Source organism: Euleptes europaea, chromosome 18, assembly GCF_029931775.1.
Source record: "Euleptes europaea isolate rEulEur1 chromosome 18, rEulEur1.hap1, whole genome shotgun sequence".
NCBI classification, from domain to species: domain Eukaryota; kingdom Metazoa; phylum Chordata; class Lepidosauria; order Squamata; family Sphaerodactylidae; genus Euleptes; species Euleptes europaea.
In genome coordinates this window covers 17,271,890-17,387,835 of record NC_079329.1, presented here as the reverse complement: position 1 = coordinate 17,387,835, position 115,946 = coordinate 17,271,890, and the positions used below count along the sequence as shown (strand labels likewise).

At 43.2% G+C, this 115,946-nt stretch overlaps 1 protein-coding gene across 1 annotated transcript; it reads right to left on the bottom strand.

The window, feature by feature from the left end:
• Window positions 1–6,241: 6,241 nt before the first annotated feature.
• LOC130490572 (deleted in malignant brain tumors 1 protein-like) lies at window positions 6,242–80,599 on the bottom strand. The gene is given in 15 exon segments (XM_056864393.1): window positions 6,242–6,399; window positions 7,366–7,497; window positions 8,571–8,894; window positions 10,275–10,573; window positions 11,121–11,142; window positions 11,943–12,262; window positions 12,411–12,729; window positions 13,552–13,563; window positions 14,709–15,014; window positions 15,612–15,950; window positions 16,735–17,040; window positions 18,461–18,775; window positions 19,314–19,619; window positions 21,420–21,764; window positions 80,380–80,599. Coding segments are annotated over 15 exon segments (3,723 nt in total).
• Window positions 80,600–115,946: the final 35,347 nt, after the last annotated feature.

The following is a 115,946-nucleotide window of genomic DNA, read 5'->3' as shown; positions in this document are numbered from 1 at the left end:
CCTTCCACATGGGGATTTCTCTCTCTCACACACAGACTCTCCCCCTCTGGGCCGCGCAGCAACCCAGGACCATGCACATGCACCCCTCCCCCTGCACGGGGATCTCTCTCACACACAGACAGACACTCTCTCTTTCTCTCCCGGTCCGGGCTCACGCACTCATCTACAACTGTTTGGCCAGAAGAAGATCCAGCTTGGCCACCTATTGGCCATGGGAGAATGCAGATTCGGGGTTGCCGAATTTGTACAAATTTATTCGGCGTCCACCCAAACTCACCGAGTTTGGCTTGTCGTTTTCCCGCCTTTTTTGACTGGTTCTATCCGAACTAGAAACCACCGAATTGAGGGAAATTCGGCTGTTTTTCAGTTAGGATGGAACTGAATCGACAGCCCTAGCATCCGAACCTGCAGTGTCTAAGCTCCAAACAGCACCTGGGAAGATCAATTTTCAGAGAGTGGGCTTATCAACTGAGAGCAGCAGAAGGACAAAAAGGCAATTAGGAGAAGAAGTTCTTAAATTAGAAGAAGAAGAAGAAGAAGAAGAAGAAGAAGAAGAAGAAGAAGAAGAAGAAGAAGAACAAGAACAAGAACAAGAAGAACAAGAAGAGTTGGTTTTTATACCCCGCTTTTTCTATCTTTAGGAGTTTCAAAGCGGCTTTTGCTGAGAGTCCCAGAATCCCTAAGAGCACCCCTCATGTTGTGATCCTGAGTGCACTGTTGCTGAAGAACAAAAGAGGTAACCGGCTGCATCACATCAAGGTCAACCTTGCCCAATATTCATCGCAAAGTCTACCCAAACCTGCCCAGCAGTTCTCTAATAGGATCGTTAAACGGGACAACAAAACAGCGAGCACTTTCACACATCCTGAATAATGCACTTTCAACCCACTTTCAGTTCACTTTAGGGATCATTTGCAAGTGGATTTTGCCATTTAGAGCACTTTCACACATGCAAAATGATGCACTTTCAATGCACTTTAACGATTGTTTGCAAGTAGATTTTGCCATTTCACGCAGTAAAATTCAGCTGCAAAATTTATTGAAAGTGCATTGAAAGTGGATTGGAAGTGCATTATTCAACATGTGTGAAAGTGCCCAGTGAGATGAGGTGGAAGCAGCAGGAGGAGGAGGAAGAGGAGGGGAAAATACACATTTTCTAGTTACAAGCGTAAAGCAGGAGGGCCACTTACCCCACAAGCAGGCTAATAGAAGAAGCATCACTGCCATTTCTCTCAGCCTCCTCTCCAGAAGACCCACCAAAGAAGGGAAAGTGAAGGCAGGTGTAGCCCCCACCCCACAATCCTACTCAGTGGGACTAGATTCCTCGTTTGGATGAAGTGCTCAAGGCCATGGTGTTTTGCCTGGAGTTTGTCCTGACAGGACACCCCCTTAGGTCAATGCCCATGGGCAAAGGTTGGGACTGGAGGCCGATGCTGGGAAGGGGTTGGCACAAGCTGGAAGGGCGCTTTATTGAGGTCAACTTGGCCACCAGCCTGGCTTTGCTGTTTCCTGCCTTTAAGATGTTTTAAAACAACTTGCAGTTTCCTCCTATCACTACGATTTAACTTTTTTTTAAAGAAAAATCCTCTGTCTTGGACTTTATAGTGAAAACAAAATGAAACAAAAGGTGCACAGAGAATCTTCAATATATAAGCAGTGTTTAAAAATTGGAAATTATATCATGCTTATGCTTCATACAATATGTATAAATAGAAATGAAAATGCTTAGATATAATGATATACCTGAAAAGTATATAATAGAATTTAGCAATCATAAATAAGTTTAGAAGCGACTATAAAGGAGTCAGTATGATTCAATAATGGCTAGTTTTATTAGGCTAGCGTAAAGCACATATATCATGAGAACGAATGATTGAATAAAAAGCAGCATATTCAATGTTATAAAGTTAGAATAGCATAATATAGAGAAGATTACAAGAGGGGAACAAAATTTTGTAGGTTCACCTAGTTAAAGCTTGCTTTTGTACATTTCAGTTGCTTTGTTTTGTATTGTATGTTTGTATTTTAATGGATATCAAATAAACATTTATACACTCACACATAAACAGTGCTTATCTGATGGTCCTGACATGTTTCACATCAAAATGGTTCTTCAGGGGATCAAACCTTGCTTTCAACAAGAGCTCATTTGATCCCCCGAGGAAGCGTTTGGACGCGAAACTCATTGGGATCATCGAATAAACACTGTTTATATATTGAAGATTCTCTGGGCACTTTAAAAAGACGGTGGAAGTGATCAAGTCGAAACTTGACACTTCCACCGTATTTTTTAAGAATATTTATGAATGAAAATTTTTTTTGGACTAGCTTATTAATTCTAGACGACTACATTGAAGACTCCTGAGAGCTACGTATATGTTAATTGTATTGTGTTGTTGACTTGTGTTTCATTTAACCCTTGCACTTTGTTCACTTTCACTAAAGTTTTGTTTTGCATAATAGAATTTTGGTACTTATCCTCTTTGAACTGCTGTACCCTTATTAGTACCAAGTGCCTCTTTTTTCCAGTACTTCCAACCTCCAGGTGATGGCTGGAGATCTCCTGCTATTACAACTGATCTCCAGCCGATGGAGATCAGTTCACCTGGAGAAAATGGCCACTTTGGCAATTGGACTCTATGGCATTGAAGTCCCTCCCCTCCCCAAACCCCTCCCTCCCCAGGTTCCGCCCCAAAAACTCCCACCGGTGGTGAAGAGGGACCTGGCAAACCTAAGCCCAACTGTGCAGCTCTTCAGTATGATGGACTTCATGGGACAAGCAGCAACAATTCAGATTATGTCAATAATCCATTGAAAGTGTGTGTGTGAACTTTGCAAGTTTTGCTTCCTATTTTGACTGCAATTCTCAGGGAGCTGAGCATGGATATGCAGTGCAAACCTAAGAACAATTTCCTGGGAGTAAGGCCCGTTGAAAAGACCTAAGCAAGTGGGATTCTCAATAGACCTGCTTAGGATCGCTTCTCTGCTCTCCTAAGGGACTTCAGGTTTGTTACAGATGAATCCTGTGAGCATAGTTATGCTTAATCCAAGTCAGAGCTCAGTTCCAGAACCAGCATTTCATGCCAGGGATCTGCTGTGGGATATATGAAACAGAAGCTTCTGAGCATGTAAAGGGTGCCATTCCCTCCCCCACTGAATGCACAGACATCTGAGACTGAGGTAATTCTTCACATCTATGAGTGTGGTTTTTAAGAAAGTTTGAAAACCCACCAACCCCCTTCCTTCTGCTTTTTGTTCAAACAGATCACTAAGAAGAGCAACTGACTGACTGAAGCACACCACTTCTAAAATATTCCAAGTGGAGCAGACCTCCACTTTGCTCCCTCTGCTGTTCCCGAGGATCTACTGACACCCATGAATAAAACTTTGTGAGGGGTCACTGTAAGGTTGCCAACTTCCAGGTACTAGGTAGAGATCTCCCACTATTACAACTGATCTCCAGTCAATAGAGATCAGTTCCCCTGGAGAAAATGGCTGCTTCGGCAATTGGATTCTATGGCATTGAAATCCCTCCCCTCCCCAAACCCTGCCCTCCTCAGGCTCCCCCCCCCCAAAAAAAAGACAATCTCCAGGTGTTTCCCAACCTGGAGCTGGCAACCCTAGGTCACTGGACTACAGTTAGAGAGGCCAGGTCTCCTGCTATAGTGGGATAGCCTCTGGCTTCACCCCCCCCCCATTTTCCATCACCACTAAGCAGGGTGGAGGGGGGAAATGCGGGGTGATTCAGCATTGTGCCTACTCAATGGCCCTTGCCTCGTGAACAGGACGCCTGACCTCTAAAATATATAGGGTTGCCAACCTCCAGGTACTAGCTGGAGATCTCCCGCTATTACAACTGAGCTCCAGCCGATCGAGATCACTTCACTTGGAGAAAATGGCCACGTTGGCAATTGGACTCAATGGCATTGAAGTCCCTCCCCAAACCCCGCCCTCTTCAGGCTCCGCCTCCAAAACCCTCCCTCCGGTGGCGAAGAGGGACCTGGCAATCCTAAGCAAATGTTAGCTGGAGAATGTCTATGGTTTCCCTCAGAAATCTCTGGAATTTTTTTAAACTAGTCTTGAGGTTCAGGGCATGGTTTTCCTTCCTCTGATGACCATTCTCTTTTTTACATGTTTAGGAACCTGAGGCAAAACCATAGGAAGAGTTACTGGGGGAGACAGGGACATCTGTACAGGGGAAGAGAAACTAATCTCTCTTTCATCGTGCTGCAGTCCACCTCTGCAGTGTTTCCTGGGCTTAAAAAGGTAAAGGCCCCCTGTGCAAGCGCCGTGTCATTCCTGACCCATGGAGTGACATCACATCCCAATGTTTACTAGGCAGACTTTGTTCACGGGGTGGTTTGCCAGTGCCTTCCCCAGTCATCTTCTTTTTAACCCCAGCAAGCTGGACACTCATTTTACCTACCTCGCAAGGATGGAAGGCTGAGCCAACCTTGAGCCGGCTACCTAAAACCATTTTCCGTTGGGATCGAACTCAGGTCGTGAGCAGAGTTTGGACTGCAGTACTGCTGCTTACCACTCTGTGCCATAAGGAACCTTCAGGGGAAATATACCATGGAAACTATTCCATGCTGCTTGATTTGGAGATCTGATTGATTTGTGTGCTCTAATGATATAAGGATAGGGCTATTGGGGGGAGACAATATCTGGGTAAGATGAAGGAGAAATGTATGGGAGACGGCCAAATCTCACTATCTCACAAATCTCAAAATCTCACTATCACAAAATAGTGAGGGGAAGTGTAGGTTATGCCAATAGACTCATAGAGATCCCTGGGAGAGAAGTGTTGGCTTCCCCATACACAGCACTTATCTTGTTAGGCGCTACAATCATATGAAAAGGGGTGAGGAACATGACCAGGCCATGATTGGCAGATGAGGTAGGGTTGTTGTTGTTTGACTGGGCTGTCCTTGAATGTCTGGCTATCAAAAGTCAAAAAAGTTCAGGTGGACAGTTTGTTCTTCGAACACCAGGGGTTGAGGGGACCAGGGCCCTCATTTCCTCACTGTGCCGTGTCTCCGTAGGTTGTACTGAGAAGGAGGCATATGTAGCAGGTAGCACCTCCTCCTGAAACCATAGGTTTTTGGTGAACACCAGTATCATTCCTCTGTTTGGAACAGCCTTTATTCAGAGCACTTTCTTATTCATCACTGCATGGGTGCTAGTTGCTGAGGGAATTGTTCTCTTCCATGTTAGGACAATGCCTCAGAGGCAGTCACCGAGATTTCAAGCACTTGGTCCATCTCTTTTGACCGGGTTCGGAGGGAGCAAGGAATGGAGGAAGGATGGCTCGGCATCTGTTGCCACTCTTTTATTTATTGGTTTGTTTATTTATACCCCACTTTCCCCTTATGACTCACGGTGGCTTACAATTCCAAATATTAAAAACATACACAATACAGTAAAACCCCATTGATCTCCCCAAGAGAATGCCTGAAGCTTAAACCACATCAAAGTCCCTTTTGCCAGATCTGAGGTAAAAAATGGCTCCTTGGCTCCCTGGTCTGTTATTATCTTCTTTTGGTTTGGTTTTGTGTGTTGAGTTCTGGAAGAGCTCTAAAGAATTATTTCTTCCTGACCAAGGCAGAAAAAATGACTAGGAGATAAGAGGAAGTCTCGGGCAAATCAGATGTATCTTGCCTTCCAGTGCCAGGAGATATGTGGCATGTGTAGAATGATGTTCTGGGATGGTTATAGCAGGTAAGGTCGGACCATCATTGAGAGTAACAATCAGTAAGGAAAGTAACCATTTCCAAACACATCCTCCAAAGCTCCCCCCAAAATAGGGTTGCCAACCTCCAGGTACTAGCTGGAGATCTCCTGCGATTCCAACTGATCTCCAGCCGATACAGGTCAGTTCCCCTGGAGAAAATGGCTGCTTTGGCCATTGGACTCTATGGCATTGAAGTCCCCTCCCCAAACCCCGCCCTCCTCAGGCTCCGCCCCCAAAACCTCCTGCCGGTGGCAAAGAGGGACCTGACAACCCTACCCCAAAAGTAGGCATCCTCCTAAAGGTTTCTGTTTCTAGTGACTGCAGTGTTTTTGTGCTCCAAGTAACTAGGACGTCGCAGGAATTCTAGCGAAGTATACTTAGTCTTTGAATATTCAAACTAACTGCATGACAGCTATATATGGTCTCCCTCTGCGGCTGAAAATGCCGAGGGAACTATCTCCCGGTGCGTCTTGCCAACACTGGAGCCCATTTCCCCTTCCTCGCCCCTCAGTTAACGCGGTCTGGGGAAGAGGCAGAGTCTTCTTTCACTAAGCAGGCCGTGTCACAGTCCATCTCAAGTGCAGCTTGTTCTCCTCCCCGGGTGTATATTTCTGGAGTGCCATTTACCGAACGGGACCCGACAGCAACGTCTTGCCTAAATAGTTCTGCAAGAAAAAGAAATGGTTTTGGCCCACTTGCTTCGTGAGCAGGACTCCTGACTGCTAAAATCTATAGGGTTTCCGACCTCCGGTTACTAGCTGGAGATCTCCTGCTGTTACAACTGATCTCCACCCAATCAAGATCAGTTCACTTGGAGAAAATGACTGCTTTGGCCATTGGATTCTATGGCATTGAAGTCTCTCCCCTCCCCAAACCCCACCCTCCTCAGGCTCCACCCCCAAAACTGCCCACCGGTGGCAAAGAGGGACCTGGCAACCCTAAAAATATACCAAGTTTGGTGCTTTGTGAACTTGTGTGGAGAGGGAGTTCCAGAGTTTTAGTACCAGTAGAAAGTCCTAACAATGGGGTGAAGCCAACCCCTATATATATATATATATATATATATATTTGTACTCCCCCTTTCCTATTGGCTCAAGTGTGAAGCTCTCCATCATAAGGAACCTTCCTCTAGCTTAAGTGTCTCTTCCTCTAACAGGACTCTGTTTTGGAGGGTACTGATTTGGATATCTGCTGTGATTGGGCTGTAAGCCTCAGGAAGCAATCTTCCTCCAGGCCAGATTGGCCAGAGGTCCTGGAGGGTTTCTTTCTTTCTTTCTTTCTTTCTTTCTTTCTTTCTTTCTTTCTTTCTTTCTTTCTTTCTTTCTTTCTTTCTTTCTTTCTTTCTTTCTTTCTTTTTGCCATCTTCTGGGTGTGGAGTAGAGGTCACTGGGGTATGGGGGGAGGTAGTTCTGAGTTTCCTGCATTGTGCAGGGGGTTGGACTAGATGACCCTGGTGGTAACTTCCCACTCTATGATTCTATGATTCTATGAAAAGCAAGGAAGGGGTAAGATTGAGGTAGCACATGGTCTTGTGAAAGTACAGCACAAACTCCTCTCTAGCAAAAAATCTAGTTAGCTTAGGAAAGCCCTGAGATATCCAGTCAGGTGCAAACGTTATTTGACTTTCTTACCATGTCTCCGAGTAAAGGGAAACGTCAAAAATGGTCTCCCCCGCCTTTTCCCTCGTAGGTAGAAAAAGGTCCCACCAAGAAGCAAAGCAACAGCTGCCAGCCCCAGAATTACAGCAATAGCTACAGAAGAACCTGCAGGGAAGGAAAAAAGATTTATAAAGTGACACAGGGTAAGAGAGATGTTAGCTCCCCTAACTTATGTGACAGCTGCCTTAGGCACTGTGTTTAGAAATGGGGGGGGCATCCATCTCTCCTCTTCCAACTTCTCCAGGGACACTTCATGTGTTTTTGTTGTTACCCTGACTTTATTGTGATTGGGCTGTAAGCCTCGCTAGATGTGGCCGGAACAGCTGCAGCCAAAGAGGGGAGTCCTATCCACTACTTCGAGTAGGGGAGTCAAACATAAGGCCCGCAGGCTGGATCTGGCCCCTTGACAGTTCTTATCCGGCCCGCGAGCCACCCAAGGCAGCCATCCCCTCCAGTCCCAATCTGGGCTGGCAAGGCATGGCCTGGCCCGACCAAGTGACATTTATGTAGGGTTGCCAACCTCCCGGTACTAGCTGGAGATCTCCTGCTATTACAACTGACCTCCAGCCGACAGAGATCAGTTCACCTGGACAAAATGGCCGCTTTGGCAATTGGACTCCATGGCATTGAAGTCCCTCCCCTCCCCAAACCCCGCCCTCCTCAGGATCCGCCCCAAAAACCTCCCACTGGTGGCGAAGAGGGACCTGGCAACCCTACCAATACAAAACAGCTCTTTATAGCTCTGTTTGCTCTCCCCTCGTTGCAGCTGGTATTCCAAATTACCACCAACCCTTCACCAAACCTCCATTCCCATTTTTTTCCCTTGTCCTCTCACTTAATTGTCCAGCAGCACACAGCTGTTAACAGGTCTGGGTTTGCTCTCCAGCTCACAGTGTGGTGGGAAGTGCTGTCAAGTTGCAACTGACTCATGGTGACCCTCTAGTTTTTTCAAGGCAAGAGATGTTCAGAGGTGGTTTGCCATTGCCTTCCTGTGTGTGGGCTAAGAGAGTTCGGAGAGAAGTGCGACTGGCCCAAGGTCACCCAGCAAGCTCTGTGGGGAGGCGCAGGGAATCAAACCCTGTTCTCCAGATTAGCGTCCTGCCTCTCTTAACCACTGCACCACGTTGGCTCCAACCCATTAGCTGTCCTTAAAAAAAATGGCTGAATCACACAAATACCTGTTTTTCCTTTACATACTGCTCCTGCATAAGAACCGCAGATGCATTTCTTGGAACCCACAGCAGTAGCTTGGCATTCAGTCAGGGTTGACTCTTGTCCAATACATTTCACCTCATCCAACAAGGCTGGCCCAGTAGGCATGCCATAAGTGTTGCCCACTGGGGCCGACACTGCTGCCCCACAGCCCAAGTGCCGGCATACCACCGCAGCCTGTGTGAGATCCCAGCCAGAGCCGCCAATAGGAACCCAGGAGCCATTATACTCAAGCTCTACCCGCCCAGCACAGGAGTTAGGGCCACCAGCCAATCGCACCTGGAAAAGACCTGGAAAACAAAGGGGAAGAAAGTCGCATGATGATGCAATAGACACAAGTATCCTGGTGCTGGTGGAAAGTACCATCGAGTCACAGGTGACTTATGGCGAGCCTGTGGGGTTTTCAAGGCAAGAGACATTCAGAGGTGGCTTGCCATGGCCTGCCTCCGCGTGAGCTGAGAGAGTTCTGAGAGGACTGTGACTGGCCCAAGGTCACCAGGCTTCATATGGAGAAGCGGGGAATCGAACCTTGGTAGACTTTGTTTACGGGGTGGTTTTGCCAGTGCCTTCCCCAGTCCTCTTCCCTTTACCCCCAGCAAGCCGGGGACTCATTTTACCAACCTCGGAAGGATGGAAGGCTGAGGCAACCTTGAGCCGGCTACCTGAAACCAACTTCCATCGGGATCAAACTCAGGTCGTGAGCAGAGCTTGGACTGCAGTACTGCAGCTGACCACTCTGCGCCACGGGGCTCCATTTCGTGTATATACATCTCCTCTTAATGGATACAGTCTGAACTGAGGAAGCGAGACAAAACGACTGAATACCGGGGATGTTGTCTTCAGCTTGTAGCCCCCACCTACAACTCCATCTTCAATCAGTGTTGTTTCAACCAGTGTTTTATCACAAACATTAGACTTGAAATAGACTGCTTATATATATGAAGAACTTATGGAGTATTCTATGTGGCTCTGAATGGCTTCTGCATCATTATCCTTAGTAGTATGTTTGTAGAGTTGTGTATGTACATTTTGGGGTTGCATTATAACATCATGAAATAGTAGTTTAGCATCTACATTTAGCATTTCATATATATATGAAAGCTGGACAGTGAAGAAAGCTGATAGGAAGAAAATAGATTCCTTTGAAATGTGGTGTTGGAGGAGAGTGTAACGGATTCCGTGGACTGCCAAAAAAAACGAATCAGTGGGTTATAGATCAAATCAAGCCTGAACTGACCCTAGAAACTAAAATGACTAAAATGAGGCTATTGTATTTTGGTCACGTCATGAGACGACAAGAGTCACTGGAAAAGACAGTCATGCTAGGAAAAGTTGAGGGCAGCAGGAAAAGAGGAAGACCCAACAAGAGATGGATTGACTCAATAAAGGAAGCCACAGCCTTCAGTTTGAAAGATCTGAGCAAGGCTGTCAAAGAAAAGACATTTTGGAGGACTTTCATTCATAGGGTCACCATGAGTCGGAAGCGACTTGATGGCACTAACACACACACACACACACATCTATCTATCTATCTATCTATCTATCTATCTATCTATCTATCTATCTATCTATCTATCTATCTATCTATCTATCTATCTATCTATCTATCTAGTGGCCTCGTGGTGCTGTTTTTTCTTCACTTGTATGATGCGCCATTCACTCTGACTTACCAGAGCACACTACGCTTGCATCCTCAGCATGGCCACAGTTATGCTCTCCTACCGGGCGTCCCCCGCATTCTTTAAGGGAATGCTCTAACCCTGTGCAGTTCACATCATCCAGCCAGATGCGATCAGGTCCACGCCCAAAGCGTGCTGCAGGTGGGGCTTCCAAGGCAAAGCCGCAGTTCAGTTGCTTGCACACCACACTGGCATCTTTCAGGTCCCACCCGTCATCACACACGGTTCCCCACAGTTGCTGGTGGAACACCTCGATTCTCCCAGCACAGGAGTTCGGGCCATCTTCCAGTCTGACATTATCCACATTGGTGATAGTTTTTTCTGCAGAGAGGACAGAAATAACATTATTCATTAAAAGAATGAGATGGTTGGAGACTAGGGTTGCCTAGTGCCCGGTGGTGGTGGTTAAATCCCGCCAATCCACCGGGCTGCCCGCTGACCACCTGAGGGCCGGTGGGCAACATTTGCACGTGGGCCTGCGACGCGTCATGGTCACTTTCAGTTTTACCCGGCAGTGGCGTGGATGCTCTAGCTACTTCTGCCGAAACTCTATGGAAACCATAGAGTTTTGGCCAAGATTGATAGAGCGTCCGCGTCACTTCCGAGTAAACCCGGAAGTGGCGTAGGAGTGTCACGCAAGGCAGTCACGCGCTGCTGAAGAGCTCCCACTGGTGGAGCAAAGGGACCTGGTAAGCCTATTGGAGACACCCCCAACCGTTCTGGCTATGGGGAGAAAAGAGCTATCTGGCTTCCACCTACTGAAAGTTCAAAAGAAGGAAATTCAGACCCATCCCTGATCTTGATGTCTAGGGTTGCCAGCTCTGGGATGGGAAATGCCTGAAGATTTTGGGGGTGGAGCCTGAGTAGGGTTGCCAACATCCAGGTAATAGCAGAAGATCTCCTGCAATTACAACTGATCTCCAGCTGACAGAGATCAGTTCACCTGGAGAAAATGGCTGGTTTGTCAATTGGACTATATGGCATTGAAGTCCCTCCCCTCCTCAAACCCCGCCCTCCTCAGGCTCAGCCCCAAAAACCTCCCACCGGTGGCAAAGAGGGACCTACCAACCCTATTTGGTAAGCAAGTAGATTGTAGCTCTGACAGAGGGACCTGGCAACCTTTATCATTAGGCCTGCATTCAATCGTTAGCCAAAATTATGCCAGTGCAGGTCATGAGGCATAAAGGAAATTTCCTTTATTCTAGTTTCGCCTTTTGACTGGAACACAACCAGCTTCGGGACACTCTTGATTCTAGGTGCGAACATGTATTGTTCAGCTGTTCATTCTATCATGAGGCCCATATTAAATTCATTGCTCCCCTGATCACTGAATTCCCCGATAAGCCAGTAGAATTCCTGACTAAGAGGCTCCTGATGGGTGAATCTCCACACTTCTCGCTCCCAACTGCCAAATTCTGTGCCATCGCAATTAAAATTCGCAAAAATAGAATGGAAAAATGTCAAGTTAATTCTTGTGATTTGTTTTAACATCTTACATTTTCATATAATTAGCCTTTTATCTAATTTTGTGATTTATATTAGTTTTGCAGTTTTATTAAGTCAGATAATTTAATGCATTAACCTTTGGCTGGTCAAGCAGATCGTATCAATAAATATCTAAGATTCTGGGTGGACCAAAATGTTGCCATTGCCCATTACCTGAACAAATAACTGCTGCATCTTGTCCATGATTACAGTTATTGTTGCCCCGAGTATCTGCGCTGCATTCTGTGATCGCCTCTTCCGTGCCTTTGCATCTGATATTATCCATCCAGATGGAACCTGATCCTTGTCCAAAATGAGCTCCGCTTAGGATGGTTCCGGCCTTGCCGCAGCCCAGCTGCCTACACACAACCTCAGCATCGTTTAAGTCCCAGGTGCGGTCACAGACCGTTCCCCATTGCTCGCTGCCGGGTGGACGAACCTCAACTCTCCCACTGCAGCGGTTTGAGCCATTGACCAGCCTGAGATCATCTGAGAAGAAAGCAGTGTGGGGATTAATCTCACAGAGAATATATCCAGATGGCTTTCAACATTTCAGGGATTTGCTGTAATAATGCTTGGAAATAATGACCCACGTGCCTTTTTACTCTCTTTCCCTGCTGTGGAGCATCCCATCAAAATAGATTACCTGAACACACGACACCAGCATCTTCTCCATGGTTGCAATTATTGATTCCCCTAGGCTTAGCTGGGCAGTCAAGGAGGGAAGATTCTGCTCCTGTACATTCTACATCATCCAGCCAGATGGGATCCAGTCCTTTCCCAAACCGAGCCCCGTGTGGGGCAGATATGGGCGATCCACAGTCAAGGTCCCGACATACCACCGCGGCATCAGTCAGGTCCCAGCCGTCATCACACACTGTTCCGTACTGTTGCAAATGAAACACTTCCACCCTTCCAGAGCACCGACTTGAGCCGTTGACCAGCTTTATCTCAAGCGGGTCTGAAATGGTAAAACAGTATACTGTAGAAACATCACAAGGCACTTGTCATTCATTCATTCATTCATTCATTCATTCATTCATTCATTCATTCATTGCATTTCTATCCTGCCCTCATTCCCGGCAAGCCGGGCTCAGAGTGGGTCACAACAAGATAAAACATACGTTAAAACATATATTAAAGCATGCTTTACAATCATTCTTCATTATACATTAAAACAATAGAACAAGATGGCCTTCCCTTTCATTTGCAGCCACTAGACACTAAACAGGCCTGGAGAACAGTGGACCCCCAAATCTGTAGGGCTGCCAGGTCCCTCTTTGCCACCTGTGGGAGGTTTTTGGGGCGGAGCCTGAGGAGGGCAGGGTTTGGGGAGGGGAGGGACTCCAATGCCATAGAGTCCAATTGCCAAAGTGGCCATTTTCTCCAGGGGAACTGATCTCTATCAGCTGGAGATCAGTTGTAATAGCAGGAGATCTCCAGCTAGTACCTGGGGGTTGGCAACCCTACAAATCTGGTTGGGGAGGATGGGGAGGCCAGCAAATGATGAAAATGGAGAAAGACTTTGAAAGAAGAGTTTCAGGGAATGGGATAGGACTTATTTTAGCTAATAATAAGCTGTTTTCTTAGTGCCTTTGCAAAATTGGGATCTCCAGACCGAGGGATAGAGATCACTGCAACATATATGCATGGCTAATGTCATCCTGATGGGGAAATGTATGCGCTCGCTGTGAAGATCTCTATGCTAATGGCTCCGCCTGCGAGTAAGCTGCCCATTTGAAACAGCAGGCAGGGATCATCTCTAGTTAGCGATTCTGTACACATTGGAGGCTGCCTGTAACTTCAGCTTGAGGTTACAATTATCAAGGGGGGTACCCCTCAGCGGTAGATTTACTCATGCGTAAGTAGCTGGGTGGGGTCTGTGATTCATTTGAAATATGTCAGAAGCAGGGCTGGTTTTGGTTTTGGGGTACCCTGGGCAGACATTGTGCCACTCAAGAGTGGGTGGAAGATAGGCACCACTGTACTAGTATCAAGCAGATTAGGAAATCAGTACAGGAGCGAGAAATGTTAACAAAGTGCAAAAAAGTTTATCTAAAGGCTACTAATTTAGATTTTAGATAGTATGGCAATATTCAGTATTATTACAATTTTTATACTATAGGAAGGACTGATGAAGAATTTATAATTAAGAATTTGAAACGGTCGTATCCTCACTGTGACTTTGGCATCTTCAAAAGAACTACATGTGAAATATATTGCTCAATCATGGCGAATGTACTCTACTAAGAGACTTTTTTGAGACTTCCTTTTGACTTTTGACAAATTGTGCATCTTCTCACTATTGTCTGATGGATTATGGTTTGTTGTATTGTGGGTTATACGACTTCTTGTGTTTTCATGCTGTACATATTGTTGTTGTGTAGTGTATTAGTAGCCTTTAGGTAAACCTTTTTTGCACTCTGTTAACATTTCTCGCTCCTGTACTGATTTCCTAATCTGCTTGATACTAGTACAGTGGTGCCTATCTTCCACCCACCATCTGGAGGCTGGCAACCCAACAGTTGCCCCACTTCCGGGTATGCTGATGCCAGTCCTGGAGAACTTCAGATTTTGATCCAACCTTCACAATGAGATGCACCCAGAAGAAATCATGGGTACAAAAGCACTGGTTCATGTAATAGGAACTAATATAACAAGAACGTACAAAACTGTCCTATATCAAGTCAGATGATTGATCCTGCAGAATGATCTGCCCAGATTGGCAGTGGCTGTCCTGGTTCCCAGGTAATGACCTTTTTTCTGGATTGGCCATCTATGTATTAACTCTTGGGATTCCTGAGGCAACAATGTGAAAAAAGGATTAAAATGTTCTGAAGCAGGTTAAGTATGCAGATTTTCATCCCAAATATGCAATAAGAGAAATTAAGGGTTTTCTAAAACTCTTCTATTGGAAATGAATCACAAAGCATGGATTACCTGCACACACAACACTAGCATCTTCTCCATGGTGACAGTTAGTACGGCCCCAATCACTCGATGTGCATTCACTGAGAAAACTTTCTGTTCCAACGCAGTTGACGTCATCCTTCCAGATGGGCCCTGATCCCCGTCCAAAAAAGGCATTTGTGGGGGCTTTTAAAGCAACCCCACAGCCCATCTCCTTGCAGACAACTTCAGCCTGTTTTATGCCCCAGCGGTCATCGCATATGGTCCCCCATTGCAAGTTGTGGAATATCTCAACTCTCCCAGAGCAGCGGTTTGTGCCATTTACCAGTCTGAGTTCTAGAAAGAAGCAAAATGTTTAAGAATACAACACATAAAGGAAAGAAATTCATGGCAAGAGTTTTGAACATCTCACTTCTTCTCGCTTAGAAGGCTGGACTATTTTACTCCATGGACAAGTGTACATCAGGTGTCAGTATCTTTTCCTCTTTAATGCATGCACTTCCGGAAATTATTTGTGACGACTTCGGGTCTTTGTGTTGATTCTGCATGCCATTTCCGACCGTCAGAAGTCGCCTCGCTTTCCCCTGCGTTTCCCCACATTTTGCCCGCGTTTTCAGGGACCTGTTTTATCTCGAATTTCAAAAACAGAATCTACACAAAGATCTGAAGTTGTCGGAGGGGTGTCAGTGAGTGAAACAGCCAGGCATAAAAGACCACAATTTCCTTCTTCAGTGATTTCAGTAGCAGATCTCCTCAATTTGCAAGATCTGAGCAAGGCTGTCAAAGATCGGACATTTTGGAGGACGTTGATTCATAGGGTCGCCATGAGTCAGAAGCAACTTGACGGCACTTAACACACACATCTCCTGTGAGTGTTGCTGTTGTCAAACAGCCCCAGCCATTCACAGTGTATCCAGCTTCCAGTGTAGCAGCATCTAGTTTCCATTTGTCCATTACCTGAGCACACCACGCCAGCATCTTCTCCGTGGTTGCAGTTATGTTCTCCCCAAGGCTTTAGCCGGCAGTCCCTGAGCGCAACTTCTGACCCTTTACATTTGACATCATCCAGCCAGATATTATCACTTCCCCTTCCGAAATGAGCTCCTCGTGGGGCTGATATTGCTTTCCCACAGCCCAGTTCTCTGCACACGACTTGGGCACTGTTTATATCCCAGCCGTCATCACACACAGTCCCCCACTGTTGGTTGTGGAGTACTTCGACTCTCCCGGAACAGCGGCCAGAACCGTTGACCAGTCTGACCTCATTGGGGTCTGAAACGATGAAAGGAACTGTTAGTTCACCAATCCTTATACCTCCTGCTCATCATTTGTTTTCTTTCCCAATTAGGGGGAGGCGATCCATTTGGCTGAGCTGGCCGCAGTAGAAGCAATGGAGAAAGAAAGAACATAGCTAAGCCACGTTTGTGGTTCCTTCAGTAAATGCTTTGGTGCAGGAGTGGAGCAAATACAAAAGGTCACGTTAAACGGGCTCTTAAAAATGTGAAGCAGAGCAAGATGATAATTGTTATAGAGTATAATAGTATTTAATGACTAAACAAGCTTTAGTAAGTTTTGAATGGATAATAGGCAAAGATAAAGTAGTTTCAAAGACAATGTAGAGTTTAAAGGAACAGATAATGAAGACAAGTATTTTTAATGTATTTTGCATGATGAACTCTTAAATAAAACATGGGGGGCAAGGTATGAGATATGAGATGACCCGGTCATGGAACATGGGACTGTTTTGCTTTTATTTTTTCTTATTCCCCTATTTCCCCCTTTTCTTATTCTGTATCCTTTAAAAAATTAATAAAATTTATAGAAAAGAAAAGAAATGTGAAGCAGGTATGCGCCAGCTTCGCAGTCACTTCCTGAATGACGGTTCAGCATGCAAAACTAAAAAAATATGCGGGGCACTTCAGCCTGGAACGCACTGCTAATTACCAAGCATAAATGGCCCTCATGTCAAGTTGGGTGGTCCTAATCTAAGGCATTATGTGGACTTTATAATGAACAAGAGAGGTTCTCAACACGATGTCATGTTCTGCAAGATTACCTGAGCACTCCACACTCGCATCCCTCCTGTGGTCACAGCTATGCTCTCCCCAAGGCCTCGCTTGGCATTCTTTCAGGGACACTTCCTTCCCTGTGCAGTTAACTCTGTCGAGCCAGATGGTACCGGACCCTTGGGTATAGTGCGCGGTGCCTGTTGCTGATAAAGCATTGCCACAGTCCAGCTCCCGGCACACAACTTCAGCATCCTGCACATCCCAGCCGTTGTCGCAAATGGTCCCCCACTGCTTGTTGTGATATACCTCAACCCTCCCTGAGCAGCGAGTTGGTCCATTCGTTAGTCGGATATCTGACAGGAGGAACACACGTATACACATGTTAAACATAGTAGCACATCCATGGAATAAAGGATTAAGAACCCCATTGAAACAACCGGAGCAGGAGGAATTCAGACACAAACTCATACCAAATACATTTTCTGTTTGCCGTCTAGCCACGTCTGACTTGAGACCTTTGCGAAACAGAGGGTTGTGCACAAACAGCATGGTCTGCCGATATAAATATAATTAATTTGCTTGGCAACAGGAGCAAAATTGAAAAGTCAAGATTTTCCTATACAGCAGCAACAGACTTCTGATGAAGCTCGTGCAATTAGCAAAACAAGGATAAGATCCGCTAAACCTTGTAAACTTGCATAGATGGTTTCGTTGCAACTTGTACAGATTGCTTTGTTGCATAACTTGAATTATTTGTTGAAAATCACGTTTTTGAAATTATATAAACCATCATATTCAGTGTATCAGTGGTGCTTTATGTATATGTGACTACCTGGGGGTTGGCCACTCTATACAGCAGAGCTTCCTCATCTCAAGGGGTGTAACTGAATTTCAGGCCCACTCTAGTTCAATTCAAAAGCTCGGGGTGGGGGGAGTTCTTCCTTGTAATGATTTATGCACATTTAGGAAACCTCAGCCAAGCTTTATAGTACTGTGAGATCTTTGGTAGGTAACTTTCAGCATTCTCATGACAGTACAATTGATTCTTTGAGGGTAAACTACACCAGTTAAAATAGTATGAAACAGATATTAATTTGTAGTGCAGACATTACACTTGATATTTCTTCAGCTTTTGCCCTATTGTTTGTGTTTGTAGATGGGTTTGCTTGCTTCAGTCATCTAGTGATCTGCTCTTTTTGAGGTACACCTAGGTATTTTTGCTCATGACATGCTGTAAACTGGAATCCATGGGTTACTTTTGGGTGTGTGCGTATGTGAATAAATGACCCAGCCAGTCAGGTAATTGTTGGACAATTTAAAAATAATACAATTGAAAGAAACTTACCATATTCTTTTGCTCAGTTTTGATTTTGCACATGTGCCTCTTACCCAGGGCTGGTGCCAGTCATTTTTGTGCCCTAGGCAAGGCTAACTACTTGCCCCCCCCCCCCACAGCCAACCAATTTTCAAAAACAGATGTCTCGTAGAAAAATAAAAGCACAAAACATTTTATGATGTTATAATTAATGATATTCCATATATAATTAATAATAATATATATAATTCATTATATTCCATAGCACTGTTGTATCTTAAAATAAATAAAATAATAAATAATATAAATATAAATAAATAATACAAATTGTCAGTTGCATTTTTTTTCAAGAAACCGGTTTAAAACTGTAACAATCAGGCCACTTCTGTGCCCCTCTTAGGTCTGCACCCTAGGCGACTACCTAGTTTGCCTAATGGTAGCACCGGCCCTGCTCTTACCTGTACATATAACGCCAGCATCTTCAGTGTGGGTACAGTCATGTTGCCCCCATTCTTTAGCAGGGCATTCACTGATGGCCTTCTCTGACCCTGTGCAGTTAACACCATCCAGCCAGATGGGACCACTTCCTGCTCCAAAGCGAGAACCTCGTGGAGCTGATATAGCACTTCCACAGCCAAGATAATGGCACACAACGCTGGCTTCTTCAATGTCCCAATCATCGTCACATACAGTTCCCCACATTTGTTCATGGAATATCTCAACTCTTCCAGAGCAGCGACTGGGGCCTCCTGATAATCTGATTTCAGGAGGCTCTGAGAAGAAGAAAGACACAAAACTGAATTACAACGGGTAGCCACGTTAGTCTGTCTGTAGCAGTAGAAAAGAGCAAGAGTCCAGTAGCACTGTAAAGACTAACAGAAGGAGGAGGAGGAGGAGGAAGTTTTTTATATGCCAACTTTCTTTACCACTTAAGGGAGAATCAAACCGGCTTACAGTCACCTTCCCTTCCCCTTCCCACAACAGACACCCTGTGAGGCAGGTGGGGCTGAAAGAGCTGTGACTAGCCCAAGGTCACCCGGCTGGCTTCATATGGAGGACTGGAGAAACAAATCCAGTTCACCAGATTAGCCTCCGCCGCTCATCTGGAGGAGTGGGGAATCAAACCCGGTTCTCCAGATTAGAGTCCACCGCTCCTAACCACCGCTCTTAACCACTACACCACACCAGCTCTCCAGCATAAGTCTCCAGTGCTCTCTCCTCCAAAGGAAACCAACCCAGGTAACCATTGCTCCCATGAACGCAGGGAAGCAAGGCTGAATGTGATAGCATTGGTGCTTCTTTCACATTTACCTGCACACTCTACCCCGGCATCTTTGCTGTGGTCACAGCTGTGTTCTGCCATTGGATTTGCTGGGCATTTGGTGAGACTGTCTTCTGATCCAGTGCAGTTGACTCCATCCAACCAAGCGGGACCGGAGCCTTGTCCAAATTTAGCTCTGCCCGGCGCAGCTATGGCATCTCCACAGCCCACTTCCCGGCACACCACGTGGGCTTCGTTGATGTCCCAGCCGTTTTCGCACACGGTTCCCCATTGTTGATTATGGAACACCTCCACCCGTCCAACACAGCGAGTTGACCCACCGACCAGCCTCACTTCTGTTAAGGCAGAAATAGAATGACAGTCACAACCGAGGCAGTTCGTGTTGAAGCAGCAGGCCTTCGTACCGAGCCTTCCAGGCTTTTAAAAGAAGCAAAAACAGTTTTGTGACACACAAGCATAAGCCGTCACAAGTTCACTGAGACCAGGGGTATCACCATTCTGTGTCTGGCCATGGTCCCATAGATCCCACATTCATGTTCACATAGAAGAGTTGCCAACCTCCTGGTACTAGCTGGAGATCAGCTATTACAACTGATCTCCAGCCAACAGAGATCAGTTCCCCTGGAGAAAATGGCCGCTTTGGCAATTGGACTCTATGGCATTGAAGTCCCTCCCCTCCCCTAAACCCTCCCCTCTTTAGGTTCCACCCCAAAAACCTCCCAACAGTGGCTAAGAGGGACCTGGCAACCCTATCACATAGGGTTGCCAACCTCCAGGTACTAGCTGGAGATCTGCTGCTATTGCAACTGATCTCCAGCCGATAGAGATCAGTTCACCAGGAAACAATGGCCGCTTTGGAAATTGGACTCTATGGCAAGTCCCTCCCCTCCCCAAACTCCGCCCTCCTCAGGCTCCACCCCCAAAAACCTTCAGGTTTTTCCTAACCTGGAGCTGGCAACCCTATGTTCACATGAATGGTGATGGCATCTATTTTCTTCTGTTTGTTCCTAGAAGACGGAATCAAGAGGAGTCTTATCTCCAAACACTGGCTCAAAGCCAGCAATGCTCAAGAGGAAACATAAATTAACTTAGTACAGTTCTGCTTGCGCAAGATCTTGTGAGACACCTAGCTCTCTCCTCCCTATATATAGTGCCCAGAAACTGGTTGCACAATGATCTTGCACAAGTAGAAAGACAAGTGGGGACACAACAAGGGCTCATCTAAACATTAAGTGTGATCCAAGTCGAGTTGTGGGTTCCCCAATAGGGATGCCAGCCTCTAGGGGGGACCTGGGGATCCCCCAAAATTACTGCTCATCTCCAGACTAGAGAGATTCGGTCTCCTGGCAAAAACGGCTGCTTTGGATGGTAGACTCTATGGCAGTGGTTCCCAATGTGGGGCCCATGCCCCACAGGGGGGCAATTTGATTTTTAAGGGGGGCAATTCAAGAATGAGTTATTAACAGTGAATGTTTTGCATTTCTTATGGTTCCAGGGGCCTCATATACAGTATATAAATATATATTGTGACATACACATTTTTAAAATTAAAATCAAAATGTACATGGCGGTCAGCTGGTGACAATGGAGAGGGAGAAAGCCTGCTAAGAATTATATGTCACGGGTGCGGGGGGCATCAGGATTTTAGAGATGCTTAGGTGGGGCATGGCCAAAAAAAAAGGTTGGGAACCACTGCTCTATGGCATTGTACCACACTGATATCCCTGTCCTCCCCAGGCTCCATTCCCAGATTTTCAGCAGTTTCCAAACCTGGATCTAGCAACCAAGAGGGACCTGGCAACCCTAATAATCAAGCAGTCGTAACAACTATAAAACCAAACTTGCATAGTCACTAGGGTTCCTTCTTTGCCACCGGCAGGTCCCTCTTTGCCACCGGCAGAAGGTTTTTGGGGTGGAGCCTGAGGAGGACGGGGTTTGGGGAGGGGACTTCAATGCCATAGGGTCCAATTGCCCAAGCGGCCATTTTCTCCAGGGGAACTGATCTCTATCGGCTGGAGATCAGTTGTAATAGCAGGAGATCTCCTGCTACTGCCTGGTGGTTGGCAACCCTAGTGAATACCAAGCCACCGATTTTGGGGGCCAGCTGGAATCAACCTATAGATAACATGATTTACCTGTGCATATTACGCCAGCATCTTCTCCATGGTTGCAGTTGTGTAGTCCCACAGTACTTGCTGGGCACTGAAGGAGACTCAGTTCTGTTCCTTTGCATCCAACGTCGTCCAGCCAGATTTTGCCTGTTCCTGCTCCAAAATGTGCTCTGGTGACGGCCGAGAGGGCAGATGTGCAGCCCAACTGCCGGCACACGACTCTGGCTTCCTCCATGCCCCAGTTATCATCGCAAACAGTGCCCCACTGGCCATTACGGAACACTTCCACTCTTCCGCTACAGCGACTTGTTCCGTTCACGAGCCGGACCTCAGCTGTGTCTGATGATGCAGTTGTGCCCCAGACCACACCTAGGAAGGTCAATGTTCAGAGAGAGGGTTAGAAAAGAGAGTTTCTCCCTTGCATTATCATATGGCAAGTAGCATTAGGACAGAGAAAGTGGCCAAGGAAAATGGGCAGCAAGAACTATCTTGCTGGATCAGACCAGGTCCACCTAAGCCTGGGTACTTTTTCTCACTGCAGTAGGGTTGCCAGCTCCGGGTTGGGAAATACCTGGAGATTTTGGGGGTGGAGCAGGGTTTGGAGAGGGGAGGGACTTCAATGCCATAGAGTCCAATTGCCAAAGTGGCCATTTTCTCCAGGTGAACTGATCTCTTTCGACTGGAGATCAGTTGTAATAGCAGGAGATCTCCAGCCACTACCTGGAGGTTACCTGGAGGTTGGCAACCCTACACAGCAGCCAGACACCATGTGCTCAAAAGAAGGCAACAGACATTGTATTTCCATTCTCAAAGGAGTCTAGCATGTAAGGGTATACTGTCCCTTTTCCTAGAGGTTCCATTTGGCTATCATATCTAATAACCTTTGATCAAACCTATAATCACTAGGGTTGCCAGGTCCCTCTTCGCCGCTGGTGGGAGGTTTTTGGGGTAGAGCCTGAGAAAGGTGGGGTTTGGGAGGAGAGGGACTTCAATAACATAGAGCTCAATTGCCAAAGTAGCCATTTTCTCCAGGTGAACTGATCTCTATCAGCTGGAGATCAGTTGTAATAGCAGGAGATCTCCAGCTAGTACCTGGAGGTTAACAACAAAAATAAGGCAGGACGCAGGCTCTATCTAAACACTTATATTAAACACACAATCAAATCCTATATATAATGTATACAGAAGTGAAGGTGGAGTAATTCAAACAAACATACATACTCTTCATATTTAACATACATATACAAATAATACATTAATAAATTGCGTAAACATGCTGGAAATATCCGGCTAGTAACAACAGCTCCAAAGTAACATGCAGGCGCAAAGTTCAACGGACAACTCCCAGGTCCCTTCCAAAAAAGGATGAATGCAGATTCTAGGTAGTCTCCTGCATTTCGATAATTTTCTTCAGCTGTCCAATATAAGATGCAATGGTACAAAACATTGTCTCGTATATGAATCAAATTGGTTCAGACCTCCGAATATGTACACCATATTCCTGTGGAAAGGAACAGTTGGAACCCTCGGAGGTCTGAACAATTACTCCACCTTTTTCTTTTGTATATGTTATATGTAGGATTTGATTGTGTGTCTAATATAAGAGTTTAGATAGGGCCTCCGTGCTGCCTTATTTTTGTTGTTAGCTTGGCTGATGCAGCATAGTTTCTTTTTGTTCATTTGGAGTACCTGGAGGCTGGCAGCCCTAATCATCACTGAAAAGTTCTCATCTTTGTAAAAAGCCACATAAATTAGCAGCGATCCCTATGTCTTCTGGGAGTGATCTCCATAAATTAATTACACGTTGACAGATAAAGACCTCTTGCCAGTCCTGAACCTGATGCTCCATGAGATGACATTGAATTCACCAAACCACCTCTGGACGTCTCTTGCCTTGAAACCCCTATGGGGTCACCATAAGTCAACTGTGACTTGATGGCAGAAGGGGGGGGGGCGTTATCATTCAAATGCACAAGAAAAGAAACATAAAACACAAAAAGTAAAGATAAATAGTAAATTAAAACAAGGTTAAAAATGTTTCATCCAGGATGGGCCAGAGCTGTGCATCTATCGCCCTGTCAATTATCTTCTTACAGAAAATCAGCCTGGAACCTGACTCTTAAAAGCCTATATCCTCAAAATCTTGTTGGTCTCTAGGGTGCTACTGGACTCGACTCTAACTATTCTATGGCAAACCAACACTCTGAAGACAGTAAAATCAAGCAGCTCTTCTGTTCCCCTTTATTGCACAATAGAAGTGACGAATTTCCCAACTGGTTACCCTCCTCAGAGATTCCTACATACATGGTATTTATATAATGGCATTATCATACTTGCTGTTTGACGTTCAGTTACTTCCCCAATAGCAAGCTTGCCTGTTTAGCTGCAAACACAGCAAACGGAAATGCCATTCCAGTTAGTTTTCTTCCCCTGCCCTGAAACTGGGTAGTGACAACTCCTTCAGACCCCCCACCACCAAAGTACACCTGGTTAAGATGTTCACCGACCCCAAAATCCTACCTGCCGTTTTGTTACCTGTTCACCAAGTCTGGAAAGATCTTTTGGAAATCTTCTCAATCTACTTTGGACTTCACCATTCTGAACAATTTGGCTGCCTCCATCGTTGGCTGCTTCTCTCATCATCTTGTCTCAGTACAGATTCTGAGTACACTCTACTGCTTACTTTAATCCATTGGGAAAACCGTCCTCTTTTCCTTACAACGAGCTTCCTATTCTTTAACCAGTTACCCTCTTGATTCTCTCAACATGTCGAATCTTGCCTATCCTCATTTCCCCCTTTTAATTTGCCTTAGGAGATGACATATCCTTATTCGGGATGGCTGCTGAACGAGGGAGATCTTAATGGTAGGCACCAAGGAAAAGAAGCGGTCAGCCTGACCGGTAGAGACTTTCTGGTACAGAAAACAGATTATAGAAAGCTTGGCATCAAGAGCATGAGAAGAAAAGACCAAAGCTGGTAAGCTTATGCAAAAGAAAGAAAGCAAACGTGTGTCTCTCTGTGTGGTGGTGGTGGTGGTGAATAATATAACATACTCTTGAAGCCCTTCAGATTCTATGGTTCTCTGAATCTGATTGTATTGTTTTATGCTGTAAGCCAGTGGTTCCCAAAATGGGCAGTACCACACCCTGGAGGGGGGGATTACCTGGGGGGGCACTAAGAGGCAAGGGGGCAGCAGGGGGGCACTAGATGCGGCCCCCTTCAACTGTGTTGTTGGATAGGGTAGGGGCACTGGGGTTGAGTTTGTGGAACCAACGGGGCGGTGGCCCGAAACGTTTGGGAACCACTGCTGTAAGCTGTCAATAGGGGTGAACTGATAGATTGCAGAATTTGTCTTTTGGAATGTGTGTTTCACTCGGATGTAAGAGATTTGTGGATTTTGCTACTTCTTCAAAAGATATACCTGCTGGAGAGAAACTGAGAGGGTTCCAAGTAGGCATTGAACGCAAGGCCACTTTGGCTATTGCAACGTTTCCCCCCCAGTAGGGATGCCAGCCTCCAGGTGGGACCTGGGGATTCCCTGGAATTACAGCTCATCTCCAGACTACAGAGATCAGTTCCCCTGGAGAAAAGGGACCGGTTGGAGGGTGGACTCTATGGCATTTTACCTTACTGAGATCCCTGTCCTTCCCAGGCTCCATTCCCAAATCTCCAGGAGTTTCCCAGTCTGGATCTGGCAACCCTACCCCCCATCCCCTGCTGGTTGACAGGGGGTACCTTAGCCCCAAGTTATAGCAAAATATAATAATATGAATAAATAAATGAGTCTGAGTCCATAGGCAGGATATTAAGATTGTTTTCATCTTTATTAGTGTGATAATGTTCATGGCCATTGGGTTGAATGAGTAGTTTCATTTAAGTAAGTTGAAAGCTGCCATGAGAAGTTCACTGGAAAGGTAGCAAGTAAAGTTTTAACGTAAATAAATAGCTGCATAAAGGAAGGAATTTCTGGGGCAACTGTCCCTACCCCTGAAAGACAAGGCCAATATGATATAATACTAAATGCCAATATAACCACTAGGAGCCCCAAGGAGCAGAGTGGGAAGCTGCAGTACTGCAGTCCAAGCTCTGCTCACAACCTGAGTTCGATCCCAATGGAAGTTGGTTTCAGGTAGCCGGCTCAAGGTTGAATCAGCCTTCCAGCGTTCCGAGGTCAGTAAAATTAGTACCCAGCTTGCTGGGGGTAAAGAGAAGATGACTGGGGAAGGCACTGGCAAACCACCCCGTAAAACAAAAGTCTGCCTAGGAAACGTCGGGATGTGACGTCACCCCATGGGTCAGGAATGACCCGGTGCTTGCAGAGGGGACCTTTACCTTTTTTAAATATAATCACTAACAATATAGGTAAATGTTCATTTTTACTGCAGTTTCTGGCAGTGTGATTTAATAGCATTTCTCTGTAGGTCAGCAAGAGATAAGAACACAATCGGTTACGGCCAGCTTGCTACAATCATCACAAGGACTTGGAAGTGCATTTAGCTTAAACACATGAAGCTGCCTTCTACTGAATCAGACCCTTGGTCCATCAAAGTCAGTATTGCCTGCTGAGACCAGCAGCGACTCTCCAGGACCTCAGGCAGGGGTCTTTCACATCACCTACTTGCCTAGTCCTTTGAACTGGAGTTGCTGGGGATTGAGCCTGGGACCCTCTGCATGTGAAGCAGAGGCTCTACCACTGAGCCCAGCCCCTCCCTAAAACTCATAGAAATAGAGAAATAGAGAAGCGTTTTGTTATCCTTTTACACATTCTGAAGTTTGGCCCTGGGGGTTCCAGGTAATTCTTCATTGAGCACAGACGCATTTGCTCCTTGTGCCCTGCTCTTACTAAACAGCAAAGCCCTACCCACATTTGCCTCTAGTCCCCCCTAAAAAAGAGGAGGTATTTTGACAGCATTACTATGAAGCCGACTGGAGAGCTCTCAGGGCAGCCAACGCACGTTTGTATGCCTTGGCTATTTTGGCAGCCAACGAGAGAGACCATGATCAAAGTCTGCATTGTGCTGTTTTCTTTACTTTCTTAAAAAAAAAAAATAGCTGCCAGGAAGCATTCATGTTCATTGGCTCCCTGTTCTCTGGAGCTCATGAAGGTCGGTTCCAGGATTCCTTCCTACTTCCTATAAACTCACAGGTTCTATGAGAGAGGTAGAGGGGGGGATTGGGTAGGTAATATGCTCTTGGTTTCCCCACTCCTGCACACAAAGCCAGCTGGGTGACCTTGGGCTAGTCACAGCCCTCATTGAGCTCTCTCAGCCCCACCTACCTCACAGGGCATCTGTTGTGTGGAGGGGAAGGTGTATGCTGGTTTGAGTCTTCCTTAAGTGGTAGAGAACGTCGACATACAAAAACCAACTCATCCTCTTCTTCATACCAAGGATACCCTTCTAGGGTTTGTTTGTTTGTTTGTTTGTCCTCCTCCAGCGCAGCCCGGGCTCAGGGCAGGTGATTCGATTATTAGGAATGTAGAGAATGGGGTCTGTGACAAGCATTTTGACCGCATGGTGACTTGCCTGCCTGGTGTGAAGGTTGTAGACATCACACACTGCCTAGATTATGGGTTCTCAACAAGGGGGGAATTCCCCCCCCCCCCGGGGGGAATTTTAGAGCCCCGGGAGGGGGAACTAATCTGGAGGACCAGGTTTGATTCCCCACTCCTCCACATGAAGCCACATGGGCGACCTTGAGCTAGTCACAGTTCTCTTAGAGCTCTCTCAGCCCCACCTACCTCACAGGGTGTCTGTTGTGGGGAGGGGAATGTGATTGCAAGCCAGTTTGATTCTTCCTTAAGGGGTAGAGAAAGTCGGCATAGAAAAACCAACTCTTCTTCTTCAGTGTGAGGGGTAGAAATAGTAACAGTCGCTCAACGGCAACAAACCAATAAGGGGGAAATTCTGATACAGATTCTGCCACTCTAAATGACCCACTTCGTCTTTTTGGTCAAGAAATAATCCTTTTCCTTACTCCCTAGAAAGAACTCACAGTACCTCTTCTGTATTTACTATGACAGTTTAGAGTCATGATTGGACCTTTCGCTTTTTAATTGTTTTAAAAGGCACCCATGGTGAAAAGAGCACAGATGGGGACAAGCACATGTTTATCCTTTATCCTTCTACTAATTTCCCAGTCTAAAATTCAGGAAGGCTTTTTTGGGGGTGAGGTAAACACTTTCTCCCCAAATTCTTTGCTCTGATTAAATCTAAAGCCTTTTTTTATACAAGAGATCCAGGTTACAGAATTCACTGAAACCTTTGTTCCGGCCCTTAATATTTTCTAGAATAAGAGGTTGGGGCCCAAGGGCTATTTGAGAGCTCTTCTGTTAAGCTCAAATGAATTGTAATTACTTTGCAGTGGTCATAACTCTGTTTAAAGGTGCCCTGCTACATTTCTTTTTTACATCAGATTCCGTGGTGGTGATCTAGGGGATCCAATCCAAGTGTGGGCTGACTTCTGTTTCGTGTGATCTATTTACTTATTTATTACTATGATCTCTGTTTGTGGCATCTCAAACATCTGCATTGTTGTCTTGAGCATGTTCTTGCTTATGAGCAAGAGAAGAGACTTGCCAGTTGAGACCAAGATCTGCCTAATTCACCATTCCCTGCAAGAACCCCAACTACTGACTACTGACCCAAAACTGACTGGTGGACGTTGAGCCACCTTCTGCCCCCAATTCTCTAATCTGATCACTTCAAACAAGCAGTGCAGTAGGCTTGCGGCAGAGGGGAGAGGGGGAAGGTACACATTTGCTGAATTGAAGGAGAAATCACTCACCCCAAAGGCAGGTCAGGAGAAGAAGGGTCATCACCATTTCTCTCAGCCCTTTTCCTAGATGTCTTGCTGAAGAGGGGAGAGCGAAAACAGACGCTGCCCCCATGAATCCTGTTATGTGGGAGAAGATTCCTCCCTCAGGCAGAGTCCTCAAGGCCTGGACGTTTTGCCCGCAGCTTGTCCTAATGGGACACTTGCTTAGGTCAATGCCATGGGCAAAGGTTGGGAGTGGAGGCAGAATGCTGGGAAGGGACTGGTCAAACTGGGAGGGAGGAGTCAAATCGAGCTCGATTTGATAAATATGCTTCGTTCTGCTGATTCCAGCAGAAACAACTTTCAGTTCCCTCAAATGGGTATTTCAGCCATGATTTTCTTTTGGGGTGAGTGGGTGAGAAAGACAGAAATATGTGATTCCCTGGCATTATTCCCTATGACTTCTGTGAGCAAAGTGCTACCCTGTAGGAACTTGTGTGGTGGTTCCAATTTTGCCTGTGGTTTCATCCCCCTTGTAAGCAAGTGAGAACAGCATTAGCTCCTCCCTGGCTTTATCTGTGGCAGCCCCTATACTTTGGAAGGCCTCCCCCCCCCAAAAAAAAAAGTGTAAGGAAAGCACTTACTCTTACAACATTCTGGAGAGGGGAAGTAAGGCAGAGCCATTTAGAAAGGCACTTGAAATGATGAAGAAATGAATGCTTGAATTTGGGGGATTCTGACCATTTAATTGGGGGTACCCTGTATGTTTGCTAACCTTTGGGTTTTAGATGTATCACTGCTTATTGTTTCTAAACTATGCTGTTTAAAACATTTCACATCTCTGGCAATGCTCATTTCCTTGCCTGCCAGCTAGTCGATTCCATTTCTGTCATATTCAAAGTATGTACTGCAGAATGCTCTGTGAAACAGGCACAACTTTTACCTCAAAGCTAGATGCAACCCTTTAGCCACCTATAGTGGGGACCAAAACCAACCACTTTCTATAGCCCCAGGCAGTGAGCAAAAGTTGGAAGTCTGTTGAATGTCTACTGGGCTGTCATTTGCAGTTGAGGCATTAGACTGGATGGGTTTCCATGGTGCGGTGTGTTGCTTCCAATTCATGGCGATGTTAAGAATTAATATCCTCCAAAATGTCCTATCGTTAACAGGATTGTTCAGATCTTGCAAACTGAAGGCTGTGGCTTCCTTTATAGAGACTGTCCATCTCACGTTGGGTCTCCATTTTTTCCTCCTGCTTTCAACTTTTCCTAGCACTGCTGTCTTTTCCAGTGACTCTTGTCTTCTCATGATAGCCTCAGTTTAGTCTTTTTAGCTTCTAGGGAGGGTTCAGGCCTGATTTAATCTAGAACCCCTTATTTCTCTTTTTGGTGGTCTAAAAACTCTCCTCCAACACATTTCAAAGGAATCTTCTTTCTTCCTGTCAGCTTTCTTCATTGTCCAATTTTCACACCCATACATAGTAATAGAGGATACTATGGCATGAATTAACTTGATAACCAATGACACATCCTGAGACTTAAGAATCATTTCAGTTCCGTTTTATTGCATATGGCCAAAGGCCGTTACAAAAAAATAAAACACAATAAATTTACATGACAATCATTAATAAAATGCAGCCAAGAAATCAGAAGGAGATTGAAAATTTTGACAATTTCAGTTTCCTTTTTGTCAACCTTAAAGTTGAGTAATTCCCCAGTAGTCATTACTTTTGTCTTCTTGATGTTCACCTGCTTCAGCACTTTCTGCTTTAACCTTTAGCAATAGTCATTTCAAGTATTCACTATTTTCTGGCAGTAATGTGGAGGCCAGGTGTAACTTGAAATAAAATATACATCAAACATCCAACCAACAATTTAAGGCAGAAATGAGAGGTCATTGAGGGAACGCCAGATGAAATTAAAAATTATATATCTGCTCGCAGAAGACACAGTGATAGAAGGTGAGAAACAAATGTCCGTGTGGAGGGAGTTCCACTATTTTGGTACTATGACAGAGAAGGCCCTCTCCTGGCTTGTAACCTCAGAAGGTAGAGGCCCCAGAAAGGGGCCTCAGCAGAAGGTTTAGCCATCTCCTATAGTCCCTCAGTAAACCAAGAGGCTGCCTGGATGCTAACACCCGAAAGAGCACAATTGTGCCAATTGCCAGGATTGTTTCCTAATTCCAGAGGACATCTACAGGAGCTACAACCATATCAGCAGGAAAAAATCCCCTAGACCTGACAGAAAACTATTCGAACCTATTTGGATAAGAACATAAGAAAAGCCATGCTGGATCAGACCAAGGCCCATCAAGTCCAGCAGTCTGTTCACATAGTGGCCAACCAGATGCCTCCTGGGAAGCCCACAAATAAGACGACTGCAGCAGCAGCATCCTGCCTGTGTTCCACAGCACCTAATAAGACCATAAGAACATAAGAAAGGTCATGCTGGATCAGACTAAGGCCCATCAACTCTAGCAGTCTGTTCACACAGTGGCCAACCAGGTGCCTCTAGAAAGCCCACAAACAAGACAACTGCAGCAGTACCATCTTGCCTGTGTTCCACAGCACCTAATATATTCGGCATGCTCTTCTGATCGTGGAGAGAATAGGTATGCATCATGACTAGTATCTATTTTAACTAGTAGTCATGAATACTCCTCTCCTCCATGAACATGTCCACTCCCCAATTAAAGGCTTCCAAGTTGTCAGCCATCACCAAATCCTAACGATCTATGGGAGGGTCATTTCCCTCACCCCTTCATAGTCTTGATGGCCCCATTAGTCTACATCCAAGGAGATACTGATCTAACAAAGGAACCTATATCGGTTCCTCCAGCCCGGAGGCCTTCACCCTACCCAAAACAAAATACCCGAACAAGGGTGTGACCTGAATAATGTGTGGAACCAGTTATGATTTAAGGCAGGCCCATGGTTGTCATGATATCCTGAGCTGTTCCTGACAGGCTTGGCATGAATGGTGACATTCCTGAGGACCACCATCCCTAAGAGCACCTCCCCAAGCTCTGGCAGGGTGACTGTTAGACAATGGAATGGGGAGGGGACATTTCAACAGAATCCCAATCCTGTTCTGCAATCCCAACGATACGCATATAGCCTCAAAAAGGTAAGTGTCCTGGACAGGGCAATGTGCCAGGAGGACAGAGATCATATAGACCACAGCAACACCTCCTCCCCATTCATCCACTCGGCCTATGCTGATACACCATAGGGTTAACAACTCCAGCTTGGGAAATTCCTGAAGAGGGGTGGTGGTGTTTGGAGAGGGCAGAATTTGTCTTTGGGAGGGAGTTCAGTGGGTATACAATGTCACACACTCTATTCTGTAGAAGAGGAGGTTGAGGGAGGACATGGTTGATCTCTTTAAGTATTTGAAGGGCTGTCACTTAGAGGAGGGCAGGGAGCTGTTCCTGTTGGCAGCAGAAGATAGAACTCACAATAATGGGTTTAAATTGCAGGTGGAAAGGTATTGGCTGGATATTAGGAAAACATTTTTTACAGTAAGATTTGTTCGACAGTGGAATTGGCAGCTAGGGCGATGGTGAGCTCCCCCTCACTGACAATCTTTAAGCAGAGGCTGGAGAGGACAAACACTTGTCAGGGATGCTTTAGGCTGATCCTGGATTAAGCAGGGGGTTGGACTAGATGGCCTGTATGGACCTTTCCAACTCTATGATTCTATTATTCTATGATTCTCTACCCTCTGAAGCTGCCATTTCCTCCAGAGGAGCTAATTTTGGTAGTCAAAATCAGTTCTAATTCCAGGAGATCAGTTCTAATTCCAGGAAAACTCCAGGCCCCACTCTGAGGTTGGTAGCCCTATGCATCACCGAGTACTAGAGCACGAGAACACTGAGCGCCCAGCTAGTTGAGAAGCTGGACAATCCATAGTTAGATCCTCCCGACCATTTTCAAAAGGTAAATTGCAGCAATGTGAGGTCTTGATTTAAAATGGGGCAGACAAAAAAACAAAAACAAAAAATGCACAGCAGCATGGGGTAGAAAGAATGACGTGCTCATAGCTTCAGCTACCAAGGGCCTTTCAGGCTCTATTCCTTCCCCAAGAAAGGAGGAAAGATAAGAAAAGAGACTGAAATAGTCCTTCTTTTTGTTTTTGTGATAACAGCCTGAGAAGGTCAGGTTCGGCGAGTGAAGCCATGTGATAGCAGGAGAATGAAACCACTCTCCCCTCGGCACTTGAGAGCCAGCGTGGTGTAGTGGTTAAGAGTGGTGGTTTGGAGCGGTGAACTCTGATCTGGAGAACCGGGTTTGATTCCCCACTCCTCCACATGAGCGGCAGAGGCTAATCTGGTGAACTGGGTTGGTTTCTCCACTCCTACACATGAAGCCAGGTGGGTGACCATGGGTAAGTCACTCTCTCTCTCAGCCCCACCAACCTCACAGTAGGGCTGTCGATTTGGTTCATCCCGAACTGAAAAACAACCGAATTTTCCCCGATTCGGCGGTTTCTAGTTCGGATGGAACTGAATTCGGCAAGTTCAGGGCGATCGCTGAATAAATTTGGCAAATTTAAGGGCTCTGAATCATCAGCATAACGGTGAGTTAGTAAGCAACTAGCAGCATTCGGCTGTTTAAAGCCATTAAAAACACATTTGTGACTTTCCGCAGCTCCAGGGGGGGGCATTTTTGGAGGTAGAGGTCCCAGAATTTCAGCTTAGCTTGAGGGGACCCTTCTTGCAAGAACCCCCACATTTTGTAAAGAATGGGTCAGGGGGTCCCGAGATATGGGGCCCAGAAGGGGTCCCCCCAAAAATCAGCAATTGGAATAAAGGCATTAAAAACACATTCACACCTTTCCGTGGCTCTGGGGGGCCATTTTTTGAGGTAGGGGTCCCAAAATTTCAGTGTAGCTTGAGGGGACCCTTCTTGCAAGAACCCCCAAGTTTTGTAAAGATTGGGTCAGGGGGTTCCAAGATATGGGGCCAGATTTCTCAGCATCTGATATTGTTGGGTCTCAGATCCAAAGATGCTTTTATGTTTCTATAAGAGTTTGAGCAATATCTTGCGCAACTGGAGGTAGGAACATTTCTTGAGAATGTTCTATTTGTAGCATTGCACAAACTCTTATGCAAGTTGTGCAGATGTTTGCAGCGCAGTGCGACTGACTACGTTGCTTCTAGTCACAGTTTCTGGGAATGTACACACAATGCATATCTTCTTCCAGAAAATCTGCACCAGCCAAACTCACACAGAAATTGGATCTCAACTGGCTTTTGTTTCAGTGAAATGTGCTCACTTTGTTAAATGCCTGAATAAGGAGAAATGAGATACTAACAATGGCAGAAATTTTTTATTTTATCATAGAAGAGTAAATTAATTCTCTACATTATAAGGCATACCCACACCAACAACTGTTTATTCCATTCATTCAATCAATCAATCATTCATTCATTCATTCATTCATTTGTTTCATACATTTATCTCATAGAGGCTTAAAATTGTAAAGGACTGGGTCATTACTGACCCATGGGGTGACTTCATATCATGACATTTACTAGTAGGGTTGCCAGGTCCCTCTTCACCACCAGCGGGAGGTTTTTGGGGTGGAGTCTGAGGAGGGCAGGGTTTGGGGAGGGGAGGGATTTCAGTGCAATAGAGGCCAATGGCCATTTTCTCCAGGTGAACTGATTTCTATCAACTGGAGATCAGTTGTAATAGCAGGAGATCTCCAGCTACTACCTGGAGATTGGCAAGCCTATTTACTAGGCAGACTATGTTTATGGAGTGGTTTGCCATTGCTTTCCCCAGTTGTCTAGGCTTTACCTCCAGTAAGCTGGGTAATCATTTTACCAACCTCGGAAGGATGGAAGGTGGAGTCATCCTTGAGCAGGTACCTGAAACCGATGTCCATCGGGATCGAACTCAGGTCGTGAGCAGAGCTTTGACTGCAGTACTGCAGTTTACCACTCTGCATCACAGGGCTTGATGGGATATTATCTACCTCCATGCCATGTGTGAAGAAACAGACTCACAAGCCCCATCTGCTTGGGGCCTGGGAAGTTGGAAAAGCCCCACTGCAGCCCCATGTATCTACTTGTTGATGCTGCCCCGCTCCCGTACTCCCAGGGGGTATCAGACTTCACACTGGGTATTAAGTGCTGCCACAGCAAATCTAAGAGTATCTCCAGCACTCTACAAATCTAAGAGTATCTCCACAGCACATCTAGCACTCTGTAGCCATATTAATATTTAAAGGCTCCATCTCGTTGCTCCTACAATCTAGCGTGGGGATAATCTTTCTCTATTATGCTCAAGGCATGGCAAACTTTCCTGCTGCCTCTCCCTGTTACCATTCTTTCGATAGCAAGATCAAACCTGTGTGTTGAATTTACAGAGATCAGTAGGGTTGCCAACCTCCAGGTATTAAGCACAGAGTATGACTGAAGAAACTTACAATCACTATATGAAGCAAAGTGTATTAAAGTGCATGAGGTGACTATAAATAAATAAATAAATAAATACATATATACAATTTCACTAAACAGTCCAAAAGGTACAAGTATCAAAGTTCATAAGTAGAAGCTGGAACGATGTCTTCATGTATATTTGTTGTTGCAGGGGGATGTTAACTGAGTTAAAATTTGTATCCCTTTGGGAACGTCTAGAATCGTCTGTGCAACTATGTATGTGAATTGATGTATCCCTTGTGGAACTGAAGACTTTTAATATACTTAAGTTGCTTTTTTCATCCCAACGGGAGAATATCTTTAATGCCTACATAAGGAACCATGCATGTGAAGTGATTCTCATTGAAATGGGGCTGAGGAAGAAATGAAACGATCGTCCCCCTGCAACAACAAATATACATGAAGACATCGTTCCAGCTTCTACTTATGAACTTTGATACTTGTACCTTTTGGACTGTTTAGTGAAATTGTATATATGTATTTATTTATTTATTTATTTATTTATAGTCACCTCATGCACTTTAATACACTTTGCATCATATAGTGATTGTAAGTTTCTTCAGCCATACTCTGTGCTTATTTCCTAACCTTTGGTAACAGTACAGTGGTGTTTATTTTGGTTGCTCAACCTCCAGGTATTAGCTGGAGATCTCCTGCTAATACAACAGATCTCCATCTGACAGAGATCAGTTCCCCTGGAGACAATGAATGGCTGCTTTGGCAACTGGACTCTATGGCATTGAACTCCCTTCCCTCCCCAAACCCCGCCTTGCTCAGGCTCCACCCCAAAAACCTCCCACCGGTGGCAAAGAGAAACCTGGCAAGCCTACCTCCTGCTTCCTAGTTTCTGGGCATGATTCAAATTCTCTATTATGCTCAAGGCATGGCAAACTTTCCTTCTGCCTCTCCCTGTTACCACTCTTTGGATAGCAAGATCAAACCTGTGTGTTGAATTTACAGAGATCAGTAGGGTTGCCAATCTCCAGGTATTAGCTGGAGATCTCCTGCTATTACAACTGATCTCCAGCTGACAGAGATCAGTTCCCCTGGAGAAAAAGGCTGCTTTGGCAATTGGACTCTATGGCATTGAAGCCCCTCCCCTCTGAAACCCCTCCCTCCTCAGACTCTGCCCCCAAAACCTCCCACCTGTGGTGAAGAAGGACCTGGCAACCCTAGAGATCAGGCTTTGAGCATTCAAAAAAGAGCAGGCATGGTCTATTCCAGCATTGGGCTGAGGAAGGATACAAAGAACCAGTGAAAACGTACAGTCTTCTTCCCCTAAGCTCTATACCCATTCTAATGTGTTGTTGTTAATGTTGTTATTCTAATGTTAATGTTGTTATTCTAATGGTGTTGTTGTTAAGCTAAGCTAGTAATTCTTGAAGTTGCAGCATTTAGAATACTAATAGTAGATTTGTTCTCAGTGATGGGACTTCTGTTGTCCCTGGCCATGTGGATAAGGTTTAGTCTCCAGGTAAAGATTTAGTCCTCTGTGGCTTGTACCCATAAGAAGATGATGAGCAAGGAGCATAATAAAGGTGCTTTCTCATGTCCTGAGAATCTGCCCTTGATAGTCTGTCCCACCTTGAGGTCAACCTTGATCTTACTGCTTGACAGGAAGAGAATACTATCTATCCATTTGGGAGGGGCTGTAGGTAGAGCTTTTGCTTGGCATGCAAAAGGTCCCAGGTTCAGTCCCTGGCATCTCCAGCTAAAGGGACTAGGCAAGTAGGTGATGTGAAAGACCTCTACCTGAGACCCTGGAGAGCCACTGCCAGTCTGAGTAGACAATACTCACTTTGGTGGACCAAGGGTCTGATTCAGTATAAGACAGCTTCATGTGTTAATGTGGCTTTCCAAGTCTATGTCCCCTTTAGGTGTGACATTCTAGCAAGGTGAGAGCTGGTAAACTATTTTTCCTTCCATCTGCCAGAGCATTTGCAAGCACTGAAGTACTAAGGTGCTTAGGGAATAGATAAATAATTCCATGTACTTTTCCTCTCTGCCAACTATAGATTTTTCAGAAGGGCTTCTGAAACATGGATACAGTATAAACACAGTTATTGAATTATTGGTGCAAATTCTAAGATGGAGGACATTTCTCCACACCAGGAAAAGCTTCAGCTACCCCTTTTCATGCATTAAGCTTCCATTCAAGGAACAGGGCATTTCTCTCCAGGCAGGTTAGCAACCCTCATCTTTTAAACAACTTCCAACATAAGCTTATCTCTGTAGTCCTTTCCAAAGCGAAAATTATTTGACATGGAGATATTTGTTTGCAGAAGCCCATAAATCAAGTCAAACAGAACCCTCAGAATTGCTCAAGAGATGCAACCCTGCGCTCCAAACCGTCACATGAAAGGGATGTGTGCACACTGTCAACAGTTTTCCCCTTGCAGTAGTCTGTTGCTTGAAAAGGACTTAATGAACACCGCATCTCACAACCCTGAACTTGTTTTCCGTTCCCAGAGCTAGGCGTTATAGAGCCAACAGGGGCTGAAATTCAAGAGACACCTGCTCAGTTGTGTAGATGCATTGGAGAGTGTCATTTGTACTTGTGGAGGAGAAGCTTCAAGACTTACTGGCTGAGTCCAGGTGTCTCTGCGCCTCGGTCTCGTTTATTCAAGGAAGGCTTTCAGGCAAAATAATGTAACAATAATTAAAATTCATTACATAAGGAGCATTTGTTGTTTGGAGAAAAGTAATATTAAGTACACGTTTTTAAGGTAGCAAATGAAAATGCCAGTTAAAATCACCACGGAATCACAGGCTATTTAACTAGGCACTGAGTTAATGTCAGTAGCTTGGGTTTTACGTGCAGCCAAGATATATTTGGCAGCTGCCCGAGAGATGTAATATTTGTTTCCAGGCAGAAGATTGAGTAAGTGATAATCGTTCGAACGGCCAGGAAAAGTTGCCAGAGGGGGGGGGGGGGTTAAAAGAGAAGCTCATAAACTGCCATAGAATTTGCATGAGAGGGAAACACATGACAGGGTTACAGGAACCTCGAGATCACAGGCACAAATCCTTGGGCCATGTGGTACATTAGAAAAATCTTCCAGAATATCAGCGATAGGGTTGCCAACCTCCAGGTACTCCAGGTACTAGCTGGAGATCTCTCGCTATTACAACTGATCTCCAGCCAATAGAGATCAGTTCACCTGGAGAAAATGACCACTTTGGCCATTGGACTCTATGGCATTGAAGTCCCTCCCCTCCCCAAACCCAGCCCTTCTCAGGCTCTGCCACCAAAACCTCCCACCGGTGGCGAAGAGGGACCTGGCAATCCTAATCAGCGTTAGGAAATGCATCGGAGATAGGAGGGAACTATTTATTGTCTATTTAATCAAAGGGTCAGGCTGCCCATTCTCTTGTAAGATCTTGATAGGCTTTCCCAATCCTGTTTTGCTTTCTCTCTCCCTGAATGTCAGCGGTGAGAAATGAAAGCATGGGGAGATCATCTGTGTGAGATATCCTGTTTGGGGATTGCCTCATTTGTTTTCAGTGTGGACTTTGCTTTAGGAAAAGGTTGAGCTATTGGGGAGGGTTGCGGCTAGGAGGAGACAACAAATTGCCCTCTCTCATTTAGTTTGCTATCTGTTTTTATTATTCATTGCAAACCACCTTTTAGAAGGAGTGTGTGCCTCTGAATATGTGCTGAGTGCCTTTTGCAAATGTTTGTTTTCACCTTCCCCCAAATCTGCCAGTAGGGTTTATAGTCTGAAGAGGGCATAATACTCAGGCAGGCATCAACATCAGAATTTTATGCCTATCAGTTCTTTCAGCTCTGTAGTGCTTATTTTCCTCCCATGATAGGAAAATAAGCACTACACTATATAGAGCTGAAAGAACTGATAGGCATAAAATTCATGCTGTTTTAAGCCCTGCCATGTTTATCTATAGCCAAAGGTTTGGGGATAAAATATGAGTAAACTAGAGCCAACAATAAGTCTTCTTCTCATTACCAAGACTCCAACAAGGTAAAAAGAATATTCCAGGGCATGTTGACTGTGGCCTTTATGGACCTTATAGCTGCATTTGACTCAGTGCCTAGGCAGAGATGATGAGATAAGCTGAAGAAATCTTCAATTGACAAGTGTCTCCTATTTTTGGTTCAACAATTATAGAAGAAGAAGAAGAAGAGTTGGTTTTTATAAGCCCATTTTCTCTACCTTTTAAGGAAAATCAAACTGGTTTACAATCTCCTTCCCTTCCTCTCCCCACAACAAACATCTTGTGCGGTAGGTGAGACTGAGAGAGCTCGAAGAGAACTGTGACTAGCCCAAGATCACCCAGCTGGCTTCATGTGTAGGAGTGAGAAACCAACCTGGTTCACCAGATTAGAGTCCACCGCTCATGTGGAGGAGTGGGGAATCAATCCCGGTTCGCCAGATTAGAGTCCACTGCTCTTAACCACCACACCATGCTGATCAACCTACAGCTCAAGTCAGATGTGCTCCATCTGGTGGACTGAATAGAATATTCCTGGGCATGTTCCGACTGGGCATGTTTCTGCTCTGCACAGGAAACATGCCTTCCTGGTACTAAAAAATGAGTTTCTTGGCTGGAGAGAGTGACTTGCAGATAGATGGAACCCTTGCATATCTCATTTCAGTAAATAAAATACTGGTTATCAGCCATACCCACACTACCCTGCCCACCTTTACCAAACACAGTGTTGAATGGTATGCCATACTGTATAGCCATTAGTGGTTAGAGTGTCAGAGAACGCCTGGGGATATCCAAACCTCAATATTGCCAGCAGCTTGCTGGGTGCCCTTGGGACAGTCACTCATTTAACTTACCTCACAAGATTGTTGCGAGGATAAAATGGGAATGAGAGAACAAAGTGCCATCCTGTGCTCCTTGCAGGAAGGAAGGAAGGAAGGAAGGAAGAAGAGGAGGAGTTGGTTTTTAGACCCCGCTTTTTCTTTTTCTTTAAGGAGTCTCAAAGCAGCTTACAATTGCCTTCCCCTTCCCACAACAGCCACCTTATGAGGTAGGTGGCTGTGGCTAGCCCAAGGTCACCCAGCAGGCTTCATGTGAAGGAGTGGGGAATCGAGCACGGTTCTCCAGATTAGAGTCCGCCGCTCTTAACCACTACACCAGGGTGTGATGAAAATGTATTAGTTAATGTATACCCTGCAACAGAAATATGTATTCAAATGTATACCCTGCAACAGAATATGGGTACATGAGTTCAAGTGAGAAAGGGCTCATAGCATGGCTGTAAACAAATCATTTCTCCCTGGATAGGTGATAGTATACCATGATACAGATATTTAAGTGGTGTGTATGTGTGTGTGTGTGTGAAAAGTGCTGTCAAGTCTCAACCGACTTATGGTGACCACGTAGGATTTTCAAGCCAAGAGACTAACAGAAGTGGGTTTCCATTGCCTTCCTCTACATAATGACCCTGGTATTTCTTGGAGGTCTCCCATCCAAACACTAACCAGGGCTGACCCAGCTTAGCTTCAAGATCTGATGAAATCAGGCTGGCTTGGGCCATCCGGGTCCATATATATAGGGTCACAACCACCCCGCTGCCCCATGCCAAAAGTTTTGGGTTTTTCTTCCATTTGTATTCTTTGTGGTCTCATAACACTACACTTTTATACAAAAATGCTTTGCATTCTTTTTAAAGGTTTTTTTAAAATTCTGGAAATCACAGCAAGACATGCAATAATGTTCCCAAGGGAAGTGGAATCCTGTCAACATCAACAGAAACAGGATGTCCCCGCACTCTTGTTGACCCAGCAAAATGAGGAAATCGCATAACGTGAGGAATGTGCTGAGTATTCAACTCTTGTTCCTTTTATTGTGAATTATGATTAATCTCTGGTTAAGCAGAGCTTATTATGTTGTTTTTTTCTTTAGAACAGGAGAAGTCCATGTAATCATTAGTGATGGAAAGTGCCATCAAGTTGCAGATGACTTAGGTGACCCTGTAGGGTTTTCAAAGCAAGGGACATTCAGTTGCTCTAGTCCCCTGATCATTTTGGTTGCTCTTTTCTGCACCTCCTCAAGCTCTGTAATATCCTTTTTTAGGTGTGGTGACCAGAACTGTACACAGTATTCCAAGGGTGGTCTCACTATATATTTGTACAAGGGCAGTATGATATCAGTAGTTTTATTCTGTATTCCTCATCTAATTATGGCCAGCATGGAATTGCCTTTTTCACAGCAGCTGCACACTAGGTTGACATCTTCATCGAGTGATCCACTACCACCCCAAGATCCCTTTCTCGGTCTGTCGCTGCCAGCACAGATCTCATCAGTGTATATGTGAAGTTGGGATTGTTTTGCCTTAATATGCATCACTTTACACTCGCTCGCTTGCTTTCTATGTGTCTGCACCCCTTTCCATAGGAGAAAACGTGAGTGGACAGCCCCAAGCAAGGAAGAGGAGGCTTGAGAGAATTCAGGCGACCTGTCCCTAACAACTCAAGGAGAACAAGGTTCCCCTTGCAGACACGCTCCTTGGTCGACATCTTCATCAAGTGATCCACTATCACCCCAAGATCCCTTTCTTGGTCTGTCGCTGCCAGCACAGATCCCATCATTGTATATGTGAAGTTGGGAGTTTTTGCCCCAATATGCATCACTTTATGTTTGCTCACATTGAGTCTCATTTGCCATTTTAATGCCCATTCCTTCAGCATGAAGAGATCCTTTTGGAGCTCTTCACAGTCCGAGTTTGTTTTAACCACCCTAAATAATTTGGTGTCATCTGCAAACCTGGCCACCTCGCTGTTCACCCCCAACTCCAGGTCATTGATGAACAAATTGAAAAGCACCGGTCCCAGCACAGATCCCAATACTTGCTTTTAGGTATGTTTCTGAGTTCAGTTGAAGGTGCTGACCTTTAGAAGTGGCCCACAGACCTGGAGGACAACCTCTCCCTATGTGAATCGTTGTGGGAACTTTGCTCTTTTGACCAGCTCATGCTTTCAGTTCCCTCATGAGGTTTTCACTTGATTTAGTAAATACCATGTGTTACCACCTGGGTGAGCTCATTCTTAAGAAATATTCATCTCATGGACTTTGGCTGTAACACTAAAAACATTTTCCTGGAAGTAAGCCCCATTGAAGGAAGTGAGAGTTATTTCTGAGTAGACCATCTTATGGTGTCCTGTTTATGATGGAAATTAATCATGTGATGATTTCATTGTCCGTAGGGTTGCTAACTTTTGTTGCTGGCTTCTTTGTTATGCAAGACATGCAACATGAAGTAGTAATGATGCAGAAAATGGCTGGTCAGTGAGCCTTCGCTAAAGTGTCATCCATATACAACCTTATTTACATGAAAATTCCATCGAAGGCTTAATAGCACATTGGATAATCACAGAATATATTACACATTCCTAAAACGAACTAATTCCAGTAATTATTCTGATTTGTTCATAGAAGAGCCAGAAGAACAAAGACCAAGGAGCCATTCGCATCCATGTTGGTACACAACCTTTGTACAGAGACAGAAACCCTCACCTTTAATTGCCTGAAACAAGCAGTCAGTGGAAGAATTATTCAGCAGACTCCTTGATGTTCATTGATGTGCTGTCAACAAAGAGGCAGAGGGTGTCATTAGCGCTGGCAAATTGTCCCTTGGCACCTTGGTGAGCGCTTAGCATCCATCGCCATGAAGTTAAAAAGTTGCCATTTTCCACTTTATTGTGGTGTGGCCTTTGCAATGTAAAAAGCAAACAAACCCATAGTTGGTTCTTGTAGGTTATCCGGGCTGTGTAACCGTGGTCTTGGTATTTTCTTTCCTTACCAAGACCACGGTTACACAGCCCGGATAACCTACAAGAACCAATGAACTCTGACCGTGAAAGCCTTCGACAATATTTTAAACCCATAGTTATTTCACAGCAGGGGTAGGCCTTTGCATATACTCCACCCCACCCACTGCTGACACCAGCAGTAAGTGGAAGGCACTCTGAAGTTCAACCTCTGCCTCTGTCATTCTCTCTGCTCTGCCTTGCAGCACGTGCAAACTTTTGCCTTGCCGGACAGAAGTAACCCAGATAATGAAACCAATCGTTCCAAATAGAAAGAACCCCAAAAAATACTAGAAATCAAATCACAAAATAACTCCAGTAAATATTATGCTGCAAAATGGTGTAGAACAACTTTGTATAGTCAAATATTTTACACAGGTAAGTATGCAACAGTTCTGTATAATCATTTTAGGCTGTGCGCAGATTTTTATTTTAGCAAGACAAGGGAACAGACTTCACCTTAGCTTTGTGGTAGCCTCTCATGCTGCTGAATTACTAGGTTGTCACAAAAATGGTACAGTGGGGCGGTGACAGATGGATTTTCCCTTTTTGCTTCATTTTCCCAAGCAGCCAATTTAGCCTGGTTTGTCTCGAGCTTATCAAGGCCTGGGAGCTAAGCAGTGCTAGTTCTTGGATGGGACAACGCCAAGGAAGGCTGGGGCTGCTGTGTGGAGGAAAGCAATGGCAAACCACCCTTGCTTCTCTCTTGCCTGGAATGCCTTCCAAGGATTCCAGGGGTTGCCATGAGTCGGTTGTGATTTGATGGCACTTCTTTGCTTCTTCCTACTTCCATGGAATGGCTAATAGGTGCAATTAATTTTTTAAAAAGAAGACTCCAGCTCTGGCTTGAAGAAGGGGAGATATCCATATTTGTCCCTCTTCAACCTTCCTGGCTGTGTAGCAATAATGGGTATTGCTACTAAGTATGCATTCTGCTGTCTTGAGAATGCACCTGACTGAGACAGCTCAGCAAAGGCGAGAATTGTATTAAAAAAGACAGGCAAAAATAGCTCTGTGGAATAGCACACCACACTCAGCTGCAAGGCCTTCCATTAAGGCTGCATGGAGACAGGCCTTCCAAAATAGACATGTGGTTGCCTCTGCTTATGTGGGCAAGAAACCAGAATGCAAACAGCAAATACACATTCTCTTCTCACACAGCCCACGATCTCTCTAAATAAGTCCTTTTAAAGAGAACAGGTTTTGTGGCATTTGGAAGCAAATGCAAACACTGGATGTAAAACAACTGTAGAACATCTAGTTACTACTAGGAATGCCAGGTGTCCATCCCCCCTGGGCCACCAGTGGGGGATGGAGGGTAGGGTTGCCAAATCCAGGCTGGGAAACATGTAGAGATTTGGGGATGGAGACGGGGGAGGACAGGGACCTCAGTGGAGTACAATGCCATAGAATTCCTCCAAAGCATCCATTTTCTCCAGGAGAACTGATCTCTGTAGTCTGGAGATGAGCTATCATTTGGGGGATCCCCAGGTCCCACCTGCAGGCTGGCATCCCTAGTTACTACTGAGAAGAATTGTGTGGGTTTGCATGTGGGACCATAGAGGTAGAGATACATAAGGAAGATTAAATCCTAACCAGGTCTAGTTGGATGTAAGACCTATGTTATGCAATGAAGTTTACTCCCAGGAAAGTGCCCTTAGGATTGCAGCTATAATGTAATTAGACTAGAGTTGCCAACCTCCAGGTGGTTGTATAAAGTAATAGTATGAGGCTCTCAATGCTTATCAAATGCTATATTATACTTGTTACAAACATGTGGTGAATACGTACGTATTCACCACATGTTTGTAACAAGTATAATATAGCATTTTGATAAGCATTGAGAGCCTCATACTATTACTTTATACAGCCTAGCCCTATAGTATTGGTGTTTACCTTCTCTAGCTAACCTCCAGGTGCTAGCTGGAGATCTCCCACTATTACAACTGATCTCCAGGTGACAGAGATCAATTCAGCTGGAGAAAATGGCAGCTTTGGAAGGTGGACTCTATGGAATTATACCCCATTGAAGCCTCTCCCCTCCCCAAACCCCACCCTCCTTGGGCTCCATCCCCAGAATATCCAGGTATTTCCCAACTTAGAGCTGGCAATCCTAAATAAGACATTTCTTCTATCATGGAATTTAGCAGCATATGCGCGGTTCTCAGGTGGTCTCCCAACTAGGTCCTGAGCTGCTGAGCAGCGTCACTGCATTATTTTCAAATCATACTCTGTTGTCCCTTTAACAGGGATTTAATCTGCAGAAATCAACAAGTTAAGCTTTTCAGAGAGACGTAGCCTTCTTGAAGAAGGCCCAGTTGCCCTGATAAGTGAGTGACTCTTCGATGGGGCCTTCCAACCTAGTTATTGTCAAGTGCTGTGGTCAAATGTCAGCATGAATTAATCAAGGCCAATTCACATGTTCCATATATTATATAGATATTTGTCAAGTGGCAAATATTATGTTTGTTGTAAAGTGATTACTGAGTGAGACCCAACCAGATTTCCTGCTTGTGAAAAAGAGAGGGGGTGACTCTTCTGATCCCCAATAAATCTAATAAGCCATGTTGGGTACGGGAATAGTGAGGCTCCTTTATATCCTATGGGAAATCTTTCCAGGGCTCGGGGGGGGGGGTGTTTTTTAAGGTAGAGGCACCAAATTTGCAGCATTCCTGCAGAGAGTCAGATAAAAACTTAGACTGGAAAATTCCTTCAAGATGGATTCTCTCTTGACACCAACTTCATACCAAATTTGGCTCCTGTTGAAAAGTTAGAATGTCTTTCATTCTTTATTCTTTCACTGAAATACAGAAACATACAAGTCCATCTAGGGTCAACCTCAGAGTGGGCTAGACTACAGAGGTCAGTTCCCCTGGGGGAAATGGCCTGCTCAAACTTCATCCTCTCCAGGCCCTGCCCCCAAATTTCCAGGAATGTCACAACCCAGACTTGGTAACTCTAAGTCCACCTCAAATCCTCTCAAATGCCAAATGAGAAAAATAGTTCCCTTGCAGGCTTATTAAGAACATAAGAAAAGCCATGCTGGATCAGACCAAGACCCATCAAGTCCAGCAGTCTGTTCACACAGTGGCCAACCAGGTGCCTCTAGGAAGCCCATAAACAAGATGACGGCTCATCACCCTTTGTACCTAAAGGATCCATAAGGCATACTATTGTATATAAGCATGCTGTGGGACAACATTGTTCATTATATATATTGTAAATAATTGTTTTGTTCAGTACCACTGTGTAATTGTACACTATTTGCATGTTTATACTTAGGTAGTTCCTTTATTCTTGTAACTTCTATATAAATACACTGTGTGTTTGCTTTAAAATATCATGTGTGCTGTTTATTTGATTGAGAACCTCCAGGTACTAGCTGGCAATCTCCTGCTTTCACAACTGATTTCTGATCTGTGCTAAGTTTCTAACCCTTGGGAATAGTGCAGAGGTGTTTATTTTTGGTTGCTCTTTCAATGTTTCTTAGCAAATGAAATGGTTCTGAATGTTGTGTACAAGGCATAAACCTGTAAGGGCAGATCTCTGTGGTGAAAGCTTCCTACAGTAGGGGTGATTTCAGATCATTACATGATATGGCCGACATGTGTTGGGTCACAGTCACACAACTGTACTCATGGACAGATGTACATCTGGGGAACTCCCATGTACAGAGAAAATGGGCAAAAGCCCCCCTCCTTTTTTTGCTGGCAAAAGCAGGGTGGGAGGTTAACTGGAAGCTGCTTCTCCCCTCTTGTAGCACTTTTTAAGGTGAGAACCCCCCCCCATGTATGTCTAACTGCGAGTCTGGTCACACACCGTGACCCAACACATGTTGTGCATAATGTGTATGTGCCTTCAGACCCAAGTGTGAGTGTAGCATAATAAGGTAAAGGTCCCCTGTGCAAGCACCGGGTCATTCTTGACCCATTGCGTGGTGCACATCCCGACATTTTCTAGGCAGACTTTGTTTATGGGGTGGTTTGCCAGTGCCTTCCCCAGTCATCTTCCCTTTACCGCCAGCAAGCTGGGTACTCATTTGACCGACCTCGGAAGGATGGAAGGCTGAGTCAACCTTGAGCCGGATACCTGAACCCGACTTCCATCAGGATCGAACTCTCAGGTCGTGAGCAAAGCTTTGGACTGCAGTACTGCAGCTTACCACTCTGCGCCACGGGGCTCCATGTTATGTAGCATAATAACAAAGGGCCAAAACAGACATGTGGAAAATCACAGACAGCCATCCATCTGAAAAAGGTACACTGTGCATGCATGCAGCCCTGATCTGAATCAGGTTCCATCACCTCTCCCTTCCCTGCATGACCCTGATCTGAAGTGAGAGGTGATTGAACTTTTGCTCAGTTTTGCAAAACTTAAAGCGGATTGTCCTTGGTTATTGTCATTTTAAAAGAGAACAGGGTTGCCAGCCTCCTGGTGGGGCCTGGAATTAAAACTAATCTCCAGACAGCAGAGATCAGTTCCCCTGGAGAAAATGGCTGCACTGGAGTGTGGACACTATGGCATTATACCTTGCTGAGTTCCCTCCTGTTCCCATACCCAACCCTCCCCAGGTTCTACATCCAAATCTCCAGGAATTTCCCAGGAATATCCTTCATTTAAGAACTGACTTTTTTAAAAAAAAGTTACAAAGATATTTCTCACTTTTTTCAGGGAGAGGATGGAATAAATTTTGTTTCACTGCTTCTTACTCCCACTGAACAACTGATAAATGCAATTACTGCTTTTTGAAGAAGACTCTGTGAATGAGGCTCTCATATAGTTTGCCTAGTTAGATTGGGTCCAATATCTTTATTCCACCTTGCAGTATATGTAATAAACTTTAACATCCACACTTTGCTCTTTCTCTCTTTGACCCAGGCCAAACGATGCCTGTCTATGTTTGGATTCTCCGCTCTGCAATGGTGATTGTCCACCTTGCCTCAGCACCAATAATCAACTACTTCTTGAAATAATGGAGCTACTTCTTACACTGATCTGGAAATTAAGAACCCCATCTGGCTCCATTATGTCTCAGTTTGCTCATCATCTAGCCATTCACTAAGAATGAGACTTTGCAACTGACAGACTGGAGACTTAGTTGAGCCTCCAAGAACTTCCAGTATGGTTTCCTGGAGGTCTCCCAGTCCCAGTTCCTCTTATTATGAACCTCTGATGCTCATTGCTGTATGTGAACCAAGGCAGTGCAAAACAGGATTGAATGGAACTTGGGTGGAACTTCTATTGCAGTTCACACTGGAAGGAAAGGGGTTAAAGTGCCAGTGTACATAATACATGGGTCAGTCTAACAGAATCCTACTTGCTGTTCCCACTTGGGGTGGATGATAAAGAGTCCTCTGTCCGAGTCTTGGCTTGCACAGGAGTGAGTCACTGGATGGAGCCATTGTGGTTAACTCAGCCACGCTTCAAACAAAAATATGGCTCCTGTTAGAAAGTTAGCAGCTCACCAAATGTTTTCAAACTCTCTGCAATATGTCATTTGATGTATAGAGATGGCCTCAGTAGGATCTCTATAAGACTTATCTTTCTTTGTTTGGGTCAATCCATGTTGGGCTGACGATACTGCAAACAAACATGTGACAAGTCAACTTAAAGTGAGGTGCTATAAGCGAGGCTCAGTGGTCTGGTTACCCTAGTAGGGCTTGCTCAGCGGATTTACAAGTAAGTAATGGGTAGGCAGGCATTACCATGTGTGCTCAAAAAGACATGTCTGTATGAATGTGACCTGTTTTTCTTCTTGGGTTTCACTGGACAGGTGGGATATAGACTAATGGCAACAAAATGGAGGCAGACTGATCATTGCAACACATGGCAACAAAGGGGGAAAGTCATGCATTTCCCTCCCATCATCTTGAATGGACTAATGGAGCCCACAGGGCTACTCCAGGGTTTTGGAGTTCTTGCGCTTGGGGAAAGCATCATGATTGGGCCTCCATAACCTGGAAGAAGTGAGGCATATAACTTCTCATGCCATCTCTGACATTCTTCATGCACGGCCAGGATGGCTGTTCTAATGAAGCTGTGGACCGGTTGCTAGTCTTAAAGCCCTGGCAAACAACCAACCCCAGCACACACTGGAGGCTGTCCTGGAAATCACAGCATACCCATTGGCTTGTTGCTCTTGCTCCTGAACAGCTTCAAGCTCTTTCAAGTAGTTTGTGCACTACACTGGTGAATACACTTCAGTTTGTTTTCTGTTAGCGCAGTTCTGTACTACAGCCACTAGGGGTGCAGGCAATGCAGAGCAAACAGACAGATGTTCCGACTTAATTGTTTTGTGCTGTTTGTCATGTTTTTTACCAGCAATATTTTTAGGAAGCTCTCCATGGCTGCAAAGTTTTTAAACTACGAGGCTGGATAAAACCTTGGCTACCATGTTGCTAACAATGTGATGACACTACTTCCCCAAGGTAGAGTCCTGCCAGTTGCCCACCTCAGGCAGCCAATCCCAGGGGCCGGCATGCTTGTACCTTCTCTTCCTCCTTGCATGTTCAGCAAATGTTCACATGGTGGAGATCCTCTGTGTGGGCTTCTATCTTCCTTTATTACCTGGGAGAGGAAGACACTATCACCTATTAGGCATAAATTATCCCCCCAAAAAAGCCAGGAGTCTCAAAATTGGTCACCAGCTTCAGGATGACGGTGGGAGCTGCAGTTCCAAAAATGAAGGGAACTGGAACATTCTTGGCACAGCTTAATATCCATCTGGTATTTGAAATGCAAGCCAAGGTTTGCTCATGAGAAGCCAGCAAAGTACAGACAGCACAGACAGGGATGGTAGAAAACAGCTCCTTTGTGACAATGGGGGTTTAACAGCTTCTCTAACCTATCAGAGTCTGTGTGGTTTGTGGTCAGACTAGGAGTAGAAAAGAGCAAGAGTCCAGTAGCACCTTAAAGACTAACACAATTTCTGGCAGGGTATGAGCTTTTGTGAGCCATGGCTCACTTCTTCACATACAACTAGAATGTGATTCCATCTCTCCTTAAGTAGAGATGAGTGAATTAGACACACAATGGCAATGTAAACATCAAAAGCAAGTAAATGACATTAGCAGGCATGATTGAATTAGGTGTGATATGCAGAGGGGTAGTAGGTGTGGAGAAATTCGCATTGGTAATGAGACAGGAATCCCAGGTCTCTACTAAGTCCAGGAGAATGCATAGTCTTGAGCTTCAATATTAGTTGTAATTCAGCAGACTAGGGTTAAGGAAATCTAGCTTTTGAACCCACCCTCTGCCATGGAAGGTTGATGGATGACTTTGGGCCAGTCATATACCCTCAGCCACATCACAGGGTTGTTGTGAGTAGGGCTGTTGAATTTTTAAAAATTCGGTATAGTTCGGATTCGGCCGAATTCAGCCCGTTTAGATTCGGGATATGCCGAAGTCTGAACTCCCCCACTTCGGATCCGTTCAATTCGGCGGGAATTCAAAGTTTGGAAAAAAATTCGGCCGAATAAAGCCATTAAAAACACAATCACGCCTTTCCGTGGCTCGGGGGGGCATTTTTGGGGTTAGAGGTCCCAAACTTTCGGCAGAGCTTCAAAGGACGTTTATTGAAAGACTCCCCAAGTTTTGTAAAGATTGGGTCAGGGGGGGCTGAGATATGGGCCCTGAAAGGGGTCCCCCCCACCCTTAATGTGCATCTCTCAGCAGAGCTTGCCGCCCACGCACAAAGCTCCCAGCCCCGACAACAGCTGAAAAATTTGCAAAGCAACTGCAAAACAACACAACCTTGTTAAACAACACCTTTGCAACACACAACTGAAACCTCCCCCCTCAAACCAGGGAGCGAGAGACTCGAGGGGGAACACACACCCCAGGCAAAACCGACGAAAGCCCCCTTTGGCTTCCCCCCCACCCACAGAAACTGCTCCCTTCCCACACACACACAGACTCTGCTTTCCCCCACACACACACACACATACACAGGAGAAAAATTATAGATTAAAGCCCCCAAAGGGGTCTTACTGTGGCTGTCTTCTGTTCCATCAAGAGGGGCTGAAGAGGACTTGTAATCCAAGATGATTCCAATTAGGCACGGGACGTTTTGCTGTGGAGATGCACAGGATCGGCTGATCCATTCATCCCAATAGGGGAAAGGGGAAAGGGGAAAGCCCATATTTCGGGACCCCCTGACCCAATGTTCACAAAACTTGGGGGGTATCTTAAGAACACTGGTCTGAAACTCCGCTCAAAGTTTGGGATCTGCACCCCCAAAAATGCGCCCCCTGCAGCCATGGAAAGAGAAAAGGGGGGAGGCGATATTTCTGCCCCCACTGAACCCATCTTTACAAAACTTGGGTAGTATCTTAAGAATAAGTGTCTGAAGCTATGCTAAAAGTTTGGGGGCTATATGCCCAAAAAAGCGCCCCCTGCAGCCACATAAATGGAAAAAGGGGGAGGGATAAGGGGGAGAGCCCATATCTCGAGACCCCCTGACCCAATGTTTACAAAACTTGGGGGGTATCTTAAGAACACTGGTCTGAAACTCCGCTCAAAGTTTGGGGTCTGTACCCCCAAAAATGCGCCCCCTGCAGCCATGGAAAGAAAAAGGGGGGAGCCCATATCTCGGGACCCACTGACCCAATGTTTACAAAACTTGGGGGGTATCTTAAGAAGCTTCATCTGAAGCTCCAGTGAAAGTTTTGTGTCTGTACCCCAAAAAATACGCCCCCTGCAGCCACAGAAAGGAGCAAATGTGCACAAGCACCCACACACACACACGAGGATTTCGCTCTCTCTCTCTCTCTCTCCCTGGCCGGGCCGCACATCAGCTGATTCCTCCAGTACTCAATCCTGACTGATTGGCCAGAAGAAGACCCAGCTTGGCCACCGATTGGCCGGGGGAGGAGAATGCTGCTTACTGACGGTTATGCTGCTTACTGACGGCCGAATTTGCCGAATTTATTCGCGAACTCCTGAACTCGCTGAATTCGGCCCCCCGGTTGCCCGCCAGTTTTGAGTTCGGTTCCTCCCGAACTAAAAACCATCGAATCAGGGGAAATTCGGCTGATTTTCAGTTCGGGCCGAACCGAATTGACAGCCCTAGTTGTGAGGATAAAAAGAACGAGAGGAGAATGATGTAAACCACTTTAGGTTCTCGTTGAGAAGAAAGGTGGGGTATGACATTGGTTATACTTCTAATTTTGCCTGTATTTCACCAACAAAAGACCACTCTTGCTGTTCCTTTCTTGGGTATTGCTGGAACTCTTTTTTTGCAAGAGGCAGAACTGCTTCTTCAGTATTCAAAGGACCATTAAATATTGCAAGCACAGTGATCAAAGGGGTTGGCGTGCGGAGCAAGCAGAGGCGGAGCGCCTAGTATTATATACATCAATCACATCCAAGCAACTAAAAGTGCCCCAATTGATGTTTAGCTTTCCCTTAAGGAATGTTCAATGTTCAATGTTCAATGTTCTAATGTTCAATGTTCTAATATCGGGAGACAAGGCTCCTTTGAATGATCCTGTTTCTGAAGAAACAGGATCATTCAAAGGAGCCTTGTCTCCCGATTGGTGTGCTGATGAAGCCGCTTGCGCGGCGGTGAAAACGTTAAAGTTAATCCGGACTGCGTTTCACACAATCCGTTGTTTTCCACCGTCCTTCTTATGGACTTTGCTTGTTGAAGCCTTTTGGACTTTAGTAAGAACTTCAGTGAAGATTGTTGAAGATTCCGTGAGACTCTTTGAGAGCCATGTATTTTTCCTGCTTGTAATGTTTGTTGTTTGTTCACTGTGCACTTTTTCACTGTACTAAACTTAGGTTGCATTTACGTTGTGTTGGTACTTATTTTCTCCCAAATTCTATTAGTACCAAGTGCCTCTTTTTTCCAGCAGTACTACCTGGAAGTTGGCAACCCTAACTCAGCCTGAGACTTCAGAAGATAAAGAAACCCCCTATTCAATTATCAGTCCCACCTGTGAATTCTTTCTTCTCAATCTGTCACTTTGGAGGAAGGACTATTCCAACATAATTTATGAAAGTGCAGCTCCACCCAGCTCACCCAAAGATAATCTTACTGGGGTATTTTCGGCAAAATTCTTGTCCAGTTCTTCTACCCCCAATGTGAACTGGTTTGTCACTTTCAGATGTAGTTTGTTTGGGGGAATGGGAGGAACAATTGTTTCTTGGACTTTCAAGCCATCCATGCTGTCTCTTTAAATAAATATGCCTGATAGTGATAGATACAAAGAATGGCTTTACGAAGCCAAGCTTTAAATACAAGGTGAACTCTTTGTCTTCAGCTGTGGCCACATGTTTGTGTTTGTGGGAAGGGAGGGATGAAGCCACTCGTGCTACAAAAGACATGGTTACTTCCGTATATTTGCTGAGTGAAGCAAAAGGAACAGAGAGTGTCGGGGGAAAGGACCATCGGCTTCTGCGGGATTGAGGTACCAGCCTCTGCTCCCTGATGAATCTATTTTGGCTTCTCTGTAAGTTGGGGGAAGCAGGACAGGGATTTTCTATTCTGTGTTGGGAAGGCCGGGGGAAGCACATTATTGCTTTCCTTTTAGATGTTGCTTAAGAAATCATGTGTGTCAATCTGAACATAGCCCTAAAGAGGAAGAATATAAAGGGTGAGACTAGTATACAGTCCGGGGGAGGGGAGGGAGGGCTCAAGGCAGAAGATGGGAGGTATGGGGCTTATATTCACCCATTAGAACAATGACAAGTGATCTACATAGAGTCTGAATGTCAGTTTTTTTTTCAAAAAATGATTTTGCATTATTTTAATTGATGATGATCAAATGAAGCTCCTTAGGTAGACTGGACAGAGCACTGAGTAAGCAAGGGATGATTCCTGAAATCCATTTTCTTCTCCTCTGTATCAACACTTTGTGTCTGTAGCAAAGGTTTTTCTTTTTATTTTACAGAGTACTTTTCTGGTATGCTTCCTCTTTTCCAACCTCCATCTTTTCTTACCTTATAGACACATACAAAAGATCCAGCAAATGCATGTAGACCTATGATGCGCATACAGCTGGAAGATTCTAACATTCTAAGATTGGACAAATTGGTTGCCTATTCATTCATTCATTCATTCATTCATTCATTCAGTTTCTAAGCTGCCCTTTCCTGACCAAGTCAGGCTCAGGGTGGCTCACAACAATTCCAACACAATTAAAATAATATCAATTTACAATTTTAAATCCAAAATAACTCTAAAATTCCAAGGGCACCCTTAACCATATATAACAATAGTGGGAACCAATTCAGAGGGGAAGACTTAAGGAAAGAAAAACAGTAGGGTACCCTCAATAAAAGAAGGGATGGAGAATAAAATGGAGAGAATGCAGGTAAATAATAAAAGGGCGGGGGAGGGAGGCCAGCAAGACAGTAGGAACTGGAAGGAGAACATTGGCTCCCCACTGTTTCCGTCTTATGTGTTACTGCAATCTAGGGGACCAAGTGCTCCAAGGATCAGAGTTTTAGAATGAATGGATTACACAGAATTGTGTTTTATGAAATAAAGGTTCACTAGGGTAATGAGGGTGAGAATAGCTCGGTGGTATATCATCTGATTTGCACCGGAAATGACCCAGACTGAATCCCTACCATTTCCATTTTTAAAAAGCCAGATAGTAGGTGATGTGAAACACCCAGGAGAGTTGCTACTGCACCAAATAGACTTAATTGACCAGTAATCTGCTTCAATACTAGGCAATTTCTGGTATGTGTTTATGTTACCAATGTGAAATATTCTCATATTTCATATGTGTACAAACATACAGACTATACCACACTAATTTTCTTCACTAGTCCTTATGTGGCTGTATCCAGAGCTGTGCCAATTTGGATGCTTTACACAATGTAATTCTGTATGATATGAAACAGGCTCTTGCATATATTTAGTTACACAACCAGAACTTGCTTGGGCAAAAAAACACTTAAAGCAATTTTCTTAGTCCCAAAAGCTTTAGCAAATATAAGGTATATTAGGAGGAGGCTTATGAATACCTGAATATGATAGTTATTGTGCCCTTGAATTTGCTTTTGAAACATTGTGGCCATTTACGCTTGGTAATTATCAGCGAGTTCTAGGCTGAAGTGCCCCGCATATATATTTTTAGTTTTTCACACTGAACCGTCATTCAGGAAGTGACTGCGAAGCCGGCGCATATCTGCTTTGCATTTCTTAAGAGCCCCTTTAACATGACCCTTTGTGTTTGCTCTGCCTCTGCCTCGAAGAATCCCCTCAAGGAATCATGCACAATGACAGCTGCGTGTTAGCTATGCCAACGGTGGTTGGCTAATGGAAGGAACAAGGAGTAGGCAAGTGTGGGGGGGAATTTCTCCTTTTGCATCAGGACCGTGAATAAACATTTTAAAGGTCGCATTTTTAAAAAGAGCTTTGAGCGAGCATCAAAATTGACCCTGCATGAATCTTCTGTGCATGTAATTGCAGATGGTCTGTTTCCAACCCTCTGCTGCTTGGGCAATGTTGTTGACACAGATTTGGGACTCTGCAGCTCTACAGGTGAGTCTAAGACAAAGAGATCAGTCCAAGGCATAGCATGCGAATTTTAAAAGCATGACATAATTTATACATCTAAACGTTCAACCTATAGGCTTAGTACTAGAGGTTCAATCTAAAAATAATCTAAAAATAAATCACAACTATTTTGCTGTTTTGGGATGCTTAACATGGAGAGCTTTCCAAGGGCTTCAGGATGATTGTGGGACTTGCAATGCCAAACATGAAGGGAATCAAAACATCCATGTCTAACTAATCTACAGACATCCCCCTCCCGCTTTTTGCATTCAAAGCTATCATTCTATCTGGCAGGCATAACTCCCCCAAAACTAAAACTAGAAGGCCCCAAATTGGCCATGAGCTTCATGATGATGATGAGAGCTGCTGTGCCCAAAATTAAGCAAATTAGAACACTCTGCTATGGATTATTTCTAGGCCCACCCACTCCAACCCCCACTACTTGAAAGGAAGCTAAGCAAGGCAGAACACATCCAAAAATAAAGCCAAGAGCCTCAAAACAGGCCACCAACCTCAGGATGATGGTGGGAGTTTCAGAGCCAAACTTGGAAGGGAATTGAAACATCCTGGCCCACACAATCTCCAATCTTCCCCTTTGCATTGGAAACTGTGTTTATCATTGACAAGCATAACTTATTCATAAATAAATCTAGGTATTTAACTGACTTCAACCAATTTCTGGAATCTTCTAGGTCAACTGAAATTTGTGAGTGCCCACTCTGAACTCCACTATTTGTAATGGAAGCTCAGGTTGTCTGTGGCAAGCATACCAAAATAAAGCTAAGAGCCTCAAAAGAGTCCACCAGTTTCAGAATGATGTAGAGGATTGGGACATCCAAACATGTAGAAGATTGGGACATCCTGTCCCACACAATCTCCAATACCCCCAACGGATAAGCGTAACTTATCCATATGTAAAGCTAGGGATTTGAAAACTGGCCGCCAAGCCCATGTTGATGATGGCAGTTGTAATGCCAAAAACAAATGAAATCTGGACATCCTGACCCAGGTTATCTCTAGGAACCCACTCACACTATTTGCAATGGGAGCAAATGTTGCTTGTTCGTTGCAGGCATAATTAAGTCATGCCCAGGACTCCTGTATTTCTTACCTTTAAACATTACCTGCCCCTCATTCTATTTTCACACACTTTCCTTTTATTGCTATAGGTGAACTTCCTGCACCCGAGATGTTCCTGAATGCAACTTCAGCTCAGGAAGGAGACTGGGTCTTTGCACGATGCATTTGTCCCTCAAACTACCTTGTGACCAAAATGTTTTTTTGTAAAGAGGGGCATCATGTCACAACTTACAGAGCAGAATTCCACAGTGCTGTTCACATATTCCGTATCTCCAAGCAGAGTGCAGGCCAATATTCCTGTGGTTATCAACATAAGGATAGTAAAAATCAGGAGAAGAAGTCCATCGTCAGTGGTACATGGGAACTGATTGTTCTGCCAGGTAAGACTGCTGAAGTGATTAGAGTAGGAAGAGATCAGACATTGCCATTTGAAGCTGTATAACGGTTATTATCATCTCTCAGGAATGAGGAGAGTGCTTTCCCCTTAGCACAATGGGGGCATCTATTTCACTATGTGGAATTCTGATGCAGCCAGAATAGACGTGGGTAAAGCTGCTGTTGTCATAACCGAGAAGTGAAACATTACATTCTCACATTGTGTTCCCTTCCTTCTGGTCAATGAAACCTACAATAAGATTTATTGGTCACCATTAGCACGATCAACCTCTTGTTGTTCCCGTTGCTTATCAATTCTTGTCAGAGAACTGGATTTTATTAAAGAGAATACTTAAGTTTAACCCTTCTACCACCACCACCCCTTTACCCCCCTACCTTCAGCAGCATTCAGTCACCCGCACACTTCCTTCGAAGCAGAGGCCGCGGTCGTCAGCCTGGGCACATCCCCCTGCCCTGGGCCGCTGGCACACAGTGACGCTTCTCTATGTAGCAGTGGCCACACAACTTTCCTTGCCCATTCCTTGCCTCAGCCCCCCCACCACCACCATGGCTCATGCTCACTACCCTGGAAGTTCAAAATCTGTGACCTCTGCCATAAAAAGGGTGAGAAGCTGGCTTTTGTCCTGGGAACCTGGGCGTTCAGAGGGGCAGGACCATGGGAGTGGGTCATCCCAGAGCAGTGGCCAGCAGCTGTGCCCAGCGGGTTCTTCGAAACCACGTAAGCGGGGAACGTGGCGCCCATGCAGGGTGGGACCTTCAAAAGCGCACACCTTCCCGGCCATGTGGTATGCAAAGATACTGTACTTACTGGCTGCCTGTATCGTCCCACCGTTCACGACGAGACTCAAGGCGAATCGCATTTGAAGTAATGTAACATTATCTGCTTTAGTCACCTCCCTTATTTCCTTCTCCATCTCAAGACCAGCGTCAAGGATTTGATCAGGTAGGTGATAGCACACCCCTACTTTTAAGTAATCCTTAAGGCTTAGTATTTCTAACCGTTTCACTTCTGTTGGGGAGTTAATTCCCCTAATGTTTTCTAACTTATTTGGTTCTTTACCTTTTTGACATAGAATGCAACAGGTTAGAACCCTCACTCTGTCATGGAAGCTTGCTGGGTGACCTTGGGTCACACACTTAACTTATCTCACAAGTTTATTTAGAGGATAAACTGGAAGAGAGCAGAATGATGCACACTACTTTGGATCCCCGTTGGGGAGAAAAGTAGGGTGTAAATCAAGTAAGCAAGTAAACACATACATAATACAGTCAATAACTGAGCAGTGAAAGATTGCATTTTCACATTGTGTCCCCTTACCACTGCACACATGCTTAGCATGGTCAGCTTCTTGTTCCCATTGCTTGCCAATACTTGCCAGTTTCACAGATAACTGGATTTCTATAATAAACAAGCAGGTCCTTTAGACCTGCTTGTTTTTCCACAGCCACTCCAGGATAAGCACAAGCCCACTCTGGAATGGAAGGAGGAAAGAGAAGCTACAGTACCAAGCAGAACAATGTGATAATCACATTACGAGGCGGAGGAGCCTATTCATTTGAAAGAAGTTTTCCCTATAATCCAGAGAAAGACAAATGGGATACTATTAGGACAAGGAAGGAAGCACTTCTAAAAAACCTTGATTCTATAATGCTAACTCAAAATAAGTCCCACTGAATTCAAAGGGACATACATACTGATATGATTGCAGCCTGTGTCCTCTGATTCTAGTCCCTTTGCAATATTTAAACTGTTAAAGAGCAATTCCTCTTAGCATACAAGATATTTTGGTGGGAGGGGATTGTGGCTGGAGGATATAACTGTTTACATCAACCCTATGGCCACAGTAACTGTTTCAGGACCTTATCTTGGAGGAGGCAGAATATTGGTGGAACTAGATCCATGCAATGTTCTTGGACTGTTAATGAGCCAGAATGTTTTGATGCTTGCTGTCTGTCACTGTGTTTTGTTTTGTTTTGTTTTGTTTTAGCATTTCCAGGTAATGCTGTTCCATCTGGTGATAATGACAGCATTACTGGTGAATAAAAACCTTTTCCTATTGGTGGACACCTCTGGTTTTGGACAGCATCAACTGTGCATCTTCTTTATATAGAAGACGGAAGACAATATGTCAAGTGTTAAGTGAAATTATAGAGTAGAATGTTCACCATAGTTAATTTTGTTTGGCCAAGTAGAGCAGTCATTTGAGAAAAAGTGCAGTCTTCCCTCCAGAAATGTGGTAGGGTTTGTAAGGTTGTTGATTGCAGGCCACTGGAAAAAAAGAGAACATCATCTATTGAAATCTGGCTGAAAAAATGTTGGTTAACTCTGGTGATGTAGAAAATTTCAGCGTGGAAGCATTTAAGTGAAGGCAATATATTGTTATTTCTTCATAGATGGTCTCAGTTCATAGAGTACTGGAATAAAATTTAACTCTAAGAGAAAACCAAATTTATGATTCTTAACAGTATATGAATTAATGGGTTGAAATAAATAGTAGTACTGTACTAAGAAGGTTAGAAAGGGATATGAATTTTGTATGGAAAAGGTGATTTCAGAGAGAGGGGGGTTAATTGTATAAGTGGATAGAGTTTAATGTTGAAACATATATTTTGGATATAGGAAATTGTTATTTGAGGAATACTTTTGTGACTTGTGATTTAATAAGATTATTTAATTAAAAAACTGCTTCTTCTGAGTTTTAATTCAGTTTTTCTACAGAGTTTTTTAACTGATTTCATTCAACCAATTTCTAGAATCTTCTAGGTCAATTGAAATTTTTGAGCGCCCACTCTGAACTCCACTATTTGTAATGGAAGCTCAGGTTGTCTGTGGCAGGCACAACTCATACCAAAATAAAGCTAAGAGCCTCAAAATTGTCCACCAGCTTCAGAATGATGGTGGGAGTTTCAGTGCCAAACATGAAGGGAATGGGGACATCCTGTCACACACAATCTCCAGTACCCCCCTTTGCATTGGAAACTATGGTTGTCACTGACCAGCATAAGTTACCCATAAGTAAAGTTAGGCATTTGAAAACTGGCCACTAAATCCAAGATGGTGATGGCAGTTGTAGTGCCAAAAATTAATGAAATCTGGACATCCTGACTCAGGTTGCCTCCAGTAGACTGTCCATGTTATTAGCAATGGAAATGAATGTTTTGTTTGCAGCAGGCATAATTAAGCCATGCCCAGAACACCTCTATTAAATTTAAGCATTACCTGGCTGCCTCAAACTCTATTTTAATCTCTTTTATTGCTCATTCTATAATATAACATTACTGGATTTAGTGTTCCTCTATATTGCTGGATTTATTAATGGTTTCTTTAGATATTGTATTATTGATTGCTTGTTCTAAGCGATTGTTGGAAGCTGCCTTGAAAACATACATTTTAAGAGTTGCAAGGCAGAATTATTTTGCGTACATAAATCAATTAATAAGCATCTTGCTGTTTCTCTTTTTAATCTAGACCAAACGATGCCTTTCTGTGTATGGGTTCTCCGTTCCACAGTGGTGCTTCTCCTACTGCTCTCAGCTCCCATCTTCGACTACTTCTTGAAAAAATGTAGCTGTGTCATGTCCCAGACCTGAAAGCCATGCCACTGGAAATGGAATCTGGCTCCAGTCCTGCAACTTTCATCTTCCTTGCTCATCCACATATTCATTTACATTAGCCCAAGAACCGAATCAAGCTCTCTTTTGAGTTCCAATCTGACCCACCAAATAGCTCCCAATCCTGAAGTCTCTTGCTTCATTACGCACCTTAGCTATTAGATAGGTGTGAACAGTGGAAGAATAAAGCAAAGTAAAAAAAAAAGTCAAAGCCTCTATTGAACTTCATAATAGCAGGGATGAAATTAAAGTGCTTAGGTTGCAGAGTTATCCACTGACCTGCATGTGGAAAATTCTACCTGAAGTATTCCAAAATAAGGAACTCAGTGTCAGAGCATAAGACAATAATATATCATGTGACCCAGAAAATGTCCATTGCTTTACTAGAATAGATTGGTAATGTAACAAATTAAATTAAAATTGCTTTCTGCAGTTATGGTGCATCTCTTCTTTTGGGGGGAGGATGATCCTGAGTACTCTTCATCAAGAAAAGGTTCCTTGAAATAAAGAACAGCCTATTTGCCCAGGGATGAGTCAGGGGATGGAGCCACCATTGCTAGCCCTTCAGACTTTGCTCAACATTAACAAAATATTAATGGAGGAGAGATCTATTATCCATGGTGATAAAAGGAACCTCCACATTCAGAGGCAGTAAACTGCTGAATACCAGTGCAAGGAGACAACATATGGGGAGGGCCTTGGCCTCTATGCCCTGTTGGGGACTTCCAGGGGAGCTGTGTGAGACAGGACGCTGGACTAGATGGACCTCGGGTCTGATCCAGCAGGGCTCTTATGTTTTTATGACTTGCAACTTCCTTTTTTCCTCTCCAAGACCTCCTTTGATGAATGAAGCTAGCCTGAGCATATCTCTAGCACGTGCCTCTCTGTTTGTTTGCAAGCCGCTGTAAATCTGCAGATTTTGCTAATAAGTATAAGTACTAACCCATCCTAAAATGAGATGCCACTAAGTGCATAAGCACGTAAGGTGTGCACAATAACATTCCCGAGACAAAGATATACACTGTAATCACTGATTCAGGTTGTTACAGTAATTTTCCAGAACAGGAATACAAGTCTGAGATTTTTAGGAATTATGAACCACCCCCTCACTGGAACAATCTCCTCCCCCCCCCCCAGTTTGGGTGCTTACCAGCCAGGGCAGGTTCCAGTTTTTTATGAGCTCTGGGTAACAGGTATAACTGGGGCTCCTTCCCCCTTTGGTACAGCCCATTTCTCCTAACCATACCCCTTCCATTTAGCCCCTCTTATTTGGCTCATCTTTATTCACACCTTTTTCCATTTCAATTTAATCTGGTGAAGAGAAACTATATATTTTTTTTGCTCATGATGAGAAACAGACAAGGAGCAGCACACACACACACACACACTTTGTTCCCAGATGCAATCTCTCCCCACCCTACAGACAGTCAGTTTTCTCCCCCAGCCTTTCTCCCTCAGAAACCACTCCTCTTCTCCCAAAACATTTTATGCCTGCATGAGAGGATACACTAAAATGAATAACAGGATTGCCCATTTGGTACAATGGCAAATTCTGGCATGCCCACTAGATATAATGAGAGTCAGGAATGCCAATTGACTTGGATTGGCCTGTAAAGGTAAAGGTCCCCTGTGCAAGCACCGGGTCATTCCTGACCCATGGGGTGACATCACATCCCGACATTTCCTAGGCAGACTTTGTTTGCGGGGTGGTTTGCCAGTGCCTTCCCCAGTCATCCTCCCTTTACCCCCAGCAAACTGGGTACTCATTTCACCGACCTCGGAAGGACGGAAGGCTGAGTCAACCTTGAGCCAGCTACCTGAAACTGACTTCCGTTGGGATCGAACTCAGGTCGTGAGCAGAGCTTTTGACTGCAGTACTGCAGCTTAGCACTCTGCGCCACGGGGCTCCTACTCACGGGGATTGGCCTATACAGCACATAAGTTGCAATGAAAGTGTGGAATCGATTTTGAGGTAAAGTCTCTGGGCCCAGATAGATTGCTCTAGGACTGGAATGACAGCCCCCAAAGTGGAACGATGGCCCCTAGGAGTAGCAGAAGGACTCTGCGACTGGAACAAAGCCACACACACACACAAAACCTCCCTCCACCCTACAGACAGCTGATTGCCCATCCAGCCTCCCTCATTCTCTCTGTCAGAGCCCAATTAAACCTGATGGCAAACAAGTGACCACCATGAGTTCATCCTTGCCATTTTACAGCAATTTTAAAATGCTATGAGGCACTGATCTGGTGCAGGATTGGGGTGCGGAGCTCTTTCCCCCCCCCAACCCTGCATGTTTTCAAGTGCCGCAACTTAGGAGTAACATTCCAGGTGAATGGTCTAAGAACGGAGCACCATAAACAGGTGGCAATGCTTGCTGAAAGATCTTCCTATAACATTTTTAAATTCTTTAGGACAAAAGGTGCCTTTTATGTCCCCGCAGCTTTAAACAAACTCCAATGGGGTGTGTGCCTGCCCACACCTTTTTTGGGATTTGAAAAGTAGCTGACTGAGGTGGAGGGGCTGGAGGCTCCTTCCTCACCTACACCTGACTACAAGGGGGAGAGGGAGGGAGGCTGTACTCTGCTTCTGTGAGGGGGCCCGTAGGAAGTCTTTGGGCTCCAGCAAATTGCTGACTTAGTTGCTCTTTGCTGCCGGCTATGTTACCAGCAATGCAGCATACCCAAAGTGCTCCAAAATGAAGAATGTGTTGTGAGAGCTTAAGAAAATGACAGTATTAATAGTACTTTATTGTACTATTGTAATGTAATTGTAATTTAAAATGTTTTCTAGAAGTATGGTGCATCTCTTCTTTTCCACTTGTAAGAACATAAGAACATAAGAAAGGCCCTGCTGGATCAGACCAAGGCCCATCAAGTCCAGCAGTCTGTTCACGCAGTGGCCAACCATGTGCCTCTAGGAAGCCACAAACAAGACGACCACAGTAGCACCATCCTGCCTTGTAAATTTAGTTTACCAGTAAAGGAAGTAGGTTCTACATCAAGTAACTTTAAATATACCTAAAGGCACTTTAGGAATTGTGGATCCCACCATGCGATTTATGCCATCCGGTGCAAATGTGGTCTTTTATATATAGGAAGCACGATTATACCCGTTAGATTACGGGTAGGGGAGCATCTCTCGCGCATCAGGGCACGCACGAAGGATGCACCCCTCGTAGAACATTTCGTGCAGAAAGCCCATAGTAGCAAGGATTTATCATTCTTTGTACTATGGTTATATAAACCGCGCCCCTTTCAGTCACAGAACAAACATAAAATTTTGCTCCAAAATGAAATGAAATTCATTTATTTGTTTAAAACAGTATCTCCACACGGACTTAATACAAATTTTGATTTGTCCTGTTTCATTTAAAATGACTGGATATGTTTGCTATGTGTTAGAATACTTAATATATATATATATGTATGTATGTATTAAGGCGAACCTAATGCTGTAAAACTGATGAGTCCACCTTAAGAAAGGAAAAGGGGTAAGGAATGCTTAATGGATATCTTACACCTGGACACTATTAAGGACAGACCAAGCTGCATTGATAGTATAGCTATTCCTAGGAACCCATGGAGGTCATTACAAGATGTGTTAGTATTGGAAAGATTAGGGTATGTATATTACTTGAACATAAGGAGAATATTTTTAATGGGGGTTATTAAATTAAGCATCATGAAATTAGAAAAAACTCCGGTTCCATAACAAATTTAATTTATGATTATAGTGAACTTAGAACCTAATCACCAGGTAAAGAGCTGATGAAAAGCAAATTGAAACGTGTATGATATCCGGAAGGCACGTCCTCCCTTAACCTGGTTTTTTAGAATTCTTTTCACCTCATGTTCACTACCCCCCCATTCGAGGGATTTTCTTGGGATATTACTACCCTACTATCCCTTGGATAAGGGATTGAAAGTGCATCCAGTGCTAGTAATACACAGAGTGTGATGCTTGAATACAGCTTCTATTGTGAAACTGACAAGAAGCACGAACTACGGAGACTCCACCGGGAGGGAGCCTCATGAACTGCACAGGCACTAACTGCACTAGAGAATTGTAAAATGCTTATATGCATCAACTTATGATTTTTGAACAAGATGGTGAATGTAACCTATATGATTTATGATATGTTATATGGGACAGTAATAAGAACTTTATTGTGATATATTTCGAGTGTGAATTTAACATTTTGAATTAGTTTTTAATCAGTAAAATATTTAGCCCATAGAAAAATACAGACTATGGTTTTTTTGGGGAATAGTTAATAATCATTGAAAAAAATATATTGAGCAAGAGTGCTGTTTAGCTACAGAAACTCCAGGTGGTGGCTGGAGATCTCCTGAGATTACAACTGATCTCCAGGCGACAGAGGTCAGTTCACCTGGAGAAAATGGCCACTTTGGAAGGTGGACTCTATGGCATTATACCTCATTGAAGTCCCTCCCCTCCCCAAACCCTCCCCTCCTCAGGGTCCACCCCCAAAATCTCCAGGTATTTCCCTACCTGGAGCTGGCAACCCTATTCACAAATCAATTGTCAACAAGAGACTTGAAAGCTTCTTTTTCCTCTCCAAGGCCTCATTTGATCTATGGAACTAGCTCGCTCATATCTCTAACATGTGCCTCCCTTTGTGTGTTTCCAAACCACAGCAGCTCTGATGAGTCGGCAAATAAAATGTAAGTGCTAAACCAAACTGAAGAGTAAGGCCATTCATAAATGAGCAGACTGAATGCTCAGTTAATACTAATAGGGGTTTCTGAGGAATGGTTTGACATTGATCATGACCCCTACCCCCCTCCACAGATTAATCAAGGAAACACAGGGCGAAAACGCATGATAGCTTTATCCTCCTTTAATCCCTGTTTTAGCTAGGATCGAACGCACATTAGGCGAAACGCATGTGTTCGATCCTGGCTGAATCCTGGCTGAAACAGGGATTAAAGGAGGATAAAGTGACCATGCGTTTTCACCCACAGTTTACTCACTTTTGTTCTTTATTTATTAATCACCTAACATTTATAGCCCACCCTCATTCCTGGCCAAGCTGGGCTCAGAGCGGGTCACAACATTTAAAACCATAAAAAATAAATTAAAACTGCAGTCTCAGTAGAACAGTAATAAAAACAAGATGGCCTTTTTATAGCAGTAAATAGCAGCCACTGGAGACCTAGTCAGGCAGTGTGACCCCCCCACACACACAAAGAAAAGTGGGGGGAGGATGGGGAGGCCAGAAACCATGTAAGAAACTTGCAGTGGCCCTCAGTTATAGGCCTGGTAGAATAGTTCAGTTTTGCAGGTCCTGCGGGACTCATTTAGAGCCTGCAGGGCCCTGATGTTACTAGGGAGAATGTTCCACCAGGCCAAGGCCAGGGCCAAGAAAGCGTTGACCCTATTCAAGGACAGCCACATACTCCTCGGGCTGGGTACCACCAGTAGATTGTTGTTCATCAAGCATAAAGCTCTCTGGAGGGCATACCAGGAGAGGTGATCCCATAGTTATGAAGAAGGTCCCAGACTGTGTAAGCCTTTAAAAGTCAAAAAACAGCACCTTGTACCTGATCCAATACTCCAGCGGGAGCCAGTGCAGTTATTTTAGCACTGGTGTTATATGCTCTCGCTAGGGTTGCTAGGGAATTAGATCTCCTGCTAATTCAACTGATCTCCAGCCGATAGAGATCAGATCGCCTGGAAAAAAACGGCCACTTTGGCAATTGAACTCTATGGCATTGAAGTCCCTCCCCTCCCCAAACCCTGCGCTCCTCAGGCTCTGCCCCAAAAATCTCTCACCAGTGGTGAAGAGGGACCTGGCAACCCTAGCTCTCGCAGCAGGGGCCCCAGTGCCTCACAGCTGTCATTTTCCCTGCCATGCCCCAGAGGTAAATTTGGTAATTCCTGTTGCAATATAGTGCAATGACATTGTTACTATCTATCACCACAATCAGTTAGCTCTTCTGAATTCCCAGCTCACCATTTTAAAAAGTCTCTACCCCTTTTTGTTACGGAGATGAAACTTTGATAGATATTATTATTTTAGAACATATAACTCTTGAATGTTTATTGCAGGCGAATGTATACGGAGACAAGGTAATCCAAATAAGAGATCCATTTCAATCTATAACATGTATGATGACAACAAATTTCAAATGAATGACAAAAAGACTTTCAAGAATACAATGAGTTCCTATTGTATTCAAAAAAAGTGGATGCAGGAAATTACAGATAAATTGATCACATCCCAGCAGCTAAAAGCTTTTCAGCTGATTTTTATTTTCTCCTGAAAAATATTCCATTTGTAGATTTGGTCTAGTTCCCCAAAGATGCCTCCAACTGAATTTGATTCTGACAACAGTCTCGCTACTCACATTTCATAAACTGGGAGTACCACAAGATCCTCTGGTAGAAAATCTCACACACAGCCTGAAACTTCAGTGGAAAAAAAAGGGGGGGAATCAGTTATCAGCAACATTTGCGAATTCTGTCTCTTTAGAGGAAGAATCATTCCATCTTAACTTACGAAAGCATAGCTGTAGCCAGCTTGTCCAGGGAAAGTTTTACAAGGATAGTTTCAGCAAAATTCATGTTCAGTTCTGTCTACAGTGTGAACTAGTTTAGCAACAACCAGAAGTAGTTTGTTGGGTAAGGGAAAAAAAGTTGTCCCTTTGACTGTCAAGCCATCCAAACTGCCCCTTTAAGCAAATATGTCAAACAAGAAAAGATACAGAGAATGGCTTTAAAAAAATGTTGTCTTTATCACCAGCTGCAGCCACATAGTGTGAGTGTTGCGTGTGGCGTGGGATGAGACTACTACAAAATAAGTGATTACTTCCGGCTGTTTGCTGAGTGAAACAAAAGGAACTGCGGGAGAGCCAGAGAATAACAGACCAGCGGCTTCTGCAGGATCAACATACCAGTTCCCATTCTCTGATGAACCTTTTCTGGCTTCTCTGTGAGTTAGAGGAAGAAGTGATTTTGTGATTTATGTTGGCCTAGGAAAAGCACAGTCCTGCAGTTCTTTTCAGAGCCTGTCTAGAAAAAGTGTGTGTCTGTGTGTATGAATGATCAAGAGAATAGCAGGACTAAAAGTAAGACACTTTTCTTACATGTGTGCATCCATCTCCTGATGGATTAGTCCAGAAAATAGAGGTTTTGCCCATTTTTGACAATAACTGAAATAGAATCTGAAAGTTGGATATTTGTCAGGAAGTTATTTTGTGATATTTTAACTGATGATGATGGGATTAAATTCCTTTAAAAGATAAGATAGAGCACAGAATAAGAGAGAGGTGATCCCTGGAATCTTGTTTCTTCTGCATTGCATCAACCCTTTATGATTATAACAGCGGTCCTTCTGCATTTTTAGTTTTGCAGAGTATTTTTCTGGACTCCTTATTCTTTGATGACTGCCATTTTTTCGTAGCTTATAACTACATAGAAAGATCCAGTTTATGCATGTAGATTATGGAAAAGCTGTGCATACAGTTGGAGGATTCTAACACACTGAGTTAGAATCAGTTGGTTACCTTTTTGGGAGTTACCAGCTCTGGGATGGTAAATCCCTAGAGAGGTGGGATTAAGTCTTGGGAGGGTGGGATTTGGGGAGAGTCCTCAGCATGGTATAATGCCGTACAGTCCACCCTCCATCGCAATCATTTTCTCCAGGGGAACTGATCTTTGTAGGCTAGAGATCAATTGTAATTCTGGAAGGTCGCCAGGTCTCACCTGGAAGCTGGCAGCCCTGCGTGGGAGCTTGAAGAAAAACTTTGGTTCCCCAGGATTCTTCTGTCTTAATTTCACTGTTATTTAGAGAACCAAGTGCACCAGGATCATAGTTGTAGTACTCCTGGTTTACTCTGAATTGTGCTTTATACTTGCACTGAAGCAAGAAAGGGGCAATACTAAAGCACAATTCAGTGTACAAAATAACTTAGGTTCAGTCCCTAGCATCTCCAGTTAAAAAGGTAATAGATGATGTAAAAGATATCTGTTTGAGCTCCTGGAGAGCCGGTGCCACTCAAAGAAGACAATATTGACTAGGGTTATTTATATACTCAAACCGAAAATAAACCCGAAATTAATCGTTTCAGTAATTTTGGGGCTTTGGATTTACCGAATGCCAAAACCTGGGGATCTTCGTGAAGCCGAATAGGCAATTCCTGAAAAAGCTGAATAATTATTTGCTTTTTTGGGTTCAGCTATTCCCCTTTGCTCAGATGCATGGCTCTGTGCTTTCTCCCATTTTTCTATCTTTTTTTACTATTTTTCTTTTGAGGTTGGGGTCATGTAATCAGAGTCAACTTGGTCTGACCAACCATCCATCACCACAATCAGCCATCCATCACCATTCAGTGGGTTGATCTGGATCAAGCATATGGGTATGACCAACCATTCAGTGGGTTAATCTGGATAAAATATAAGAGTCTGACCAACCATTCAGTGGGTTAATCTGGATAAGGCATAAGAGTTTTTTAAAAGACAGGGCTCATCCAGTCCAGTACGGAGGGATATATCCTCCAACTAAAAAGAGCCGAAGTAGTGGCTTCATTTCCCCGCACCGTGACTGTCTCTTGAAATCAGATTTTTGATGACTATAATAAAGGACTGCTCACGGGATGTTTTCCATGCCTTATTTTTCTTGCATTTAAGCCTTTTTCCTCAGTTTGGAAGCTCATTTGCATGGACATCATGCTATGCATCCCAGATATGAAGGGAGCCCCCAGACTTTGAGGTGCCAGCCTGCCAATCGGCTCTTTCCACCAGTCATCAGCAATGCTGAACTTCTGAACCTGAAAACCGATGGACAGCTCGGCTCACAAATGCCTGGGGGTGACCCCTTTGCGGGCCCATAAAATCGGACCCCCTGTCCCAACATTCACCAAACATCAGTGTCCATCTAAGGAGAGTCACTTGCAGCTACATTGCCCCCACAGGAGCTTTGAAAAAAATCCTCATAGACTATAATGGGCCCGAATTGTTTTGTAAACTGGGAAATAAAGCCGAAATACACATTTACTGGTATGGGAATTTGGCTTTTTCCAGGTTTACAGAAAAAAATCAGGTCCAATAAACCAGAACCCAAAATTTACCCCAAAATGTTTTTTGCACAACCGTAATACTGACCTTGAAAGACCAGTGGCCTAAGTCATTACAAGGCAGCTTCATGTTTGTGTTCATGTGAACAGCTTGAAACATTACGGAAGGGAGGATTTAATCTGTTTCTCATCATTCTTCCTTACATTAAAAAACCATACAGATTAAACCACACTCACTCTCTGCACTGGTGTACAGGCTGCACCATAAAATGTGATGGCACCTTGGCTCTTTTATGACCTTAAACATTCTGAATCAATACAGGGCAACTTCTTGTAATGGTTTCTGCAGCCAGCATTAAGCATTCTCATCTTCATTACCTATACAGACATACAGACGAAAGAGCACAATATAGTGCTGTGGCAATGTAGATCTTTTATGCCATGTAATCTGTATGTCACAAAATTGGCTCTTGTGTATATTTAGTTGAACACCTGGAGATTGCCGGGAGGAAATTTTTAAAGTAATTTTCATTGTCCCAAGAAACTAAGCAAATGTGTTTATTTTATTTTATTTATTGAAACATTTATTTAATGCCTTTCCTTATGGTTCAAGGTAGGTTATGGTGCTTATGAATACCCCGACATGATAGTCATTGTACCCTTGTATTTACTTTTTCAGACATTGTCTGACTCGTCTGTGTATATAATTGCAGATGGTCTGTTTGCAGCTCTCAGCTGTTTGGGCCAAGGTGTTGATGACACAGATTCAGGACTCTGCAAGTCAATAGGTGAGTCTGAAATTAAGAGATGAGACAAAGACAGGTCATGTGATTTTAATAACAGAACATTTAATACATCGAAATGCTTGACCTATGGGCTCAGAGACTCAGTCTAAAAATCAGTCATGGCTATTCTGTTCCAGTGAGGTTTTGTGAAGAGTGGCTTCATGTTTCCATCTCTGGTGGTCATTTCTACATGTGTTGTCATGGATACGACCAGGAACACAGGGGAACGCTTGCTGGTCTTGACCAAAAAGATCATGGATAATGCTTCTGCAGTCGATAACCAGAGCTGGCTCTCAGGGCCAAACTAGTCAACTAATAATTATGGTTTTTTTGGGTGATTTGTGTTTGGGCTTTCCCAGCTGCAGGGAATGGCATTTCAAAGATCAGAGGGATCCCTCTTGCACTTGGAAATATGGTGTGGGAGGAAGAGGCGCTCCTGCCATATTTTGAGAAGATGAAATGGAGGAGGCCTTTGGAGATGCCTGTGAAGGGTTTACCCAGGAGACACAAGAAACCAGAAGTAAAACAAATAGCCCACCCCTCATGGCCCTTTTCTTTTTGTAAAAGTAAACTGGGTGGAAGGAAGTGAATGATGAAGTTTCTCCTGTGTCCATGGGAGCCCATATCCTCTCATCATCATTTTGAAGATGAGTGTGATTGACATGTTAAACATAAGTTGGGTTTGGCTTTCCCCCAATCTGACTTGCATTTAACATCTTGTCTAATTAGACTCTGAGCTCCTCTTGAAGAGAATGTGAAGAGCCATACCCAGTATTCTCATAGTACTCTATTACATTTAAGCATTATTTCTCTATTTTCTCGCATATTGTCTTCTAATTTTGAAATTCTAGTTTTATTGCTTTGGTCATTGGATGTCTGATGTTATATAAGTACATAGTTTTTATTCTGCATCTCAGTGAGAAAGGAAGGCTGTAAAATAAATAAATACATTTATTGTTGTAGGTGAACTTCCGGTACCTGGGATGTCCCTGAATACAACTTCACCCAAAGAGGGAGACTGGGTCTTTGCACGATGCACATGTCCATCAAATGTCCTTGCCACCAAAATTTTTTTTTGTAAAGATGGAAATATTATTGCAACCCACAGAGCAGAATCCCACACTGCTGCTCACATATTCAATATCTCCAAGCAGAGTACAGGCCAATATTTCTGTGGTTATCAACACAAGGATACTAAAAATCAGGCAAAGAACTCTATCCTCAGTGACAGATGGGAACTAATTGTTCTGCCAGGTAAGACTGCTAAAGTGATCAGAACAGGAAGAGAAAAGGAGTTGCAATTTTAGTTAATATACCAATGGTTATTTTTGATGAGTTAAGGTGGGTAAATTCAGAAGAGCCACTATGGTGTAGTGGTAAGAGTGTCAGACTAGGACCTGGGAGAATATAGGAGCATAAGAACATAAGAAGAGCCAGTGGTCCATATAGTCCAGCATCCTGTTTCATACAGTGGCCAACCAGTTCCTCTGGAGGTCCAACAACAGGGCATAGAGGCCAAGGTCTTCCCCTGATGTTGCCTCCTGGCACTGAAATTCTGATGGTTACTGCCTCTGAACATGGATGGTTACTGCCTCTGAACATGGCTAGTAACCACTGATAAGTGTATCCTCCATGAATCTGTCTAATCCCCTTTTAAAGCTGCCTATGCCTGTTGCCATCACTACATCCTTTGGCAGCAAATTCCACATTTTAATCATTCACTTTTGCCCATCCTGAACCTACTGCCCATCAGCTTAATTGGATGTCCTCGAGTTCTCTTTGTCAACTTTCTCCACCCCATGCATAATTTTATAAACTCATGTCCCCACATAGTCATTTCTTTACTAAACAGGAAAGTCCCAGGCTCTTCAGCTTTCCTTCCTAAGAAAGGTGCTCCAACCTCCTAATCATCATCTTTGCCCTCTTCTATACTTTTTCAAGCTCTGTGATGTCCTTTTTGAGTTATGGGGACCAGTATTCCAAATGAGGCTGCACTATGGATCGATACAGGGGCATTATAATATTGTCCATTTTATTTCCAATGCCTTTCCTAAAGACTTCCTTTTCCACCACTGCAGCACCCTGGGTTGACAGTTTTATTGAGCTATCTACCAAAACTAGGGTTTCCAGGTGCCACTAATGATGGGCAATCTTCCAGCGCTTTCTCCCTCTGCCTGCTGACACTCAGCTATTAGGCAGGCAGAAGAAGCCGGTCAGCCGAAAGGGAGGAGCAATCTGCTTCCCTGCATGATGACATCACTTTTGGCACGATGCAGAAGCACAGGCATCACATGGGGGACGCTCTATCACTCTCCCCAAAACTCTATGGAAACCATAGAGTTTTGGGCCAAGTGCTAGAGCACCCTCCTGGTGAAATGCCTGCGCTTCTTATAAATGTTAGTAATGAGTCATTACATTAGGACGTAGATGCTGGTTTAGCTACTTCACGGAAGCAATCAATAGTGCCCTTGAAATGTTCCCCAACTGCTGTTGAAGATGAAGATCAAGCTCTGCAAAACTTTAATTTTATATTTGAATGGAATCAAATCACACTTTACATTGAGCAGAATGCTGACAATAGATAATCCTGGCACTCTCGTAGAAATGTCATTAGCTCACTAGGTAAACTTCTAAGGTAAACTTCTACATGCTTACTCAAAATAACTCCCACTGAATTCAATGGCACATACGCATATGATTGTAGCCTGTGTCCTCTGATGCTAGTCCCTTTACAATATTTAAACTGTAAAGAGCAATTCCTTTTAGCATATAAGATGTTTTGGTGGGAGGGGATTGGGACTTATCTTGGGGGAGACAGAATGTTGGTGGAACTACATCTAAACAATGGTCTGATGCTATCACTTTTTTACATTTATCCAGGTAATCATGTTCTGTCTGGTAGTAATGGCAACATTATTGGTGAGTAAAAACATTTGCCCATTGGTGAACATCTCTGGGTTTTTTAAAGCATCAGCTATGCATCTTCTGAGCTTTAATTCTGTTTTTCCACAGAATTTTAACAAACTTCATTCAAGCAATTTGTTTCTTTTTTAAAGAGTTTTATTGTTAGAAAGTGCAAAAAAACAGGAACATCAGAAATTAAAAATGAAAAAAACAATACATAGATGACATAGACCAAAAGAAAAAAACGATAAAAAAATTACATAGACCAAAGAAAAAGACCATTCTTGAACTTCATTTGCAAACCCCAATGTGAGCATCAATACATTCCACTAATTCTCTGATCATTAAGACATAAAATATTGGTTTACCTAATTAAATTACTTATATTGCAGTCAGAAGTTTTACCAAAATAAAGTTACAAATTACCCCATACCTTATTAAATCCTTTCCCCACATTATATCCTTGAATTACTCTGGTATTAAAAGTAACTTTTTTCAAAATCATGAATATTTTTATTTTCTGTCGCCACCTGTCCAACTTAATATTTTCTGCCATTTTCCATTTCACGGCAATTACCACCTCGCTGCTATAATAAAAAAAACTTACTAATGTTTTCTGTGTACAGTTCCCATTTTTGTTCAAAAATAGATTCAGGAGAACTCTCTGCACTGAGGGTTCTATTTTTTCTTTGATAATCGCCTCAATTTCTTTAAAAATTTCTTTCCAAAATTTTTGTACAACTGGACAGTCCCACCACATGTGGATAAATGTACCAATTTCCCCATATCCTCTCCAACAATGCCTATCTTGTCCCTTATTTATAAGATGTAATTTTTGTGGGGTAAACTACCATTTCTTCAATACTTTTATACCATGTTCCTGAATTTTCATGGATATCGATTTGAATGGGGGTCTTTTAAAAATTTCCTTCCACTCCTCCTGACTCAAATTCATTTTAACTCCCCTTCCCATATCCTCTTTAATAATGATGCAGTTTTATATTCCATTTGAATGGGGGTCTTTTAAAAATTTCCTTTCACTCCTCCTCACTCAAATACATTTTAACTCCCCTTCCCATATCCTCTTTAATAATGATGCCATTTTATATTCCTGATCAATTAATATCTTGTATATTCAAGCAATTTCTATCATCTTCTAGGTGTACCGAATTTTTTGAGCACACATGAAAATGTGGCATGCATATGTTTTTTAATACAACTTCCATTTAATGTTATTTTAAAACATATGCCCTGTTGCTGAGTCACAAAAGTTGTCTTCTGCCTACACTGGGAATGCAAATGCAGACGTGCATTTGTATGAATTCCTTTTTGGAATATGGCTCAGTCACTGGGATAGGGATGCAGCTGCCCATGGCTATAGATAAATCAAAAATAGTAAGAAATTAGAATGGTATTTATAATAACCAGAGAATCAAAAAGACAAACCAAGAACCATACACTGGTATAGTGTTAAATTTCTTACTATTTTTGTCTCAATGTATTAGTTTTTGATTGTATTTGAGCCACGTGCTTACACTCTACACAGTTTTCACTATTTTCAACACAGGTTTCATCCTTCTATAGATAAATCAAGGCTCAAATCTGGAATCAAAGCTCATCTCTCAGTTTTTGAACTCCAACTGAAATCCAAATTTTGCACTTCTTGTGATTTCAACAGATTGTAAAACTTGGTGCTGGGATATTTTCTTTTTTTAAAAAAAATTCAAATTATTAAATTAAACTTTGTTTAATACATCTTTTCATAGCAAAAATAATGTCAGGTTGTCAGATATAATGACCGACAACGCATTCCTAAGCTGGCAGCGGCTGGGGACGGGGGGAGGGGCCCCCGCCACGGCACCTCCTAACCCATTTCACAGCCGTCGCCAGCACGAAAAAAGCCTTTTTGTGGCTTTTTTCCTGTTTTAATGGGGCTTCTAGAATAACATATGTATTTTTGAATTTACAAAGAATCACAGAAAGTAGAAACCAGGGTATCAAGCTTTCTGAATAAGCAGACCCAAAAACAGGAAGCTGAAAGGAAGGAGAATTTTTTTTTTAAATCTAAATAGCTTGTGTATATGTGTCATCAACTTGCTTCCAACTTATGGTGATCCTATGAATTAATTACCTTCAAAATGTCCTATCATTAACAGCCTTGCTCAGTACTTGCAGACTGAGGGCCCTGGCTTCTTCTATTATGTCAATCCATCTCATGTTGGTTCTTCCTCTTTTCCTGCTGCTTTCCACTTTTCCTAGCAATATTGTCTTTTTTTCAGTGATCCTTTCCTATTCAAAATGTAAGATGGGGAATTTTTTCTGGCATGGAAATGGCTGGTCCTCATTTTATGACAAGGATTGATAGAATGTTTTGTTTCTTCCTTGATTTAATTCAGTTTAATATTTATTTTCATAGATCGTAAATGGATATATATAGCTACACCTCTCGCTGTTCTGATTCTGATTCCATTGATCTATCGCTTGTTAAAGAAAGGTGAGTGATGGTGCCAGGAAGCCATGCCAGACCACAGTTTAAAAGCTTGAACTGAAAAGTTAGTCATGGTTTAACAGCTTGATACTTTTAAGATAAGAAAATATGAAGATTCAACACCCAATTTGTACTTCAGGGAAATGGAAGCACCTTGTAAAACTGGTGTTTTTATGTACTTAGCATAAAGGCAAGATATAAATATTTATAACAGCCATAATAGTAAAAATTATAGTAATAGTTTGCTCTAAATAAAAGAAACAGCACCATGACAAACCTGCTCAGGGTAGGGTTGCCATCCTCCAGGCGGTAGTTGGAGATCTCCACTATTACAACTGATCTCCAGGTGATAGAGATCAGTTCCTCTGGAGAAAATGGCCGCTTTGGCCATTGGACTGTATGGCATTGAAGTCCCACCCATCTCCAAACCCCATCCTCCTCAGGCTCCACCCCCAAAATCTCCAGGTAATGCCCAACCTGGAGCTGGCAACACTAGCTCAGAGCGTATGCATGAGCACTGTACATTTACAGAGTACTCAGGGTGAATACACTTAGGTGGTTGATTATACCAGCATGTTTGCTTCTACTCCCTTTCTAAACATGTTGACTTTTCATTGCTTATGTCATATAGTGATCTTGCAGGATGACTGAAAAGGGGCTTGCAACCAACAGTATCTAATGTATATTATACAAAGGAGGCCTAGCCAATATCTACTAAGCATCCTTGCTATGTCTCTATATCGGGGTCCCCAAACCTTTTGAGCTTGTGGACACATTTGAAATTTTGAGAGGGGGGTGGTATGCACTACCCCACAAATGGGGCTTCTACACAAGGCAAAGCCAAACACCAAATGGCTTCCACAGGAGGTGGAGCCAAATGGAATACCACCCTCCTCTAGGGTTGCCACTTGCCAGGTCCCCCCTCCCAATCACCGAGAGGTTTTAGGGGGTGTGGCTGGTGTGGCTGTGGGTGCACACGGGCATGCGCATGCAATGACTGCATTCCGGGTTTTACTTCCGGAAGTTCCGCATTGCCGCAGCCGATTTAACACTCAAACCCTTTCACAGACAGCAATGAATTCCCACACAAAAAGAGGGGTGGGGTGGGGGTTTCTAGTGATTACGTAGGCCTAGATGTTCTGATTCCTTTCATATTTGGTGCTGCAGCTTCCATGACCATCCTGAAGCAGGTGGCCAGTTTTGAGACTCCAATCATCATTTTATGAGGAGTTATGCATGCCACAGAGAGACAGGTTGATAGATTGATCCTTTTATTTACATATTAAACTTGGTCATGTTTCTCTGCCCTTACCTGGATGGCCCAAGCTAGGCCAATCTCATCAGATCTCAGAAGCTAGCAGGGTCAGCCTCAGTTAGTATTTGGATGGGAGACTGCCAAGAAAGTCCAGGTTGTCTACACAGAGGCAGGAAATGGCAAACTAGCTCTTTTTTCTCTTGCCTTGAAAATCTTACAAGGTCACCATAGGTCGGCTGCAACTTGACAGCACTTTCCTCCACCACCATGTCTCTCTCATTGGCTTCTTAACCCATTGCATCCAAAATATCCCATTTGACTTTCTGAACGTAAGATTGGCAAAGCTGCAACCAACATCTGGACACAAGTATAGCTTTCTGATATTTCTGTTTTCTTCATATGATGGATTGGTTCCCTGCTTCTTATGAAAAGCACACATCGTTTCAATACTGCCTTCTTTTTTGTTTTAGTTGCATCTTGTCAGAGATGTTCAAGGTAAGAAGAAACAAATGCTTGCCCCATACCTTATGATTACCTAACATTTTTCTATCGGGGGGGTGTTTTGTTTTTGGCTCCTCTGACTTTTTGGCAGGGTTATACCACCTAGTTCAATCCACACATCCCTGGGTCCATTTGATCAGATATGTAGTGTAAATTCCATGCTGGGAACTCATTTCCCAGTCACACGGGCCTGATCCAGATAATTTAGGGAGAAGGTGTTTGTGCCTTCCCCTTCCATTTGATTTTCCCAAAATGGCCCAGGGGGAATTTGCCTTATTGGGTAAACTTTTATGTAGTCCATCAGTATATGTGAAGCCCCTAATGGGGCAAATAGTAGTAGGGTCTCTCAAGCACCCACCAGTTCAGCTCATGTCCTGTTCACCTGTTGCAAACAGACAGCTGCTTTCTCAATGATTGGTTCAGCTGGTCATTGACCTGTTTGTGGCTGTTCGGCAGGTTGTTTCACTAACTATACAATGCAATTGGCTTTTTGTACTTGACCCAATCAAGTTATATTGCCCTCCCATAAGTGCTCTGCTCAGCAGTCAATTTTTTAAATACATCAGTCACGAATAGGGTTGCCAGCCTCCAGGCGGTCGCTGGAGATCTCCTGGGATTACAACTGATCTCCAGCAGACATAGATCAGTTCACCTGGAGAAAATGGCCACTTGGGAAGGTGGGTTCTGGCATTATACCCCATTGAAGTCCCTCCCCTCCTCAATCTCTACTTCCAAAATCTCCAAGCATTTCCAAACCCAGAACTGGCAACCCTTGTCACAAAACATATAAATCACTCATAAATACATGCTGCATTTTAATGAAATCCTATCCTTCTGTATTTGCCAGTGATCCATTTTCAAACAGCTCTGTAACCTGCATTTGTCTCTAAAGGCAAACTTTTAAAAAAGTTTTCATATACCTGAAGGATCAAATACTGTCCTCCCACACTTAATGAAGATTTTTTCCAGGTTCTCCTTGCTTTGAGAAGTCAAAACAAGCTAAAGGGTTAGTATGAAAAGGACCTAAGTAGTCCTTAGTGATTTTAATTGGCAGTGTCTTTGTAGATGTGCAGTTTTGCGAAGACCCAATGCAAATTTGTTAGGCGGGCAATTCAATGTTGTTCACCATGAACTGAACAGGCTGGGTAATTGGTCCATATCTGGTCAATGCCTGTGAACATGAAGTTCTACTATCAAACACATTTGTGGTGAAATTTGTACCCTAAATAGTAGCACCCTGGGACCATTTTCGGTCAGAAAAATAGTGAAGGAGGAAGGGAGGTATCTCTCTGCATTCAGCAATCGTTACCCAAATTCAGGCCCATGTGCCTGGGAATAGAGTTCTCCCTGCAAAACTTACCAAATATGCTTGATCTTGAGGATCTAGGAAGGCATGAGGAAAATGTAGTATGAAGTTAAGCCCTTAGATGTTTAAGACAGTATATGAAGTTGCAAAGATCTGTCAAAGTTCCCCCCCCCCCAAAAAAAGGCTAAAACAATCATATTATTTTGAGGAGACCAGGCATATGTTTTTGGTTTTTGTTTGTTCTTTGCACCCACTCATCCAATTGCCAGGCAAGCTGCACAAATAGCATAAATCAAATATATCTGCTTCAGGATCCTACACAGTATCGAGGAATTCTGGTGGGACATGAAGAAAAAGATGAACTTCAGAAAAGCAAGGGGGAACAGAAGACTAAACATCCCATTTTGCCACAGCCTTGGGAAAACCCAAGATTTTTTTTTTTAATTAGTGCAGCCGTGCTAACAATGGTAGTGGTTTAGTCTAAACTTCTGCCTGCTTCCCTATGCTAGAGTCCATCCCATTGCTCAAATTGTTAGCCTCGAAGTGAAAAACAAAGGTACCTGTAGTATTTTTCTACTGTATGTAGGATTTAGATCAGAAAAATTACGCAGGGGGAAAGGTTACTTAATTTTTTTTAGATGAGAAATTCAATTGTAGATTTTATTTATTTAAAATATTTATTAGCAGACTTTCTTCCTTACAGAGTTTGAGGCTGCTTACAATATTAATAAAATAAATTACATCCGAGGTAATCTATAGATACTGGGAAAGAATATATAAATGGGTGCTGATGACCGCTGTGCTGGACATTACGTCTTGGTTTTTTCCACTTGTCGCTCAGGAGAACGTATTATTATAGTATCTAATGCCGATGAGTTTTATATTGATGGTTACGTTTTAGTTATACTGTTGAATTGTGAGTATGGAGATTCATGTATTTTTGTGACTACTGTTTTATTATCATTCTGTTAAAGGTTACTGGGGAAAAAATAGATTACATAAACACATAAAACCAAAATCTAAAATCACAATTTAGGACTGTGGGGGCCAGGTGCACCTCCCTGAGGTTCTTCTGTAACTGTGGGGCTGCCACTGAAAAGTCCCTCTCTCATGTACCCACCAAATGAGCTTCTTTGATTGATGGGACAGTCCTGAGGACCTCTCCCTGTGATCTTAGTTCTTAGGCAGGAAAGAGGGCCCTTCAGATTAGCTTGTCCCAAGCCAAATAGGGCTTTAAAAGACAAAACCAACACCTTGAATTGGGCTCAGGAGAAGACTGGGAGCCAGTGTAATTGCTATAGTATTAGGGTCCCATGCTTCCAATGGCTGGCCCCAACCAGCAGTCTCACCACAGTCTTCTGCATTAGCTTCCACTTCTGAACACTCTTCAAGGATAGCCTCAAGCAGAGCAAACTGCAATAGTCCAATCTAGAGGTAATTAAGGCACGAATCCCTGTGGCTAGACCTGACTGACCCAGGAATGGATGCAGCTGATGCACCAACCGAAGCTGGGCAAAAGCACTATGTCATGTATATTTTGGCCCTTGGTAAATATGTAAAGACAGACCTTATCCTCCATGGAAAAAGAGACAACCCAATATATTTGAGCCAATATATTTGAGCTAATATATGAAGCATCACAAACTAATTTATACATGCTTTCCACAGAGAACAAGCTTCAGTTGAAAACAGAAGAAATTGTGACTATGCAGATGTTCAATGTAAGATAATTTTCCTGCCTTTGGAATGACAGCCTATGAAATACAGCTGAATGACAGAATCTAGCACATACGACCTAATACAATTCTGAATATCTTTCTCATGGTTTTGTTATATTCCTGGATATCCTAAGTGTGGAAACAAAAATTGAAGACATATACATTTCCTGCTGAAAACCTAGGAAGTTGGCAGGGTGTTTCTTCAAGCAGTAAACTAAATGCAATCAGGATTTGAAGCATCTGTGAATAGGAGATTAGAATATTTCCTGCTTCTCAGATCCCTCAAACACAACTCACAAGACTTTTGCATCCTAATGCAAGGTTTTCCATTAATATTCCACTCTGTGGGTTATTCAGTGACTAACAGCGCATTCCTGAAATGCGCTGGCGGCACTTACCAAAGTCCTTAGGAGGCCAACGAAAGCCTCTGCCAGAGCTGGGGCCCACAGTGTCGGCGCCCAGAAGGCGCACACTGGCGTTAGTGGCCCCAGCACTGGCATGCAGGTCCGGACACTGGTCCGCTGGGCCCGGATGCTGCCGCAGCCTTCTACTGGCCTCTGGCCACAGGCACAGGATGTGGTGACGAGCCGGGAGGTGTTCCGGTGCCCCGGGAGGCATTCCTGGGGTGTTCCGGCACCGGCCTGGGGGCTGTTTCGGCTCAGAAACACCCCTTTTTGTTGTTGTTGAGATACTCCAGCTTTTTTGCGCCTGGTAGAGGTTTCAGCAGTGCCGAAACCTCCTTAGGAGGCAACGCCACTGGGCTGCCTCCTAAGCCCGGCGCAGGCATTCCTTTCAGGATTGTGCTCTTAGTATACAAACATCATGTTCAAGAAGCATGGAAACTGCATATATAAACCTTTGAGTACAACTCCACTCTTACACAAGCAATAGGATAAAATGCGCCAGATACATAAAGCAGGGGTGGGGAACCTTTTTCCTGCCAAGGACCATTTGCTCATTTATAACATCATTCGGGGGCCATAACCAGGTGTAGATCTCCCGGCTCGGGGGGGAGAGGCTAGGGTTGCCAGGTCTCCAGCCACCACCTGGAGGTTGGCAACCACAGGGGAGGCCACACAGAGAAGGCCTAGAGGGCAAACCTGCTCCCCCCTCCCTCCCCCTCCCAGGCAGGAGGGCAGCCAGCAGTGAGGCCCGAGCAAACGAGGCGCCAAGGGGTCACAGCCCACAGCTGATCCTCAGGGAAGGAAGAGAGGAAGGAAGGAAAACAGAGAAATAGAGGGGGAGAAAAGGACAGAAGGAGACAAAGAAAGAGACAAAGGAGAGAGGGGAGAAAGGAGAAAGAGTGACAGAAAAAAAGGAAGACAGAAAAGCCTTTCCCCCCCCACACACACATACCCGCCGGCCCCACTCAACTGGGCCCCAGGCTCCCCGCCTCCCCCAACACACACACACATGGCAGCACACGCAGCCCCGCACAACTGGGACCCAGCCTCCACACCCTCTCACCGCCCGCCCCCCGAGTCCACAAAAGGCCCTCCAAGCCCGATCGGCTCCCGCATGCATGTTCTGCCACTGGGAGCCACCGGCCTCTCCCCCCCCTCACCGCTTGGCAGGTGGCGAGAGGGGCTTACAGTGTGCCACGGCTGTAGGGGGCAGCCTTGGGAGAAGCATCCCTCCCCCCTCCTCTCGCCGACCGACAGTCGATGAGAGGAGGTCCAAAGGGCGCCGCGGCCCCAGGAACACCCTCGGGGAGGGCTGCGCTGTGCTGTGCCTCCGAGGCTGGGCCCTGGAGCTTCCGAGGGCCACTAAAAATGTCCTCGGGGGCGTATGCAGCCCCCGGGCCGGACATTCCCCATCCCTGACATAAAGGATTAACTGATGCACAGCCACTGAAAAGTGTTCTGTTAACTAAATTGAAATCTAGGATTTTATAGAAGAAAATTAGAAATTGATGTCAATTTTTAGGCATGTATAAGGGTATTGCTGTGGCTCAGTGGCACACCTTTCTATGCAGAACATCCTAACTTTGACGCTGGAGAGCTGTAGAAGTCAGCAGAGGAAATTCTGTCCTTGATAGACCAATGGTCTGACTCAGTGTAAGGTAGATTCATGTGTTCACATGTATTATGCCTGGTTGCTGTCACTGATGCTTTGCTTGGCACAAGCATAATATTGTTTTGCATGTTTTATGATGATCCAATAATGATAAGGAATAGTCACAGTCTGCCTACTTCTCACTTTTGTTTCTTCTTCCCAAGTAAACACTATAAGGCTTGATTTAGCTGTTGTTGAAATAAACTTCTCCCCAGGACTATTTGCTGTAGCTATTGTAAGAGAAGGAGAAGCTGTCCTTAAATAGTTGCTGGTTAATGAACTGTGGAAGAAGTATTCCCAGAGCCAGTGTGATGTAGTGGTTAAGAGCAGTGAACTCTGATCTGGAGAACCGGGTTTGATTCCCCACTCCTCCACATGAGCGGCAGATTCCAATCTGGTGAACCGGGTTGGTTTCCCCATGAAGCTTGCTGGGTGTCCTTGGGCTAGTCACAGTTCTCTCTCAACTCTCTCAGCCCCACCTACCTCAGAAGGTGTCTGTTGTGGGGAGAGGCAGGAAAGGCGATTGTAAACTGGTTTGAGACTCCTTAAAGGTAGAGAAAACCAGGGTATAAAACCAACTCTTCTTCTTCTCATAGAGACTGCTATCTTTGAGACCCAGAGTATGATTCAAAGATGTTTAATGCCTACAACTGGAACACTTCTGAAAGGGTTTCCACATCTTCCATAGAACAATTATATGTGTACTCACATGCATGCACCTTTGAAAATGTACTGCAAAATTACTCTAACTTTCTCCTCAGATGCTGACATTGTGGGTCTTGGCAACACTATGGTGAGTAATGGATCGACCAAATATTAGACTTTATATTTTGATGACACCTGGTTACAGAGTACCTTATTCACTACTACTTATTTTGCCTAACTGAAGACAGTATTGTTATAAAGATAGCCAAAAAAAGTAATGAAGTACAAATTTCCATGGGCAAAAGCCATTTTGAAATCTGAATTTCCACAGAATGCTCGAACTTACTGTGTTGCAAGAAAAACTTTTGGTTCGTGTCATTTCTAATAATGGGAGACAAATGTTGTGTCTCAGACAAAGAAAAGCAGGAAACTATCCATGCTAGAATGCTGATGCTACAAAAAAGTTTTCCACCAGAATTGGCAAAAAGGAATCTTTAATCAATGAAAAAAGGATAGATAAACTTAACTGAAGGAAAGAGTTGAAAGGTATTTATTTAATTGTAAAATGTATATCCCACCTTTCTGCCCAGTCAGGGTAATAAAGGTGACTAACAAGTTTTTTAAAAGCACATCACAAACCAATTAAAACCAACCCTAACATACTTATAAAACATTAAAACATAGAACAGGAAGGAGACATCATTGAGGGAATGCCAGATTAATTTAAAAAGTCTTCGTCCCCTATCAGAAGACGCTGGTAGAAGTGGACAGACAAATATTCCTTGGGGGCAAGTTTCATAATTTTTATGTCTCCGTTGAAAAGCCCTCTTACCAGGTTGCCTCCCACCTAAACTCAGAAAGTGGGGACATCTGAAGCAGGGCCTCATACAATGGCTGTAGCAGTTGGGTAGGATCATATGGGAATAAGGTGATTTTTAAATAGAGTTTCCAGCCCAGCCACGTAATCAGCGGGAGACTGGGGGAGAGACATGGGTAGAGAACCACAAGCGATGGTGTGTCATTACTTCCAGGAAAAACCTTGTAGTGATAGTAGTTCTCTCTAGGAATTGCCCAAAACTTTATGGTTTTACCATAGAGTTTCTGGTGATTCCTAGAGAGGTTTGACATCACACCATTGCTTATGGCTGCCCATGACCCCCAGTCTCACGTTGTTTTTTTCCATAAGTGAAATCACACCTTAGGCCCAATTTATCTTTCTGCTGCTCAGAGCAGTGGTAGGAAATAGGAGCTATGGAGGTTTCTCAACCCCCACTGGGGGACTGACAACTCTATCCTTAAAGTATGCAGGTTTCAAACTGTACAGGACATAAAAGGTTAGCACCATCACCTTGAATAAGGTAGGACCAAAAGAATGGCAAAATGCTGCCTCCCAGTCCTAACTCTGAAAGGCAATCCAAGAGAATACCATAATTGATGGTATCAAAAGCTACTGAGATGTCCGGTATAATTAGTAGAGTTACATTCCATCTTTTGGTACAAGTCATCCATGCCACTTAGATAAGAGTACATAAACTAGGTTTTGAAACTGATGCAAATGTAGAGAAACATGACCCAATGTTTTTGCTGTCAGACTGATAAAACACATCTGATAGTCTGTAACACAGGCTTCTTCACAGGAAATTGAGCATACATTAACACATTGAAAAAGGCTGGTCTGGAGGGAAAGGGAGGATAGGTGTGCAGCTAATCAAGTTCAATTGACCAAGCTTTAGAAATCCAATCTAGGGCTGTCGATTCAGTTCCATCCGATAAGAAAAACAGCCGAATTTTCCCCGATTTGGTGGTTTTCAGTTCAGATGGAACCGAGTTTTAAAAAAACGGCAGGAAAACGATGAGCCGAATTCAGCGAGTTCGGGCGGATGCCGAATAAATTCAGGCAAATTCAGCGCCCCCGAAGCAGCATTCTCCCGCAGCCAATTGGTGGCCAAGCTGGGTCTTCTTCTGGCCAATCAGTTGCGGTTGAGTGCATGAGACCAGCTGCTGTGCAGCCCGGGGAGAGAAAGAGAGAGTGTCTGTTTGTGTGTGAGAGAGATCCCTGTGGGGGGGGGGTGCGTGTGCACATTCGAGCCTTTCCGCGGCTCTGGGGGGCATTTTTGGAGGTAGAGGTCCCAAACTTTCAGAGGGGAACCTTCTTGCAAGAACCCCCAAGTTTTGTAAAGAATGCCCCCCATCTGCCCATTGCAATAAAGCCATTACAAACACATTCGCTGCTTTCCGTGGCTCCGGGGGGGCATTTTTTGAGGTAGAGGTCCACACTTTCAATGTAGCTTGAAGGGACCCTTCTTTCAAGAACCCCCAAGTTTTGTGAATATTGGTTCAGGAGGTCCCGAGTTATGGGGCCCAGAAAAGGTCCCCCCCATCTGCCCATTGCAATAAAGCCATTACAAACACATTCCTGGCTTTCTATGGCTCCGGGGCGGCATTTTTTGAGGTAGAGGTCCCACACTTTCAATGTAGCTTGAGGGGACCCTTCTTGCAAGAACCGCCAAGTTTTGTTAAGATTGGGTCAGGGGGTCCCATTGGAATGAATGGGAGCAGGCAATCCTTAATGTGCATCTAGAGAGCGGCAAATCCAAGGCAAAACCTCCCGTGCATAAATGGCCAGAAAGTTTGTGTGTATGAGTCTGCTAGAATCGTATTGGATTTCTCCTGAGTCCTGACTCCCAGTCCCTGCTCCTGATGGAAGAGAAGACATCCACAGTTTGACCCATTTTGGGGCTTTTCGCTATAATTGTTTTTCCTTTGTGTGTGTATGTGGGGGGGAGAGTCTCTCTCTCTCTCTCTCTCTCTCTCTCTCTCTCTCTCTCTCTCTCTCTCTCTGTGTGTGTGTGTGTGTGTGTGTGAGAGAGAGAGAGAGAGAGAGAGAGAGGGGAGAACCCAAAGGGGTGGGTTTACTTGTTCTGCTGGGAGGTGGGCTTGATTGCCTCTGTGTGCTCTGTGTGGGACTGTGGTTTCTGCTGTTTTCACTGGTTGCCAACGGTTGCCAACTTCGTGTGGAGTTAACTGTGGGTCAGTGAGTCTCTCTCTGGCTGGTTCCTATTGTTTCCAATGGGCTGTGCAGCCGCTCCTGTTGTTTCAAATGGGCTAGCCTGTCATTCGTTTTAGTACATCCCCTGTAATGTATTTCAATGGAGTCAATGCAAGTCAACCGACATTCCCCTCTCCCATTATCTTCAATGGGCTGGGCAGCCTCTCCTATTGCTTCCAGTGGGATGACTTGTCATTCGTTTTAGTACATCCTTCTAATGGCTTTATACTCGGGACCCCCTGACCCAATCATCACAAAACTTGGGGGTTCTTGCAAGAAGGGTCCCCTCAAGCTACACTGAAAGTTTTTAATGGTTTTAAATGGCCGAATTTATTCGCGAACTCCGAACTTACTGCCGAATTCCATGGATCCGAATTGGGGGAGTTCGGACTTTGGCATTTCCCAAATAAAAACAGGCCAAATTTTGCCAAATCCGAATTTTACCGAATTTTTTTTTTCAACAGCCCTAATCCAATCAAGATAGGCTGTTTTTCTCACAGCAGGTGGTTAATTTACTGTTACTTTAATCCAAGGTACCAGGACCCAAGAATGCTGAAACAACGCTATATGCAAATGTGGCTCTACGGAACAGTCAGCCTCCTATCAACTTTGTGTCTTCCTCATAGACATCTAAAGATATCATGTTCATACATGGAATTCTTAGGATAGCACTTAACAGGAATGGATTATCTGAAAACAGTGGAGATAAACTTGGAAAGAAGAGATTGGGATGTTTACTCACTTGAAAATTCTGAGGATGAGGAAGACTCTCCCATTCCATTTTCCATTTTGCTGTTTTACTTGATTCTAAATATGCCAGTATCATGCACATCCATATCCTTTTTATACCATCTAGTATGTTTCTCATTCAAGTCCTGTGGAGACTCCTTCTATGTAGTTGAGTTTTAATTGTTTGTGATGTCTCCCTTGGAAGATTTGGATTTCCTCATACAACATAATTTCAGGACATGAGCATTAGTTTCTCCAATACCCATGCATATGGCAACCCAATAAAAGTATTGATTCTGGCTATATTTCTGTCTCTTTTTTAAGCTGGTTTTCATCAGGTGATCTCCCTGCCAGTAGTCAACAACATTCCATTCTTGAGCTTGAGCAGGTGGTAGTTATGCAGTATCATGTCATCTTGGAACAGATGGATTATTTAGACCCATTTCCATTTGGATTCAGGTCTGGGTCTGGATTGGAAATGGCCTTGGTCACTCTTACTGATGATCTCTACTGGGAGAGTGATAAGGGGGATTCATCCTTGTTGATACTCCTGGATAGGGTTGTGCATATTGATATACCCAAACAGAAAATAAACTCAAAATTAGTCGTTTTGGCAATATTCGGGTTTTGGTTTTATTGAATGCCAAAACATGGGGATCTTCCAAAAGCCATATAAGCTATTTGCCTTTGCTCAGATGCATGGCTCTGTGCTTTCTCCCATTTTTCTATCTTTTTTTTACTGGTTTTGTTAGGGCCCCATAGTTGGGGGCCTTGTAATTTTTTTTATTCCAACAAGATGTCAGAGAGAGTTTTTTCCTCCTTCCAGTACTTCCTGATGATGCAATATAGCCAAAGCTTATTGCTAGGGCTGCCGAGTCTCAGATTGGGGTGGGGGGTGCCATGCTTTGATGTAGGTTTTGTTGGGATTGTTGGTTCTGTCTCAGTTGGAAAGTTTTAGATTAGTTGCTTGCTCTTGTATGTTTGGCTATTCTTTGTCCTAGAGAAAGCATGGAAACAATGAAGGATGGCTAGGGATGCCTTGTTGAGGGACCCATACAGCTGGAACCCTTGGTCCAAATCACTTGGAACTTTGCAGTTCTTTAGTAAAAAAAAAAAAATCAGCACCAGTTCTGCTGTGATTTTGGTGTCATTTGCTTGGGGGAGGGGGAAGCCACTCCAGCTCCTTGGAAAAATTTCCCACAGGGAATAATGGACTTGATGAATTTCAGAATTCTGGGGAAAAAAAACAACTCCAAATATTGAACCACTACTGGAGACCTGAATAATCTGGAATACCAGTAATTATGCTGTCCCTGAAATCCAGATTCAAAAAAATACAGATTTATTTTCCTGGTGCCCTTCCCAACTTGGAAGCAACCAAATAAACCTTAACACTTCACTTTTTAAAAATAGAAACAGCCAAACCCTGCCTGTGGTGTGAACAATCCTCTAAAGTCCCCATTGGACTCCGTTTGGCGACAGAGACACTGTCTCCAGTGCCAAGTGAAACCAACGTTGCATCTGTGCTTTTGTGCAAGTGCATTGGGAGAAAAGGGGAGGAGCAGATTAGGGCTGGGCATCAGCAAACACCTTGGGAATTTGGGTACTGCTCCCACCCATTGCCATGCTGCTTGCTGTTGCTACCAGAGTGGTGGTAGAGGTGTTTGTATCCCCTTGTGGATGCAGCCTGAGACATTTTTACACCTGGAGTTTTGCCAAATTCTTGCCAAGGCAGGAGGCTAACATATTTCCATTCAGATACCAACCACAAATTATGCAGCTTAATTATTGATCACGTTGAAATTATCTTTATATGAGGGTGAACAATTTACCCTGTATGTTTCTAATCTTACTCATACCTAGAGTGAAAGGTCAAACTATAATTTACTGAAGGCAGGTACACTGAAGTACTCTGCTTTATGTTTGTTCAACGATGGTTCTTTGATAGGGCTGCCAGGTCCCTCTTCATCACCGGCGGGAGGTTTTTGGGGCAGAGCCTGAGGAGGGCAGGGTTTGGGGAGGGGAGGGACTTCAATGCCATAGAGTCCAATGTCCAAAGTTGCCATTTTCTCTATCGGCTGGAGGTCAGTTGTAATAGCAGGAGATTTCCAGCTATTACCTGGATGTTGGCAACCCTATTCTTTGATAATATTTTTGCACGGTGGAAGCATGAATTTCCAAGTATAAAGAGTTGGATCTAACCAACTTTTTTTGCTGGTGAGAAAGGGAGGAGGGCTCCCCTTTGCCCACCAAATAAATCTATGCTGGGGATGGTGAGATTGCCATGAACAAAAGCCATGTGGGACAGGGGCTATAATAGGAAAAGAATTGGCAATATTGAATGAAAAAGCTGGCTGAATCCAATCATAAATCTTTGACGAATCATAAATCTTAGACTAATTCTGCAGAAAGTTCTTCAAACTATCTGTCACATTGGCTGCATATATAATGTTGTACAAGATGGCAGAAAACTACTGGTAATTGACAGATGCGTACAAGGCATAGAATCACATCCCCACACATGACACTGTCTCTGTATTGTACCTTATTGATAGTTTAACCTTCTTCACAAGTTACGGAGAACACATGTGCATTCTGTGTACATTGTACACTTTATTTTTCTTTGTACATGTATTGATAATTCTCATGTTATATTCAAAGCATGTATTCAAAGCATGTACAGCTGGACATGTAATCTAAATGCCACATTTATCCTGGTAGTGGTAACTGTGTTCATTTGTAAAGTGAACACACTTTGGCTATTTCTCACATACATGCAGGATGCAGTGTAACATTAGCACGAGGGTCTTGGAGAGAGGAAGCTGTGTCCCACAGTCCTCAAAAGAACAGTTCAAAATGGCAGGAAGGTGAAAGCCGAGATTCATTTTTTATCTGAACCTGCAACCAATTTATCTCTGATTGAAACTAGGTACAAAATGAAGGAAAAAGCCGTTGAAAAAAGTTAATCAGTGACCGAAGGGAGCAAAGTTTGAAATGCAGGATGTCCAGGGATGTTTCATTTTATAGTGCTGTGCACAGAGGGAAGCTCAATAGTAGCTCAGTTTTGGTTGGATAATTAATTGGATATTAATTTCTATAAGATTTTGCAGAGTCTTGTAGCAGTTTTACTCTAGCTTCCTGAAGTAAAAATTATCTAAATGCATCTTTACAAAATATTTTGAAGCTGAAGTATTACTGATTGGTGAACCCGACTCTGCAAGAAGGTTAACCATCTTCTGCTCCACCCACCTACGCATACAGGTGAGTCTGGTGGCCCTTTTCAAATCTGAAGCTCTTTTGACTTTGTGAACATTTAAAACATACAGCTAACGCTGAAAGAATATTTATCAGGATTCTTTAAAAAAATGTGACTTGATATAAATTTGGAAGATACTGAATGGACAGAGCTCACAGATAATTAACAGATCTGCTCAAATTACAATTCATGCATACCATATGTGATAGAATTCTGAAATATTTAAAACTCTAAATGTGGTTTTTTATTTTAAAAAAAGAACTGCTATTTCTGCATATTTATATGATAAACTCATTAAACACTTCTTTGATGTTATCACTTTATTTTGTTTCTGACGTTACTACAACTTTGGTCTGACAAGAAAGAAAATTATTGCTTGGGGCAAGATACAGTCCTGCTGCAACCCTTCTTCATAATCCTTTGCACACTTTAGCATATTTTTATCTAGAAATAGCAACAGCTGATGTTCTAGTGATACGTTCCTTCGGTACTGTGAATAGAAAATGTACATTTGTTGAGACTACCAATATGTTTCTCAGGCAACTAATGCAGGCAATGAATTAGATCAGTCAGCCATTTAATCTTTATTATGGTCCAGAAGCCATACAGAAGCAGAACAAACAACATTAATTGATTGACTGAATAACCTACAAAATTACATCTCAACATATATCATTCAATCCTACTACATGATACAATGACAAAATGTTAGGGACAGTGAATGAATATTTATTACATCTTCATAATGGCAAACCAATATGGATCTGTGATGCCACAAAACTAGGGTTGCCAACATCCAGGTACTAGCTGGAAATCTGCTATTACAGCTGATCTCCAGCTGATAGAGATCAGTTCACCTGGAGAAAATGGCCGCTTTGGCAATTGGACTCTATGCCCTCCTCAGGCTCCACCCCCAAAATCTCCCGCCGGTGGCGAAGAGGGACCTGGCAACCCTACTCAAAACTTTTCACTAAATAATATCAACTATGTCATTCGGCTAATAAAGATATTATTTACCTGAAAGGAAATTTGTTATCAGGGATGTTAGACAATCTTACTTTTGGTAGTTCATTTACTATGATGTGATTTTGGTGTGGGAAATCAAGCATACAAGGTCAAGTAGAGAATCAGAGTGCCAAAGATATTTAATTGGATTTTTGTGGCTCTCCCTTTTTCTCATGTTGAAGGTCTGGGTGGATGCCAATGACGTCTGATTACTATGCTGAAAAATCTCTCAGTGACCATCATCTATTTTATTTGTTATGCTGTGGTCTTTTGGAACGGTAAGTGAGCAAATTTTCTTCCCTACATACATAGTAGGCAAGGGAACAAACAGAATCTCTGTTCAGACACTATACTCACACACACAGCCCTTTTTCACTGCACTGAAATATTTCATTTCCTATGTTTTCCTTAAATTTCTCTTTACTATGCTCATTTTTTAGTAAGATGTATTTCACTATAGCTGCAGTTAAATGCAAAACTGAGAATTGTGATGTTTACTGTAAAAGAGTACAACCCTACAGAGATGTGATCAGAATCTGTAACAGCCACAATGTTAATCAGCACACTGCACACCAAAAGCATTCTATGTGATCTGTGACCCAGTTGTATAGGGACATCGAAGTTTTCTTAGCTTACATGTTGGCCCAATTATGTTCCTCATGACTGTTAATATTGGAGAGAAGCTTTTGGTGGCCTTGATGTAGAGGGTATGAGAACTTCAGATAGACTTGCTTTCCAAATAGCAACATCATTTGAGAAAAAACTCTGTTGCCCATAGTGGATGCATTGCCAGCTTGAAACTTATCAGATCCAAAACCTTACAAGATATGGCCACTTTAATTTTATTTATATTAACAATAACAATTAACAATTAATTAACAATAACAATTAACAATTAACAATAACATTTCACCTGAATTTGAAAATCACTGTGGAATATGGTTACAGTGATGAGTTGGGTTTTAAATCATGCAGGTTAAAATTCCCGCGTCAGGACCAAATTTTATGGGGGCGAGTCCAGTTGAAAAGAATGGGCATTATTGTTGAGGAATCATGCATAGAGTTGGGCTGTGCAGCATTCATATGAGAATCTGGGAAGAAAGGTAAAACTTTAAAATGGAACCAACAAATAATTTGATGCTACAGAAAATGCCAATACGAATGCTATTCAATAATAATTATTTTAATAATATGAATTCAAACTGAATCATAATAACAGTGGTTTTCTGTCTTGCAGGTGATATCTCAATTGTGGGAAACATTACCCCAGAAATTGTCCAGAATGGACAAGATGTGATATTGTCTTGCCAAGCAAGAGGATGTAAATCCCCAAACCTGCAAGTCCACTTATATAAATGGGAAAGTGCCACAAACAAAACTGTTTATATTCACAACAACACAAATCAGCAACGTAGCTCAGGAGGAAAAGATAAGAATGGAACTCCAAAAGGACACTATATGAATGGAGATCTTGAAGTGACTCTTTTCCAGGTGACACCAGCGGATGCTGGACAATATGTGTGTGCCCTGACATGTGAAGATGTCTACAAAGAAGATATCATGGAGGTGATACTACAGGGTAAATATGACATTTTTAATTATTATTTTGACCCAGACCAAAGAAGAGCCTTTTTCTTAGCTTGTATGAATGCCTTTCCATCGAAGGTCTTTCTAGGTAGATTCAATCACATTCTGTAGATTCAATCACATTCCGTATCAGGAGAGACTCTGCCCCTGTGGTTCAGGATCCCCAGACTCACTTATGCATATTATGTTGGAATGTCGCCTGGGTGAGGGCCTTCGTAATGACTGTCTGTTAGATTTGCTTGATACTGATTTAGTCAGTAATAAAAGCCAAATGTTAACTGCTCTACTATCCAATGTCAAGCCTGAAACAACAGCCTCGGTTGCAAAAAATTTAGTAATGTTACTCAAACGGGGATCTTTGAAGCCTGCCTAATATTTCAAGTTGCTGCTGTGATGTGGTTTCTAGAGATTGGTCAATTATCATGATTATCATTGCTTATTATATCACAGTCTGGTTGGATGGTTAGATTATTTTAATCCTTTATTTTAACCTTTTGTTTAACCCCAAAATATGGTGCATTTTATATATTTTATACTTAATTGTATTGTATACTCTGTAGGGGCCCTGGTTTGTTCATCAGGGATTTGTGTGATCTGTTTTCGATCATGAGAATCTGTATGAGCTGTCTTTTGTACTATGCCTATTAAAGGTTATTGAATAATTAAAAAAAAGAAAGAATTTCTTTTTAGCCAGCCCTGCATAACCTACCAAGTCAAACAGAGCCTATCAGCCTGCCGCTCAACCCTCCCCACCACCACCACCGCCCTGCCAACAAAAAAACAGTTATCTGCAGTCCTGACCAAGAAGCAAAATAAAAGGGGGTGTCACAGCCATTGCCAGACTAACAGCACAATCCAAAGGGGGTGGCTAGTTGCGTCGCGGCTGAACACAGTGCAGCCATGGCTCAGTTGCACCGTCTCCTGATCGGTTTGCTGTGGTGTAGTGAGCAAGCCAATCGAGAAATTTCCCCAAGCCCTGTGAAACTGCTCTATGCAATTTCACGGGACTATGCCACCATTTTTGCTGGCATAAGTCTATGCCAGCAAAAGGGGGCATTCCTGGGGAGAAAGGGCTGAGGGAACTGACTAATGTCAGCTCCATCCCAGGAACACCCCCTTTCGTGCCTGCACAAGCCCTTGCACCGGAGGAATGGTGCTGCCGTGGCTGTACCCATTCCCTTGCGTGGTGCTGCCACACCACTCCCTGGCACTGGCATAAGTGGGCCTATGCCAGTGTAAGTGCCCATATGGATGGCGCACGTGACATTTATGCCAGCACAGGGGTCACACTGGCTCCAAATCCCTTTTTTCCCCTCCTTAGGATTGCACTGTAAACTGGCAAGGCACCAGAACTCTCTCAAATGCTGAAATTCTTTTAAAGAAACTAATTTTGGACATTCAAAGTAAAACTATTGCACATCAGTAGAAAATTCTGCTACTGAAATGTTTGGGTTCTTCTTAACTAAAAGGCATCCCATGCCCATTAAACTCAATGGACTTAGAAAGGTATAACTTGGCTGATGATTGCACTGTTAGTATACGTTTGGGGTAGCTAAATTCTAAAGTATGAAAAATTTTGAACAATCAAATTTGAATCCTGAAATTCTGTCAAATTTGAATTAATATAAAAAGTTGTTCAGTTTTATGATCTTTTTGGGGCAGATGGTCGCTAAGCAATGCTGGTGTGAACATGAAATACCATTTATAAATAACTCAACAGTGATTAAGTGCATGTTTTCTAGGCACAATTAATGCTTCGGTCGGGGATGAAGCCATTCTGCCATGCCCAAGTATTGTTCCACATGACCCATCCTATTTGAAGATACGGTGGAGAAGAATTATTCCTGGGAAGAGTCAGACTATCTGTTCTTACCTGTTCCAGAACACCAGCCCAGTGGTTTACTCTGAAGACACCCTTGGTGACAGGTGTTCTTCTTCAAACAGACCCACCAGTAGAGTTTGGCTTGGAAAGAAATATAGGCAAAAGGCAGAGGTCTTCAAAGGCAATGGATTCAGGAAAAGGAATGGTCTTCTGAAATTACAGAACATTCAGGAGGAGGATGCTGGGAGATACTTATGTTCAGTGAAGGCCAACCTGCTTCACAAATGGATCACCTACCAACTTTCTGTGAAAGGTAAGGTGAATGAATGAGATATGGATAATGGGATCCTTCCCTACTGCCGCTTTTGCCAGTGATCTCATAGGTAGAGAGGCTGGTGTACAAAGAAAACGAGCATAGCACAGCAAACCTCAGAAATGTGACCTTGGATACATTCAGCATCAAATAGCACAGAAGCCATCTTGTAAGAATATTTGTTTCATTTGTAATATATGAGAATAATCAGAAATATGGGTTCTGAAACCCATATATATGTATATGTATATGTGTGTGTGTGTGTGTGTGTGTGTGTGTGTGTGTGTGTGTGTGTGTGTGAGTCCCGTTTAGTTTGAGTCTTAACAAGTACACTTGTTTCAATGCAAGCTTTCAAAGCCAGTGGTAATAATCTCCCATAGGGATGAAGAAAAGAAGCATACCATGTAGAATTAATATTTCATATCTTATGATTTCCAAACAAGGATATTCATTCTCCAGTACATGGTTGCACAGACAAGTTCCCAAATAGGATACAATGCGTAGTGTAGTGGCAGGAGAGCTCCTGTTATTACAACTGATCTCCAGCCAATAGAGATCAGTTCACCTGGAGAAAATGGCTGCTGTGGCAATTGGACTCTATGGCATTGAAGTCCCTCCCCAAACCCTGCCCTCCTTAGGCTCCACCCCAAAAACCTCCCACCAGTGGCAAAGAGGGACCTGGTAACCCTACAGTTGGGGGTGAAAAGGCCATTCCCTCCCTTCTCCTCAACCTCAAGTGAATCACTTCTGAGCCCTCATTAGCTGGGAGTAGGGTTGCCAACCTCCAGGTACTAGCTGGAGATCTGCTGCTATTACAGCTGATCTCCAGCCAACAGAGATCAGTTCACCTGGAGAGAATGGCCACTTTGGCAATTGGACTCTATGGCATTGAAGTCCCTCCCCTCCCCAAACCCCACCCTCCTCAGGCTCTGCCCCAAAAACCTCCCGCTGGTGGCAAAGAGGGCCCCGGCAACCCTAGCTGGGAGTCCGTTTCTGAAGGTAGCCCATCAATTAATCCACTGCCTGACTGCAACTGGCAAACAGGATGTGAGCTGAACGGGTAGACGTTTGAGCAACTCTGTCCCTGAGCAGGACTGAAACTCCTCTCTTAACATCAATTATATATGTGGTCGATAAAATATAGGGGACAGCTGTTCAGAAAACAGTATGAGATTATGAATGCACAAAGTGTTTTAGAATAATTTAGAACAGTCCAAAAAAAAAAAAAAAAAGCAAACCCCATGTGTTTGAGGTGCTGCTTATAACTGAAAATTAAATTTTGAACTGAATAGAGTGTTGATCACTCATCCTTAATTCTGTCTTTCAGGCATCCTAGTCCAGGATACTGACTTCTCTGTGTCCTACTCTTCTGTTCTTCCTTGTAAGTTTCTTTAGATGAAGAAAGGTGGGGAATTTATTACACTATAGGAGAAGTTAAGCATGATGCTTATTGATATCAGGTCATTTCCCTTAATTTAAGGTTTTACCACTAGGGTTGGTTTAGTGCATTTTGCCTCCCTAAGGACCCTTTTGTTCTGTCAATACAAACTCCAAGGCAGGCTGCACATGTGTGACAGCATGAGTGAAGGGGAAAGCACCTCCTCCTGTGCTTCCCCCATAGATTCCTAGGTAATCTGCCCCTCCTTTTGGAGCCCAGCTATGGCACAAGTGTGGGAGGATGATTCCTCTTATGCCATCCTCTCTAGCTCTAAGGCAGGCATGGATCTGGGAGGCAGCAATTGGTACAGACCATATTGGTTGCTTACTTTATGCCTTTTGCTTTTCTGATGCCCCCAAAAATCACTTGGGCATTAAACTGGCCCTAGTTAACCCTCCTTTTTGCATTGTGTTAAATCAGACGTTTATGTTTTATTTCTCTTTGAAATGGCAAACCACAGGTTTCTTCAGACTCTTAGTTCTTCAGCCCATATTAGGTGATTTAATTCTAGGAATTATTCTGAATGTAAAGCTTGTGTTTTTGAAAACATGAATATATTTCGTCTATCCTCAGATCTCCTCTGCTTATTCTTGCTGATACTGGGGTGTCATAAAAACATTGGTAAGCTAATGTTATTATTTTTATTAAGTATGTGACATTTTTAATCTGAGCTCCATAGCTTTTGCTGCAGTATTAAATATGGAAGATCCTTACTCTGTAGTCACTGGCATGGATCCAACAGTATACAAGGGGGATATAAATTGACTTAGTTCCGTTTAGCAAGATCTTGTGCAACACCTAGCTCTTTCCTTTTCCATGGAGTTTCCCCATGCCACTTTGGGCCATGGTAAAGTGGCATGGACACCAGTGCGGGGTCGTGTCGGCACCTATGGAGGTTCGCCGCGCACCCCCCCCCCTTCAGGAATGTATGATAAGACTTCAAAATAAAGGAAGGGAGACACAGAAAAATGAAGGCAGAGTATAAAAGGAAGAGAGCAAAATGAAGAAGGAGAAAAGTGTAACCTTTTTTTACCATTCTTTTGAATGTTGTTGAACAGGGAACAAAATAGTCCAGGATTCTTGTATTTTCAGGCATTAGTTTTGTAAGTATTACAGCGATATAATGTCAGCAGTTCCTCTGGTATGGGTCTAAGACATTTTGCTGGCATCGAATGCCCTTCCACTTCCTCCCAGCAATTGTCCACAGGGTTCAGTACTGAATGCTTAGGAGAGAGGAGCATAAGTGATTCTCTGATGTGTGGAAAAGCCTGTTGAATATGTTTGCTGTTCGACTTTGCAGTTCATCAAATGTCCACATCAGTGTTTCTGGACCATAATCTGATGAGATACTTTTCTACATTTAAAATTTCTTGCTGTGAAAGACTGTCAGCCTCACCAAATTGTTCAATAATCTGAATAGCCTCTGCTCTCATTGCTACTGCTTTGACCCCAGGCTTGCTTAAAACATCACTGGTTAGAATGTGGTACTTTACCATAATGCTGCATACTTCCGATCCAAGCTTTTAGTGAGAAGATGATGTAAAGGATTGATAGTTTAACCAGTATGTAATCATTATAAATATCAAACAAGCACTCTAATATTTTGTTAACTTTTATTTAAGGAGCAGAATAAATAATTTTATGTACTTTTAAGGGTTGTTACCTTAACATTTCTCCTACTACATTTTGTCCCATTGTTAAAAACATTACAAAAATTTTAAAATAACAGTTTGGATTTATCATTCCCCCAAATATAGGAGCCCCGTGGCACAGAGTGGTAAGCTGCAGTACTGCAGTCAAAAGCTCTGCTCACGACCTGAGTTCGATCCCAACAGAAGTTGGTTTCAGGTAGCCGGCTCAAGGTTGACTCAGCCTTCCATCCTTCCGAGGTTGGTGAAATGAGTACCCAGCTTCCTGGGGGTAAAGGGAAGATGACTGTGGAAGGCACTGGCAAACCACCCTGCAAACAAAGTCTGCCTTGGAAATGTCGGGATATGACATCACCCCATGGGTCAGAAATGACCCGGTGCTTGCACAGGGGACCTTTACCTTTACTTTTACAAATATTACAATCCTCAAAAAATAATACTTTGTTCTGTTTTTACAACAAAGAGTATAGTATATTTGGTTTTATCAATCCCAAAAACATGGTTTGGCACCAATATGAGCATTCTACAGGAATGTGAAAAAGATCTGCCATCTTGCAAAATGGCGGTTTTAGGGAAAACGGCTGAATGTACAACTAACACAATACTGTATTTGGCTATATCAACTTCAAAAACATATATTTTGACACCAGGATGAGCATCCTACATGTATTTTAAGTATTGACTTAATCGTATCTGCCATCTGGGAAAATGGTGGTATAGGAAAAATGTCCCAAAATTGGAATGTCTACCCAAGAAAATTTTAAACCAGTAATGCCCAGAAACACAAACAAACAATAAAATTCCCAGTATATACTTTTTTTCCAGCAGGGGTCTCTTGTCGAGCCAGGACTACTGCTCCGCAGCTTTGCCTCTCCTTATTCTCAACATGGCGCTTGGACGCCTTCCCCCATTGTCAATAAGGCATCTGGCTGCCTCTCCCCCCATCTTCAGTGTGGCACTCAGCTGCCTCCCCCCACCTCATTGGTGCAGCGCTTGCCCACCTCCCCCAAACATTGACATGGTGTCTCATTGGTTGGGTAGACAAAGCTAGGGGCAATTCCCATGGTGGGGCTGGTGATGTGGGAATAGGGTTATGTCTGGGTTTAAGAATTAGCAGTCTATTTTTGTTGTTGTTATAGGAGAGGATTTGGGTTGGTATGGACATTATGGCAACTTTTGGTTTTGAATCAGAGATTTAGCAGCATATTATAAACACTATCAGATCCTTGAAAAATGCATTTCTTTTCCTTGCACGCCAATGGCTGATAGAAAAAGGGTAAACTTAAATCACATTTCTGAGGGGACTCCCTTGTTCTCTATGGTCCGAGAAACCCCTCTATACGTCTGTGGGCTTCCTTCTTTACATTTCTATGCATCTTCATAGAGATATACACATTTCATGACTGGCTGGGTGGGATAGTTTCAGTTCAAGTATTTGTTATGGGGCTTGGGCCACAAGCTCATAAAGAAAAACGATTAACCTTTGGAAATGTGAAGATGCGTTTACCATTTGAAATAAATATCTCCTTCCAGAAGAACTTAGGAAACTTCACAGAGAAATTGATGTCTGAAACAATTTCTTTCGTGTTCCTCCTAAATAGTGTCATTGGTTTGGATTCAACCAGCTTTTTTGGTCAATCTCATCCGATTTTCTTCCTTTCTATAGCCCCCAGCCATGAAGCCTTTGTCCAGGCATGCCCCAGGAACATTGTCTTTTCCTTGATAAAGGAGGACATCCTCCAACACAGAATTTAATGATTGTAAGAGGAATATCCTCAGTTTGTGAGTAACCAAGATGTGTGTTGGTTCAATTGCATGCAGTTTAAATTCTTCTCCCCCACCCCTCTTTTTCAGATAATGTTAATGAGGAAAAACATAAGTTCATAGAAAGGGAAATGTATGGAATTTTCCTCCAGAGAGATCATAGAGATTGGGAAGGTACTTTTTAATATTTTTATACATGATCTGGATGAGGGTGTGGAGGGATTATGCATTAAATTTGCAGATGACACCAAATTGGGAGGAGCAGTGAACATACCAGAAGCCTGAGATAGAATTCAATGAGATCTGAACACACTGGGAAAGTGGGCAAATGTGAACGAGGTGCAATTCAACAAGGATAAGTACCAAGTTCTACATCTGGGTAACAAAAATGAGGAACACTCATACTGGATGGGGAATATACTTCTGCTAGCAGTGTGTGTGAACAAAGTCTTGGGGTACAGGTGGATTGTAAGCTAAATATGAGCAGCCAGTGTGATGCAGAGGCCAAAAGGGCTAATGCTGTCTTGGGGTGTATCAACAGAGGCATAACATCCAAATCACAAAATGGCATAGTCCCGCTGTACACTGCATTGGTCAGGCTGCACCTGGAGTATTGTGTGCAGTTCTGGAAGCCTCACTTCAAAAAGGATGTGGACAGAATCGAGCGGGTGCAGAAAAGAGCAATGAGGATGATCAGTGGCCTGGAGACCAAGCCCTGCGAGGAAAGGCTGAGGGAGCTGGGAATGTTCAGTCTGGAGAAGAAGAGGTTGAGGGGGGGGACATGATTGTTCTCTTTAAACATTTGAATGGCTGTCACTTAGAGAAGGACTGGGAGCTGTTCCTGTTGGCAGCAGAGAATAGGACTCACAATAATGGGTTTAAATTATGGGCAGAAAGGTACTGACTGGATATTTGGGGGGTGGGGAGTTTAAAGTAAGAGGTGTTCACCAGTGGAATCGGCTACCCAGGAAAGTGGTGAGCTCCCTCTCAATGGCAGTCTTCAAACAGTGGCTGGATGAACACTTGTCAGTGATTCTCTAGGCTGATTCTGCATTGAGCAGGGGGTTGGACTAGATGGCTTGTATGGCTCCTTCCAACTCTATGATATACTGGGAACAGGGTTACTTCTTGGGTTTAAGAATGTACATTATTTTGCTCCGGTTGTGTTCTCAATGTATTTTTTTTCTTGCAGGCCAATTGCTGACAATTAAGGGTGAGTTTGATTCATGTTTTTGAGGGATATCCCTTGTTCTCTCTGATCCCAACAACCCCTCTAAATATTAGTGGGCTTCCTTGTTTACATTTCTATACATCTTCATATGTGGAGACAGACACATTAACCTGTGTCTACTGGAAATGGGGAGATATGTTTAATATTTAATAAATATGTTTCCTTTCAGAAGGACTCAGGAAACTTCACAGGGAACTCGGTAAGTCTGAAGTGATTTCTTGTATTTTTCTTCTAAGTCATGTCAGCTTTTTAGCCCAATTATAAACTTTAGATGAACAACAGTGGTGTTCTTGTGTGAGGCATTGGGAGACTTATTTTTCTTCGTTATAAAATGAATATAGATCAAAGACTTCTTTTTCTTATTAAAAAATTGCATACCTCTACGACCTGCCAGGTTAAATGCTCTCCAGATGGAAGATTATCTCCAAAAATTTATACTAATAAAGGGGTCAAACAAGGCTGTATTTTAGCTCCTTCTTTGTTTAACCTCTTCTTGAATGATTTTGCATGGGAGCTTACCGAAGTGGATAGCCATAGCCCTCGACTTGGTAACATGCAGGTACCCTTGTTACTTTACACAGATGACGCTGTACTAATTTCATGCTCACTGGTAGGTCTGAAGCGTCTCCTGAATTGATGCCTTGATTATTTTACTTCTAATAGGCTTCAATTAAATTATGAAAAACCCAAAAATTTAGTTTTTCAAGAACTTTGAAACCCCGCAAGTGGGTGCTCAAGGGAACGAAGATAGAGCAGGTTAAGTACTTAAAGTACCTTGGTGTCTGTTTTCAATACAACACTAATTGGACAATTCACAGGAAGTCAGCAGCAAAATTAGCTAGGACTAGTATGTAAGCCGTTACCCGATTCTTTTCTACTAAAGGCAATTAGTTTATCCCTGCGGCTTTGAAAGTTTTCAATGCCAAAACAGTTGCACAATTATTATACGGCATCCCAATATGGATTGGCACATTTGATCACTCCCTTGAATGCCTCCAAGCTGAATTTTTTAGGGAAATAATGGGAATGCCATATTGTGTTACATATGCAGCTTTATGCCTAGAATTGGGTCAGGATCTAGTGGAGACTAGGGCTTGGTTACAGATCTTTAAGTACTGGCTTCGAATCCATTATAATACCAATACTAACAGTCTCATTCACCAAAAGCTTTTGGAATCTAGATTTTCCAACTGGTTAACTTATATAGAGAAAAAAATAGCCACATTGGGTCTTTCCCTTGATGAGTTATATATGACACTTCAAACAATTAAAAGTAGAATTTTGGATAATCAATTTCAAGATCTTGGAAGTGCACCTGACAAAAGCTCTTCCCCCTTAAGGCTAGGGCTTTCACTGAAGGCAGGTAGCATAGCCTCGTATCTTCATCTTTTAGAAAATCCACATCTGCGTAGAGCTTTTTCCCTGGCTAGATTCAATGTTATGCCATCAGTGGTTTTATTTGGTAGATTCCAAAAAGTGGACTATGATGACGGACTTTGCCCGTGTGCACTAAAAAGCATTGAATCAATTTGGCACATCCTTTTCCATTTCCCATTCTATATAGATATACGGCTTAAATATATTGACCCCATCTTTACAAACCTGGTGGGCCTGTCTGATCAAGCTAAAGAACAATATATACTGAAAGATATTTCTCCAGGCATAACTGAGGAGGTTGCCAAATTCCTTAATAACGCTCTAATGATTCGCAAAAAAGGGAACTGAGACTAAATTGTTGTACCTAATTTGTGTATATATCTGATGTTTGACATTTTAATTGGTATTTTGTACTGGCCTGATATTATATGTCATTAAAGGTTTTTGATTGATTGATTGATTGATTGATTGATTGATATTTTTCTTCATAGTGTCAGGTAAATTGTTAGCTTATAGTTAATAGACCACTTGTTATCATGCTGGTTATTTCTTACTTACATGGTATTGCCTGTATCAGCACAGGTTGCTGGTTGCTTAGGGTATTATGGTGTGGCACTTCTCCTGCCCTTCCTCTGTGAGCCACCTCTCAGACATCTTGCTGCACTGGGTGTGTGTATGTGGGGGGGAGTAGGACCTACATAGGCCTCAGATAGGGATGTACGAGGGTTGTTCCACCTTTTTCCTCACTTCCCAGGCAGCAGTTCTTGCAGGCATGAGCTGAGGAAGGGCAGGAGGCATCGCACACCATAATACCTAACACAGCATTTTCTTTGATGAAAGTGGACATCCTACAACACAGAATTTAGTGATTAGGAGAGGAATAGTCTCAGTTTGTGAAAGGCAACAGGATGTGTACTGACTCAGTTACATGCAGTTTAAATTCTTTTTTCCTACTCTTTTTCAGATAATGTTAATGAAGAAAAATGTAAGTTCATAGAAAGGGAAATGTATGGAATTTTTCTCCAGAAAAACCATAGAGATTGGGAAGTGGCAACAGGGTTACTTCTTGGTTTTAAGTATTCACATTATTTTGCTTTGGTTGTATTGTCATCTGTGAGAGGATCTGAGTTGGTACAGACATTTTGACAACTCAAAATTTTAACTTTGGGTTTTGATGCAGGGATAAGACTGGTTCCCTGATCAATGTATTTTTTTCTTGCAGGCCAACTGCTGACAATTAAGGGTGAGTTTGCTTCATGTTTTTGAGGGATCTTCCTTGTTCTCTCTGATCCGAACAACCTCTCTAAATATCAGTGGGCTTCCTTGTTTACATTTCTATACATCTTCATATGTGGTGACAGACACATGAATGATTGGATGGGAGGAGCAAAGAATCAACCTTTAGTTCAAATATTTGATATGGAGCTTGAGCCATAAATTCATAGAGATCAAAGAAGCAGTAGTAGCCTGTGCCTACTGGAAATGGGGAGATATCTTTAATATTTAACAAATATCTTTCCTTTTAGAAGAACTCAGGAAATTTCACAGGGAACTCGGTAAGTCTGAAGTGATTTCTTGTATATTTCTTCTAAGTCATGTCATCTTTTTTTGCCTAATCCCACCCAATTCTCCTCATTACTATAGCCCTTGTCCATGTAGGTCCCATTTGTCTGGAGATGATGCCAGACTGTGAATAGCTCCCCACTCATGCAAGCAAAATCGCCCCCACCCTCAACAGTAGGGTTGCCAGGTCCCTCTTCGCCACCGGCGGGAGGATTTGGGGACAGAGCCTGAGGAGGGGGGTTTGGGGAGGGGAGGGACTTTATTGCCATAGAGTTCAATTGCCAAAGCAGTCATTTTTCTCCAGGTAAACTGAACGCTATCAGCTGGAGATCAGTTATAATAGCAGGAGATCTCCCGCTAGTACCTGGAGGTTGGCAACCCTACTCAACAGTGATGATGGACCTGCCATGGCTTCCCTTGAGGCCCTGGAGCATTGAGGGAAGCCCACTAGATTGTGGCCACCCCACCAATCCAGAAGCCCTGGCTGCTTTAGGGGCAGCCTGCCCATGTATCAGTGGTATTGCCCCACTTGCAGAAAACATTGCAGCTGCTGGACCAGGGAGCTGTCTGCAGGACTGAAGAGGTTCCCAGAAGCACAGCAAGCTGTGGCAAACCCCCAAATAGGTCATTGCTGGCGTGCTCTCATCCCAGCAGAAGAAAGTTCAGGAGAGGAGAATGAGGCTCCCATGCCTGGAGGGCCAGCCAAAGAGCAGGGTGGGCCATAGGGTTGCCAGGTCCCTCTTCGCCACCGGCGGGAGGTTTTTGGGACAGAGCCTGAGGAGGGTGGGGTTTGGGGAGGGGAGGGACTTCAATGCCATATAGTCCAATTGCCAAAACAGCTATTTTCTCCAGGTGAACTGATCTCTATCGGCTGAAAATGAGTTGTCATAGCAGGAGATCTCCTGCTAGTACCTGGAGGTTGGCAACCCTAGGAGGTAGACAGTGTCCTACCCTGGGGATTGGCTCAGGCACTGGTGCGGTGGATTAAAAGCTGGTGCTGTATGATAGCTGGAAAGGGACAGAGTTAAGGGGCTTTAAAAGAGAAGCTCCTGAGGATGGCCAAGGAGGAGAAACAGGCTGAGCTCATGCCTGCGAGAACTGCTGCCTGAGGAAGTGAGGAAAAAGGTGGAACAACCTCCTCTACATCCCTATCTGAGGTCTATGTAGGTTCTACTCCCCCCCACACACACATACACCCATTGTAGCAATATATCTGAGAGGTGGCCCACAGAGGAAGGGAAGGAGGCATGCCCCACCATAATACCCAACATAGCATTTTCTTTAGTGAAAGGGGACATCCTACATCAAAGAATTTAGTGATCAGGAGAAGGATAGTCTCAGTCTGTGAGAGGCACCAGGATGTGTACTGACTCAGTTACATGCTGTTTAAGTTCTTATTTCCTACTCTTTTTCAGATAATGCTAATGAAGAAAAATGTAAGTTCACAGAAAGGGAAACATATGGAATTTTTCTCCAAAGAGACCATAGAGATTGGCAAGTGGGAACAGGGTTACTTCTTGGTTTTAAATATTAACATTATTTTGCTCCCGTTGTATTAACTTCTGTGATAGGATCTGGGTTGGTAGGGACATTTTGACAACTCAAAATTGTAACTTTGGGTTTTGATGCAGGGATTTACCTGACACCATAAACATGATCAGATAAGACAGGTTCCCTGATCAATGTGTTTTTTTCTTGCAGGCCAGTTGCTGACAATTAAGGGTGAGTTTGTTTCATGTTTTTGAGGGATCTCCCCTGTTCTCTCTGATCCTAACAACCCCTCTAAATATCAGCAGGCTTCCTTGTTTACATTTCTATACATCTTCATATGTGGAGACAGACACATTAACGATTGGATGGGAGTAGGGTTGCCAACCTCCAGGTAATAGCAGAAGTTCTCCTGCTATTACAACTGATCTCCAGCCGATAGACATCAGTTCCCCTGGAGAAAATGGCCGTTTTGGCAATTGGACTCTATGGCATTGAAATCCCTCCCCTACCAAACCTCACCCTCCTCAGGCTCCGCCCCAAAAATCTCCCACCAATAGTGAAGAGGGACCTGACAACCGTAGATGGGAGGAGCAGAGAATCAACCGTCAGTTCAAGTATTTGGTATGGGGCTTGAGCTATCAATTCATAGAGATCCAAGAAACAGTATTAACCTGTGTCTACTGGAAATGGGGAGATATATTTAATATCTATTTTTAATGTTTCTTTCCAGAAGAACTCAGGAAACTTCGCGGAGATGTTGGTAAGTCTGAAGTGATTTTTTTTATGTCCCTTCTAAGTCATGTCATTGGATTGGACCCAACCAGTTTTCTGTTCAGCCTCACCAAATTCTCCTCCTTACTACAGCCCTCCTCCACACAGCCTTTGTGTGGAGGGTAAAAGGCTTGTTGTTTCTCTCTTTCAGGAAAATCTTTAAGTCCATAGAAAGGGAAACTTATGGAATTTTCCTCCAGAAATCTCATAGAGATTGGGAAACGGGAATAGGGTTACATCCTGGGTTTAAGAGTTAACATTATGCTGCTCTTATTGTGTTGTGTTGCATTGCGTTTTGTTGTGTGAATGGATCTGGACTGGTATGGACATTTCAATAACTCAAAATTGTAACTTTGGGTCATGATGCAAAGATTTAGCTATTTATCATAGATGTCATCAGATAAGACTGGTTCCCTGATAAATGTGTTGTTTTTTCTTGCAGGCCAACTGCTGGTAGACAAGAGTGAGTTTGGTTCACATTTATCTCCTTCCTCTGTATTTTCAATGCACTTACCTTCCCTTGTGTGTCTAGGATGGAATTCAGGCAGCTTTTTCTCCCAATCTCACCCTCTGCTTCCTATAGCTGCCATCCAACATGGCTTTTATCCATGTAGATCCTATGATCCCCACTTAGGGCTGCCTCCCCTGGTCATACTGTAGAATTTCCCACCTGGAGCTCAAGTTGCCTCCTACCGCTGCAGGTGGCAGCAGGAGAAAAATAAAAATACCGGTAGAATTACTGGTGTGACGTCAATTCCAGGGAAGTAGTGGGTTTTACCATAGCATTTCCAGCCATTCCTAGAGCTACCCTCTGTTTTCCACAAGAATTGACATTGTCATGCTGGCAATGCCTCCACCTACCATGTTCCCACCCCCAACCTTCCTGCTGGTTGGCAGGCTTCGTCTGACAACCTTATGGGCCCAGCATAGGTTAGTCAAAGCATTGTTCTTTATTGATTTAAGTTGCTTTGAGAGATGATTGTTGAAAAAGCAGAATTTAGCTTTAACAGGAGGCTGGCAACAAGCCCTCCCCAAGCTAGAATTGTGATTGTATGAAAATACCAATAAGAGTACCTCTGTGTGGCATGAATATGGGATAGGTTTCATGTCAAACAAACTTAGCTTAAAACACCTGTGGGGGGGACTTCAGTGATGGGGACTCATGCGGAAAGGGCAATTTGTGCATAAAGAAAGCACTTGGCAAAACAAGCTGTCCGATAAGTAATTTTTATAAAGCATATTGATAAGTAGGGGTGTACATTCGGGTTCTGGTTATTTTGCTTTGAACTGTTTGGATTTTTTTAACAAATTGTTTGGATTATTTAATATCATTATGTCTAGCTTAATTCAAGAAGTGTTACAGCATAGTATGAAGGGTTGCCTACTTCTGGAGGGGTTGTCTGGAGCTCTCTTAGAATTACAACTGATTCTAAGAGAGCTCCAGATCTCCAGACTACAGGGATCACTGTATCTGGAGAAAATGGCAGCTTTGGAGGGTCAGCTGCATAGCATCACATCCCTGCTGAGCTCCTTCCCCTCCACAATCTTTGCCCTCCTCAGGCTGTGCTCTCAAATCTCCAGGAAGGTCCCCACCCAGAGCTGACAAGCCTAATAGTAAGCAGAGCTGGAGGATGAATGGTACAATGGAAAAGACTCAGTTGAGTCACCTGAATTTTAAAACTCCATCTGTAATCAAACTATGACTGATTTTTTGTTTGTTGGTTTTCAGAACTGAGAGAAGCTTGTAGCAATGCAGGTGAGATGAAATGCACATTCCAGCACAAATATGGCAAATCCATTAATTCCCCTAATGTCACAATTCCATCATTGGTGTTTGGATTGCAACACACATCTATACACTGAGTGCCTGTTCTAATTATTTCAATTCCAAGTGGCATACTGAAGTGTGGGCTGTGTTCATATAGTTACAGCTACAACTAAGACCAAGTATGTGTTGCCATCATTCATTTGATTATACAAACATGATTGTGTGCATATGCACACTGTTTTTATTTAATTTATTGAGTTATCTATGCCTCTCCTTATCTCAGGAGGGAAGGAGGCATGGTATAACCTGATCTCATCAGGTCTTAGAAGCTAAGCAGGGTTAGTACTTGGAAGGGAGATCATAAAGGAAGACTCCGCAGAGGAAAGTAATGGCAACTCACCTCTATTTAGAATCATAGAGTTGGAAGGGACCACCAGGGCCATCAAGTCCAACCCCCTGCACAATGCAGGAAATTCACAACTACCTCCCCCCTCCACACCCCTAGTGACCAGAAGATGGCCAAGATGCCCTCCCTCTCATCATCTGCCTAAGGTCACAGAATCAGCATTGCTGACAGATGGCCATATAACCTCTTCCTAAAAACCTCCAGGGAAGGAGAGCTTACCACCTCCCGAGGAAGCCTGTTCCACTGAGGAACCGCTCTTCTCACTTGCCCTGAAAGCCCCTTGGTAGGGTCACCGTAAGTCTGCTGTGATTTATGGGCACTTTGCACATTCGCACACCTTATCTTAGAAAACTCTTTTCTCTAAACTGAAGAGTCCAACAATCTGTGGCATTTCCTCATAGGAAAGGTGCTCCTACCTATTAATCATCTTGCTTGTCTTCTTGACCAGAACTGTACAGTTTTCCAAAGGAGGCCACACCATATATATATATATATATATATATATACAGAGGCATTACAATATTCACCATTTTGTTTTCCTTTCCTTTCTTAATAACCCCCAGCACTCAGCTTGCTTTTATCACTGTTACCACACAGTAAGTCAATATTTTCATTGAGCTATCCACTACAACCCCAAGATTTATTCCGTTGCAGCCAGTTTGGATCCCATCAGCATATATTTAAAGTATATGTCTGCTCCTGCTTTCATTTTAAAAATAAGGACTTGAGGCTGGAGGACAGTGATTCATCCAAGGCTACCTAATGAATCTATGTTTTTTAAGATGCAAAACCATGTTTCTATCCATTGAATCCTAGTTGCCTAACCAAGAACTCTCTTTTCAGACAACATCACTCTAGATGCAGATTCAGCGCATCCCAAACTCGTAATTGCTAGAGATAAGAAAAGCCTCAGCTATGGACCAAAGACTTTCACATCTTCAACTAATTCTCAGTGTTTTGATGGGATTGTGTCTGTCTTGGGCAATGAAACATTCTCTTCTGGAAGTCATTTTTGGGAGGTAGAGATTAATAACAGTACTGAATGGGATTTGGGAGTAGCCAGAAGATCAATAAAGAGAAAAGGACAAATTTCCTTCTCTCCAAAAAAGGGGTTCTGGGTCCTGGGGAGAAGTGGAAGGGATTATTGGGCAAAAACAGATCCCTGGACAAGAGTCACAGTGCAAAGAAAGCCCAACAAAATTGGAGTTTACCTCAATTTCCAAGAGAAAGAGTTGACATTTTTCAATATTACCGACATGTCTGAAATGTTTGTATTTAACAATTGTTCATTCTCAGAAGACATAGTTCCATTCTTTAAAAATGGACATGAAGGAACAACCATGAGAATCGGCTCCCAAAAAAAGGATGCAGCTTAGGTGGAGTGCTTGTTCATTTTAGAGCAACAAATTTCTGAGGATAACAGACGTCACAGATAATGACATTTCTCTCCTTTGGTCTTGGTTTACATTGTACTTCTAGTGCATTTTTATAAACATAATGTTGTTGTGCTAAGAAAACTATATATTTCTAAATAAAGTTTCTTTAAATCTTCGGACTTAGTTCAGGTATCCAGACTTGCCTTGGCTGCTTTTGCTGCAGGTTTGGGGATTGTGGGAGGATTCTCTGCTTTTCCGGATATGCTTTTTCCTTTATTTATTTTTTCTGTCGCTTTCCACTTGTTGGATTTTTAGTGGGGGATTTGTCAATCTACAGCTATTTTGTTCTGCCCATTTCTGAGCATCACCACCATGTCATCCAGACCCCGCCTCCCCATCCCTTTCCTCCACACTCTATCATTCCCTCCCTTGCGCCAAATTGCCCGTTGATGGTAAACAACAATTCTTGAAATAATTTTTAATCGCGTTTCACTGATGTCCATTGATATCAATACTTTCATAGCAGTTAAAGCATAATTGTGCACTTTCCATCCAAAAAAAGTATTTTCATGGTTGTGTTTGGTCTCCTTGAAAAAGTTGAATAAATGTTTTGAAATCACTGCAGTTTGTGGTTCAAGAGAGGAAGGGGTTGGCTGACTTTCCATCATGTCTATGGTGCAAGGTTACTTTTTTCTGTCTGCATATTTGATATTAGTGTGCATAAATGTTTTCACCAAGCAATAATTCCCCCCCCCCAGTTCAGATTTTCAATGCCACTTAAAAAGAAATGGGTTGCAGTAATACTACTGCAAAGTGACGCCTGGTATAGCATGGAATAACTGCACCTAAATGATTTCTCAGTGCTTGAAAAAGGTCTGGGCGCCATTTAACATGTTTTTTTTTTTCATCGAGATGGCTGCAATGAGCAAGAGCCTGTGTGTGTTAAGTTCCATCAAGTTGCTTCCAACTTATGGCAACCCTATTTAAAGAACTATTTACAGAACAAAAAAAACCTTAAATTTTGCAGGTTAATTCCCCTCAGCCTTGCTAGCTTTCTTTTTCTTTTATCTCTGCAAGTATTATAAGCGTACCGAATAGGTGGCCTTCTCAAAAGTTCTAATCGGCCCCCATTTTTCCTCCATTTGGGGGCCCATAAAATTGGACCCCCTGACCCAGTCTTCACCAAGCTTGGGGGTTCTTCTAAGAAGAATTATTTCATTTCATTTCATTAACCTTTATTGGCATACCAAAAGACAGAGATAGAAAAACAACAACAATATACCTCCAAAGGGCAATACATATAAGTTACAAGTCGGGTTAATAAAACTTTTCTTGTTCTTTAAGAACTCCAGTAAGAAATTCAGCCACGGTAGCCATAATTTTAGGATCATGGTCACTCAAAAGAAATTTGCATTTCACTTCATTACTCCTGTATGTCTTGTACTGGAGCAAAGTAGATAGCAGTTTATCCCGCAGAATCACATAGAAGGGGCAATCTAAAAGGATGTGGTCAATTGTATCTAACAAGTTTAAACCGCATGTGCATAGGCGTTCATGTCTAGGGATCTGGAGGTATCGGCCTAAGAGCATCCTAGATGGGAATGCATTAATCCTAGCTAATAGAAAAGCACGGCATTCAGAAGGTATCTCTAGGTTATCTAGATATCTAGCCATTTTACCCGATCTATTATTAAGGCCTAGGGCCGCCGGAGAGCAGATGGGGGGAAGAGCTGGGTTAAAATTCTGCAATTCTACATCAAGGAGACGTTGCTTGATTCTTTTAAAGATGTAAGATTCATTGGCCAGAGCAAGATTATCTGGCCAGAGCAAGATTATCTAAATCAATTCCAATTTGGCAGAGTCTAGATCTAATCAATATGTGCCATGAGAAATAATGAAGTTCACTTTTCATGAAATATAAAAGGGAACCTGGCTCAGTTTGAAAATATAATTTGAGCCAATATCTTATTGTTTGAATCCAGGCTTTGGTGGCAATCAAGTTTTGCCCAGTTTCATGATAAATTGTGAAATATGAGACACATTTAGGTATCCCCAATATTTGTGTAAGAAATATGGCTTGGATGTTCTCCACTTCTTGATTAAGAGTTCCAAGCCATAAGGGAACACCAAACAGAAGTTGGGGGAATATTTTCAAATTCAGGATTTTGATCACTGCAGGAACACACTGATTCCCCTTCGGGTAGAAAAACTGCTTGAGTTGATTTAAGGAAATCCTGGTGGCTTTAATAGTATTTTGTCGATGTATAGACCAATTGAGATTATAGTTATAAGTAATTCCCAAATACTTATAGCTTTTAACTTGTTCAATTGGATCCTTCCCAATGTACCATTTGTATGAGGACCATTTTTTGGAAAATACCACTACTTTTGATTTGGAGGAGTTAATAGAAAGTAAATTAAAATGGCAATAATTATTAAAAGCATCTAGATATCGTTGGAGGCCTACTTTAGTGAAAGAAAGAATGACGGTGTCGTCCGCATAAAGAAGTAGAGGTAAAGACTGGGACCCATTATATGCCATTAAAGGTTTATGAATGTATGAATGAATGAAAGGACTGGGACCCTAATTTAGGTGGATGACCATTAACTGAACCCAATGACTACACTAGATCAGAAAGAAAAATATTAAAAAGTAGGGGAGCTAAAACACACCCTTGTTTAACGCCTCTTTGAATTAAGATTTTCTTAGTCAGTCCACCATTAGGTGAGTATTTAACTTGGCAGGTGGTATTTAAGTGTAATTTCTTTAAAAGTATTAGCAGCCTGGGGTCAATTCCTAGATTTGACAATTTGTCCCACAGTTTCTCTCTAAGAATAGAGTCAAAAGCACTTTTTAGGTCTATGAAAGCTGCAAACAATTTCCCCCCACCTATCTTCATGTATTTTTCCACAATAAAGGATAAAACGATACAGTGATCTAAAGATGATTTGTTCTTAGTGAATCCTATTTGCTCTGGGGCAATAATGGATTTAGCTTGAGACCACTCCGAAAGGCGGGTCTCAAGGTGTCTAGCATATAACTTGCCCAGTACTGATAGCAAGCTAATAGGACTATAATTTCCCGGTAGATTGGGGTCTCCCTTTTTATAGATTGGCATTAATATTGAGTTCATCCATGAATCAGGAAGGATACCATAATGATCAATTGATGTAAAAAGACTGGCTAGTAGTGGAGCCCACCAGTCAGCATATTTCTTAAAGAGTTCGACAGGGAGCCCATCAGGACCTGGTGCTCGACCGCTTTTTAGTTTAGAAATTAGGGTCATAATTTCTTCCCTACTTATTGCATGCCATGGAGGGATATTTGCGGGAATAATTTCCTCATTATCAGATGGAAGGACCACAGCATGGCCAAAGACGTTAGAAAAATAATCAACCCATATTGAGGCATAATACCAGGGTCAGGAGAGGGTTTGTTGTTTAATAGACAAGAAATTGTTCTCCAAAAGATTTTACTGTCCCTTGATTTCAGAGATAAAAAGAGCTGGTCCCATCTTTTTTTATAATAGGCTTTCTTTTTATTAAACACTAATTCCTGATAAGCTTTTTTTGACGATAAATATTGCTCCATATCGATTGTTTGGCCTCCTTTCCTAGATTTCCCAAAAACCGATCACAAATTCCTCTTTTGAGTTAAACATTCATGATCAAACCAGGTCGATGTTTCAAAAGTAGTTTTACGTATCGGTTTGGCTATAGAGCTACATTGCTCTATAACTTGAGAAAAGGCTATTAGCACCTCCTCATGAGAGGAAGAGCCAATTATGGACATCTTTAGTTTGGACAATAAGTCAGATTGGAGGATATTGAACAATTCAATTTCTGTAGATTCTGACCATTTAATCCTTGTCAGGATTAAAACCTTATTCTCATCAGGGGAGGGATTTAAAAAATTGAAGGTCTTTGTTGGCAAGTTTAATAGAAATGAAAGGGGGAGATGATCACTTTCAGTACGGGTTTCAATATTCTCTGACTTGACAAGAGGCAACAAGTTCAAAGAGCATAAACCATAATCAATCACACTACAGCCTCTTGTAGATATAAAGGTGGAGTTTGTTGATGAAGGGAATTGTGGTAGTCCATTTAGGGTTATTAAGCTATGAGTCACACAGAACTCTCAGTCTAACTCCAGCCTTATTATAAATTTTATCAGTAGAGTAATGAGGCAAACTTAATTGGGGAGGTAACAAGTCTTCCCCCTCAAAACCCATACAGGAGGACCATTCCTGCTGGTTTGACCCAATTCGAGCATTTAAATCTCCCAATAAAACAATTTGAGCCAACGGATGATTTTGAGCTATTTTAAAAGTAAATTTAGATAGGTTGGACCACATAGTGTCCAAGTCCTTAATATTATTAGAGGGTGGCAGATAGGTATTAATCATAATAAGGCTCAAAGTAGGAGAGGAGAGTAATATTGCTTGAGCAAAACAATCACAATTTCCCAAAAAGGTTTGCGTAAAGAAGCTATTGTTCCTGCTCAAACTGGCTAGGCCGCATTTTGGGCGACCCATTGAGGATACTTTATAGGCTGGGAGGAGAAAAGTTTGGAAACCATTTATACTCAAGTCAGTAGCTTCCCAAGTTTCCTGTAGGAATATACCATCAAACCCTTTAAGAAAATTAATAAAATCAGTATCCTGTCTTTTGTTATTCCACCCAGCAATATTCCATGATAACAAATTAAAAGCTCTGTTATTACAGTCTGGAGATAGTCAATCCTTTTCTTCTATCAGTTCAAGCTTTTTCAGAGGGTCATTAAAATCTAAGGAGAATCACCTGTAGCTATGCTGCAAATTTGGTGCTTTTACCTTAAAAAACCACCCCCAGAGCCCCACAAAGATTCCTCGTATGGTGTAATGGACCCAAAAAAGCTGGGGTGGAGGGAACAATTTTTTCAGATTTGGCTTTTTTGGCGTCACTGAAATGCTGCCCTTTATTTTTCGGCCAAAAAAAGCCAAAATTGATTTCTCTGGCTTCTTTTTTTGGTTCGGCATATCCGAATGCACCCACTTAGCTCTCAATCACTTGTCTAAAAAGGGCAGATTAGAGACTGGGTGATAAGTGGCCACTTCATTTTTCTGTAGGGCTGATTATTTTTAAGTAATCGTGGCCAAGGGATAGTGCCCTGAGTTAGTGATTGATTTATAATAGATATTAAGGACTCACTGATGTGGTCCTTACATGATTTTAGCAGCCAAGATGGGAAGGTATTGGCCTTTACAGATCCCAGGATCTTGTCATCCATCATAGAAACTGGGTTGAGATGGTCCATAAACAGACTAGGCAGTGCATTAGGCATTACTTCTGGCATACAACTGGCTTCCAGATCAGAGCATACACACAATATTTTATCAACAAAAAACTTTGCAAAAGTATCACAGCTAATTATCTATTCGTGGGACAATAAGTACTCAGATTTAGGAGTCAGCAGATACTTGCTACCTTAAAAAATTAGGATGGTCATGAACTAGGTGATGCAATAGTAGCAGAGAAATAACATTTCTTTGCTGCTGTCACCACCACTTTATAGGTCTTCCAAATGGCTGCATAGCATAATCTATCAGAATCAATATGAGTTCTCTGCCAGCATAATTTTCGATGTCTCCCAGCCCTCTTCAGATCACCAAGCCATGTGGTAAACTAGGGAGCTGGGTTCTGCCCCAAGGGCAAGAGTGGTCGACAAGGGGCAACTTTATCAATAGCTTTAAGGAGCTTTATTGTCCATACTCCCACTACAACCTCAACTGAGGACATATTTGGAATCCAAAAATTCCCAGAGCATTCTGGAATCCTTTAGGATCCATGATCCTCCATGTGTGGAGCACTTTAACTAGGCCCCCTTTTCCAACAGTGTGTTGGGTGCAATTTCACATTTGCTGTGAGTAGATAGTGGTCAGACCATGTGTGTACGTTAAGTGCTGTCAAGTCACAGACCTCAATCACTCCCACTGCTTAGGATGATAAAGCTAACAACCAGCATGTGTCCCTCCTGGCAATCACATCAACCCTGTCTGCTCTTCCTAAACTGCATGTTAGACCTCTAAACCCTACCTGAATAAGTGGCAGTTAAACCCCTCCTTTTTTTTTCATCTTCTACTCTATATAACATAAACCTAAGAACATAAGAAAGGCCCTGCTGGATCAGACCAAGGCCCATCAAGTCCAGCAGTCTGTTCACAAAGTGGCCAACCAGATGCCTCTAGGAAGCCCACAAACGACTGCAGCAGCACCATCCTGCCTGTGTTCCATGGCACCTAATATAATAGCCATTCTGCCTTCCATCTCCCTCTAGGGGTTCCTGATTAGCTGCTTCTGATGAATGCAATAGGTACACATTTTAAAGCGGATTGATGTCTTTTGGAAGAAGATATGAGCTTGACCCTCCCCTTCTCATTCACCCATACACCCAAAAATACCTTTGCATAGACCATAGACTGAGTTGTAGTATCATGGAGAAGTTCCATATGAAGCATCAGTGTCTATTACTCACTTCACTTCCGTATAGCAACACTTTCTTCTTTGGTAAGGAGAAGCTAGTCATAGTGGGATTCTCCAATCCCACACTAGTTAGCTGTAGTGTTAGCTGGTGAGGGAATCTCAGTGTGATCTTCACTTTTTCTGGCAGCAACACAGATGGTAAAAAAAA